The sequence below is a fragment of the Achroia grisella genome, unplaced genomic scaffold, assembly GCF_030625045.1.
Source record: "Achroia grisella isolate CSIRO2021 unplaced genomic scaffold, CSIRO_AGI_Agris_v1 utg660, whole genome shotgun sequence".
In the NCBI taxonomy this organism is placed as follows: Eukaryota; Metazoa; Arthropoda; class Insecta; order Lepidoptera; family Pyralidae; genus Achroia; species Achroia grisella.
Window position 1 is genome coordinate 4,092,936 of NW_026712984.1, and position 126,635 is coordinate 4,219,570.

General features: G+C 32.2%; 4 protein-coding genes across 4 annotated transcripts; 2 read left to right on the forward strand and 2 right to left on the reverse strand.

Moving 5' to 3' along the window:
• The first annotated feature begins 41,435 nt into the window (after nt 1-41,435).
• Nucleotides 41,436-101,019, forward strand: LOC131849841 (calbindin-32). Its single transcript, XM_059199967.1, has 11 exons — nt 41,436-41,665; nt 61,145-61,230; nt 83,403-83,492; nt 84,000-84,086; nt 87,564-87,620; nt 88,668-88,751; nt 89,883-89,938; nt 92,592-92,637; nt 97,742-97,798; nt 98,108-98,179; nt 98,995-101,019. Exons 1-11 carry the CDS (start codon nt 41,515-41,517, stop codon nt 99,145-99,147), a joined length of 939 nt encoding a protein of 312 aa, XP_059055950.1. The 5' UTR covers nt 41,436-41,514; the 3' UTR covers nt 99,148-101,019.
• On the reverse strand, nt 78,384-80,937 carry LOC131849843 (uncharacterized). The gene is made up of 3 exons (XM_059199969.1): nt 80,923-80,937; nt 79,913-80,043; nt 78,384-78,771 (listed from the first exon to the last, which is right to left on the reverse strand). Exons 2-3 carry the CDS (start codon nt 80,041-80,043, stop codon nt 78,540-78,542), a joined length of 363 nt encoding a protein of 120 aa, XP_059055952.1. The 5' UTR covers nt 80,923-80,937; the 3' UTR covers nt 78,384-78,539.
• A 3,295-nt stretch (nt 101,020-104,314) lies between the features above and the next one.
• LOC131849842 (peptidyl-prolyl cis-trans isomerase Fkbp12) lies at nt 104,315-107,799 on the forward strand. Its single transcript, XM_059199968.1, has 3 exons — nt 104,315-104,447; nt 105,817-105,977; nt 106,636-107,799. Exons 1-3 carry the CDS (start codon nt 104,411-104,413, stop codon nt 106,762-106,764), a joined length of 327 nt encoding a protein of 108 aa, XP_059055951.1. The 5' UTR covers nt 104,315-104,410; the 3' UTR covers nt 106,765-107,799.
• Nucleotides 107,800-111,401: 3,602 nt separating this feature from the next.
• Nucleotides 111,402-121,348, reverse strand: LOC131849776 (uncharacterized). The gene is made up of 3 exons (XM_059199894.1): nt 120,439-121,348; nt 119,853-119,918; nt 111,402-116,053 (listed from the first exon to the last, which is right to left on the reverse strand). The coding sequence occupies exons 2-3, from the start codon at nt 119,905-119,907 to the stop codon at nt 112,572-112,574; spliced, it is 3,537 nt and encodes a 1,178-aa protein (XP_059055877.1). The 5' UTR covers nt 119,908-119,918; nt 120,439-121,348; the 3' UTR covers nt 111,402-112,571.
• Nucleotides 121,349-126,635: the final 5,287 nt, after the last annotated feature.

The following is a 126,635-nucleotide window of genomic DNA, read 5'->3' on the forward strand; positions in this document are numbered from 1 at the left end:
AATGTTTGACCAGATTAAAAAGTTGTTGATGCAAACTCCCAATGCTACTTAAATTCAAATTTTCATGATGATTGGTTAAGCCATTATGGCTAGAATGCGCAACAAATGCCTTGCCAGTCGCGGCTACAGCTAGTAATAAATATAAATGTGAAGGTGTGTCAGTCTGTCTGTTTCGAATTCTTTTCTGACGGCTGTAGGGTCTTAATAAAATTTTATGTGTAGATAGACGGTAAAACATAAAGTAACGTGACTAAATTAATAATATATATGTATTTAAATTACTAACGGCAGATCCAGTTGTAGGAGATATTTTTAATGACTTTCTTACAGCTTAAGTTACATAATTTGAATGTAATTTGTGATAGTTTAATTAAGTGCGTTCCTTGCGTAATTTTTTAAAGTTAGAACAAATTATGTTAAAGTACAAACAATTTATCATTAATCTATGTGTATGTTGATTTAATGCGCTAATCTCAGAAAGTAGAATCATAATTTAAATTATTTTACTGTTGAAGAGCCCATTTATCCAAGAAGGTTATACGCTATATAACATCGTATCATTAGGAACGGAGCATAAATTATTACGTGGGCCTTTAAATTATAATATGTAATTGTAGGTAGGTATCTACTAACATAGGTTAAATATAATTGTTACTAACAAACTGGATCTCTGTTATCTGAATAAATAAAATTATTACTACTGTAACCCGTGACTTAGTCCACGTGGAATTTAACATTATTTTTCTAAAATAAAAGTAGCCTAACTTACTCCTTATTACATCAGCTACCTGCCAATAAAAGTCCCGTCAAAATCGGTCCAGCCATTTCAGAGATTAGTCGGAACAAACAGACAAACAGGCAGACAGACAAAAATTGTTTATTATATTCTATTATTATTTACATTCATATGCATGTAGTAAAAAACGGTTATTTCAATATTATACACAGACACTGCAATTTTATTTATATGTATAGATGTGTATAGATGAAAAATGTTGCAAAACGGGACTCCTATATGACGATGGTTAAGCTGCACGGGTTTACTCGTATAATTTAAATATTAAGGCAAAATGTACAGTTGTACCGACTGTTTAACACCTATTATACTTTGCTTGACGTAACATAAAGTTTCAGCATAAACCTGGAATCTTAGTGGTCTCGGATAATGCGGTTTCAGAGGAGCTTCCACCCGCGTACACTTAGATTGTTGAACAAACTACCTGCCGAGATTTTATCCAGAAACTACAACATTAGATTTTTCAAGAAGGTTTCTTATGGGTCAGCAATGCGCATATAACACTCCTGGTGTTACAAGCGTCCATAGGCTACTTTAACTGTTTACTATCAGGTGGGTTTTGTATTAATGTTCCTTATGGGCCAGCAATGCGCATATAACACTCCTGGTGTTACTAGCGTCCATAGGCTACTTTAACTGTTACCATCAGGTGGGTTTTGTATTAATGTTTCTTATGGGTCAGCAATGCGCATATAACACTCCTGGTGTTACAAGCGTCCATAGGCTACTTTAACTGTTTACCATCAGGTGGGTTTTGTAGTAATGTTCCTTATGGGCCAGCAATGCGCATATAACACTCCTGGTGTTACAAGCGTCCATAGGCTACTTTAACTGTTTACCATCAGGTGGGTTTTGTATTAATGTTACTTATGGGCCAGCAATGCGCATATAACACTCCTGGTGTTACAAGCGTCCATAGGCTACTTTAACTGTTTACCATCAGGTGGGTTTTGTATTAATGTTACTTATGGGCCAGCAATGCGCATATAACACTCCTAGTGTTACAAACGTCCATAGGCTACTTTAACTGTTTACCATCAGGTGGGTTTTGTATTAATGTCCCTTATGAGCCAGCAATGCGCATATAACACTCCTGGTGTTACAAGCGTCCATAGACTACTTTAACTGTTTACCATCAGGTGGGTTTTGTATTAATGTTCCTTATGAGCCAGCAATGCGCATATAACACTCCTGGTGTTACAAGCGTCCATAGACTACTTTAACTGTTTACCATCAGGTGGGTTTTGTATTAATGTTACTTATGGGCCAACAATGCGCATATAACACTCCTGGTGTTACAAGCGTCCATAGGCTACTTTAACTGTTTACTATCAGGTCGGTTTTGTATTTGGTATAAAAAAACATTTTGTGCATAAGTCTTCGTACGCTTAGACTGTAAATGAAGTACCTGCCGAGATTTTTCAAGAAATGTATGTTAAAGATTCTTATGGGTCGACAATGCGCATATAACAACTCTAGTGATACAGGCGTCCATAGGCTACGGCAACCGTTAGCCATCAGCTGGGCCGCATGGCAGTTTGATATATAAAAAAACATATTGTACACTTTGCATAAGTCTTATTTATAGAACAAAAAGACGCCGGTTTACCCGCGTTTCCCGTTCAATCTTATATTTTCCCGTTCCCGTGGGAATATCCAAAAGTCCCATCTTAGCGGATATATGCACGACTTGTGAAACCTCTATGGAAAACCTCAATATAAAAATAGCGTGACATTTCCATACTTTAAAAAAAGGCACGTAAAATAACAAAGATAGCATCTTTTCTTTTATATATTATATATTAGCTGTGCCCGCAGTTCATCCGCGTGAAATTTGTAGCCTGTGTTATGCTGATGTATAAGATATTACTGTAAAGTTTCATCAGAATCCATTTAGTAGTTTTTACGTGATAGAGTAACAAACATACACCCGTCCACTTTCACATTTATAATATTATTAAGATAAGATATATCTACTAATAATTTATTATTACAATTAAAGATGGCGTTTTATGAATACATTAGGTGCGTTTGTCATTTGTATTTTCTATTTTTTTGTTTGTTTTTTATTTTTGTCGTTTGTTTTGTTCAGCGTATTCGTAAGTTTCAGTGCTAACTGTTTACACCAAGGTTTCTCCTTTCCCCACTTTATTTATTTTTTGTACTCAATATAATTTCGTATATATTATAGTTGTTACTATATCAATTACCAAGCCTGTTACTTAAGAGGACTATTACAAAATGATGCCGCTCAACTTTAGGTTTAATCGCATGGATTTACGCACACATACAGTAATACACGCACACAGACGCAAATAAACGTGTAGCTCAATCGGTGTGGATTTAGTATGAACCATTTTGATCCTTGTAATATTTTAATTAATAATGTGATATGTTTTTACTGAACTGAGTAACTAACGTACTTATTGTATTTTTTTAAATAACGTGATTTATCATAATTATCAAAGTGCTAATAATGACCATATTTTTATATTATATTATTCCTAGAGGGTTGATGTCAGGATGCTGGCCGATTGTACAACTAAAAGCCAAAACCTTAAGTAATATGAGTAACTGTTTGTTAATAATTGGGATAAGGACAGGAAGATGAAATTACTATAACATAAATTTACTAATTAATTCCTCTTATATATTAATTCAATTTATTTATTAATAAGTACAATATAATTTATTATAAGAGTCGGATACATTATTGCCATATTCACTTGTTCTAAATATTAAACTTAGGCAAATAATTATTTTATTTATATATAATAGTTGTGTTTTCATGGCTTTGTTTCGATTTAAAGGTCCCATCCTTATATGTATATTAGGTGTGTCCGCGACTTCGTCAGCGTGGTATAATGAAATTGACCAAATAAAGGAAATATATTTTGATTATAACCCAAAAAAGTTTCATTGTTTCACTTACACAATGACGATACTTTTATACAACCTTTCATCTCCGCTTTCAATCCCTTACAACCCTTTTTTCGCACTATAAAGTAGTCTATGACCTTTCTCAGGGTATACTATCTATCTATATAGACTATCTGTGTATATATATGGCAGTGAATTTACAGGGTACAGGGGAATAACACCCGAGTTCTCAGGAATGGCAACGCATGGGGGGATCATGGGGGAAACAATATGCGGATATGAACATGTCAGGTACTGCTCATGTCTATAGGCGACGGTTACCCCTTTCCATCAGGAGAGCCGTCAGCTTGTTTGTCATTCTAAGTTGTATAAAAAGAGCTTCAACTGCTATCATTACTGTCCCTGCATCATTGACGTCGCCGCATGATATTGGCTGATATTGCAGCGTCACGTTCTTGGTTGGCCGATTCTTGATTCTTGATAAATAATTACGAGCTAATATCAATTTTTTTATAAATTATTACAAGACGCCTCATTGATTATGGTGATTTCTTGATAATGAAATCACCATGAGCTATAGAGAACCTTAGAAACACCTCTGCTCTCATTGGCGGGATTACTTTTATAGTTTTTACTGGAGATTTCTGAAAGACTCTCTGTGTCATTAACATCGTCTCCCTTATGGACTTTAATGAAATTTTGAAACTACTGACAAATATGAGAGCTCATTTTTATGGAAGCACAGATAGTGATTTCCTACACTAACTGCTCAAACTTGAGGAAGGAATTTCTCAAAAGCATGATCCAATAATGAAATTTAAGCCCGCTGAACATGTGCAATGGCGTCCCATTGGATATATTGCTTACTAAAGAATTGAAAGACAATTTAATTGTAGACCATTATAACCGGTACGTTACCTGGGCAACCAGCTTATATACCAAGAATACCGATGATTCCAACTGATCTGCCAATACCATTTTAACGGCTTCAATTTCCGGTTAAAATATCTTCTACACATGTAATAGATCTATGTATGTTTTGATCTTAAAAAACTACGCAGATTTTGATTCGTTGTTATTTAACAGACAGACTAGATAGACTCAAGAGGAAGGTTTATATATAACGTCCCAATACTGTACACGGATCTTTAAACGCGCGATAACCTATATATCCCATGTTCACGCGGGCGAAGCCGCGAGCTGCAAGCTAGTCTCTAAATAAAAACTTATATATATATTTATAAAGTTGTTGACTTTTCACCCAAACACATATAATTATTTGACATAACTGTACAGTAATGAAAGTCCAACGAGTATAATAACACAATGGCTGCAATTTAGAAATATCTGTATTGTGTAAAATAAAATAAAGTAAATTGGATAAAATATCTCTAAACATTAGGGAATATAATTTATATATAATTTGGTATTTTATTTACAATCCACATTGCATACTAGATAATATAACACAAGACAAATGTACGTAAAAATAATAATGGTATTTTTATAAACAATAACCCTATTTTAATTTAGAAAAAACTATAAAATAAACATAAAGTAAAATTCTTCTTCTTTTTAAAAATACTAAAATGTTTTTTTTTTAATATTAACAATTAATTGCCATTAGTGTGACGAAATACCACGCTCTTGTGCTGTTCATAGTGCAGCAGAGTAGGTAGGTTTTATTTGTAGCATAGCTGTACTTTTTTCTTGGTATGCTAAAATAAATATTATATATATATATATATAACAACTTTAAATTAATATTCGTAGAAATAAGTATGTATTAGCAAAATTAATTAAATATTACTTAAATTATCAAAATTGTTTAGTCGCACTATACTAATGTTCACTGACAAATGTTTACGAATGTCTTATCGTAGCGGTGTCGTAAAAAATAGCATAGGTCCTACCTCGACGAGCGCTAGCGCAGCACTGAGAATTTACTTTTGGCGCAACGGAATTTATACAACTTTAAATTATTATTATTGTTTATTTTTTTCTTAGAAACTTATATATTTTTTTTATATTTCTAATTTACAAGTATATTAACTTTATTATTATGTTTTTTTCGTTCAAAAATTTCGTTGTATTTATGAGAAAATTAGAAATGATTATGGCAAAGTTTTGTTGAAATTTCGGGTTTATTTATGATCAATTTTTTAGATATGTAAGTTGAAAATATAAAAAAGCTGATGTATAAGATATTACTGTAAAGTTTCATCAGAACATTTAGTAGTTTTTACTTGAAAGAGATGCTGTCTCAATTTATAAAGTAATTATCAAGTTTTAGTAAAGATATCATATCAATTTATGTTTGTTTATTAATGAACGACGACCCCAAACTTCTGTCTCTTAGCGTTTTTGAATAAACTATTTTTATAAACTATTTATATAATTCAGGAATCAAAATGTATATCCGACTCTTAATTTCTTAGAACTAGAACCCCAAAGACACCGCTTTTATGGCAAAAAATGTGAAAGGCCTCTTAATACGACACGATGAATTTATGAATATCATTATCGAAGGCAAAGTACAAAGAGCGGAAGGAAAAGACCAGTCACATCAATCATCAGGGAAATGGAAATGGAGTCGTATTATATTAATAATTAAGAGATGGCTGAAAAATCATGGAAAATAACAAGAGGTCCACTGATTGTTCTTGCTGAATTTTGAAACAGCTGCAACGATTTTAACAGGATTTCCACTAGCCGATAGCTAATGTTATGAAGAGTAACTTAGGCTACTTTTATGTTAGAATTATTTTTTTTATTATGAATGGCCATGCGCTTGGTTTTACCTCTTTTGATGGGAAATGATGGCGAAACTTAAGATATAGCGCACTTACCCAGAAGATTCATCATAGACTTGAAGAATCCGGGGTTGCTTTCTCCGGGAACACGAACGCGGGGTGTTCCACTCTTTGATGGTGCGTATTAAATATGACGACACGGTTAATTTAAAAAAATATTCATTCAATGCAGACGAAATTGCGTGTAATAGCTAGTATATAGTGAAATAATGCTGTCATCTTCGATTATTCACTTCTTCAGTTAATATATGATAGAGGATAGATTGATAACGATGTTGTCAGTATTTTGACAGGCTCGGGATTTGGACTGACAAAAGGATAGATGTGAAGGTGATGAGGGTCCTACATATATACCTAGTCAGAAGAAGAAATCTACTTGGAAATATTATTTACTATGTCTTACCCGTGACTTCGTCTTCTTTTCGATACTAATATTCCTACAGCATGGGCTTTTACAAGAAGGGTATATTAGGGTTTCTTAAGGGTCGGCAACTCGCACGTGACACCCCTTGAGTTTTAGGCCTCCACCGTGTTGTAGAAATCTAAATATATATAACTCAAAGGTGACTGACATAGTGATCTATCAACGCACAGCCTAAACCACTGGATGGATCGGGCTGAAATTTGGCATGCAGGTAGATGTTATGACGTAGGCATCCCCTAAGAAAGGATTTTGATTAATTCCACCTCCAAGTGGATAAAATAGGGGATGAAAGTTTGTATGAAACTTTGTCAATTTTAAACCGATCATGCTGAAATTTTGCATGCATAAAGCTACTATGACGTAGGCATCCCCTAAAAAAGGATTTTGATAAATTCCACACCTAAAGGGATAAATTAACGCGAGCGAAGCCGCGAAGCACAAGCTAATATGTAATAAAACTATTTATAACGGGATAAATGTTTTAATGGTAACGGTAGACAGTGAAGTGACATATTATTAAAATTTGTTTTATATGTTTTTGATTAAAGAATACAAAAAATAAACTTTGAATATATTATCAAAACAGTTTCTTAGCATATAATCTACGGTAACTGTTTACTATCCGATGGACCGTATATATATTTGTCAACATCGTAGTTTATAATATTAGAATGTATTAGGATTAACTAAATTGTTGATATCTCATCTGGTTTTAATCGACTTCATAATTATTTTGGAATTACAGTTACAGATTATTTAAGCAAACTTACAATCATACATTTTTGCATTTATACAATAATGTTAGTATGGCTATATCACGCTATGACTATTAGGAACCGAGCAAAAAGAAAGAGAAAAAAAGCATAAACGCTAAGCGATGTAATAGCGCGAAAGGGTTATGCGACCAGTAAAACGCTCGTTTAAAGAAAACGCATTTGAATAAAATGTATAAGTATCATTCTACTGAGCAGAATCGCCATTTCCAATCCATATAATAGTATGGGTGTAACAGCATAGACGATTATATGTACACAGAGAGAAAGCTTTCACATTCAAAGCTTTAAAAAGCTATAACGATGCATAGAAATACGATAACTGAACGATAATATCAATATTATCGTTTAAGTTCATGTAAACTCAACAACAAGCAGGTGTAGGTCAGTAGACATTTTTTATATGTGCAATATTAAAATAATAATTATATTTTTTTTCTTAAAGAAATAAGCTCTCAGATCCAACCAACTGTTCTAGCTCGCCATTCATTAATGACCACATGATGTCAGCAGTGTGCGATAGAGACGACATAATGCCTCCTTCTCTTTCTCATGTATACTACAATATTAATATATAATAATAATATCTCAGAACAATTCACACAGCGCCAACTAGTCCCAAGCTAAGCAGATCTTGTGTTATGGGTAGTAGACAACAAATAAATATACAAATATATATATAAAAACCCAGAACAGTCATAGTCATGAATACCTGAACAAATGTTGGTGCCGTGCGATGAAGAAAAACGGTCTACTAAACAGCTAGTATAAAAAGTAATAATGTAAACTCACGACTATTATTCGAGATAGAACAGTCAGAGGCGTTGTCAGATATCCACATGGTGACATAGTAATTAAAAAACCGACGTTTTAATTACAAAATAATTATGTACCCTAACTGAGATCAAGCGAGGCACTGGAGTTACCGACATCGTCAAAATATTCGGACAGCTGAAATGGCATTATGCCGGTCGTATGTCGAAACAGCGAGATGAGTAATGGATATATATTACTAATGTGGTGACCTACATAGAATGGGAAGAAGAAGCGTAGGCAGAGCGTCGGATTGTCGGACGACATCAAGAAGACCGGCCTGGACCAGATGCGCTTCAGCCTGACGAATGTGAAAATCTATGCAAGAGGCATACATTAATATAGCTGGATGCAATGAACTAATATATGCTGAAGAAAAAATGAAAGTGGATTCCATTGGTGCCTATGTGATAGATTGAAACGCAGAACAGCTAACAATAAAAAAATCTAAACTTTTGCAGAAAAACAGTGTATGCTGAAGAAGATGAAGAAGTGGATTCTCTTGATGCATATGTGGTAGACCAAAACACAGAGCCAACAATAATAAAATATAAACTTTTGCAGCTTAGCGAGTTTTGCGAATCAAATACATTTAATGAACACGCTACGTATGTACTTATACCATTTGAAATGCAAATATGGAAATGAAATTCGAATCCGGTATAACACGTAATTTGTAAGTGTTTGTTTTGTAGCGGTTTAGCCCAACGTACATACCTAACTTTTCTCAAATTTCAGTTCTAACATTATCTCGTTTGAAGCGAATTTTAATTAGCATCGTTTGTGATTTAGGCTCGAGTAATTAAATACTTGGTACTAGCTGACTGCTGAAAGGCGGGAAATAGTAACAATAAATGAAATGTTTTAGTTCCTTTGAACTAATCCTTTTATTTACAAAATGTGAAACACCTATATATCTAACTAAAATAGGTAAATAGAACAGCAGCTAATTGTGTTGTCTTTTTCTTTCGACCTACTCGTATAATATAAAAGGGTGAAAACATCATAATAGAAACAATGAGACTGTAAGGTCTTCATTTCTATGTTACTTTGTAATTACTGTTTCAAGGCGGAACGAATTTTTTAGTCTGAATTTAAGAAATGAGCGTTTATTTATTTATGAAATAATACAATTTACGGAATACGACTGCATATTTTATGGTCTCCAATTATTACCATACAAAAACAATTTATTACTTTATAGAAAAAGAAACAGATTTTTTTTTTATTAAATAGATTATAGAGATATATAAAGGTTTCTAAAACTTAAGCATTATTTCAATGTATATAGTAGCTACGAAGGCTGTAAGCAAGTTTTCCATTCAATAAATTTAAAAAAAGTTAATATTTATAATTAATTAGAGACATTTTTTCTTACGCGAGTACATTTCGAAATGAATTTGAGGAAGACTAATGAAAATTCCATAAAAAATAAATGGACGTCAAGATGTAGACGTGACGTAGGGCGAAGGGCCGGCAAAAATAGCAAATGAAAAAGTAACATTCTAAAAATAGTTATACCCAACATTCTTTCTGAGATTTGCAACTTAGAAAATAAACTGCTTATTTTATAATAAATCCGCTGTTTTTCGCAACTACGACTTCTTTTTTTAGAGATAAGCTCCCATATCTATATTTATGTCACATTTGTTTAAGGTGCTTTGCTGTTTAGTCTTGTAAAGGTAACACGTAGATTTATCAACAAAGTACGTTTATCTATCTACCTCTTATAGATAGATAAACGTACTTTTGCGTTTAAAATATTAATATGAATGTTTTTTTTTTGTTTTATTGTGAAGTGTATTGTTGAAATGTGTGTATCTGTGAAAAAGTAATGAAATTTTTTTATTAATGGGTGATAATTGTGCACCTACTTGCGCTAACGGTTTACGCTGGCGGGGCACCAGTGGAGGATGATAAGATGAACATGAGGTCAGGTCAGTTAGCCCATCGTGACAATTATCACGATGATATCCAGGGGTAACCGCGTGGAAGCAACCTGAATGTTTTCTCATTCTTAGCTCTCTTCATTTCTAGCAATAAACAACCCCCCCCCCCACACCTTATGTTAAATAGGGAATAATACTATACACACTACGCTAGAATAACGCAGTTTTAAGCGGCTTAAAGGTAGACTGTAAAAAGTCGTTTGTGGGGGTACCTCAGTCTCACCTTTTTCAGCCGCTAAGCAGCTTGTAAGATATGTTTCGGTGGTAGAGTGTAGATTAGGCAGAGAAATTACAGGATAAGAGGCCTGGCATTTTATTCTCTGGAATGGCAACACGTGAGTGGTAAAACGAGTGTTACATGATAACGTGATGTCCGTAGCTATTCATGTATGTATTATTTATATATTAATCATGTTGTTCTCTTTTCTCATATATTAAGGCCTTTTGTACTTGTTATTATATATGTATATACATATTAATTGGTATTTTTCTATATGTTGCATTTAAGTGTATAAATAAAAAAAACTAATAGGCTTCAGTTACAGCTGATAAGCGATCAGGTGGGCCGTCAACGTGTTTGCCATTTCAATTTAATAAAAAAAAAAACACTAAGCTGTAACAAATGTCAAAAACACCTCGTTTTTGAAGTAGATTGACATTAGCTGCCAAATATTTTTTTTTTTTATAACACAGGGGACAAACGAGCATGCGGCTCACCTGATGGTAAGTGACTACCGCCGCCCATGAGCACCCGCAACACCAGGGGAATTGCAAGTACGTTGTCGGCCTTTTAAAAAGGAATAAGCTCTTTTCTTGAAGGTTTCAATATCGTATCGGTTCGAAAATACCATTGCTGGAAGGTGATTCCACAATGTGGTTGTGCAAGGTGCAAATATATTGGACGAACTAGCGTGTCGTCCAAGTTTATAGCATTATACATGTTACCGGTATTCCACATCTGTTATCCAACGCCCTTGAGAGAAGATTGTACAAATAAGGACAATGCAATAAATAACAATGGTGTCCTCATCCCAAGCAAACGAAGGTTCTGGAAGTTTTCGAATACACTGGCATTAATGTTCTAGACTTTCCTTCGACTTAATATATCATTATCGCTTCACCGCTGGTTATGCATCTCTTTTTTTATGTGAGTGTAATGACAACCAAGCAAACAAAACAAATTATAACTGTAAAAAAATCATTTAAAAAAAGTACACTATGCATATATAATTAAGATTATATTTACAATGTATTATTTAAAAAAAATGTTATTAAGTATTAATAATAGTCCAGTATCCATAACACAAGCTTTGCTTAGCTTGGGACTAGATGGAGCTGTGTGAATTATCATGAGGTTAATATTATTATATTATTATTATAAATATACTTTATGTTAATATATAGTATATTTATAATAATATTTAATGAAGAAAACAATTATAATTAAAATATTATATACAGCTTTGGCGCCACTTTAGCAACGCATACTTCCTATAGTTTCAGTATACCCAGTCAGGAATATAATATAATATTAGTATAAATTATGTTATATATAACACGTTCATATATTACATAACCTATTCATGTATAAGTAACTCGAACCTTCACACAGTTGCGTGGGTAGGGTATTACCCAACTCTTCGTTGTGGTTACCATATTTACTGGGTACAGCTTCACATTTAACAACTTTCCTTTGCGTTTGTAAGTAAGTACATAGAGGGTGAGTACTTGTTAACACTCTTATTAAACAGGGACGGGACAAAAATAAAACAAAACAGTGTCCAATTCGAAGATGTTGTTTGTTTAAATAGATATTTCATCATTTATGTAATTTATGAATGACTAGCTGTACCCGCGTCTTCGTCCGCGTAGAATAATGACTTTGACCAAGTAAAGAGTAATAACAGTTTAACATTTAATAATCGAATCCAAAAAAAGCCAAAAACTCTCATCTTTTATTTTATCCCTTAAGGGTAAATTTTTGACAAACTTTGAGTATCATATTTATTTTTATTTGAGCGGTAGATTAAAAAAAAAAATGTTATGACTATTCAAAAGTGCATCAATGTAAGTTTATTTGAATAAATGATTTTCTATTCTATTCTATTCTATTTGTAATTATCAATAGCCTAAAACTAAGTTTCAAATTTCTGGCTTTAAAAATGACAATGCTGCCATACAACTTTTCATCTCTCATTTCAACCCCTTAGAAGTATTTTTTCGCATTAAAAAGTAACCTATGCCCTTTCTCAGAGTCTTAACTATCTGTGAACCAAATTTCATTTAAATCGGCTCAGTAGATTTGGCGTGAACGTGTGACTGACAGACAGGCAGACTAACTTTCGCATTTATTTTTTTTTTTATTTATTTAAATAACTTTAATGCACGTCATACACAGGTAAAAAGTACATATGGCGGACTTAACACCTAATGGCATTTTCTACCAGTCAACCATGAGTTGTGCAGAGATAAGTTGTTGGCGGTGCAAACAATATTATAATATTTTATAGAATATACATGAATAAATATATATATAGACACATGTAAATACATAAATATTCCTACAAATATACACAAAAAAATATATATACAAAAATATACCATACACATAAATATATGACCAATAATCTGACAATGAAATAATGATTACAGCCGATTTACAATATTAGTAAGGATTCTTTCTTACTAACTTTACAAAATGAGTACAATTGCGTTCTAAAACAACAAAACGAAATCAGGGTATTGCGTACAACAAACGACTCCTCTGCTATATATACTTGCTTTATCTTCTTTTGTTTTAAGCGATGGAACATCTACTTGGTGCTGTATATTCGGAGTTTATTTGAAAGTGTCGTCGTCCAAGTTTGGTACGCTAATGAGTCTGTTTCCCAAACTTCTTTATCACAGATTTCTCTTTCAACCCCTTTTTTTCGCAGCTTATGTCGTTCAGCAGTTTTGCCGTGATCGATCGAGAGACAGATATATAGACAAACAGACAGAGTTACTTTCGCATTTATAACATTACTGAGGATTGTTTCTTACTAACTTTACAAAATAAGTACAATTGCGTTCTAAAACAACGAAACGAAGTCAGACTATTGCGTATAACAAACGACTCCTGTGCTATATACACCTGCTTTATTGTCTTATGTTTTAAGACATGGAACATCTACTTGGTGCTGTATATTCGGAGTTTATTTGCAAGTGTCGTCGCCCAAGTTTGCTATGCTAATGAGATCTTTTGTTGGAAGTTTCAACACGAGCATTCTAAAGTGCTTTGAATCGTTGACTCGCGTCCCCTAGAGACCACTATCACTCGCCCGTTTCACAAACTTCTTTTATCAATCACGGATTTATTACTTAATTTTGTGTCTGAAAAAAGGCATTAAAGTTTTAAGTGGTAATATATCAGTGGTAATTGAAAACGTATTTTAAGTAGTTATACCCATTAAAGAAAGAAAGAAAGTTTATTTGGCGCATACAAGCATTCATATCAAACACATAACAAGTAAATAAAATGACAATATTACAAACATTTATAATTAATAATTTTAAAAAATACAGCTGTGTCCAAATTGGCATCGTTACGCTAATTTTCAGTGGAACCTTTTATTAATTAATTTAAAATATATAAATTGCTTACTGTTGCCTGCGTGAACGGTAAGGTGATAAGCTGTAAGTGTATGTTCTGATAAATGATGGGTAAAATACATAGATTTCATTCCATTGTTTAATTTAATATTAAATTTGGCAGATCACCATTTTCCCGGCACATCGTACCGTCCGCGTTATTACTAACGTGACCATTTATTCTTTGACTCATAACGGGGGATTTTTGTCGGTTTATTTATGTCAATTAATAGACAGACAATAATTTCTTAAAGCTTTATTCAGAAAAAGTTAGCTTAAAATTTAAGTAATGTTGGATAAACAAATTTGCTTTAATATAGCTAGTGAAGCTTTTAAGTAAGACTAGAATTCTTGGCACGTTTTTTTTATAGTCACGTTAATAATCCACAATAATCAACATCACAACCGTCCCGTTCTACTACAGAAGTTTTCGCGTTCTTTTTGGGGACACCGGGACTCGCAATTATAAAAAGGGACAGTCCCGTATAAAACGGGACGTCTGGTCACGTTAGTTATTACTTTGTTAATGATAACTCTGATTTTTTTCCTCAGTTCCTAATGATTGTATCGTATTGTCTAATAGCCAGTGACCGTCCTCAAAAACGGGCAATTAAATGCAGAAAGGTTTTTCAAATCTGACTCGTAGTTCCAGAGTACGCGAGATTAGTGCGTTTAAACAAATAGGCGCTTTATAACATTGTTGTTGTTTGTTAACAATGTTACCATACTCGTCCGAAACGGCTCGACCAATTTTTATGAAATGTAATGTATTGACATGACACAGTAGGTCTGAGAATCGCCTACTATCTATTTTTCATATCCCTAAGTGATAAGGGTTGTCCACCCTTAAGATTTTTAGAATGTTCAACATTTGTTGCTAGAATGCATTAAGAATAAAACTGAAAGACAAATTTTGTTGAAAGAAATACATTTGAACAAAATTAATTTACTTAATTTTTCAAAGTATTTTATCAGAACCTGAATCTATAGAATCTGTACTTGTTTATAAATTTGTAGATAAAAAAATTAAATCGGTAATAATATCTTAATACAATTCACACAACACAATCTAGTCCCAAACTAAGCAGAGCTTGTGTTAAAGGTACTAGACAGATACAAATACATAGATATTTTCTTTTATAAATAGAAAACACCCAGACAAAACAATTATACGCATGAATATAAATATTTGTGTCGTGCAAGGAATTGAACCCGCGATCATTGGAAGTAAGGCACTATGCTAAACCTCTAGACTACCGACGCTGTTGATTACTTTCTTTGTGATACGTTTACTTTGATTCTAGCTCACTATTGACTTAAATTGCTTTACCCTAATGGGCCTATTATAGCCATTTAGAGTCTGTATTTTAGCAATGAAAAGGTTTAGTGAAGATTTATAATGCCACTATCATTTTATGGTTCTTTGCTTATTAAGAAATTGAAGTGTTTTTTAGATATTCTCAGGTCGGTAAATGGATAGGATATGGTCATTCTAAAATAAAATAAATAAATAACAAATAACCCTGGACAATTAACACAGCGTCATCTAGTCTTATGGTAAGCACAACTTGTGTTATGGGTATTAGACAACTGATATTAATAAATAAATACATTTTAAATTAATTAAATAAAAAAAACAGTGTTCTTTTTTTAATATCATTAATTTGCAGTTAAATGCATATTTTTTTAAATACATAATATACATAGAAAACCCTGCAAGATATAAACAATCATATGAATTACGGTGTAAACATTTGTGTTTGCGTCGTGCAAGGAATTGTATCCGCGACTATCGGAAGTAAAATGGTGTGCTAAATATCTAGATCACCGAGGTATTTTTCGGATCAAGTAACCATACATTTTATGTTTAATAAAATCCTTTAATTTAATTTCATTGTTTACAGTATGACGTAAAAGTGAATATAATGCGTACATAATTTTGTATAGTAACAAGAAATTGTACCTACTTATCGTACTTAATCCAATTCTTAATGTTTAAAGCACTATAATTATACTTTTCACACGCCACCGCTCGCGTGTTCAATACAAACCTTGACCGAGCGACGCAAAGAGCCGAGCCATGTATTAATATTTTCTATCAATGATAATAACAACCTTGATTCACCGTGACATATGTAGAAACTTATTGCAATAATAGTAGGTGAATATTACCTTCTTTTATGCAGAATAAAAGAGTTTTTTTTTAAATAATAAACGCTGGAGAATTGGCACAAATCCACCTAGCCCCAAGCTATGCAGAGCTTATGATATTGGTAGTAAACAACTGCTAGAACTGCTAAAATGCATTTTTTGTAAATATATACAAAATATACATACATAGCACCGTCATGTTAAATTCCTGGTAAATTTGCCACGATGAGCTAACTGACCTGACCTCAAACTCATCTTATCATCCTCCACTGGTACCCCGCCAGCAAATGCCGTTAGCGCAGGCAAGTGCGCCATTCTATTATCTTACCTTAAAAAAAGTATACCTATATAGAAAGGGGAAAAGGTATTGTTAGTACTGTCGCTAACAATACACTAAGTCAGGTTGTTCAGTTCCTCCTGGAAACCATCGTGATAAATTCTATTTTCATTAGTCACGATCTGCCATTTGACCTTATCTCATGCTCACCCTGTCATCCTCCATAGGTACATTGCCAGGGTAAACCGGTGCACCAGGTAGCGAAGGCAGGTGCACCATTCTATAATCATTTATTAAAATATACATTTACATAAACATAGAAAATACACAGCCCAATATAAACAATCAATTATGGTTAATATATGCTCATGGATACAAATAATTGCATTGCAAATAATTGAACCAAAGACGTGTTGGGGCGATTAATTTAGTTTAAAAAATAGTCTAATTTCGACTAGTTTACGTCGTCGTCAAAAAGACTATTTCTTGTCTTATTTATCTTTCACTAGCTACTCGCCCTGGCTTGATACGGGTATACATATATTATATATATAAACATTTCTCTTGAATCATTCTATCTATTAAAAAAAATCACTTCAAAATCCGTTGCGTAGTTTTAAAGATTTAAGCATACCTAGGGATGGACAGACAGCGACAGCGACTTTATTTTATACTATTTAATGATAAACGATTGGTCAACGTAAACGAACGAAAATCTCGTTTACGAATTGACGATGTCTGAGCGACTATTTCAATCGACTAGACGAGACGAGACGATCGCGATCGCGAGACGAACGTGATCATTTCGGATTCATCAACCAGTCGACGAAAAACTAGTTTATCTACGAACTGTAAACTAGTTTAATCAAACACAAAAAACAGTTTAACAAATCGGTTCATTCATTCAACCACCACCCTTACCCGCGACCATGGTCGTTTCAATACAATATTAATCAATATATACCATTACCACTGTGTATAGATAGGAGAATACTATAATAGTAATAATTATATCATCTGTGGTAATAATAAACTTAGACGGTTCGCACAACGCCATCTAATCCCAAGCTTGCCTAGCTTGTGTTATGGCTACTTGACAACTGATATTTTTTTTTCTAAAACACATACATAATATGCTTAGGAAACAGCCAGACCGACACAAACAATCATACTAGTGAATATAAATGTTTATGCCGTGCGAGGAATTGAACTCTTGACCATGGTAAGTAAAGCGATGCACTAAACCGCTAGACCGAATGTCGAATAGACAGAGGCATTATCAACTGTCGACCTCGTGATGTAAACTTGACATTTCGTCGCACTGCAAGCTATTACCGGCTCGAAGGTACGTCACAATGTCACTTACATTGTGACGTGTCTTCGACTTTTTTTGTGATATCAGTGACTCTTTTGATGTAAATGTAAATTAGTGACGGTTTCTGTCACACTTTTTTTTTATATAATATTTTACGGCTCTGGATACAAGTCCTTTTTAGCCCAACATAAAATACAAATGCTTAAAAAAAAAATTATAATTTCTTCCCAGTGTTGGAAATAAATTTATATAAAGTCTTGAATAGTGCAGGTCTGTCACACTCTTCTCACTTACTTGCCATGAAAAGTATGTTTCAAAAACTGACTATGAAACTTTTGTAATACACTAAATACATTAGTATTTATTGAAACTTTGTGACGATTAAGTAATTGTTCTATTAACTAAAATAGATGGATTATATATTTAGCTCAATTTTCTGAAAATACTGACCTTCATTACGTTGATTATTTTTTAAAATTCTTAGTTTGTATATTAAAAATTTCATAAAAATCAATGATTTTGGAGAAGTTTAATGTCACAAATAGAACACAAGATTTTTATATATTAGATAATAAAGCTATATGAAAACCAGTGTTGTACCTACACGACCTGCAATAAGAGATACTAGCAGCTTTATATATTCATTTATCCACTTTTAAAATGGAACTGTTCTTTTGTACTATTATTTTTATGTTTCACTTATCTGCTCTCTTAAAAACATATCCCTTCTTTTCTATATTATTACTGTTACAAATATTGTTCGGTAGTTCAATGTTGTACAGGTCTCACAGCAACATGCGATCAATATCCAATACATAATTTGTTAGTCGGCATCACTAGGTTTTACTGCGTTTACTAGACTTTGTATAAAGTCGTCTACGTAAGTATTATGAAATAGGTCTGAGAGTCTCTAAGATGGAGGTCTGACCTATTTCTGTAAAGAAGCAGCTAGGGTGGGATATGGCAGTGCAATATTCAAACAACGCCATCTAGTCCCAAGCTATGCAGAGCTTTTCTTATACGTACTAGATAAGTGATATAATTACTTATGTATTTTTTTGTAAATACATACATAGTAAACATAGGAACACCCAAACCATGCGAGGAATCGAATCCGCGACCATTGTTAGAGAAGCGGTATACCATATGGCTAGACCATCAAGGTCGTCAAATTACAGTGTACGGAGGCTTGACACCTCAGTAATCCGAAAGGGCAATTTATGAACACATGTGACGTGCGGTTTGTGATGCTTTCCATGAATAGAAGAGGGTCTTACCATCAGGTAGGCCTTCAACTTGTTTATCATTAGAGTTACAATAAAAGAATATATTTATATCGCCATAATATGGTATTCAAAACCTACATCTTAAGCTGTATTCATTAAATAAACATTTTCCCTCCGTACGGGCTGTTATGTAAATTTAAAAATATACAGATTTTTTTAAAATTAAAAACACTGCCTGTACCTCTGAAATCCTGTAATACTGTGTTAGTTACAAAATTCATTCATTCTTAATTTAAGAGCGCTGCAGTCGGTAGAGCTTTGATTATTTAATTAAATTAGTGCTAATCGGTAGTTTGTATTCACACACTTAAACTTAAATTGTAAAGTAAGAATAAAATTATTTAAAAGAGCAACACACAAGTTTCTACCGCTCATTCGGAAAGCTGTCTCATCACAAGAAGAACGTTCTTGTGATTAGACAGCTTTCCGAATGAGCGGTATATTAAAAAAAATGTGATGAGTATTCAAAAGTAGTTTCAATGATAATTCAATGTAAGTTTATTTGAATAAATAATTTTCTATTCTATTCTATTCTTTTGCAACTTGACACGGTCTTCCTTCATATTTTTTAAATGTCGGTACGACACAACTCTACTTTTTCTATTCCTTCTAGTTTCAATTTGTTTTATTTAGCTGTATTTTGGTCTTCCCCTCCCCTTCTTTCTTTCTATTTTTCCCTCAACAATAATTTCCATATATTTATAGTGACGTATCAAGTGTCCTAATATTTTCACTCGTCTATTTTCAATAGTACTCAATATCTGCCTTGTGTGTTTCACCCTGTGTAGTACTTTTACATTTCTTACTTTACTTTACAATTTCAAAAATCAACGTTTAATTTATTCAACACATAATTTCAAATAACAATAAGTGCTTATTTAGAATGTTAAATATTTAAACAAAGCTTACTCAAAACGTAGTAATATTATTTTGATTTTCGTGTAAATTTTGGAGTACTTTTATAAAAGCCACCTCGACGAGGAATTAATTCATTTCGTCTGAAATAACAATAAAGCAAGCTTATTTATATATTTTAATCTTGTTTCGTACCCATTATCGTGCCGAAATGTACTTCATTTAATTTTACAAACACGCTTTCAAACTGAAATGTTACAGTGACGGCTGAAAATTAATATTCATTTATTCATTTACTAGTTGTGACTGCGACATCGTACGCGTTTACATTTGTATCACCCTCTAATGATAATGATCTAGTGACAATAATAAATATAACATCAATATCATTTTATTAATAACTCGCGACACGTCCCAACTTCGCACGCATACATTACAAATCTTTAAATTTCTCGCCTTGTTTTAGACTATAATGCACATGTATTATAGATATAAACCTGCCTCTTGAATCACTCTATCGATTGCTGACTTCTTTAGAATCCGTTGCGTAGTTTAAAATATATAACATACAAACAATGACGCATACAATATGTTGACTCATGTCTAAACATATTATATGAAAATTTCATTCCAATTCTTCCAGCGCTTTTTACATGAAACCTTTACACAACCTCGCGTCGTCATTACTTTATCATATGTAAAGCCAAAATCATCTATAACTATACCTACGTACCTATTTATAGATGATTTGGCGTATATATCACACAATATACTATATGTACTATAAACCGTAGAGAATAATAACATTAAATATGTTTTTATCCAATGGTACGTTATTCCTAATTGTTATTTTTTTAATTACTAATAATTCAGAAGATTAGTTTTAAATCAACCAAGGGTACCATCATGAACTATATTGCAGTATTCAAAATTTATAATGAATGAACGAAAGAACATTTTATTCTATGAGATAAGTAAACTGCGGATTGATTCCACACCGATTTGAGAAATTTTTTCACTTGATATTTATTATTTCAGACTTATGTAACATATTTTTATTTAGTATAATAGAAAGTTGCCGCCGCTGTGTGCTCGGTTATATCTTTTAAATTATGCAACAGATTTTGATGCAGTTTCAACAATATATAGAGTGATTCAAGAGGATGCTATATATGTATAACTAGCTTTTGCCCGCGGCCTCGTTCTCGTTAATTTATCTCCTTAGGGGTGGAATTTATCATAATCCTTTCTTAGGGGATGCCTACGTCATAGTAGCTTTATGCTTGCAAAGTCTCAGTCCGATCGTATTAAAATTGACAAAATTTCAAACAAACTTTCATCCCCTATTTTATCCCCTTGGGAGTAGAATTAATCAAAATTCTTAGCGGATGCCTACGTCATAACATCTACCTGCATGCCAATTTTCAGCCCGATTCGTCCAGTGGTTTGGGCTGTGCGTTGATAGATCACTATGTCAGTCAGTCATCTTTGAGTTATATATATTATATTTAGATACATGCACTTTATAGTATAGAACAAGCCGAGAAATTGAAAGATGTGTAATGCATCTGTGCAAAGATAGGACGGGTCATTAGTGAGTTATAAGTTAATATACACAAATCTGAGAAAGGTATGAGCCCTGGTCGAAGCCGGGACAAACGACTAGAGCTAATAGAAATGTAAATTACCAAACTTTCTTACCACAGAACTGTACAAGTTCTATTACGTGGATATAGAACGGAATGTAATTTATGTGAACAATTGTTGGAGATCTTCACGATTTACGACCAACGATTTATTTGATAATTTTGGGTTTTAAAATACGCATTTAGAGCGTTATTGAAACATAGTGAATATAAATGGTTATTGCGTATCTCCTTAAATCAATTGGAAAAAATTTTCTGTTTTTTTTTTATGGTATGTATTAATGTAATTAATTTTAGGTAATTGAAAGATTATATATTATATAAAAGGTATATGTATAATTGTATATATATAATATAAAAGTTTATTGGAAAAATTATTATGTTGTTTATGTAAATGTATCTAGTTTATAATAATTATTGATTTATTTTTATTTTTTCTTTTCTATTGTTTGCATATGTTTCCTGTTCGATATTTAAATCCGTTTTTCCTTGGAAAGATTGTTTTCAGCAATAAGCCTTAAACATGTATCTAAATATATATAACTCAAAGGTGACTGACATAATATCTATCAACGCACAGCCCAAAGCACTGGACGGATCGGGCTGAAATTTGGCATGCTGGTAGATGTTATGACGTAGGCATCCACTAAGAAAGGATTTTGAATAATTCTGCCCCCAAGGGGATAAAATAGGGGATGAAAGTTTGTATGAAACTTTGTCTATTTTAAACCGATTGTGCTGAGACTTTTGCATGCATAAAGCTACTATGACGTAGGCATCCTAAGAAAGGATTTTGATAAATTCTACCCCTAAGGGGATAAATTAACGCGGCGAAGCCGCGAGCAAAAGCTAGTCCTTTTATTTAATTAAACTAGCTGTTCCCGCAACTTCGTCCGCATGGAATTTAACTTTATTAACACTAATTAAACAGACACTCCAATTTTATTTATATGTATAGATTATATCAGTTCTTTAGTGCCCATAATACGTGATCTGCTTAGCTTGGGACTAGATGGCGCTGTGTGAATTGTCCAAAGCTATTATTATTAAAATTATGATAGATCCGATATATAAATACGAATACACGTAATACGAAAACCTTTATCGACAAATCTAGATGGAGATTAATGCACATAAATCTAAATTATTTATAAATCCTCGACTGAACTGAATTAGAGCAGAATAATGGTATTGTAAAGTATTGAAATGGAGCATTCAATTCACGATTCAAAATAACATTATGTAAATTAAGCATCTACGCAGGTATTGTTATGTTATATACACCTTTCAGACCTGACAGTCAGATGCATTGGAATTTATAAGTTTATTCATTACGCGCGACTTCGTCCCCGTGGAATTTTGCAACATAACTTTATTTTTCTAAAATAATAGTAGTCTAAATTACTCCTTATTACATCAGCTACCTGCCAATAAAAGTCCCGTCAAAATCGGTCCAGCCATTTCAGAGATGCTGGAACAAACAGACAGACTGACTGACAAAATTGTTTAAAAATGTTATTTTGGTGTATATAATGTATTTATATTCATATGCATGTAGTACATATGAATATAAATACAACACGCAACGGTTATTTCAATATTATTATACAAACATACACTCCAATTTTATTTATTTGTATAGATTAGTATGGATAGCTTTTCCAGTGATGGACTGTAAGTTGTCTGCGTGTATACTTCAGTCTCACCTATGTCAGCTGCCACTCAGCTTGCTTTGTAAAATGTTTCTGCTGTAGTGTGCAGATTAGGCAGTAAAATTACTGGATAAGAGGCATGAGGTCTTAGTGTTAGACCTATAATGAGAATTGTTGGCAGATTTATATATTCGTTTATCTATACCTACTTAAAATAGAAGTGTTCTGTATATATATTTGTTTTTTATATCACTTCTGTCACTGCGTTCTGCTGTATTAAACGTCTACAAGTATATTTTTATTTATTACTAGTTGTTCCGTGGAATTTAACTTTATTTTTCTAAAATAAAAGTAGCCGAAGGTACTCCTTATTACCTCCGATACTGCTAATAAAAGTCCCGTCAAAATCGGTCCAGCCATTTCTGAGATTAGACGGAACAAACAGAAAGACAGACAAAAATAGTAAAAAATGTTATTCTGGTGTATGTACCGTATTTATATTCATATGCATGTAGTAAAAAACGGTTATTTCAATATTACAAACAGACACTCCAATTTTATTTATATGTATAGATTATTCTTAGTCCTTTAAATTGGTAACGGATGAGTGGTATTTCGTGTATATTCAGGCGATGGATACCGTTTACCATCAGATGGGTCGTCAGCTTGTACTTTATTCCAATGACATAAAAAAATTATTCTAATATTAAAAATTATACAAATATTTTTTGCAATAGCATGTGCTGGTGGTCACTCTATTCTCCCACATGAATTTTAATGACTGTGTATTATTGTAAACATGTACAACATTTATTTGAAAAGAATACGAGCTGAATTTTTTGCCAGTTCTTCGAAGGGAAAATATTCATTTAATTAAAACTAATAGTTATTACGGGTATAGCATACCTACATGTCAGTATCTTCATTACATGGTATAAAATGAAGTTCCGCTTCCACTGTCATATATATATATATATATATATATATATATATATATATATATATATATATATATATATATATATATATATATATATATATACCCGTGCGAAGCCGGGGCGGTTAGCTAGTAATGTATATAGGCAATAATTGCCATTTACCATCAGGCCAGCCGTCTGCTTGTTGCTAACCCTATTTCATAAAAAACCTGAAAGTACTAGTAATCGGTTACAAATTCAATACGCCAACACAAAATAAACCTACCCTAAAGAATTATTCATCCCTCGGGGTTTCAAAGTGTAGTAACATTTTAGGATCCCCCAGGGATCACAAAGGCGTTAGAATGTGAGGATTATGCGACACCTTAACGGAACGTGTCGTTTGTATAATTTAGAATGTAAGTAGAAGTGTCGGGGATACGCCGTCACGCCGGCGCGTCGTACGGCTTATCTTAAATTGCACAGATAATTTGGAAAATTTATACATTGTCACGGATACCTGTATACCCAATCCACCGTCTATTGTGAGTGGAATTTGAAGGTGACTGGCAACCCGCTCTGACTCTGTTGGAGCGGAAAATGAAGTACCTATAATACGGTTAACTTAAACATTTACTAAATGCCGTTTCAGATTATAGAGTTCATTACGGACATTGCATTTTGCAATGTATAAATAATGAGATTTGAAGGTGACTGGCAACCTGCTCTGACTCTATTAGAGTGCAAAACCTAATATAATACGGTTAACTTAAATAGGCACTAAATGTCGTTTCACTTTATAGAGTTATTTTAGAAAAATAAAGTTAAATTCCACGCAGATGAAGTCGCGGGTACAGCTAGTATAATTAAGAATCCCCTATTCCATACTGAAACTACCAACTTTTCAGCAAACAATAGAAAAGTTTGCTAAAATTCCACTCGACGGTCGTTTGGTAAAGCTTCAAAGTGATCAGATGGAGCTTGTAAAACAAGTAACAAACAGCGATCGTAGTTCTCTATTCGGGTACCAGGGGAATCGATAGCCACTAATTTGGAATATGTTCGGCAACTTTACAATTATCAGGTCAGAGGGCAGAGGCGATGATTTTCGCTATATAGTTGTAGCGATGTTACGGTAGAATTGGCTGTATTGAATGATATAACATTCTGTGGTGAAATCTTGTATATAAATTTCTCCTATCACAATGTTAGTTACCATACTCCGCCGCTAGACCGATTTTTATATACATATTCTGTAAGTCTGAAAATCGGCTACTATCTATTTTTCGTACCCCTAACTGATAAACGTTGTCCACACTTAACAATTTTTTTGAATAGATTTATTTTTTACAATGTGGCATTAAAAAATACATACGGTTGTATGTAATTTTATTTACCAGTCTATCACCAACCCCTATTTTTAATAGCGATTTTAATTTACACATTTGCGGGGTCAGCTAATTTTATAACAATTTTTTGTATTCATCCATTCATTTATTTGTTTAATACAATAAATAGAATTAGTTACTAAATATATAGTATATAGTATACAAATATAAAGGTGTAACTAACTAGAGGATATTATTTTATTATTATTATTATTATCAGTAACAATTTATTACAAAATTGAATAATATTAAAAATTATGTATGTATGTTATCATAATTTTTTTTGTTATTATGTAAAATTAGCATATTTTTCATATTTTCCGATAGAACAGAAAGAAATTGGTTATTGTTTTAAAAGCAGGCATTTAGTTTATTTGTTTCCTGGAATAGAACAACAGTTCATAATTTTAGCAACTTTTGAAGCAAAATATTCAATTTCAGGGATTCTTGATATCATCCCCACGAAAGGCTTAGTACTCGCAACACCCTCTTCTTGCGTCGAGAGTTAACAAAGTAATAAACTATAACGTTAACAGACCATAAACAAATTACAAGTTATGTTACATTACAGAACTTTCACAATGGAATTTACATAATTAATTTAGTAAAATCACTCTCTAAAGCTCAGTTCAGACCGAATAGTATGGGATAGTCCCTGTTTAGTCTGATTATCTTGTTCATTTAATTAAACAAAAATAAATTAAATATTAATAATATAAGAAACGAAAGTATAGTTTATCTAAAAAAATACAAACTGTAAAATGGTGTATATAAATAGACAAAAATAATTCTAAACAATTTACACAGGGCTATCTAGTCCCAAGCTAAGCAGAGCTTGTGTTATGTGTACTGGACAACTGATAAGTTTTCTTTGTGTAAATGCATACGTAATAAACATAGAAAACATACCAATAAATAAATCATAATCATGCCTACAAATGTTCGTACCGTGCAAGGAAGCGAACCATTAGGAATATATGAGCATATGAATGGTTGTATTATTGTTTTAATTAGCAATAATATTAGCTATTTGCAAGTGAAAGTCCCGTCAAAATAAGACCACCCGTTTCAGATATTAACAAGAACAAACTGACAGATAGACAGACATTTTTTTTATTAAGATTATATAGATATAATTGAATAAATGTATATGAAAGTGTATTTACACACTTTCATATACATTTATTCAAAAGCTGTTAGTTTGAAATTACAAAAGTACTTCAATTTTATTTATTTGTTTAGATGGGAAGTCTCTCGGTCTGAACGCGTCCTAAATCAAAATAGGATACTCAAACGTAATGAAGCGTAGGTCAAATCCTGCGAAGGGTAGGCGGCTGATCCTGTTTTATGGCACATGTAAGAGGATTAGGCTAAAATTGTTAGTGTTTCCCAAGTATCATTAAGAATTTGTTATCCCCCAGCCAAGTTTATGAGAAGATATAGAATGAATAACCCTCATAAAACCGAATAGAAATTGAAAGCCAAGAACGGATCAGAGTATGAAATACACGACATTTATCAGGATAAGGAGGATATTATGGATAATCCACTTATTACAAACTTTTGGAAATTCATCCTGAATCTGTCCGTAATGTTATAAAGGGGGAAAGTGATTCTGGATATACATATAAATAGCACCACGGATGTTCTCCTCTTTACCCCATCTGCTTTTACCTTCCTTACCCTGTAATTCCACTGCCAAATGTCTGGTACAACTACCTAAGTTATTTTACTGTAACAGTGAACATGAGTATGTTTCATTTACGTATCTATTTATTTATTTGTACATTTTTACATTAGAGAATATAGATAAAATGCGTAGACAACAATGCCTGAACTAAACTCAAGACTTGTGTCGCAATAATTTGATATCTTTTAGTACATAAACTTTACTTAATACAGACTACAATTGAACTAGGTACAAAACTAAACAATATTACATGGGAAAACAATTTATAGAAAAAAGGGAAAAGTATGTGTGAAGGCTGGGTATATGAGTGTGTGTGTGTACTACATAACAACTATAATAATCTGGCTTGTTGTCTTGTGTAATACTGCATTTGTTTCCCTGCTGCACTGCACCAAACCGTTACATCAAGATATCGTACCTACTCCCTCTATTACATTGTACTGCTTCATTTTCTGTTTATAAATAATTCTAAACACACTAGTTCCGTACTAAAATATAATATCTACTTTATTACACCACTTTATTATCACGACGTATATTTTTGTGTAAAGTTTCGTATTGGGACTCGCTATATCTTCTGTCTATTATCCACGATTTCAGGCCCAAAATTTCATCCCTTATTTAACCCCCTTCCTAAAAGAAACCGCATATCGACTTCGTGATTACCAAAAGATTTTCTTGTCAAAATTAATTAAAATCTGTCCAGCTATTTAGACGTAAAAGGTCACACAAGTTTCTTATCAGTTCTTCTCAATTGAATCTGTAAACCGAAGTAGACTGCACGGAAAACATTATAATACAAAATATTTGACGTTCATAAGCGGCTAAAATGTCTTACATGAATAAATGATATTTGAATTATGGAATCAAACGGCAGAGAGTTACGTAATACAATATGAGTACCAATGAACATAATTATATTAAGGACTACCTGTTGCCGCGACTTCATCCGCGTGGAATTTAACTTTATTTTTCAAAAATAAAAGATTTTTTCTAAAATAAAATTAGCCAAGTTACTCGTTATTATATCAGTTACCTGCCAAGAAAAGTCCGTCAAAATCGGTCCAGCTATTTCAGAGATTAGCCGGAACAAACAGACCGACAGACAGAGAGACAAAAATTGTAAAAAGTGGTTTTTGGTGTATGTACCGTATTTATATTCATATGAATGTAGTAAAAAACGGTTATTTCAATATTACAAACATGCACTCCAATTTTATTTATATGTATAGATATTAAAGATACATAATATAATTTGATTATCAGATCATTATGTATTTATTTATATATTTATGTTTATATTATTATAATATATTTTTTTATAGAAATTTATATTTAAAATATTTTGCTTTATATATCTTTTTTTTTTTTCATTTATATTAGTGCACCGCCAACAATATTTCTCTGCACCACACATTGTTTTTGTGCATTAAAGTTAAATAAATTAATAATAAATGCGCTACAGTTTCTACGTTGATTCCACTTCTGTTATTTTCAAGCACACTCAAGAATTCTGCCCATTTTATATCGTCCACGTCCCATACACTTATCATACTTGTAGCTCTCCAACATAAAACAAAAACATATATCATCCGACGAAGGCCCGGTTATCCGGTGCCGGGCAACCGGTTGAACGTAACGCTCGTAAGCCCAGACCTCTATAAATTGAAAGATATATAGCCCGATGAATGGTCCAATCGTATTTTAAGTTTTTTATAGACCTCCAGACGGTCTGATAGTTCTATAGGAGAATACCAATTTGTTTTAAAGTGGCTGGATATTGGTGTAATATATTTAATTAGGTAATGCATTCGATTTAGGCTTTAGGCTTAGTCGTTAAGTGCACTAAGTTGGAATCCACTGACGATATTTATAAAGGTGCATAATTTTTCCTAAGAAGTAAAATGGACTTTTTTTACTGCTTTCCTATAATCTATTATTTTTTACTGCTTTACTATAATCTAGCTTGGGACTAGAGGGCGCTGTTGAGGTCCAGCGTGTTGTTATTATTATTATTTTTAATCATACATTTTGTATTCTGGAAATCTTTCGGTATTATTATATCTATTACTATGTTTTGTTTTCTCCGCTTTTTTTGCTGGGTTTTTTACGTTTATTATTATTATTATCATTACATAGTATAAAATAAAGTCATTGGAGGTGTCTATCTGTCCCTATGTATGCTTAAATCTTTAAAACGCAACCATTTTTTTTAATAGATAGAGTGATTCTTTTATATATATAATATATGTACACCCGGGCGAAGCCGGGGCGAATAGTTAGTTATATTTATAAGTATTTATTTAATACTAGCTGTGCCCGTGGTTTCATCCGCCTGAAATTTATGTGTTATTCTGATGTATAAGCTGTACATAGTTTCAACAAAATCCGTTCAGTAGTTTCTGCGTTAAAGAGTAACAAACATCCATATAAGGTGAATAAAGTTACATGTTTTTTTTTATTTCGTATACAATATTAATGTTTATTTATTACTAGCTGCACCCACGACTTAATCCGCGTGGAAAATAACTGTATTTTTTTTAAATAAAAGTAGCCTAAGTTACACCTTATTACATCAGCTACCTGCCAATAAAAATCCCGTCAAAATCGGTCCACCCATTTCAGAGATTAGCTGGAACACAGACAAGCTGGAACAGACAGACAGAGAAACAGAGAGAGAAATTGTAAAAAATGTTATTTTGGTGTATGTGCCGTATTTATATTCATATGCATGTTGTAAAAACGGTTATTTCAATATTACAAACAGACACTCCAATTTTATTTATATGTATAGATTATTGCATTTCTATATTGAGATTGTTTACTATATTTATTGCACTATTTACTACGGTACATTCATTTTTTCCACACTACATATTCCTGTAGTTTAAAGCTAGCACTACATATATCCTTTCAAAGTACTTATATTCTGGATTATATTTCAGTTTTAGATTTTTCGACCAATTCCTGATAAGGGTTGACGGGTGGTTGGCAGCACAGTATAAATATAGCGCCAACTCTAGAATAAATCTAGAATTGGAGGCAAAAATCACAATAAAGAAAGAAAAAAATCAGAATGAGTGTAGGAAAAATGATGCTCCTTATAATTGTTTTTTTTACTATGCAAAGGTTCGCAGTTGTGTAATAAAAACAAGACTGCAATATTTGGCCCTCGATCTACCTTAGACTATTCTATGTATATGGTTGCTATTGATTTTTCTTGTATTTGTAACGTATTGAATAATATAAATACTCTATATGCAATAATTTATTGTAGATAAATGCCTATTATAACTTTTAACTTGATTTTTATAGCTACACTAGCTACTCGCCACGGTTTCGCACGGTTATACATGTATTGTACATATAAACCTTCCTCTTGAATCACAATATCTATTTAATAAAAATCGCTTCAAAATCCGTTGCGTAGTTTTAAAAATTTAAGCATACATAGGGACAGACAGACAGCGACTTTCTTTTATACTATGTAATGAAATGATATTGATATTTTTATATATGATTTATAACTTGATTTTTAGCTTTATCTTTTTAGGTAACTCAGATATAAAGTAGATCATAAGACTAGGAATAAGTTACGATGGGACTTATGATATTAAGATAAAAGTTCCTAAATAAATGTAAGTTCAAATAAGATGTCATGCCTCAGTACTTAAAATTTCACTGCCTTTTCTCACCCATCAAACGAGATACATCTTACAAAGCTGCTTGGTGGCTGAAAGAAGTGAGACAGAGGTACACACATTGGTGTCTTTGTATAAATCCTACCCCGACAAAACAGTAAATGAAGTTTTTTTATAAAAAAAAAACTGTAATATGTCTGATACACCCAGTAGAATACTGCAGTGATCGATTACAAATCTACAGACTACATCCTCCTCATCTTTAACATTAAGGTGATTTATATCTTTTACCAAAGATTGTAGCCCTCTTATCTTTTTTTCTCTTTTTTTTTGTTGGGATTTTTATACACAAAATGTGACGATGACAATCCTATCGAACCTAAATAACAAAACTAAAATAAACATCAACTTAACCCTTCCAATACTGACGTGCATAATTGTAGACATCTAAATATATATAAATCAAAAGTGTGATATATATAAGACATAGTGATCTATCAACGCACAACCCAAACCACTGCAGGTAGATGTTATGACGTAGGCATCCGCTAAGAAAGGATTTTGATTAATTCTACCCCCAAGGGATAAAATAGAGGATGAAAGTTTTTATGAAACTTTGTCAATTTTAAACCGATCGGGCTGAGACTTTGCATACATAAAGATACTATGATGTAGGCATCCGCTGAGAATTTTGATAAATTCCACTCCTAAGAGGATAAAATAGGTGATGAAAGTTTGTATGAAAGTACTTTTAAGGCGCAAAAACTATACCTAATAATAATACTTCTTAACACGAGCGAAGCCGCGGGCAAAAACTAGTAAGCTATATTATTTAAACCGATTTTATAATTTCCGATTGAAACGATTGTATTCATTTGTTCACTTCTAAACTACTCAATTTAATACTACCAATTTGTTTTTAAAACTATAGGGCAAAATTTTTTTTATTTATAATTTTATAGTAGATACTAGCTGTCTCGGCAAACGTTGTTTTGCCATATTAATTAATAACGCTATAAAAAAATAGGGGTTGATGATAGAAGGGTGAAAATTTAGGATTGTATGTATTTTTGTATGTTGTATCATAAAAAAAATAGAAACTAAAAATTTTGTCTAAAAAATAAAAATAAAAAATGAAAAATAGATGAGGATTGTATGTATTTTTGTATGTTGTATCATAAAAAAATAGAAGCTAAAAATTTTGTCTAAAAAATAAAAATTTGGGGTGGACTACCCCTATCATTTAGGGGGATGAAAAATAGATGTTGGCCGATTCTCAGACCTACTCAATACGCTCACAAAATTTCATGAGAATCGGTCAAGCCGTTAAAAAGGTTAACAAACTTAAACTAATGTGATACCATCCAGAACAATAACTTGGCTGCATCGGCCTTCTTATCTTCTATATTAGCCTTCAGTCTAGAACATGACAGTACCGTTGCTTACTAGTACTACTGAAATCCAAACCGTTTACTTAACGGAAAGCGACCTTAATCAATCAATTGGGAATGTTCGGACGATGAAACGGCCCGGCTTCAGTGACAAATGTACTAAATAAGGGTTCCCAAATAAATTCTATTAGGAGTTTCGTGGAAGAGGATATTATTTAGTCTTCTATGCTTTAAAAACGTGTAATAGATATATTTTCTATCTGTATTAAAGTGAAGATGTAGTAGATCCAAAAGATTAGGGTTTAAATCTAGACAACACAAAAAACTTTGGTCGTCAATATACATATATCTTTGACTGACTTTCAAGTGTTGGATACATTAATAACAAATCATTATTTCAATTAACAGTGATAGATTCGATCGTGTTAGGATTAAAGTATATATATATCTATCGGCTGATATATATGAAGACTTAACAATGAACATGTCAAGTGTCGCTTTGACCACGACGTCAACAGGTAACAATAGCTCTTAGTAGGAGAATGTCAGTAGTATCTAGATTATAGGTTATGGCTGAATATAATAATAATAACCTTGTTCTATTAAATTAAAAGGGGTTGTTAGTAATGTGGTCTGATGATCTTATTGCTAGCAATGTACCATGTCAGTTTGACCTCCATACGGTTCCCCCTGGAAACCATTGTGATAAATTCTTGGTGTATTTGTTACGATGGTACCCCGCCAGCGTAAACCATTAGCGCAGGCGGATGCACCATTCCATTAAAATCCATAATATCCTTGTATCCATACATCTACATGAATAAAGATATTTCTATTTTTATTTTGATCCCTACACAATTCACACAGTGCTATCTAGTCTCAATGTAAACAGAGCTCGTGTTAGGGGTACTATACAAATACAAACAATCATACTCATTTATACAAATGTTGGTACCCTGGGAGGAATCGAACACTCGACTATCAAGGCTCTCAATTCTTGATTATTGTGCTGTTTTATTACATATAGAAATGGTGGAAAAGGTACCAATCCAACAGCAATAGAAAGATCATGAAATTGAACCGTTCTTATCAAAAAATAACGTAAATCAGAAAATTTTAGTTTGATCTTATATTGAAAACTTAATTTTAGATCGCGCAGCGTCTACGAAGGTTTTAAAAATTATTATTAAAACTTACTATCACCTAGGTACATAGGTACATGTGACGGCCATTACGTTAGCAATACTTGTGATATTGCTCATACATTGCCATTCTGTACAATAAGGATGTCATACATCTTATCCCATTATTTCACTGCCTAATCGTGTCCTATAATGAAAGCACAAGTTTACAAAACAAGCTGCTTAGCAGCTGAAATAGACGAGGCCGAGACAGGCAGACAACTTTATACATTTTACCTCTGGTAAAATTATATATCTATTTTATATTATATTAGCTGACCCGCGCAACTATGATTGCATCACACTTACTTGTTTATTTATTTATTATTACAGTTCGCTCAATTTATATAATATAATTTTAAATTATAGTCTATGCGATATTCTGACGTATAAGCTATATATATATTATTGTAAAGTTTCATCAGAAGATTTCAGGCATAAATATTTGTAGTTTTTGCGTGAAATAGTAACAAACATCCATTCATACTCGCAAACTTTCGTATTTATAATATTAGTATGATATTATTTTACAGAAATCCATTTATCAAACTCCATACAAAGGTCATACTATAAGCAAGTAAAATTAACAACTCTGCACAGTCATTTAAAAGAGAGCAGATAATAAAATTGTCACAATTGTAGCAGTGATGGAAATGATGCTGGAATGTAGTACGCGTTATAGCTTATTCCCCAACTGGACGCGGATTATGGGGCAGTTTTATGGGTCTATTATGTCATACTAGCAATGGTTGTATATTACGTTAAATTGCGTTACGTTATCGTGGATATAGTAAGCTTGAATTCATTATACGGACTAATAATACAAGTGTAATGATCGTTATATTATGTTAAACTAGAATCTGCAATATTAAAACAATGATCACATGGTATATAAATGGCGATATAACTACTATTCTAAAGAAAATATTTATTTCAGGACTGTTATCCCAGAAGAGGTAGTTTTTTTTATTAAGGGATTAGGGCTAATGTCAGGTGCTGAGACCTGCATAAATCTATTGTGCTGGGGGAAAGGGGATTGTTAGTAAAGTGGACCGATGATCTTATTGCTAGCAATATACCATATGAATAATTATAACATACATACTCATGAATTCAAATATCTGCACCGTGCGAGGAACCGAATCCACTAACTTGAGAAGTAAATCGGTGTATTAAACCGGTAGACTACAGATATATGCAATATCAGTAATCCAGTAGCCGAAACACAAACTCTTGTTGCATGGCACTAGATGGCATTGTGTAATTTGTATTATATGTGTAGGTATATGTAGGCAGGTAGGTAGGTAGTACATGTAGGTATATTAATATTATTGTCAGCGGAACAGTATCGGAAGATAATAAATCCTTAAATTGTATATTTCCTCATATATAAAATTTTGTACCAATGCAGGACGCCATAATTGTGTAAACTACAATAATTTATAACTTTAACTGTGCTATTTAATCTATTTGTAAGCCACCGGTACATTACGAAGTTTCCCTGAAAATTTGTTCATAAATTACACAATTGAGACAACTTCTCAGCGCGCAGACTAGCCTCGGGGACTGCGAGTTGCAGATTTATCTTAGCTCCTCACAATAGCTGAATTGCATTTAACATTTGCTGGGAATCACGCCACTTTGCGAGTTAATCACTACGTAGAATCTTGGCAAATTTGTTGCTGAAAATTAATAGCTGTATTATCTTATTTGTTTGTGTTGTATATTGTTTACTAAATATTGTCATTTATTTTCAATCTATGGTATCTGTACAGTGGCAGATAGCTATATAATATTTATATGTGTTTTATTATGCACTATTCTGTGTCATTTTGTTTGAATTATTACTTTGAAAACTTTTCTTCGTTTTCTGGTGTGCACTGTAATAAAGTATTACGTTTGTGATTTTATATTTTAATTCAAGATTAATAACAGTTTGTTTATAATTATTTACGTAAAAGAGAAATTAGATATACTTATATGAATAAGGTAAAAGTACAATGTTACCTCGACTAATTGGATATACAACTAATATCACCGAAACGTTTTATTAAAAATGTTCACAGCAAAGTCATAATATAGAAATACTACCAAATAACCCTCGACATTGTCTTAACGACCTCAGTGGTCTAGCGGTTTAGCACATCGCTTTATTACCAATGGTCGCGGGTTCGATTCCTCGCACGGTGCAAACATTTATATTCATAAGTATAATTGTTTGTATCGGTCTGGGGCTCTGGGTATTTTCTATGTATATTATGTACGTACTTACAAAAAACAAAATATAAGTATTTATACCAGTTATCTAGTACCCGTAACAAGCTTACCATGCTGCTTACCGTAGAACTAACTGATTGTCCAGTGTTATTTATTTATTGTCTACATATTATCAGTAGTTCTATAATCCTTACTCGAGTAATGCTTAATTCGCCATACAAATTTTCATCCACTATTTTCCTTTCCACTACCTACTAGTTTCGCTTAAAAAACTAATTTTTAACTTTACAATAATGTTGCTCATACATCAGATTCACACATAGACTATAAATTTCTCGCAGGTGAAACAGGGAACACAGCAAGTATTCTATAAAATAATTATGTTGATGATACGTATTCGTATAGTCTGTTATTAAAATCCTCATATACCGTTTACGCAATACACATCTATAAAAGAACCAGTGCGCGAGATTACAGGCGCTCAACGGAGTATAACTTTCAGTAACATAACCGATAGGGCTGTACGTAATGACCCGTAAGTAACTAGTTACTAAACCAAATAGAACCTGTTATTAGTGTCGTTACTTTACTACTTGATTATGTCGTTTCCAATTTTTATTATTTATTAAAACATAGCTTGTGATGTAATAAGATATTAAAAAAAAAATTTAATTGTTGTAGTCGTCGTAAATTTTTTAATGTAAAGCTATTGACATGACAGAATGTCAGAGATTTTTGTTCGGGCTCATTGTATCGAGGACCGTTTTGTCTCTATTATTACCTTTTAATTTTGTGATAATAGGTATAATATTATTCTTTTAAACAAACGAATATTTTATATTATTATTATATACTTGTATTTTACATAATACTAAGTTTTTTATATAATTGACATGTATAAATATAGCTTACAAATATTTCCATTAATTATATAACTACAGAAACTCGTTACTACAATAATTCCAAAGTAACTGCGTCGTACTTCGTTACAGGTGCGGTACTGGTTACTTTGTAGTTGGTACGTACTGTTTATAACGGCTCTAATAGCTGACATAATTGCGTACCGGTTTTCCGATCCTGTAGTCGTAAAATGTGAAAGTAGACTAAATAGCTAACAATTTCGGAAGCAACTGGTCCTTTTGATATCCAAATCACGGGGATTTGGCGAGTATCAATGTAGCTAGCTCTGTTTGTGAGCTTTCGCACTGAATATTGAATTTTATTCTACTTTATTCAAAGAGCAGCGCCAGTACAAACTAGGCTACATTATTTGGACCTTTATAATTTTTGCTAAATGCCCGTGCAAAGCCGGGTCGAATGACTAGTGTACTATTATTATTATTATTACTGGATATGTGTTTTATATCTCCCTTTTTACAGGAGTAAAACTTTCAAACAAACAGGCCTTAGTCAAGCGTGGATGAGTTATATGATATTATCATTATAGTATTTATTTATTTCAGGCAATAGGCCTATATTATACCTTACAGACTAACATACCTATGAAATAATAATTCAAAACTAATATATTGATATTGTCTGTGTGGTTACGGCACTGACGACGGCAATCTGCCACGGTAGCGCTGATACACCACACCCTTCGACCAGTAGTCCTCCTTCATGAAGATGGGTAGCATGTTGTGGACCCGGGCCACAAACGCCTTGAAACTCGCGTTGTGACTCGACTCCAGCTGCTGATAATTAAGCATAATTAACAAACAAAATAACATAATGATAGATCTAAATACCATACGTTTTAATATGAGACTGCTGGAAAGTTTTATTTATTGTTTTTTAAAATACCGTTCCACTAATTAGATTACCCTCTCTTCTGACAACAGGTCGAGGGCTAAATGAATAAATAATTAAAGTTTCTACGCCGTTTTTATATTAAAATGTGACCCAACAAATATAGTGTATTTATTGGGCCTACTTTAGTCTAATTTTACAGTAGATTGATAACTATTTTTTTAAATAATACATTCAGATTTTTACCTATTTGAATGACAAGCTGACGGTTTAATAAATTAGATGGTAGAAATAGTACTGTTCGTATTAACTACATATTTCTATTCTAAACATAATTTAGACATTTTGTGGCAGAATAGAGAATTAATAATATCATAAGTCTTTATTACATTCAGTAAATATTACAAAAAAAAAACTAAAATATGCTAAACAAAAGCCGGCCTTATCCCTTAAAGGATAGGATAGGATAGGATCCCTTTTCTTCTTCTTCTTTCTTCTTCTTCTAAAGCAATCTGCTACACACAACCTGGAGTAACATGGATCAGTGAATGCGATGGAATGGAGAATTTGTACTTTATCATTTTTATTATATTGTACAGCTTTAATAACTTTATATTGTAACTATAATGTTAATAATGCTACAAGTAGGTACTACAAGATAATGATATTTATTCCAGAACAATTTTCCCAGAATGGTTCACAAAATCAATACATCACACGAAAGCTTCCAAACCTTTTATACTTCTTTTACGCCATTAAATATTTTTGCGAAGCAGGAAGAAAGGATTTCTGCCAAACTTCCTGTGAAGTTAACATCATCTGTTCGTAATGCCAGCTGACAAGTTCACAAATAAAGTTGATATAGTTTGAACGTTCAATCTGGCTCCAAGAAGGTTGTTATAACAACAACAACATACCATCACAACGGATATGCCAGATGGGGTAGTCAGGGACATTGTTAATTGTTTGACAATTGTTGTTTTGGTGACTCATAAATATAAACTGACACACAAAGGGTTTTTTTGTGTCGGCCAGATTGAACTCACGACCTCCTGGGCCTCAGAGTAATAAACTAATAAGCAATGCGGCCACAACGCCTCCTTGTTATAAAGCATTTTTTTATCCAAATATAATAGAAACTTCTTTTCCACTCCATTCAGATAAAAAAATCCTATCTGATAGTTAATGGCAACAATCATCAATATACATGAACAGCATATACGAACATTACCATTTCGCATCTTAAGCTTTCAAATTGCCTACGTTGTCATTCTTATTCTATTTCTTCTTTCGTTTCAATGGCAACTAAATATATTTTCGCCAGATTTACCATTCTAAAAGACTAAGATGTCATATCTCCGGAGATAAATGGACGAATAGTCTAACACGTACTTAATTTAGTTCGAATCTGCAAATTATCGACTAACTTAAAAAAGATAATATACAAATTAGTTATTGTTTTGTATTTAATAATTTTAATACGACTAAATTTACTTTTTCTTGAAAACTAAATCGACTACTTTCTTTGTATTACTCGAATTTGGCAGCATGTACAGTATCCATATTTGTAAACGTTACAGTTTATAGCTCTCGTCTTTCTAATCTCGTTTAGGTAATAATTTTAGTAAAACTAAAGCTATTTTCTTGTACTAAAAACCTCAAAATTTTAATATTGTATGCCCATTATTATTTTATTTACGTTAGTCATATCTATTTTTTATTGAAAACTAATAATCTCAATTTTTTATATGGTATGCCCACTGTGACTTTGTTTGGTTGGTAATTATTTGTAGAAACAAGGAAAGGTAGCTGTGTTAAAATTGATGTACCTGCAGAAATAGATCGATTCATTTATGCGTGAATCGCGGGTAGAACGCAAATGCAATAAATAGTGTAGTGTTAGCGTTCTTGTGAGTCACAGTTGTAAAAATCGAAAATTGTGCTAATATATGTAAGTAAACAGCAATTAACTATATAATTCACCTCATTTAAATTGATTTTATGTCCAGAATTGTGTTTATGTTGTCGAATATAAGTCCATCTTTATATTATTTCTTTGTATATTTTTTGTTTTATCTATTAAATATTGAGGGTTTATTCCGGAGAATATGCCACCCCCATCGGTGCAACAGTACAAAATATTTAAATTATTATATATTTCTCTCGTTAATGCCAAATTTAACTATATTAATCATTTTGACTTCTGTTATTTTTAAATACTGTTGGAAGTTCGATACCAGTGAATAGAAGGTAACAATTCGCGCCTTTTGGTTTTTACATTATTAATATGATAACATTCTTCAATTTTTAAACTGTTTGTATATTTTGATTTATACGCTACGCTGTAGCTTCAGGTAATGTATAGCATATTCATCAGAATAAAACATAGTTCTATAGTTTAACTTTTTTAAGCAAACATTACTGAATAAATTTTAATGAAACTGCAATAATATAGCATATTCATCAGAATAAAACATAGACTATAATTTAACGCGGGTGAAACTGCAAGCACAGCTTGTTATCTATCTATGTGTGTGTATATACATATCACTAATTTAACTTAAACTTCGTTTTTAAATACATATTAATGTTATTAATGTTTTTTAAATAAATATTATTATTATATCTCCTACCCTCCATTGCACATTTTGACAAAGGCAACGAATTACATGAATAAGACAAATGGCATCCAATCCTCTAGAATGATAACGTATTAGTGGTATTACGGACGTCACTTGAAAACTTAAAATGTCCATAGTACTGTTGATGTATACAGACGACAGTTACCACTCACCATCAGATGTTTTGTCAGCTTGTCGTCATTCGAAATACATAAAAGAAAATTAGAAAGGCTCGCCGCTTTATTTAAATTCTATCAAGATCTACAACTCTCTGGGTAATATGAAAAAGCTAACGTTTTTCCACCATCTACATTTTACTTACTATGTCTTTATAAATTGCGTCGACCTAACTTGGGCGTTAAAAGGGAAAAAATTACAGACCATTTCTCAAGAGGAATTACAATGTCGTATGTTCGCACTAATTTTATTTAAATTACTTTGAATTTTTATGTGTTTATAAGAAAATAATGGTTTGTTTGTTACTGTTTATATACCTGATAGACTCGGTGGTTAGTGATTTTGCACACTCTTTTATCGCGGGTTTGATTCCACGCACGATACAAATATTTGTACTCATATATGGATCTTTGTATCGGTCTGGATGTTATGTACATTATGTATAAAGAAATGTGACTAAGAATATACCTACACACATAATTTAATAAAAATCGGTCAAGCCGGAAGAGTTTTGTTATAAACACTATTTTTTTTATATTGATATTGATTATACTGATATAACTACGCATATAATAATATTGAAAAACTCTTTTACTATTAATATATTTTAAGGTTTTTTTTTATTGTTAGCAAATGTATAAAAAAATCTTTACGTGTCAATTTACTGTCTCTTGTTACCATTAAAATATTTAATCTATTATAAATTATTTTACAACAATTGGAACGTTTTTTTAGTAGATAGTCTAGTTTTACTATTATATATTTAATATAAAATATATTGATATTAGTAACAGTATAATTTAATAAAGTATTATTCGATTATCGAACCCATTCTACACCATCTATGCACGTCGGCACAATTAAAATAAATGTATTATTTAATATCATCAAAACTGAAATGAAAATGGGGACATTTGCTGTCTACTTGCAAGTGTAGCTTACAAGTACTTTATCATATTTCATTTCGCTATTAAATATTATTTTTTATTTTGTTTCAGATGAGATGAGAAACGAAAAAGAGTAATTTTGTATACTGAAACATTATATGTACAAGAATAAGAACAATACGTAAATAAAAAAAATAATATTTATAATAGAATATAAATAAACTGACAATAAATCAAGCCAAAGTTATTTATTTACTACAATTAATATAATAAAATATATTAATTTGATATATGTATATATGATCGAGTTTATTTATTCATATATGAGAATAATAATTTCGAACGACAGTAATATATATTCTTAAATAAAATATAGATAATTATTTTTCTGCAAAATGAGTTTCGATTCGAATTCTTCTGCAAAAAAATTGAATTTCGAGAGAGCGTCGAACTTCATGAGGCAGTTCCGAGACCCAGATTCGAGGGAATTAAAGAAACTGTCGGCAAACCAGTTCATGGAAGTGTGGAGTCACTACGACAGGGATGGTAAGTGGAAGTGGATTTAATTATTTTCATAATCACAACAATATTGGTACTTATATTATTACCAGAAGTAGACTATAAAAAATCGTCTACTGTCAGTATGGCAGTCTCACCTATATCAGCATACAAACCAATTTCTCTCTACAATTGTCTAAACGATCTTGGCCTCTTTAGAACTTCAGTATATATTAGAAAGTGTATCTAAAGCTGCACTAGAAGGATCATACAAGATTTGGCTAGACAGGGAGAGAAACACAAGCGATGGAGCAAGGGCCCCTTAAACCTACATCCAGGTCATAAGTAGGTACCAGGAACTGTTCTGATTTTTCCCTCTCAGTCACACGATAGACCAGGTTCCCACAAATGAATAGATTGCCAATAAGTTTGTGTTACACAATTTATTTAAAAAAAATTATACAGATTTTACTTTATATATCACTAAGTAGATTTTTCCTTTTAAAGTAACATGGACAATTAATTTTCTCGTATAATTCCTCATTAATTACACAAAAGCTGTAAATCTCTGTATTTAATCTAAAGTTATTATATTATGTAAAGTTTTAAGCCGGTTGTGCGCATCCGGAGGCTGCGTAGGTATAGATAACTTCTCGTGTCTACCGTCCACACTGTCAAATTATGTTGCTATTTTAGAATTTAATTAAAAGTAATTTTTTTTTTATTATACAGTATTCTAAAGGTATTTTGAAAACCAGATACTAATAATAAGACTTATTCTTAAAAATTAACAATTCTTCCATATATACTCCATATAGATATTCATACATTCTCAAAAAAGATCTTATTTGGTATTTTAAATAGAACATTTTGACATTGTTAGTTATTTTTAAACTTTGGTGTTTAATATACATTATTTATATTGTTAACCGCTAAGGAGCTAGTGCAATCTAGTCAAAACGTAGAAATCCTTTATAAAAATGCTAAAGCAGCTAGTCTGTTATACGATAAATAAAAACACAAATTAATAATCAATTACTAAAAAAATTACAAATGTAGTGATATTTATTTAGATTTATTTTAATAAAATTAAACTTAAAAGAATAAGTACTTACTTAAAATAAATTATTACTTAAAAAAATACCACATCATAGGTTAGATTTAGTAAAAATAAGAACAGTGGAGTGGAACACGTCTTTCCTTAATTTGTCGACCGTTAAATAAAGGACACTACTTAATTACTGTTCTTTTAAAAGCAATTCAAATGAACTTAAGTTAAATAATAGACGTTTTATTTTTTGGCAGTAAAAATGTTTCACTATAGTCGCTCTTGATAAAACACAATGGTGGTGCATAAACGGAAATAACTGCAGCGGAATGAACAGATATTAATTTTCTTTTTCAGTCCCGAAAATAAATAAATATTGTTACGTAACACGATTTTTTTAATGAAATAGAACGGCAAACGATTTGACGGCTTATTGAGCGAAGCGCGAAACGCGAAGCGATCTTAGAAATCAGATTTGCACTCTTTGCAACAATACTTTCGGGCCTACATCGTTTACCACACAAAAAAATCAGTCAAGGTTGAGTTTTTAAGAATAAACGCGCTCCACTCAACCTGTGACCTGGTGTGTAAACAACACACCGGTAACAAACCTAGTCAGATGGTATGTCATCATATAACGCCCATACCCCTCATGGGTTGCCATTCCGAAAAATTACTATTAAGATTTTGTGCCTCTATAATTCCATAAATTTACTGCCTTATCCAATCTTCCACGGAAACAGCAAGCTGCTTGGTGATTGAAATAGAAATAACGACGTACCCCACACAACTTTTAGAAAATCAATCTAGATGAAGAGTTAAATCTACCATCAGTTCGAAATGGACATGAACTTGACTCTGATTAAATTGATTAATATTAGGGTGATACACAGATCATCAGCTTATGCTGTTAAATTTATGTCAATAAACAAAATAATTAAATCAACAACCTAATAATAATAATATCTCAAAACAATATATACAGCGCCATCTGGTCTCATTTTAGACAACACTAACAAAAATACTACTTATATATTTTTTGTAAATACACACATACTTATAAAACATCCAGATGAAACAAAGAATAATAAATGATTACAAATTTTTGCACCGTGCGAGGAATCTAACCCGCGACTATGGGAAGTAAAGCGGTGTTCTGAACCGTTAGACCACCGACCGTCGTTTGTATAAAAATAAAATCAATATAAATTCAAATCGTCTAAATATAAAGCTATTCCGAAGCAATATGTGCAGTAGTATTAGTTTAAAAGCAATATAACAAGGGAGATTCGTGGAAAACGTGCAGCAATTTATCGTACACGATCTGAGAAAATACGATAAATTGCTTACTGTATACTCCGAAAGACATGTCGCATACAAATTTGTCAGCAGTCAACCTAAGATTTATATAAATGTGATAAATTATATGTCTTTTCTTGCATAGCTTAAATTTGCTGTTAAATTTACATGAGACGAGATTAATACGAAGATAGATGGCCTCGGTGCTTTACTTCTGATGGGCGCGGGTTCGATTTCTCGCACGGTACAAATTCAAAAATCATTTATTATATATATACACATTTTAGCCGCTTATGAACGTCAAGTATTTACATTATATTTTGCTTATCCCTACCGTCCAGTCCGGTATATAGATCCAATTGAGAAGAACTGGCAAGAAACTCAATTGAATTACTTTTTTTTTTAAAGTCAGTTTATTTACAATGTATAGGTATTTATATAGGTGTCTATGTCTAACATTAAATGAAAATCCCGTACGTGAAAACTATTGCCATGCACGCTCGTAATTCAAGTAATCGTTTAGTGAGTAATAGGCCTTGCTCAGTAAATATGATTTAACAGATGTTTTGAATTTATTTAAGGGTAATTCCAAAATATCCTTTGGTATCTTATTGTAAATTTTTATACCTATTCCCATAAAAGACCTATTGACTTTTTCTAAACGATACTTGGGGACAGCAAGTTTGTCTTTAAATCTAGTATTAATATTATGAATATTGCTGTTTTTTGGAAATAAGTCAAGATTTTTATGAACATATAGGATATTTGAATATATAAACTGAGAAGCAACGGTGAGAATATTTTTAACATTCGTATTGTTTGTATCGGTCTAGATATTACGAGTAGATTTTCTTTCAAACGTAAATTACGGGAACATTATTTAAACTTGTAACCTTTCCTGTGTCCTGTTTGCTCATTGTTTTTTATTTGTATGTATATATATATATATATATATATATGTAGTTATTTATTTATATATATTTTTATGTGTATCGTTTAATATATTTTTTTATATTTTCACCGTCAACAATTATTCTCTGCACCACCCATGGTTGATTGGTAGATAATGCCGCATGGTGTTAAGTCCGCCATATGTAGTTTAAAATAATGTGCATTAAAGTTTAAATAAATAAATAAATATATGTCTAAGTATTAATATCAGTTGTTTAGTACCCATAACAGAAGTTTTGCTTACCGTGACACAAGATGGTGTTAATAGTCCAAAAAAATAATATGATTATTTCTTAAATGTTGAGAGGCATTTTTAGCTATCGACGTCGTGGACGCATTACTTGATGTACTCACATTTTGCTTATTTTATTTGAATAATTTAATATTTAAGACCAATTGTTGTTTACTCAGACACCTAACCTACACTAACACTTATTATGAAGCATTGAAACTTGAGAAATTTCTATTATGTGACTTAGTACCTATTACCCGTTACCTGTGCTGCTTTTTTTAGATAAACATTAGCCTATATTTGTCATCATGGTATTCATTTTTTATGTAAAATTTCAATAAGATCTTTTCAGTTTGTTTTGTTTCGTTTATATGGGCAAAATGTAATGAACCGAGAGTGAGACGTACTTTCAGTTTTATAATATTAAGTACATTATTATATAGTATAAAATAATACATTACATACATCAGTACTAGTATTTCCAACAATGTTTACAATATAAGTTATATATATAAGTAAATCATATTTGTAAGTCTGAAAATAACTCCCACTCAGCATTTATACTGTAGTGTATAAGTTATACTGCAGCGCTGATTTTCAGAGGGGTGCCAGACGTGAGACAGCCTACGTAAAGATAACAAAAGAAAATAAAATGTTGATATTAAGACCATTTCATTAATAAGTGTTATATAAAATTATTCTTCTTATATATAAAATTCTCGTGGCACAATGTTAATTACCATACTCCTCCGAAACGGCTTGACCGATTTTTATGGAATTTTGTATGCATATTGAGTAAGTCTAAGAACCAGCGTTATCTATTTTTCATACTCCTATGTGATAAGGAAGATAACCCCTATATATTTTTTTATATAACCCCCCTATAATTACGACAAAATATTTTTGTATAATGTGGCATATAAAATTACATACAACCCTAAATTTTCACACTTTTACTATATTTTTTTAATTTAAGCGATATTAGTACTTAAATTTATATGACAAACTGAAATTCCGGGACAGATAGTAATCATATAATAATAGTAGGACATATTATTATATGAGACGGTAATAATATCCCTCGGTAACATGTTACATCATTGCAGATGTTGAAAAGCCTTCGCAACCTTGAACTGAAATAAAAATAGCATCGTGGACTTGTATAATTATAGCTACTCGACATTTCGTCGCATGCACTGAATGAGACAAGTAGGCGGCTGTTAAGATATTTTAACCGAATTCAAAAGATATGGCAAGAAACTCAATTGAATAAATAAAATTTTTTTTTTAAGTTTTTACAATAATACTTTATTTATATAGGTGTCTCTATATCTAACATTAAATGAAAATCCCGTGCATGAACAACTATTGCCATGCACGCTCGTCATTCATGTAATCATATATATATAATGTAGTGAGTAATAGGCATTGTTCAGTAAATATGATTTAACAGATGTTTAGAATTTATTTAAGGGTATATCCTTTGTTATCTTATTGTACATTTTTATATCCATTCACATAAAAGACACATTGACTTTTCTAAACGATACTTAGGAACAGCAAGTTTGTCTTTAAATCTAGTATTAATGTTATGATGATTTTTTTCGGACTACTGTAATGCTGTTGGCCGCAGCTGGCCTTTACAGCTTCACCGGACGTTAGGGGGCGAGTGCAGATGGCACTCCAAACCCGCCGAAGGACTTATGGAGCGGCTGAAGGCCAACTCCTGCCTGACGGATACGACTTTAGTCTGAGGGCACCACTAGGGGTTCGAACCTCGGCTCAGGCCGTCGTAATTTCGATCCCAGTTTGCATTGGACAGGGGATCGATCGGAGGTGGTTATGATGATATATGAAAATATTGGTGCTTTTTGGAAATAAGTAAAGATTTTTGTGTAGTAATATTCTATAAGACAATAAACTGTGAAAATTACTAAAATTAATCGTACCGCAATCGCATTATTATAAAGATAACTCACTACTACAAGGGGAAATGGGACTTTGTAATGTAGACTGATGATCCTATTGTTACTCGTAGCAATGTACCGGTTGACCTCTACGCGGTTCCCCCTGGAAACCATCGTGATAAATTATGTGATGCTATCTCTTCTAGACAACCTTTGGAAGAAGAGTATTTACAAAAAATAGAGTAGATGTCGCTTAAGTGGCATTGGATTTTCGTGAAGATCTACCTATTAAGTTATTAGAGTTCCTTTGACAACTATTGAAAATTATTTATTTAAAAATATTTTTAACAACTATAGTTGTACGCGCGACTACTACATTTTTTAGGTAGAAATTAGTCTACGTCAGTCCTCGTGATAAAGTGTTATCACATAAAATGTCTAATCATTCGTTTAGCAGTGAAAAGGTAATAAATACGCAGACATAATTATTTTTGTAATATCTTCGACGTTGCGAAGATATTTGACGTATTGACCGCAAATATTTTTTTTATTAGCCTTTAGTACTTCACTTAATGTTACCAGCCCTTCCTGTTTCTCTACCCTACGTTTGCTTGTTTGTAATACTTTATTGTACATTAAACTCTATACATACAAAAAAAAATTGAAATAACCGTTTACTACATGCATATGAATATAAATACGGTACATACACCAAAATAACATTTTGTTACAATTTTTGTCTATCTCTCTGTCTGTTTGTTCCGACTAATCTCTGAAATGCCTGGACCAATTTTGACGGGATTTTTTTAGGCAGGTGGCTAATGTAGATAGGAGTAACTTAGGCTACTTTTATTTAAAAAAAATAAAGTTAAATTCCACGCGGACGAAGTCGCGTGAACAGCTAGTTATAAATAAAGGGACACAATTGACATAAAGAATAAATGCGTACAATGGCGGACTTATTCCCAGAAGAGGGATTTCTTCTAGTCAACCTTCGGATGACTGAGAGGAATGGTGGAGTGGTGAAAATAGATACAATAAATAATACGCTTTCCAATGAAATATATACGTATAGGTTTTAGTATTTCTCGTATTAAAAACTACATTTTACATAAAAATTACATATAAAAGAAAACCTAACGATTGCACACAATTTTTTCCAAACTTGCAGTCGATTTTGTTGTTCAATAATATTTTAAGTTGTGTCTCATCCATTAATTTCACAGATTCTCATGGGAATGGGAGATAAACGAGTTGCGCTAACTCGTCGTTTTGTCTGCTGGAAATGTGTGTTATTTATATGTTAAAAAAGTTTATTCTCAATCACAAAATGTTTTTGTAATATAATGAAGTGAAACAAAAAATTGTGTACAATAATAGGTCATAAATAGGTCTAAATGCGGTCCTTTTACAAATAACAAACAATATTTTAACAACTTACCACCGTCTAATATGTTATTCACTGGAAACATTTGCAATTATGAAATACTACAAAATTCTTAAAACTATATAAAGTATACAAATTGTTACTTAAAAAATATACTGAATATTCATAAATTTTTCTTTATAATACACACTTTTATGATAGAAATATTATAAATCTGTAGCTGAGCTTAACTGTGTATCTATAATTATGTTTATTACGTTTTCACAATTAAACAACAGAGTAGATCTTAATGATTAACGTGAAGATAGATTGTATCACGAGACCATAAGTTATCTTTTAGATAGATAGATAGAATATACTTTATTTGTAACACACAGTAAAGAAAAGGCATAAACAATATATTAAAGGACATGTATAGTTACAATAAGGCAGCCTTATTGCAGAAAGCAATCTTTTCAAGGCAAACTTAGGGAAACTGATTGAAAAATGATCAGGTAGAATAATATACATACAATAGAAAACTAAAAAATTACGAACATATATTGATGAATCTTTTGTAATCTGAAAGGGGTGTAATAGGGTTGAAAATTTGTGTAGAAGTCACGGGTATCAGCTAGTGTGCTCATATGTGTACTACACATCGATTCAGATCTATTAATTCTCTGCACATTTTAGCGAAGAAGATCATCTATCAAAGCAATAAAAAGTATCTGAAAGTTGAATAATCCTTACACAGGCCTAGTGTTTGATGGCACTGCGCCAACGTTGAAAAATTCGTGCCAAAAACCTCGCGGAGTAAAACGTGGTGTTCAGCACGTATACTCCTTAATTTGATCTCACAAATGTTACCACAATTTTTTTATAAACTGAATATTTGGCTGTCTATGAAAGAATTGCCTTTAATCTATGATAATAGAATAAAGCATATATTAGCTGTCGGGTACAGTGACCTGTAGAGGATATGGTGAGCATGAAGTCAGTTTAGTCCATCGTGATGAATTCACGAGGAACTAACTAACAACGATGATTTTTGGGGGAATATTGCTACAAATATCCTCCAGACGTAGCCTGTAAAAAGTTGTCTGCGTATGCACCTCAGTTTCACCTATTTCAGCCACCAAACAGTTTGCTTTTTGGCGGCTGAAATAGTGAGCTGTGAGTTGGTGAATATCATAGGGCGGATTTTAATGAAATTTTATATAAATATGTAGATAAATTGTTATGACATATGAGTAACATTATATATGACAATCACATATTCGACCTATACAGAATACAGCACATTCCTGACAATTGGATATGTACATTTTACGCATTGACTGTACAATAAGATTTTTCCAAAAGTGATTTGAATATAGTATTTTTTAATTGTCGCAATGTCTTTATTTTTTTTTTAACTTTTGTGAAAATCTCAAGCCGTTTTCTATCTCAAAAATAAGCAAATGAAGTCTCGGGTAAGAGCTAGTAATATATAGCTAAATAAACAAGGCAGCCGGCTGTGGCAAACCGCGCATTGTGAAAAGCGCCTAACAGTTGAAGAGAAAAGCTCTTCAGGTGAGATTTCGCCAAGGTTGCCCGCCATGAGCTACTGTACTCAGCACACAATAGAACTTTCTCTATCTACACAGCTTATATAACACATCTAAATGTAAAATAGAATCGTATTAGACTGCTATATTTTTATAGAAAAGTTTCGTGACACATATAATACAGCACTTCTCAAATCAAATCAAATGAAAAATCATTTACTCATGAAAGATAATTTATCCGCTTATGAACGTATTTGTTTGTATTAATGTTTCCCTATCGTCCAGTTCAGTATCCAGATTCAACTGAGAAGAACTGGCAAGAAACTCAACTGAACTTCTAAAGAGAACTAAATGACTGATAGCCCATCTTCTATATATACAGCACCAAGGATACGGCACCACGTTATATAGGACATTATATAATAGGTTGGTAGTTGAGAAAGGGGATTGTTAGTAATGTGACCCTGTGAACTGGAAACCATGTTATATTCTTGGTGAATTTGCCTAAAAAATTAAATATGTCAAAGGTGTGTGCACCATTTCATTATCATCCATAAAAAAATTGGTTTCGATTTTTCGAGGTTTTAGGTTTCAAACGTATGTTCCACATAATTTCACTGTCTATCTCTCTATATCTTCAAATCGATAGCATGATACAATAATATATATATATGGCCCCGCGAACATTATTTCGCCTCAAAATTAAAAATGTTAAACATTTTTTCACAATTTATATGGGAGCCTGTTTGAATAAAATTGTTGTTTTTACTATAACCCATGTAATTTCTTTATATTTTATCACCGTTTAAATCTTCCCTGGACTTCCACGAATATTTTAAGACTAAAATTAGCTAAATCGGTTCAGCCAGTTTAGTTTTAGCGAGACTAACGAACAGCAATTAATTTTTATATATATAGATATTTGTGTTGTAAATACCGTTCGAGGCCAAGTGTTTCAAAGTTGAAAACTCTGTTCGCATAACCGTTCTAGTTACAGGTACTGTGTAAGTATACGCCGTTATTTTTATGTAGTCGTTTGTGTGCAACCGCTCTTCCTGTACACATTTCCAGGCTTAATTTCAGGCAACATTATCACCGTCATTACCATCCCGCATTATTCCGGTTGAATGACTCCATTGTTGTACAAGAACATACTTTTTCCAGAAATAAATACTACAAATATGATAACGTCGTAGTTTAGTGGTTTACCTTCGTCTTCCACACGAAAGGTCGTGAGTTCAAATGTCTGGCTGAAAAGAGATTGTTAGTTATATGGACTGACAAATATTGTTAGCAAAGCACATGTCAGGTTCACCTCCACGCGGTTCCCTCTGGAAACCATCGTGATAAATTCTTGGAGAATTTGTCACGATGGGCTAACTGACCTGACCTCATCGTATAGCATTCACTGGTGCCCCGCTAGCATATACCAGACCATCATGCATTCATCATTCAATTCATCTTATCATACTCCACTGTTGCCCAGCCAGCATAAACCGTTAGCGCATATCATTTCATTATCATCAATAAAAAAAATGTATATGGCTGATACAAAAAAAATAACATCGCACCGCTCCCCATCGACAGGGTATTCATTCCCACACGCTGGAACCTAAGTGGTCTCGAACAGTGCGATTTCAGAGGAGCTTCCTCCCGAGTACACTTAGATTGTGGAATGAACTTCTTACCGAAGTTTTCCCATGACACTACAGCATGGGGTTTTTCAAGAAGGGTATATTAAGGTTTCTAAGGGTCGGCAGCGCGCACGTAACACCCCTTGTGTCTCAGGCGGTCATAGGCTACGGTGACCATTTATCATCAAATGTCATATGCTAGTTTGCCAAGTAGTATATATATTTTTTCAATAATGTATGAATTATTTAATACTTAGTTACAAGCCTAATTCTAGAGATGTTAATTGCAACTGTGAAACGGTCTAGACATATTGGCAACGCGCACGTGATACCTACCCCTGATGTATCAAGCGTCCATAAGCTACAGTAACCATTTACTATCATATGGGCAGTATGCTTGTTTGCCATTATCGTAGTATAAAAAAAAGAATTAAAAAAAAATGTATATAAAATAATATATATATATTATTTTATACTGAAGAACTCTACCAAATTTTCACACGTATGTAGATTTGTAGTCATCGTACTTTAGTAATCAGTAATCACTATCCCTTCTCACCATCGTATAGTATAAAAACAAACATTAAACACACCTCAGTTTCATAGGCAGATAAATTCTATTAATTCCGTAGGTACAGTCAGCTTCGTAAAGATTGGGTTTAGTATGGCTTATTGTGAGCTAGATGACCCGGCAGACTATTGGATTTCCAATTAACTTTTATGATATTTCGCCCGACTTTCTTATGTTTTTCTTTATGGACTAACTGACCTGTCCTCATCGTATAGCATTCACTGGTGCCCCATATATACCAGACTAGCTGTACCCGCGACTTCGTCCGCATAAAATAGTGACCAAATAATCAATTAATAATCTAACACAATAAAATCCAAATAAAAAAAAACATCTTTGTAGCTTCAAAAATTACGAATTTCCATATATAATTCCATCCAATTCAATCAACAACCTAAAAATAAGTTAATAATTTTTAAAATGACAATTCTTCCATATAACTTTGCATCGCCCCTATCAACACCTTACAAACATTTTTTCGCATTGAAAAGTAGCCTATGTCCTTTCTCAGGGTCTAGACTAACACATATCATTTAAATCGGTTCAGTAGTTTTGACGTAAAAGCGAGACAGACAGACAGACAGAGTTACTTTTACATTTATAATATAGGTAAGGAAGGTAAGGATTAGTAAGGATAAGTATTAGTGCAGGCGAGTGAAGCATACCATTATCATTATCATCTTCTGCTTCTTCCTTATCCCATTACCCACCTTCAAAAATACTAATTGTGTAGTACTTAATGTTATTCTATGATGTAATAAATTATGCATAGTAACAATAGTATAGAAATATCATTATTACCGTTACTATCTAAATATTATGTAACCATAGTTGATTAATTATAATGAGTATATACTTAATGGATAAACAATGTCCCATTAAGTTAAACATGTTATGACAGTGTTGTAACATACTCGAGTAAATAAATATAATTATTACAACATCTTTACTATGATGGTCAAAATCTATACATCTATACATATATATAAAATTGGTGTGACTGTTTGTAATATTGAAATAACCGTTTTTTACTACATGCATATGAATATAAATACGGTACATACACCAAAAAACATTTTTTACAATTTTTGTCTGTCTGTCTGTCTGTTTGTTCCGGCTAATCTCTGAAATGGCTGGACCGATTTTGACGGGACTTTTTTTGGCAGGTAGCTGATGTAATAAGGAGTAACTTAGGCTACTTTTATTTTAGAAAAATAAAGTTATATGCCACGCGGACGAAGTCGCAAGAACAGCTAGTAATATATTTTGTACATAAAATATTATATATTTTTACACAAAACATTTTATATATACATATAATATTATACCTACAGAAAATTAATCGAGGTAGAGTAATTTTCTGAATGCTAGTTTATAGGAAGTCGTTTGCGTGGGTAGTTCAGTCAATGGCAATTAGATGGCACAAGCATCAGATGACGTGATATTCGTAGTACTGTTCACGTATATAGACAGCGGTTGTCACTTACCATCAGCTATTGCATTGCCTTCAGGTTATTTGTCACTACAGTTGCTTAAAAAAATATCATTTAAAATTTTGACTGTACTTCACACCATATTCTATTTATATGCAGCTGACTGTACTAAACGGAAACAGATCATTAGATTTATGTGGAGTCCTAAACCATGTAAACGTTATTAGGAACTTATATTATTGTATAGCATCTGGCGTTGCTCTCATTTGACTGTTTGTTCATTTTTGTTAGTAATATATTCAGTTTCGAACGACTAGTGGCAACGTATAAAGAACATTAATACAAAAATATGTACATAACCAGTATTAGGTAGCAATTTTAATAAGCAAATGAATTTAAAGTTCAGTGCTCCCGTGCTCCAACGGCTTATTAAATAAAGTGAAACAAATATTATTTTAATTTATGTTATGGGCATTTAATAAAACGTATATTCGTAACGAAGCGAAAACAGACTGTTTTTCCAAATTCCAGTGTCCGTTTATACGTAAAACCTTAGTTTTCTTAAAATGGGATGAAATTTTCACAAGTATATTGTTAAATATGGGTCAACATATACGCTTAGCAAGGCTTATAAATACCCAGAAATTTTAGATAATTAATTTAGTAAATATATGACAATACGCTTTTTGTGTATCAAATCTTTTAAATGAAATTCTGGACCAATTTTATCTAAAAGAGCAACACGCAAGCTTTTTACACGTCATTTTGTAATGAGTCTGCGTTCTAAATGAGTCAAATAGTAGGATAGGTAGGATCAAAAAATATGACTGTTCAAAAGTGCTTATATTAAGTTTAATTGAATAAAGATGACCCACTCCGATCGATCCCCCGTCCAATTTAAACGGGGATCGATATTACGACGGCCTGAGCCGAGGTTCGAATCTCTAGCGGTGTCCTCAGACTAAAGTCGTATCCGTCAGGCGAGAGTTGGCCTTCCGCTCTATAAGTCCTTTCGCGGGTTTGGAGTGCCATCTGCACTCGCCCCCTGTCGTCCGGTGAAGCTGTAAAAGCCAATAGCATTAGAGTAGTCCGAAAGAAAAACATTACTTCTATTTATAGCTAAACGGGTGAATACTGAATATTAATAAAATTTTATTTAAAGGAAAATAGTAGCATGAGTGTGGATATTTTTACCACAATATAGTCACGGAAAACCGTTAGAACGAAATATGTTAAGAGTTGGCTCTGTTTTTGAAACAAAATATGTTGAGGGCGAATGAGTCTAGTCTGTATTATGTTGTCTCTTTTGAAAGCCAGACTAACGTAGCGTACATAAAACTATTCCAGCTCGTTGCTTTTACTTGGGAGGTAATAGAAATACCTACAATGTTTATTCATATTGTATGTTAATTTCTTTTGTTACCCAACTATTGCCATGGAAAAGAGAGTTATAATTTTGACCAGTTTGTTTGTTTGGCTTGTTTCTCTGTTCCCTCATCTTCTTATATATAATATTCTCATGTCACAATGTTAGTTAACATATCCTCCGAAACGGCGATTTCTATTTAACTCTTAAACTGTACTTCTCGAGTTTTTAGCCAATATTTATACACTTTTTTAAATAATTCAAATAAACTTAATGTAAGCACTTTTCAATAGTAGTATAATATTTTATTTATTCTATCATTCGGAAAGCATATTCCTATTTACGAGTATATATTAGTTATTTTAAATAAATGTTGTTTAGCATTACTTATTTAGGATTTTATGTAAATACAAACTGTCAAATGTTATTATAATATTCTGACATAGAGATTATTTATATACGTTATTAGATTATATTGTATTATAATATTCTGACATAGAGATTATTTATATACGTTTTAGATTATATTGTATCCAATTCTTAAACGCCTATTAGATTACGAATAGCAAATACAAATCAATAGTTTTATAGTAGGCGGGTAGGATGATAGGCTATAATGATGGCTCGGGGGGGAAAGGGGATTGTTAGATATGTGCTTTGATGATCTTATTGCTAGCAATGTACCATGTCAGTCTGACATCTTTTTAGCTTAAAAAGGAAACCTATCTCAAGATCTGATAAATTTCATTTAAATCAGTTCAGAAGTTTTGCTTTTCACGATGGTAAGGTATTTATTAAATAAACTGACCTCAAAAAACGTAAGAAAAAAGCTTCATCTAGCTTCAAATATCATCCATAAAAACTTTTATCTGCTATTTTATTTTACCCTTGAATGGTAAATCGTTATCAAATTTAAATGTCATATTTATTTATATTTTCCAGTTTATCATCCTTTAAAAGAAACATTACGGCTCATAGGATGTACATAATAAAATTTTGATAAATCAAAATAAAATGTGGCACACATGACAGACTGATGGACAGCATCGGATGGAAAATGTTGCAGGAAAAATTAACCAAGATGTTGTTTTTCAAAAATATTAATAAGAGGGATTCACGCTCTTGTCCACAAGACAGTAGGGATTATATTTTGTATTTATAAAATCAGATGAGCAAACGTTTATTCATTTTTGTAAGGAGACAACGGATCAACACAAAGTCCTTATACAAATGACATATATCTTTATTTATGACATATGAGCGTTAATAAGGCATATCGCAATACTGGTGTAATTCATTATATATATAAACCTTTTTGAAAATCACTTAATAACACAATTATAACAACCCCTTCCAAAATACCTAATTTTTTAGTTAAGCCATTATTTAAAGAGTGTGTATTCAATACATAAAGGGACATTACAACAGCGACAGCGACTTTTTTCGCATTTTATACTATGTAATGATTTCATTTAAATCAGTTCAGTAATGAGCGAGACAGACATAAAATCATATTGAGTTTCGCATTTATAATATTAAAGGTAATGATATATTATATTGAGTTTCGTAATATAATATATTATCTATTGAGCATTCCTTGATCATACTAAACTTTCGTCGTTAATGAAATTTTGCACAATTCCTTGCGACAAAGGGATCCAAGGAGTTACGAACAAAGGATTTTTGTGAATTCCCATGATAATTGGTTATGATACATTCTGCAGGTATGATACCACAGGAAACTGTTAATTATTTATTATTTTTTTATTTTATTATTATACATCTATACATATAAATAAAACTGAATTGTCTGTTTGTAATATTGAAATAACCGTTTTCTACTACATACAGCTGAATGTAAATACAGTACATACACCGAAATAACATTTTTTACAATTTTTGTCTAACTGTCTGTCTGTCTGTTTGTTCCGTCTAATCTCTGAAATGGCTGGACCGATTTTGACAGGATTTTTATTGGCAGGTAGATGACGTAATAAGGAATAACTTAGGCTACTTTTATTTTAAATGTATCATACCATCTTAATACAGTATCCTTATAGACTAGTAATAACAGCCTTTATCGTCTATCCTAACGTATTTTGGGAGATTATTAGTAATAATCCCTAAATAATAAGTTATATCCTTCATAGCCTAGGCTTTTTAGGAAGATAATTACTAAAGAGTGTAATTTTTTATAAACATATAACTCGGAACAAATCACACAGCGCTATCTAGTCCCAAACTAAGCAAAGCTTGTGTTATAGATACTAAACAGCTTATATAATTGTTTTTGTAAATACATACACCAACCAGACCAATATAAACAATCATACTTATGAATACAACTATTTGTCAAGTGCGAGGAATCGAACCCGCGACCATCAGAAGTAAGGCGTTGTCCTAAACCGCTAGACCACCAAGGCCGTTGTTTGTATAATATATGTGTATATGTGGATGCCTCGACCGCAGCCATTTCTAGCATTAAATAGCTTGCTTTGTAGCTGTTCCAGTTAAAAGGGTAAGATATACATGTTAAATTGCTGAGTACGAAGCTATTATAACTTAGTCCACGGAAATGACAACGCATAAGAGATAATATGTATTCCACGGGAGTTTAACATATTCTAATGCATTTTGTGTATATTATATAGAAGATGTGGTTGGTATTGCCTTCCTCGACGGCTGGATATCTATACATATAAATAAAATTGGAGTGTCTGTTTGTAATATTGAAATAACTGTATTTTACTACATGCATATGAATATAAATACGGTACATACATCAAAATAAGATTTTTTTACAATTTTTGTCTGTCTGCTTGTTCCGGGTAATCTCTGAAATGTCTGGACAGATTTGGACTTTTATTAGCAAGTAGCTGATGTAATAAGAAGTAACTTAGGCTACTTTTATTTTAGAAAAATAAAGTTAAATACCACGCGGGCGAAGTCGCATAGCCCTGGACAATTGACACAGCGCAATCTAGTTCTAAACTAAACAGAACTTGTGTTATGTATGCTAGACAACTGATATAATTTTATTATGAAGTCGCATTGAAAAATACACACATATTTAAAATTTTACCCTTTTAGGATCAACCTCTGTGTTTTATAGCGATATTAGTACTTCAATTTCTATGGCAAAACAACGTTGCATTATACAAAAGACATTGGTTTCGGCTAAAATGTTATATATATATGAATAAATGATTTTTGATTTGCTTTATTCATCCATCGAGAAATGACTTTTTTTAACGCACCTTTGAAGAAATCTACTTTCATAAAACGTACTCTTGTAAATGTCAGTTCTATCAAAGATTAGAAATTGATTTATGAATAAATCCCCCGGGCCAACTGGCATAATCGTATGAAACCGGCAAAAAGAAATCACAAAAATTCCTTTAGGTACATTTATTTCCTAATAAAGAACCATTCGGAAGGTAAGATCAATCGGCGTCTCAAACAGGCAGGCCTACGTGAGACGACTTAAATCTAGAATATCTGATATTGAGTTTTTGACCTCGAATATATCTTTTGACCTATAAGCCAGTGTATATTTAGACAACCTTGGTAGTAAAGCGATTTAACGCACTGCGTCGCCTTTCAATAGTCACGGGTTCGAACCTAGTAACTTAGGTTGTAACTATACAACGTCTACTTTCATGGGTTTTGTTTTTATCGCTCTGAGTGTTGGCCATATTTATTTATTTATTTATATATATGACTTACATATTTTTTAATGCTTTGTGCGCACTAAGTATATTAAATTATAATGTTTCTTACGTTACTTTCGACTTTTTTGAAAACAATGCTTTTATGGTAAACAAGCAATACAATCTAGAATAATATTTGAACAATTATTAGTAATTGAGTGGGTATGTGGTGAGTTCAGTTGAGGTAAAATAATTGAGGGTAGGTACCGGTCGTGTACGTCTGTGTATATGTCTGTCTGTGTATATGTATTTTCTAATATATAACACATATTTTAATGTAAGAGATTAAAATATGTTTCCTCGTTTTCAATTTGTGTCCACTAACGCCGCGACTTTGTGCGCATAAAATCGTAACCAAATAATGAAAAAATATTGAATAATCTAAATCAATTAATGCCAAATAAAATGTTTCTTCGTTCTAGCTTCAGAAATAACAGATTTCCAATCAGTACGAGACAGGGACAAGAATTGAAGGATATTCTCAGGAGCGATGGTTTTTATCTCCTCAGGATATAGTGTATACTTTCCAAAGGAGATATTTTGTTTATGCATAAGTGTGCTACAATCAGTTAGGATGTGTAGTAGCGTTTCCTCTTCAGATTGGCAAAATCTGCAGCTTATTGTTAAGCTCAGGCCTAATTTTGCCATTTATTTATTCAATTTGCAGTGTCTAGTGAGGGGCCCTAGTTATAATGTATATATATATTGTTTTTACTCAAATATTTGATATACTGTATGTATCTTTCTTTAAGAGTTCCAGAGAAAATAATAAAAACTTTCCATTTATTATTTATTTAAGCAACTGCTATTATATTACCACAAATAATATAATATATGTGATATTACTGACATTACCTCCGATTTTTTTTTTGCTATTATCTTTTCTCTAGTCTAGGAACGTAATTCGCGGAACCGAAAGAAACTTCATTACTTTGAGTGCTCTTAGTCTCTTAAGAGACCAAAATGTGGTTATGATCTGTGAAAACGTACCTAAATATATGACAATCTCACTGGTCCGACGGTTTAGTATACCGCTTTACTTTCGATAGTCGCAGGTTCGACGATTTGCTCGCATGATGCAAACATTTATATTCATCTTTTTCGTATCGGTTTGGATGTTTGTGTATATTATTATGTATTTACAAAAACAAATATAGTTTGTTTTTATAGATAACAATGAAATGGTGCACTCGCCTGCGCTGAAGGTTTACACTGGCGAGGCACCAGTGGAGGATGGTAATATAAGCATGAGGTCAGGTCATCCTGAGAAGTTTACCTAGAATTTATCATTATCATTTCCAGAGGCAATCAAGTTAAGGTCAACCTGACATTGTTAACAAAGAGGTCATCAGTTCAAATTACTAACAATCCCCTTTCCCCCAAAACAAATGTACTTATCATTAAGTTAGTTATCAGTATGCATAACACAATCTCTGCTTAGCTTGGGACTAGATGGCGTTATATAAAATTGTATAGCGTTATTATTATTACTATCTATTCTAGACAGCTGTACCCGCGACTTCGTAACTAACTCTATCTTTCTACATATACTCTTTTCAATATTAACACGTATTATTAGTAAGCAGGTGATGTACGAATATATTTCATGGTTTTACAACGGGATATACCCGCCTATCGTTTACAAAGTGGGTCATACCATTGTTCAATATGTATAATCCATAATGAACTATCACTGTACCATAAATGTAGGGTTGCGAACAATCAATACCATCAAATATTACTAATGTACGCCCCTAATATGTCTACCCATAATAACTGACCCAAAATTCGACGGTGTTTTCCCGTTTGATGTCTTTTTTCTGGGTGACAAATAGAGCTGTTGCAAACCGCAAGTACTGCGTACTGTATACCTAATATGATATTTGTATAGAAGTACAGCGTCGTTACTTCGGATTTTTTTAAGTGGCTTTAGTTACTTTATTTTATGGAATTGAAATACATAACTATATACATGCATACATCTTTATAGATATAAAGATTTTTATTCATGAGTATGATTGCTTGTATAGTTCTGGGTGTTTTTCTGACCCAAAAAACGACCGTGTTTTGTGTTTTATATCTTTTTCTGTATGACAAATAGAGCTGTTGCAAACCCCAAGTACTGAGTAGTATCTTGTCGGTACTTTGGAATTCTATAAGTAGCTGTAGTTACTTTATTTTATGGAATTGAGATGGCAAACAATTCATTGGTGTGTGTATTCATGTGTATGATTGTTTGTATTGGTGTGGGTGTTTCCTATGTATTTCTCCAGACGAAGTTGAATGGGTCAACCAGTATCTTATAACTATGTAGATTTTTCATGTTTCGCGGCAATTATTTTGACTTGACCGGAAGTCTTCTTAGGGTAAGCACGCGCGTTGGAAACAGCATTTTGCCGCGAACTCGTCTCGTTATTATAGGTCTTAAAAATAATTTAATATTTGATATTTTTTTTTAAGGTAATGGCTACATTGAGGGTACAGAACTGGACGGTTTCCTGAAGGAGTTCGTATCTAGTGCCAACTTTACAGATGTGAGCCCAGATGTAAGTATTACAACTAAAGTAGATATATTTTGTAGTTACATCTTTTAAAATATGAAAAAAATGTCGTCTCCATGGATACCTCAGTCTAACATATTTCAACCGCTAAGCAGGTTGCTTCGTAAACTGTCATTTGATTGTAGTGTGCGATTAGGCAGTGAACTTACAGGATTGGCATGACATCTTACTGTGCATCAACTGTTTTTCTACAAATATATATAGGTTGATGTAAGAAGGTTGAAAATTTAGGGTTGTATGTATTTTTTAATGCCACATTATAAAAAATGTTGCTATACTATTTCAGACTATAAAAATGGCATACTGAATTAAATATTGTACAATTTTATTAATGAAATATATATGGTTTCATTTTTTTAATAATTACGTGTCTTTGTGAATTTTATAATTATTTATCTATATCTATATATTGTAAAGTATAGCAGTATTTAATGCGCATATATTTGCAATTACAAGCAATATAAATCAGAAATATTAGCAATTCAATTAGTGTAGTATTCATTATTCACAGTACTTATTTATATTCATGTACAACATTAAATTTACGTCAAAGTAGTTATTCCTTGAATTAATTTCCAAGTTTAAATCCTTAAACAAAGTAATAAACAATATTTCTATAAATATACCTACTTCTTGTTTCTGTTCAAACAGGACACACTTTATTATTATATCTAATAAACAGTGTTATCGCAAATTCTGGCAGGCTAGATGGACAAACGGTGGTTAGCGGTAGCACACAGCCTTACTTCCGAGGGTCGTGTGTTCGATTCCTCAGTACAAACAGTACAAACCTTTGTATTCATGAGTATGATTATTTGTATTGGTATTTACCTTATGTATATATTTATAATCAAATATTACATTTAAGTATTTCTATCCATAATTCATAGTCATAACACGCTGTTTGGACTAGATGGCGTTGTGTGAAATGTCCAGGGTAATTATAATTATTAATATAACTGTATTCTTATAATTATTTACTGTATGTTTAAATGAATTCCATAGATATTGAAAGTTGTCTGAAGTAGAGACCCATGAGCAGCACAAATTATACATATCTATTTTAAAAACATGACTTTAATATTAGGTATATAATAATTCTTTATTGGAACTAAAAAATATAATATTATACAAAGTGTAACGATAACATACATAAAACTATTTTCTTGATTACACAATAAAAAAAGAAAGTACATTGACGCTGCAATAAGTATCTTGTATGGGCATAAATAAATATGATATTGATTTTATTTCAACTGTTCCTGGACTAAACAAACAAATAAAAGTAAATTCAACTTTGGGATTCCGCGGAACTAAAAGCTATCTATTGTAAACTGAATATAAATATAATTAAATCATTAAATCTAATATTTCAATATTACAATTAAAACTCTTATAAATTGACTAATTATAACTAAGTAACTACCACCATTGGGGGAAAGGAGATTGTTGGTAATGTGGACTGATGATCTTATTGCCAGCAATGTATCATGTCAGGTTGACCTCCACACGGTTCCCTTGGAAACCATCTTGATAAATTCTTGGATAATTTACCACGATGGGCTAACTGACCTGATCTCATGTTCATCTTATCATCCTCCACTGGTGCCCCGCCAGCGTAAACCGATAGCGCAGGCGGGTGCACCATTCCATTATCATCCACAGCGTACAGTACCCACAGCACACACAGCGTTAGGTTGCTTAGAAGAGATCTCTTTCAGAGGAAACCCCACCTTTGCTCACATTTTTGTAATTGTCTTTATTTATTAATGTTACAAGTTCAATAAAGTATATTATACACAATTTGTAGTTAACCACAATTAATGTAACCCTCACTTTATTCGTCAATTTCAACACACACATTATTTATTTTTATCATACCAGCAGCACACCTTTCTCCAGTGAACGCTGCAAGTTCTGCTGCAGGTAAACATAGACTCTTCGTAGCGTTATCATTGTTCTTGTGATTCCCAGTTACTTGTCGATCTTCAGTTGGTCGTTGCTTTTTGTGGTTGTCAAATATATGCTTGTCGGTGCTTACTGCTGGATGTCCTGTCGTGATTGTTCTCATAAAAACTGAGTCCATTCTCCTCCACAGTGCATCACACGGACTATTCGTAGTTGATGACAAAAACTTTTCATCCAATATAGTAGCACTTAAAATACTTTGAAAGCAAACGAAAAATAGTATAATATACATCATTTTACAACTGTGTATCGTCACGATTAAATATATTTAAAGACTGACCGGTTTTTACCAAAAACAGCGTCCATATTAACATAAATTGGAACAGGATTATTGTATATTATTTATTTTCCAATATATTTAAAACAACTGCAATTTATTGATGATTTTTTAAGAAACCTGTCGTTCCTGTTCCTATACCCTGTTCTATATGGATATTATAAAAACAGATAACGAATATTGTTATAAGAAACGTAAAGTGACACCGGCGTGATGACACCCAAAAAGTCATGAGGTTAAATTTGGCGCAAAACAAAAAAGCTTTAATTTATATTTCTGACTAACCTATCGATCATAGAAACACTGATGACAACGAAAAATTAAACCGAGAGGAGGCTAAGTGGATTAAAAGATACCCAGCGAAATGTGGGGATATCGAGTGTTGCCGCTAATCAACTCTGTCTCCACTATTTGGGATGGAATTAAAGTAGTAATTTAAAGAAATCTATCACTGATAGGTAGTCTTTGAAGTTACTTTGAGACCTGAATAATACGTATATTAATGTTACTCACTAATACAAGGTAGGTACTTTAGTCATGACATTTTTTTTTCTCTGTCTTTATAGTATTAGTATAGACAACCGGTCAATTTGTCATGAGTAAAGTTCCATTTATGTATAACTAGATGTGCCCGCGACTTCGTACGCGTAAATTGTCAATACTTCCATATAACCTTTCATCTCCGCTTTCAACCCGATACATCCCTTTATCGGATTAAAAAGTAGCTTATGTCCTTTCTCAGGTTCTAGACTATCTGTGTACCAAATTTTATTTAATACGATTCAGTCGTTTTGGCGTGTTGGCGAGACAGACAGACAGACAGAATTACTTTCGCATTTATAATATTAGTAAGGAAGTAAGGATAAGGATGGCTAGGATAGGCATAAAGTCAGATTAGTTAATTAATTGTGACAAATTCACTAGAAATAATACGTATTTTTTTGTTTTACGAGTAGTAAAACAAAAAAATACGGATTATTTCTAGTGAATTTGTCACAAGGAATTGTGCAAAGAGTTTTACAATGTAAATAAATTATATTTAAACTTACAAGTTATTTCTTGTGGTGTTACTACATAGACCTGAAGTCTGAACTAGGTAAAAATCTGTACTACTAAAATAGAATTCACTTAATAATATATATTTGATCTGTCAAACGACGATAAAAAAAAACTATAAATTATCAGTCATATGAAGATATAATCAAAAAACAAAACAGGCGAATTATTCAATTAGATTATAGATGTTCTATTCGAATTAAAAATTATTGTAAACATGTACAACATTCTGAACTGATGGTAGATTTGATATATCATAAGAGTCTGTAATAGGCCTACATGAATAAATTTATTTTGAATTATTCATTTCGAATTTGAATCTCTTATGTAAATTTTATAGGAATTCACATTATTTTTAGATCGAACGTAAGTGAACCTAATAAATTACAAACAAAATGTAGAATGACCAACATGTATTGAAGTAAATAGTGCGTAATTTATTTAATAATTAAATACTTAGTAATTACAAATACATAATAGTGATAGATTAGTGTAAAATTTCTCATTATACACTAATCTATCACTATGTGCTCATCACTTTTTATAATTTAACAATATACATAATAACTAATAACAAGTACTTACGTATTACATTTAATAATAAATACTTAGTAATTACAACTGATAACATCATCATCAATTAATTTTAGCGAAACTAAAAGCATACTTTCTATAACGGATTCATAAAATCTATATATTTAAAACCGCACTTTATTAAGATGTCTCAATGCATACATCGTTTACTTTTATCATTCCAGACGCACAATTTTCTCCAGTGAACGCGGCAAATGGCCTAATTAAATCTGAACTCTCTGTAACCTTATTATCGTCCACGTCATTTCTAATTTGTCGACTTTCAACACTAGATTCAAATGTTGCTTGTGTTGGTCTATGCTTTTCATTTTCATACTTGTTATCTACATCTTCGTCACTGATTGGTGACTGACGTTTGGTCTCATGTTCTCTCATTAAAACTAACTCCATTCTTCTCTTAAATGTTTCTTCCGGGCCATTCGTGGTCGACTCTAAATATTTCTTATCCGATATACTAGCACTTAAAACGATTTGAAAGCAAATGCAATATATAATAATGTTCATTATATAGACACAGTGTATCATCGCGGCCAGATGTATTTATAGACTGACCTGACCGACTGTTATACTAAAACCAGTGTTGATAATGATGTATATTAAGAAACGATTACTGTAGATATGCATTATTTATTTTTTCGTAATTAATTATATTCACTATACTTAAGTAATCATACTTTTCGGTGACTTTTTAAAAAACCTGTGTTATTAGAGTTCGGTAGTCTATGTTAATACTATAAAAAGTTTATATATACCCTTGAGTAAAGTACATTCCATAATGGTTTGAGAAATTCATCCCATACAATCTTTCATTTCATTTTCAAGACTTAACAACCCTTTTCTCGCTTTAAAAATTAGCCATTATCCTTGCTCAGAATTTTAGACTGTCTGTGTAAAAAAATAATTAAAATCTGTTTAGTAGTTTTAGCGTGAAAACGCGACTGACGGACAGATAGAGGATATTTTCGCATTTTTATTGTTAGTAATGAATAAAATTATTTCCTTGAGACAATTGAAAAATAGAAAAATATTGATGAGATCAAATATTATTATGAAGGGGGAAGGGGAAGGGAAGACCTCCAGCAAGGTGGACCGATGATCTGGTCAAGATCGCTGGAAGGCATTGGATGCGAGCAGCGCAGGCCCGATCGTCGTGGAGATCTTTAGAGGGAGGCCTTTGTTCAGCAGTGGACGTCTTCCGGGCTAAGATGATGATGATGATGATTATTATTATGAAGAAAGTGAGAGCGTCGTGATGATTTATACTCAAAAAGTCGATATGTCAAATGTGGCCCATAGCAAAAAAGCTATGTGAGTTAATTTATATATGTATCTGACTGACTCTCCGTATGATCTCCGTATGACTCTCCGAAAATTAGTCCTAGAGTAGGTGGTAGACTCATCCTCTGCTGGCGTGGATTCAAATATAACCACCGAAATGTCAAGTGTTGCGTATACCACGATGTTGACAATTAAATACTTCTGTAATAAACTAAATTCGTGCAATAACTAATACCAGATGATGCCTTTGAGATGTAAGGATGAATACATGTACTTAGTAAGTAGTATATAAGTATCTAAATATATATAACTCAAAGGTGACTGACTGACATAGTGATCTATCAACGCACAGCCCAAACCACTAGACGGATCGGGCTGAAATTTGGCATGCAGGTAGATGTTATGACGTAATTTTGCATTCGCCCCCAATGGGAAGAAAAGGACTTCGTCAATTTTGATTAATTCTAAAGCTACTATGACCCTCAAGGGGACTTTTATCAACAGTGGTTGAAAGTTTGTTAAATTTGAAACTTTGTCAATTTTAAACCAATCAAGGGGATGAAATAGTGGTTGAAAGTTTGTATGAAACTTTGTCAATTTTAAACCAATCGGGCTGAGTCTTTGCATGCATAAAGCTACTATGACGTAGGCATCTCCTAAGAAAGGATTTTGATAACCCTTCCCTAAGGGGATAAATTAACGCGAGCGAAGCCGCGGGCAAAAGCTAATTGATTACAGAATACCTATCATTTGCCTAACAAGCGCCACCCTTATATATAGGTACAACGTTTGAGTGTATACTGACTGTTTACTCTTATAACCAATACTTACATACTACTTACTTACTAAGTACATGTATTCATCCTTACAGAGATGAATTTATTTATTTATTTATTCTTTATTGTACACACACACATAGTAAATGAAATTATATAGAATAAATGTAATGTACAAGGGCGATCTTGTCTCTAAAAAGAGATTTCTTCCAGCAAACCTAGAAAATGTTATAGGATAGTGTATTAAATAGAATAGTCATACGGACGTGTACGAAAAGAGGAGGTATTAAAATATTGTTCTAATGATATTAACTATTTGAACTGAATTATTGCACCAATTTTTAAGAAATTCTGTCACTATTTGAAAGATATTTTTTAATTAAGTGTCTACTTTGATAATACTACGATGGGTTCGATTATTTATATAAATACTATAAAGGCAGTGAAATATATTTTGTCATGGGTACAGTACTATTTAATTCACATTTAATCATATTTATGGATTTATAATGGTAAATGGTGATTCATCTGTGGAGGATGAAGGTAGTATGGGCATGAAGTTAGATCAGTTAACAAATGTGACCAATTCACAAGATATCAACCGTAATGGATTTATTCACATAAATAATCGCCCCATTCCTATTTAATCCTTTCAAAGCTGTAGCTTAATGTATTATTGTATTATTCTACAGTAACATAGACTAAATATTATGTGCATATATAAAACTCATAAACTTATGAGTGCGCTTTTTATTATTATTTTAAATTCTTTTTACGATCAAACAAATAGTTTGAAACAATTTATGTTTTATAAAGGAACTAGCGATCCGCCCCGGCTACGCACGGGTGCTATGCTGATGCTAAATATACCTACATGAATGTCCTTATTAACAACGTTTACAGCTTTTTTGTCTATGGGCACGCGCCGACAGCTGCATCGCTATGTCCCTGATTTTAAATTTGTAATAATTCAGTAATATTCATTTAGATTACATACTTCAAATGGGCCATATTAAATGGACAATTTATTTAAAGCAATTATTATTAATATTTATCTTAATTGAATAAAAATTAATGCTTTATTGCTTAAAATTAATTCTTAACTAAACCATTTTTTCCCGTAAAATGTAAAGGATAAAACATTGTTACCATAGTTTGTCGGGAACTTTTTTGTTAGCCTTTTTAAGGTGTACAATACTGTAGTACATAATTTTGATTTATCTCGTGGGGTTCAGCCAGCGTTTGCAATGTAAGCGCAATAAAATGAGTTTATTTACGACATCACATTAGAAAGCTCTAAATTTATGAGTGTTTCTCTACAATAATATACATATAAACCTTCCTCTTGAATCACTCTATCTATAAAAAATACGTTTCAAAATCCGTTGCGTAGTTTTAAAGATTTGCATACATAGGGACGGACAGACAGCGACAGCGACTTTTGTATCTCTGTATTTGTATAATATCTTGTATAATAATCTTCTTTCATAAGTACATATATTAATGATCATAATTGAAACCATAGATAAATAAAAAACTATTTCTGGACTAGATAAAAAGAACAATAAATCAAAAATCCAAATATATTTTTTGTTTTAATTATATTCCTATTGGCATTCAACGCTAGGAAACACCATCAATAATCGCAGACATGAAATGTAAAATGAACATATCTCATTGTAGACTAATATTTACAATTAAAAAATATAAATTAATAACTAGAACATAATACATTTAATAATTCCTAAATACTACAACTGGTAATATTCAATTTATTTTACTGAAACTAAAAGTATGCATATACGCGTTATATTTAAAACCGCCAATTATATAATCTAATTTTCTTCATCAATTTCAACACATACATTATTTATTTTTATCATACCAACAGCACACCCTTCTCCAGTGAATGCAGCAGGTTCTGGATAGCTGAAAACTAAATGATGCCTCTCACCACCACCTTTGCTGTCATCATTCATGTCTTGCCCAGTTATTTGTCGATCTTCAACAGTCGGTCCTTGTTTTCCACAATTGTCCAAAATAATTATGTCCTTGTCGGTGCTTACTGCTGAATGTCCTGTCGTGATTGTTCTCATAAGAACTGTGTCCATTCTCCTCCACAGTGCATCACCCGGACTATTCGTAGTTGATGACAAATTCTTCTCATACGATATGGTAGCACTTAAAATACTTTGAAAGCAAACGAAAAATATTATAATATATATCATTTTACAATTGTGTATCGTCTCGATCAAATATATTTAAAGACTGACCGATTGTACTAAAAACTGCGTCTATATTAATATAACTTAGGACAGGATTATTGTAATAATTATTTTTAGGATAGAATAGAATACAATTATTTTAGGTGACATTTAAGAAACCTGTCGTCCAGGCTAAACACGTTTTATTAGAGTTCGGTAGTATATACTGATTTTATAAAGGCAGAGACCGAAAACTGGTAACAGTAATATAAACTCAGAGAATTGTGATCACTTAGATACATCCATTAAATTGGTTGTGAATAAAATCTAGCCCACACCGAATGTGTAGTAATTTATATTTCTAACTGACTCATAGAAAGCAAGAAAAACAGAGTAACAGCGCTGATTAACATGAAATCAAAGTTGGATATCACAATTCTGTAACAATCATGAGATTTATTACTTACTTACTCGTAAATTGGTTAAAGAGAACGTATTTTACTTAAAGGCTTAAACTGAACTGCCTGGAAACTGGCTGGATTTTAAAGAGTTCATAATACGCCCCCAGATATAAAAACCAGTAAAGAAGAAGAAAATTATCAATATTTCAAAATTAGAACACTGGGATTTTAAAAAGTAGTGTGAGATCAAGAACAAACCAAAAACGAAACGATGGTAGACTCACCTCCTGCAAACGTGGATTCAAATATAGGTACTGAGGGAAATGTGGACATGTCAAATGTTGCAATCACCGTAACATCGACTATTAGCAATACCACTGACTACCTCATAAGTACCCACATCATAACAAACAGTCAATACTTAATACTTTTTTGCATTATATATTGTACACAGTTACAGCTGTTTATATTTGGTATATTTAGATAAATGTTATGACACGCAAACTTAACAAAGTTGTGGCTGAATTATCGTACAAATTTGAAAAAATCTCTCACTATTTTAATACTTCTTAAACCTGAATAATATAAGCGTAAGTTTCAACTCTCAGATCTGAAATTAGGTCAGATATTTCAAATTTACATCGTGAACGATTCACCGGGAATTAACCATAATGATGTTCAGGAGAAGCTGCGTGGACGTCGACCTGACATGGTACTTTGCTGGTAATGGAGCCGCAGTCTCCATTACTTAGAATGTGTTTTTTTTTTTCGGACTACTCTAATGTTGTTGTTGGCCGCAACTGGCCTTCACAGCTTCACAGGCCGAGCGCGAGTGCAGATGGAACTCCAAACCTGCGGAAGGACTTATGGAGCGGTTGAAGGCTCTCGACTGACGGATACCACTTTAGTCTGAAAGCACCGCTAGCGTTTCGAACCTCAACTCAGGCCGTAGTAATTTCGATCCCCGTTTGAATTGGACGGGGGATCGATCGGAGGGGGTTAGATCTCGAATATTCGCTATTGGAAAGCTACTTTATTGTATAGTACAATTTCTTAAAGATTGATAACGATAAATGATAATGATAATAATCTATTGCCATCTAGTCCCCAAGTTAAGCAAATCTTATATTATGGACACTAGACACCTGATACAAATACTTGTATAAGAAAAAGCCCAGATGAACATAAACATTCATTACTTATATATTGTTTTGCAATTTGCGAGGAATCGATCCCGCTAACATCGGAAGTAAGTGCTCTCTCGCTAGACCACCGCGGCCGTCTATAAAAGGAGGTCTCAACGAAAATCTTTGGATGGGATCTGATAACTTTTTATTAATTCATCTGAGTGATTCAGCGCTTAATGTAAAATATTAGGAACATTTTTAATCTTTTTATTAAAATTTTCTTTTACAGCTTTTTGCGTGAGTCACTGTTGTATATTTTTCTATAATAAATAAGTAAAAATAATTAAGATCGAATTAATGCTGAAAAGATTTTTTTTATGTTATTGTAATTATTATTTGCAAAAAACTCGGCTCACCACTATACTATACTACAAGCGATCACCACCATCACCAACTGGTGGTGATCACTTATATACATACTAACCTTTACATGCAGCTTCGCTCGCATTGAATCCATTAAATTAAAAATATGTGTTTTAAATAAAAAGTATCCTATGTTCATTCAAATACCTTCAAGAACATGTCTTCAAAATATCATGATGATCGGTTTAGTAGTTTTTGCGTGAAAGCGTAACAAACATCCCTACTTTCACATATGTGATACTGTAAGGATGTGTTTCTATCAGTTGGCTAGTAAAAGCATTAATGTGTTAAATAAAAAAATGTGGCTATTCAAAAGTGCTTACGTTAGGTTTATTGGTAGATCATCATCATCTGCTTCTTCCTTATCCCATTTATTTGGGGTCGGCGTAATATGTTTTTCTCTTCCATTCATCTCTGTTCGCAGTCATCCCGTTATTTACTCCCTTTCTCACCATATCATCTTTTATTTAGTGGTAGATATAAAGATTATTTCTATAAATCCTACAGTACAATTATAACCACGTGATCATTACATAAATACATATGTATAGGTATACCGGTTCTTATATAGATACATAACATATTATACAATTAAAAATTTACTGTAGCCCTCAAATTATATCTTCGAACTAACTGACCCGTGCAATTTCGTTCATTTTCCCACCTTTTGCAATATTTTTCATTGCAGCTCAACTCCTATTGGTCGTAGCGTAATGTTACAAGTATATGGCTTAAAGCCTTCCTCAACAATTGGACTATCCAACATAAAGAATTTTTCAATTCGAACCAGTAGTTGCTTAGATTAGCGCGCTCAAACATACAAACGAACTCTGCAGCTTTATGATGTTAGTATAGATTAATTGTAGCTAAGAACAATCTCGATCACATCAGATTTTAAACAAAAAAATACATCATAATCAGGCCAGTAGTCAAGATCGGGGCCTGTAGATTCGTTTAGAAACTACGATACCACAAACAGATAAACAAACGCGTGAAACTTATAGCACCCCTATTTTTGTGTCAGGGATTAAAAACTGTAAATGGTCGTTGTCTGTAGATATAAAATATATAAGAAAAACAACTGATGAGGAATTTTATCAAAGTCACAGTTCACATTTTTATAAAATGTATGGAAATTTTTTATTATATATTTCCAATATCTTCCTTATTTTTTTCTATTCGGGGCGGAGATAAGTCTAACAAACTAATGAATATAAAGTCGATCAATTCCTATTTTGTCTTATAATATTGTAAATATATATTACACTAGCTGTACCCGCGACTTCGTCCGCATGGAATTGAACTTTATTTTTCTACAATAAAAGTAGCCAAGTTACTCCTTATTACATCGGCTACCTGCCAAAAAAAAAAGATCCGTCAAAATCGATCCAGCCATTTCAGAGATTATCCGAAACAAACGGACAGACAGACAGAGAAAATTTGTAAAAAATGTAATTTTGGTATATGTACCATATTTATATTCATATGCATGTAGTAAAAAAAAGGTTATTTCAATATTACAAACCGACACTCCAATTTTATTTATATGTATAGATATATATTACATATAAGGCAAAATAATGTCAATGAATAAAAGAGAAAGGGATGGATAGTTCAAAAAGAAACTAATTTATTATAGGAAACAATAAATAGGCTTATATTTTATGAACTTAATGTTATTAACCGTATCATAACACGAATAATTTTATGGCAAATATAGGTATTTATTTACCACTATCTACGTTTCGACTAGGTTGCACTAGCCGTGGTCACGAGCTGACTGGAGTAACAGCGATGTCAATGTAGATAGGTGACAGCAGTTTATTCATCTACCGTCACTAGACCACGACTAGTGCAACCTGGTCGAAAGGTAAATAGCTACCAGAGGTAAATACCTTTATTTGCCATAAAATTACTCGTGTTAAGACCCGGTTGTTAATATAAATAATGTATATTGAAAGTTTAAAAATAATTAAAGCTATTAACAGTAAATACATATATATTATAGGTTATGTACATAAAAATTTTTAAAGATATTCTTAAAGTAGATACTATAAAATAAGTAAATGAACCTAGATAATGAATCGAACGAGGAAGTAAAGCAGTATCCTAAACCGCAAGACCACTGAGGCCGTCAACATTCTTAAATAGTTTAATATATTATATAAATTGATTCTTTTAAATCTTATGACTATTTATTATACTGTGAAACATATATTGTATTATATTAATTACTGTATGGTACTGGAGCGGGAACATAACAACTATTTTTTTGCTAATTAAATAATAGTTATAAACGTGTATTTATCAAAAGGGCTCACAGCGAAGAGATAACAACAAGAAGCCAAAAGTGACATGTAAAAAACATATATCAAAATACAAAGTTTATAAAAAGAATATGAGAGAAGCTGCCGGCAACATCCCACCGTCCTGTGACTAGTAATAAAAATAATACAATAATTGTTTCACACAAAATAAATAGTCATAAAATTTAAAATATTGTGAATATATTTTTTGCAATTTGCGAGCAATTGAACCCGCGAACTTCGGAAGTAAGTGCTAACACGCTACACCACCGCGGCCGTCTATAAAAGGAGGTCTCAACGAAACTCTTTGGATGGCATCTGATAACTTTTTATATAATCTATCTGATTGATTCAGCGCTTAATGTAAAATATTAGTAATTCGCAAATTGCAAAAAAATAATACAATAATTTGACGGTTCATTCATTTTGATACGACTTTGTTCAACAATAATAATAATAATCTCACGACAATTCACACAGTGCCATCTAGACCCAAGTTAAGCTAGATAAAGCTTGTGTTATGGATTCTAGACAACTGATACAAATACATAGATTTTTTATTCGTAAATATATTATAAATATAATACATATTATAAATAGAAAACACCCAGACCAAAGCAAACAATCATACAAATTTTATGTACCATACGAGGAATCGATCCTGCGACCATCGGAAATAAGGCGGTGATGAACAAATATTAACAGTAGTAATAAGTAATCTATATAATTTTTAACTATTAATATTGTTGAATTATTATATAACATCATTATTTTTAACATCGGTTTATTATAAAATATATTAAATTAAATTATTTTTTTTGAAATGTTGGTACAATTGATAAGATATTACATTAAAATATTAGTGTTCAGAAATATTTACCATAACAAGCATGCAAATCATATGAAATTATTCGTTTTTGTCAAATATTCTTGAACACTAAAAGTTATTAGGCAATTATTCAGTTTGCGTTTAAACAATGCATAAAATATCAGTTCTCTAATATTCTTGGGAAGATTGTTATACACTGTAATTGCCTTTAATAAATTTCTCTTATAAATCTAAACGACACATTGGTGTCTATATGTTATTATGGCTCGTTTACCATTGCAATTTTTATTATAATATAAATCTAATACTTACTATCTATGGCACTAATTTTAAAGCTTGTTAGAGTAATATTTTGCAGAGATGTTATGGACATGAAATGTCGGATATGTATAGGTTTGGAATATAGGAATGATTATAATACCGTATACGGATACGGATGCGGATATGAAATTATTTCGGATCATCCGTTATTTTCGGATAATTTCGGTTACGAATACATTTTTTTTAGGAATTTCAAAAGTAAAATACAAATAGGTAATGAAATGATTATATAACATGTCTCAGGCGTCTCTTAGGCTCCGCCCCTATCCGATGTTGTCCGAAACTTTTATTTCGGATTCGGTTATGGTTACGAATATATTTTTTTATATGGGATATCCAATAGTTTCAGTTACGGTTACGGAACTCCCTAACATCCCTGATATTTTGCTATCTTACTATTAGCACAATAATAATAATAAATAAACATAAGTACTAACTTAGTAACATAAGTACTAAACTCAATACGTACATTGAGTTTAGTTAGTAGCAAATTGGACTATCCTCTTGATGACTGCGCCAACGACGCTCTATAGTTGATGTTGTCCCTTCTATAATCTCCCTTACCCCAATTCAAAAGTGAGGGGTGAGGCCTCTCACTTTTGTATTGGCAGTCCCTTAAGGCCCTTAAAAACACCTTCCGAATGGTTTTTACAAAGATCCATTCAAAGACCCTGGATTTCGGAATGCAAACCTTACAGCAGTCCACTGTTTGAAATTAGTCTCCAGAGTAGACCTGCTGCCCTTTAGAAGAAGTATAAAATGCTGGAAAGAAGAATTCTAAATCTATAAGAAATATATTAGTATCAATATTATTTGTACCGATTTTAATTGAAATAGCAAACAAATTGACGCTCTTCTAATACAAACTAGTAAACGTCGCCTATATACATGGACAGTACCATGGCATCACATCATCACCGTCCACCACGTAGCACCACGCATACGTTACCATTCCAGAGGACTTTGCTGTCATATCTCTATATCCTGTAATTTCAGTTGGAATATGTCACCACCAAGACGACGCAGAGGGGGAAAAAGGATTGCTAGTAATGTGGAATGTTATCCCCATTGCTAGCAATGTACCACGTCAGGTAGAGCTCCACGCGGTTCCCTCTGGAAACCATAGTGGTAAACTGCCATTTGCCAATATAGGCTAACTTCACAAGTCATACCTCAAAGGGTTTGGAATCACCTCGGATGACAAATACATCTGCAATGATGATGCTCCGCATACTATGGATCATCTCGTTAAGGAGGTCCCACGAAGAGGTTTGGTCCCACGAGACTAGACCGTAAGACTGCCTTTCGTATGGCTCAAATCTTGGAAGCATTCCATCTTCTATCAATAATCAAAACCCAATCCACCAAATTTTTATTCACAATCTAATCAAACATAATCATTATCATTAACATCCTCAAGACCATCTTCATCACTAACACCAAGACCATCGTGAATATTGTTTATTATGAATTCGCTCTTAATTATACATTTTCGTTGTTTTCTATACTCTTATGTTCGTTTAGTTTTGACATGTTTTCGTATTATTATGTTTTTCTTTCTTTCTATTCTGTTTATTTTTTTATCTTCGTTGGTTTGTTTTGTTCTAACTTTTTATTATATATTTCACAAATGTAAATCACATCCATTAATGTAAATCATATTCTTCACCAAATCCAAATTCAAACTAAATTTTACAAATTCATCCATCAATTCATCTCAATTAAAAACCACTTCATGAACAAATAAAACCCCATCTGCAGAAGGGCGTATTCTTTAAGAGCAAACGCAGAAGCATAAAGAGAAAATCCAAATTGCTCTTTTTAATTAAATATTTATATATATAGCCTAACGAACCAGACTTCATGTTCATTTTATCACACTTCACTGATACCTCACCAGAGTAACCCGTCAGTGCAGGCGGGTGCATAATTCCATTATCAACCATAAAAAAGTTGAAGCAGACCTGCTGGATAACCACGCAGACGACTTTTCACAAAGTTCACGTCGTCAAATAAATAACAAATGAAGTAATTAATAAATACTATTCTATAATTTGTTCTATGAACAACTACTGCTAAGGAATTAAGTAGATTCCGCCCATCTTTTAATCGAACTAGTTTGACTAACCTATAAAATGATTATGAAAAAGAATAAGGCAGAATACCCTATTCTTTTTTAAACAAGCAGGCCACAACCAAACTTGGATTAGTTTGCATGGGGACGATGATTGTGATGGCGAAATATTTTTTCTTACAATCTTATTATTATTCTATCTAATTTGTAGTATTCTTCCTTTAATGGGGTGACTTTATTTTTTATTATTTTTGCCCCAACGGCCATCTGTCCTAAGAGTCTTCGGGCTATGTCGGTCACTCTGGTTTTTCCTCTCCAGGATCTCTCTCTCTCTCTCGAGGATCTCCTCATTTTTGATTCGATCACGCAGAGAAACTCCGAGCATAGCTCTCTCCATTGCCCTCTGAGTGACTCTGAGCTTGTTCATGAGGCCCATAGTTAGCGACCATATCTCTGTGCCGTAAGTCATCTCTTGTCCAGATTTAAAGAAATTTTCGAACTATTCTAAACACATACTATATAGAATTACAACCTTCTATACTTAGGGTTTCTTATGTTTTCTGTAATTACGGTTGACTATTACTTCGCTATGAATTGCAAGAGTGAAACCTTCAGACTCAGGAACTAATTCACCTCTTCTTAGAGTTTCGTTCGACGTATTACTATAATTATTAGTATTTGTTACATAGAATGGGAATGTTAGTAACGGCTATTTGTACGAGGAAGAAAAATGAGTGAAACTATTACCGGGCGACTATTAACGTACCTAGTAGAATTGTTAGCATGTTTGTCGATAGGTTTGACAAACGCAGTCAACCACAGAGTAATCTCTATGTAATAATCAGAGGTAATCTCAGAAACCGCCTAACCTATTTGGATGCAATTTCAATAATGTATTGTAGTACTTTTAATTTGTGGTAATTTTCAGTCGGTTCATATACAACAGTCTCGGGCTTGTCAATAAATAGATATCAGATGTAGCATTATGAACTATGAACGGTTTGATGATGTTAAGTACCTAATGATAAACTTTGATTTAATAACTATATTATTAATACACAACCTTGACAATTTTCCACCAAACGATCATCACTATATTTAGCGGATGATCGCCTAGGGATGGTCGATATTCACCGATGTCGAATAAACATCGATATTTAGTAGAATATCGAAATTTTAACAGCGATGACATCGGTCAAAAAACACAAAACCAAACATTCTTGCGGCTAAATAAGAAGATTAGTAGCGCTTAGAAATATGAATTACTATATTTGTTACTTATAAACTACTTATAAATTTCTGGAGCTCCAAAAAATATATTTATTATTATACTGACTAAAAAATCACTTTTTCTTGTACATAGATACTTAACGATCGATTTTTAAATCGATATTAACTTCTATAAAATATATAAGGCTATTAATTAAATAACTACATACAAGAATAAGATACAACTATTATAATATAGTATAATGTACATTACTCTATTTAATTACATATTTAAGGTCTAATAAGAAGACCAATTAGTAACGGCCAAGAACATAAAAAAATAAGAACACAAATAGGCACAAAATATTACTCTATACGTATTGGTCATTAGTTTGGTAACTAATCGTTACTTAGTACATCGATACTTCGATATTAGAATCGATTATCCCTATTATCGGCCCCATATATCAATCCAGTAATAGTAACCGTAGCCTAAGGCGGACTGTACACGAACTGTGACATTATTGTATCCGATTCCACCAGCTATGATCCAAGGTGTTGCATACTGAGTGGCTCCAACCTCTGTAGCCTGGACCGCACTGATCCATGTGGTAAAGTTACCACGATATACCACATCCTGGTATTGAATCGCATTAGCTATTGGTGGTTGGTACACATTTACTCTAAAAAAGACAAAATATACATATTATTATATTTATACACTGTTGTATGTATATTGTATGTGTAATTATATATTGTATTGGACTTTAATTATCATGTTTCAGATTTAATTTCATTTCCCTGTGTCGATGTTTTAGGTTGACTGGAAGAGATCTCTTTTAGAGATAAGTCCTCCTTTGCTAACAATATTTAATATAAATTTGAAATTTTGAATTTAAAAATGCAATATAAATAAGTAAATAATTCTGGACAATTAACAACGCCATCTAGTCCTAATGTAAGTGAATCATGTGTTATAGACAACTGTATAAATACTTAGATATTTTTTTGTAAATACATACATATAAAAGATCAAGACCGATACAAACATTCATACACATGAATACAAATTATTGTACTGTGCGAGGAGTCGAACCCGCGACCATCAGAAGTAAAGCGGTGTGCTATACCGCTAGACCAACAAGACCGTCAAAATAAAAAATTGTTACATAACTATTTATACAAATAAATAAAATACAAATTTTCTGTTTGCTAGTTACATTTTCACCAATTAACAGCTGAACGGATCTTGATGATGAAATATGATATAATCGTAAAGGTGGTCATAGTGTATCTTTAATTGTAATAAAACAGACGAAGTTGTGTATTACGGCCAGTATTATAAATTCCAAATCCAAGCCAAAGGTTTTTAACTTTTCACGACTAAACGGCTGAACGGATGTCAATATAATTTGGCGTGAAGATAGATTATATGTCATAGTAGACCTTACAACAATCAGAGGGGGCCCTCTGATTACTGTAAATGTGACCAACTGTAAAAAAAGATGATTTTTATTGTTCGCATTTATATAATAAAACTAGAATGATGTAATTTGTGGACATACATTTTGTATTCTCGAATTTCTTTGGTGTTATAGTTTAGAGTTATTATTATTATTATTTCAGTTTATTTTAATACACAATTTTGCTTCATTTTTTAAGGTTGATTATTATTTATAAATAATCATTATTTTCTATTTTATAGAACTTAACACTATTTTATTGTATCATACACACCCTTAAACACCCTGCATGTAATCTCTCGGCGGTATACTAATCTGAGATAGGTTTTCCGTTTAGATGAATTTTAAATTTAAACCGTACCTGTGCAGTAGTTTATCGCCAGAAGTCACGTATCCTACATTCAGGTTGGTTCTGGAGGTTGGTGCTTTAATTAAGGCACCATATCCAAGGGCTAGCAGACATAGCACCTGCAGTAGCAGAAGGATCTTCATCTGAAAGAAAATCCACAAAAAATAAAGCAACTTAAATTAAATATACTATACTTAACCTATTGGCTTTATAAGTCAGAAGATTGGGACAGACTGCGAGAATTGGCCTCCGTTCCCCCCACTGGTGCAGCAGCCGAGTACACTCGCACAACTCTTCTCCACCAGCACGACTACTACACCAGGGATTATGCGCGGGCGGTGGTTCAGCCTCCCAGGGTGGAGAATAGAATAGAATAGAAAATCATTTATTCAAATAAACTTAATTTTCTTGCTCATTCTTCTTCTGATACTTACCCAAGAAGAATGATCAAGAAACTTGCGTGCTGTTCTTTTAAATAAATCATTGCAACTTTATATTTCCATTTCGAAACAAAACACCAACTAGCACTAATTTATTAGGGTCAGATATTAGGTACACAATAGGATTAACAAGTCGTAGTGATCAGACCAATGATCAGATCAGACCAGTCCCTACAAGCAACACTACCATATTTTAGGGAGCACAATGACCCGGCCCATCACGCCGCCACATGTCTGGATATTTTTGTGAGCATGTTTGGGAACCCAACAACCTGCTGGCCAACGGTTACCCGTTTCCGGATATCCCTGAACACCGCGCCACCACAGCGCGCCTAAGCAAACGGCACTGTTAAACAAAAAGGGCCTTAACCTTGCTCACCACAGGAACACAGTGCTGGTGTGAGGTGCAAGTACAGCACTATTTAGCTGTGATTTTCTGCTTGGTGGAGGTACTATGCCACTCCGAACCGCCCCAAGTCGAGATGTATATTATATCTTACTGTATATACATCTTACTGTGCTCTCCCTTCTATATATACCATAAATGACACTACACAAATATTTAACTTTTTTTACACTTACCTCTAAGCATAACCCCTTAATAAAAAAAATAGTTAAAGTTAACACGGATGCAGGCGCGGTAAACAGCCAGTATTAAAATAAAAAAAGAATGTCGATGAGTACCTTTATCCACAGTTGTTATCACTCACTTGATACTATTACTTTGTTCAGTTTTTATATGTTTCTAAGTCATACTTCTAATAGCGATTGCAAGCAGAATATGAAGATCACTATACTTTATTTAGACAGTAAGATAACATTGTCATGTATACTTGAGTTAGATAAGATACAATAACAGGTAGGTATAGTATATACATTGTGTATATGAGAGTTAAAGCTAAGTCCAAAAAAATTACTTCAGTATTTTAGGGTGATACTTTAATAACGTTCAAATATAATGTAAATTAATTATAATCGAATTTGATTTACCATTAGTCTATACTTACTAAAACATATCTAAAGCTCAAGAGTATGTTGTTTTCAGACATTAATCACTGGAAGCAGTAGATTTTGAAAAACCTTTTTGCCTTCAGTATTTCAATTCTTGAAATAGATTATATATAGGGTGATAAATACCACTCTACATCTCTTAGAAACCAAGCAAAAAGAAAAAGAAATAGGTAATACGGTGATTGGAATGCCATGAATCTCGAATCGAGGGTGGTCATCTTTCTTTTATTTTAGACTGCTGCTTGTAGGGACTGGTCTGCTCTAATCACTACGACTGATATAATCTTATTATATATTTATATTGGACCTTAATAAATAACTGCTAATTGGTAGTTTGTATTCACATGTTTCGGTTTATAAATATAAACATAAAACGATTATTTAAAATTGTGATGACTATTCAAAAATGATTAAATTAAGTTTATTTGAATGAAGGATTATCTATTATATTCTTTAAATGGCAAATGAAACCGCGGGGCACTATTAGTTATATATATGACTGTCACACTGTTGATTTGGCTAGATTCCAGCACCGGACGGTTGTCACGTATACCGACCGCGCAGTTTGCAATTTAACTTTATTGGACAGGAAGCTCTTATGCGACAAAATAAATGTTTAATATTACTCTTTCTACTTCTCACACGTCACCCAGCGGGACAACAGAATTTGAAATTTCATTAATAATAATAATAATCATATATTATTGCGTAACGTAATAACTTTGTACCCTTTTTATAAAAATTGCGCGAACGGAGGTGTATGAAGTATCGCACTTTTATTCTATACTAGCTGTTCCCTCGACTTCGTCCACGTGTAATATAACTTTATTTTTCTAAAATAAAGAAATTTCTAAAATAAAAGTAGTCTAAATTACTCCTTATTACATCAGCTATTTGCCAAAAAAAGTCCCGTCAAAATCGGTCCAGCCATTTCAGAGATTAGCCGGAACAGACAGACAGACAGACAAAAATTGTAAAAAATGTTATTTTAGTATATGTACCGTATTTATATTCGTATGCATGTAGTAAAAAACGGATATTTCAATATTACAAACAGACACTCCAATTTTATTTACATATATGTAGATAACAATATCTCACACTGCATCCGAAGTCATTTATTCATGTAGTACATTTTAGCCGCTGTGGGACGTCAAGTTTTTATATTAATATTTTCCCCACCGTCCAGTTCAGACAAAGTAGCCAGGACACTGGCAAGAAATTCAACAGATTTTTTTCATGGCTTAACTTTGTCAAGAAACTAACTCTTATATATTTTCTTAGGTAGTACTAGCTAAGAAAAGTTAAAACGACGAACAGACTTTTCCTAGTTGAAAATTGCTTCCCATTCAGTTGAATACGCCCTGGGACAACAATGGCGAGAGGAAATGAACTTGACGAAGTTTTACAATGACAATTGTATTTTATGATGAAAAAAGAGGATGTTTTTTAAATAATGTAATAGAATGATGCAACCGCTCGTACTGATTTATATGCTAGTGGAGTACTAATAAAGGAAGATAGATAAGGATCAAGTTACATCAGTTGACCAATCGTGGTAAATCCACCAGGTATTGACCATGTCTCAAGGGGGAACGATCCACGTCGTAGTCGACTAGAAATGGCACATCGACAGTAAGGGAAAAATTAGTATAGTAAAGTTTTTAATCTACCGATTTATTTGTTATTTTTTTACATCAACATCAACAGATATACACGCATACACATTTTATAAGACAATATAAATTAAAAACAAAACAGAGTAAATTAAATGTTATCAAAAGCTATTTGATTTATTTATTTATATTTATTATTTTTAAAATATAACTGAAAATTTGTATATCTACTCGCCCCGGCTTCGCACGGGTGTACATGTATTATATATGAATCCTCCTTTCTCTTGTATCACTCTATATATTAAAAAAACCCGCTTCAAAATCCGTTGCGTAGTTTTAAAGATTTTTTTTAGACAGCGACAGCGACTTTATTTTATACTATGTAATGATGATTAATAATGTTTTAAAGAATTTTTAATTATATTTTTTTCACAGGCGGTCTCAGATTCAATGCTGGTCGAGCTTAAAGCTTGCTTCATGGAGGCCTACGACGACAATCAAGATGGAAAGATCGATATACGAGAGGTAAGAAAGTATAATAGACCAACGGAGACTAATCTGCTCAGTCTCACCTCTTAACTCATCCTTAAATCGAAAAACAATACTGAATATTTGTTTTTCGATTTAAGGATGAGTTAAGGCAATGTAATTTAAAGATATGACGTAACATTCGGAATCCCAATGCATGAGTGGCATCGTGACACATGATAAGGTGATGTCATGATGATTACTACTTACCATCTAAATAAATAATAATACTTTTTACCATTCTAAATCTTATTAATATTATAAACGCGAAAGTTTGTGTGTACGGTTTGTTATTCTTTCATGCAAAAACTACTGAACGGATTTTGATGAAACTTTACAGTAATATATAGGTATAGCTTATACAAAACACATAGGCTATACTACAATTTCACGCGGATGAAAACTCGGGCACCGCTAGTATAATATACTCCTACAACTTAAATTAACTACTATTATAAATTAAATTAAATTTAACGTAATTAGTATATGTGTCTTTTTTTACAGTTGGCCCAACTACTGCCGATGGAAGAAAACTTCCTGTTATTATTTCGATTTGACAATCCATTGGAATCAAGCGTCGAGTTTATGAAGGTACGTAGTTAAAACAACAGACGTCCTATGCGTACAATATATTACATCGCATTAACTTATATCGCAGACACACCAACACACGACACCGTCCTTACCGACGAGGACGATGACCCCAACCTAAACAAAATATTTTTATAAAAAAAAACTTTGCTCTAAATACTGATGACTTGCAACTTAGGTTTTCTTTTTAAAAGAATAAAAGATAACTCGTGATACAGTATATCAACATTGTAATATAACTTACTACATACAAATAACATTCGTCAAATTGCTTTATATACTTTCGAATTATAATTATTATTAATAAGCTACCCACCCTGGCTTCGCACGGGTGTACATGTACTCTTTAATCACCCTTTTCATTAAAAAAAAACGCTTCAAAATCCGTTGCGTAGTTTTGAAGATTTAAGCCTACATGCTATGTAATGATGATATTTGTAGGAATTTGTGAAAAACAAACGCCAAAAATTAGGTGTTATAGGTATGACGTGTTTTTACATGTATGTAATGTGTCATCAGACGTGATCAAGCTGAAGCTCGACTACAGTTTATTATCTGTTCAGGTGTTTTATTATCATCAACTTCTTTATTAGCTGCGGACACAAACTTATAAAATAAAATAAAATAGTCTATTGTTTAAGATTTCTGTTAAAACCTTATATAAATATTAATACACGTCCTTAGCAATAGTCGCCTCTAAGGCGTAGTCATTCCCTAAATGGCCCACGCCTACCACGGGACTCTCTCCCGCGCCTTCCTCATCCACTCATCCAGTCCGCTCCAACTTCCTGTGCAAAGATTTCCTCCAACGTTTTTAGATCGTCCTTATTTCCGTTTGTGTTGCATTGGTTTTCACTCTGTCTATTACTCTTTTAGGTCATCTATTATTTTCCATTCTGTAAATATGTCCTGCCCAATCACTGCCATTTCAGTTGTTTTATTCGTTTTTTCGCGGGCACAGACTTATTTAAAATAAAAAAAAAGAGAAAAAGTTCAGTTATACTTATTTTCAGAGACCTTTTTTGGTGTTGTAGGTTCCTTAAAATATTTAACGTGTTTCTTTTTAACATCATGCCAGTTATGCCATAAATAAACCGTCAACCAGACGGAATAGTGGATCTGAAGATTAAATTTTTGGAATTACTCGGAATTTGTGATCATGGAATAACAAATTATATTTTTTTAAATCAAACTTCCTCGAGTATATTCTAATTGAATGGGATGTCGAAATAAATTATTTTTTAATTAGACATCGTTGTTGCGAGCTGTTCGCCCTGAGTTCAAGTCGACGTATATTAATAAGTCTTGTAGGGCCATCAATTCATCACTGTCATGAAAAAGACATTGTAAAACAAATTAGTTTGGAGATGTTACGCATTTTTCACTTTTCAACCGATTTCAAAATAGAAAGTTCTTAATACGACTTTCCTTTTTGAACGTGCATATTAAGTCTCTATTCTAATGAATAGTGCTATTTGGTACTTTTTTCTCTTTCCAATAAGCTTATTATAAAATTCATGTGTTTATAAATGATAATAATATTTAAATAAAAAAAAACTAAATGTTAGTCATAGTGTAAAGAATAGAGACCAAGACGACGAGCAAAAGAAAACGGCACCGGTATGGCTGTAAAATAGTGTAATGACTTATGTCATATAAAATAATATAGTGTTTAAAAAATAAATATAGACAATAAAAAAGATTTATAAAATAGTTTCCAACACATAGTGCTAACAATATTATCTGATTGCGCAAAGAATGAGTGCGTAACAGTTTTTCTGTTGACTATCGCGTCCTAATGTGTATTTACTTAACACAAAATTGTATTGTATTCTAGTCCATACTCAAAGTATTAACATTAGACTTGCGTCTTAAACTTTTAAATACTTCTTTTCTGTATGGTTTTATCACGGGAAACATTGATAGCCCAGGGATCCTCAATGCTATTACATTCTCTGTTACCCGCCGTCGTGTACGTGGAACACATTATTCTCATTACTCACACAAATTATGGTAAAATTCTATATTTTCACGTATAATGTCAACTTATAACAAGTAATCTTTCTTTCTTTCTAATTTAAATTTTATTTAGATATTATTCTAAAACACGTATGAAACGTAACTCTGTCATATACTTAATCACAACCTATAATTATCTTCATACACTTTAATTATACGCATACACACACATTCTTTCTAACACACACACGCACACACAAGTGCCTTCTATTTCAAATAGCAAACTACAACTAACTAAACAAAATTACAAAAATAATAAAGTAAATATATTATAGATATTTATTTAATTATTTTTGTAATTTATAATTTTTGATTTGTACATCTAAATTAATTTTTAATCTGTTTGCCACATTCTATTTTATTTTCTTTTGCTAAGTCACTGAAAAAGTGGCTTCCTAGCAATATTGCTAGCAATGGGGTTATCAGTCCACATTACTAATAATCCCCTTCTCTCTAAAATGTTAGATTAAACACACTATTTCGGTTTATATGTTATAAATATTGTTTTTGTTGTAAGTAGGTATCTGCGTATTCGCAAGGATTCATCTAAGAGTGATAACGAATGATAAATATGACAGTATATTTTTTTATACTTAGCCACTCACAATTACCTACTCGACAGTAATTTTATTTATACCCTTATTACTACTTACTATTTATTTATTTTTATTTATTTTATTCTGAGGAATTGTTCGACATGATGCCTACGGCCACCTTTTACCATCGCACCGCTCGCCATCGACAGGGAATTCATTCCCACACGCTGGAACCTAAGTCGTCTCGAACAGCGTAGTTTCAGAGGAGCTTCCTCCCGCGTACACTTAGGTTGTGGAATGAACTTCCTGCCGAGGTTTTCTCACGAGACTACAGCATGAGGTTCTTCAAAAAGGGTATACTAAGGTTTCTTAAGGGTCGGCAATGCTCACATGACACCCCTGGTATTTCAAGCGTCCATAGGCTACGGTAACCATTTACCATCAGATGGGCCGTATGACTGTTTACCACCATAGTAGTATAAAAAAACCCTTAACTACACCTGCTATAAAAGTATTAAGATACAATTAAAGGAAACTAGTACAAAAAGCGGTCTAAATTCTAAGCAATCTTTTTCAACAATCTTTACTTTGTATAAAGGTAAAGATATGAAAAAAGAGTAGGTGACGTAACAACATATCATTAAATCGTCATCCCGTAATTTACCTTATTATCGGTGTATTTCGCCATATAAAGTTAAAGAAATTAAATATGTATATAGAAAACGTTGAAAGCTATATAGTCCTAACCATGAATAAGTCTTCGTTATGCAGGAATGAAACTCAATACCATTGTAAGATGAGCCGGAGTGTTAGTGATAACATTATCATTATGGCTACATAGCCATGAAGATCTTAAATATGATGCAATTGTTGTACCAACTATGATTCATTGATAAAATCTGATGAGATTATTCACTTTCAGATATGGCGCGAATATGACACTGACGGCAGTGGTTACATAGAAGCTGATGAACTGAAGGTAAAGAATTCAAATAGTAGAATATATAAAATAATATTAAATTTACAATACTGACCAATTCACACAGCGTTATCTAATCCCAAACTAAACAAAAACTATAAATCAAGATTCTTCATTTGTAAAACATGCGTGATTGCTTACTTCAAGAGAATATTATACATGTTATACATATAAATAAAATTGGAGCGTCTATTTCTAATATTGAAATAATCGTTTTTTACTACATGCATATAACATTTTTTTAAAATTTTTGTCTGTCTGTCTGTTTGTTCCGATTGATCTCTGAAATGGCTGGACCAATTTTGACGGGGTTTTTTTGGCAGGTAGCTGATGTAATAAGGAGTAACTTAGGCTACTTTTATTTTAGAAAAATAAAGTTAAATTCCACACAGACGAAGTCGCGTGTACAGCTAGTAAAGAATAAATTAGTCCAACATGTTTAGCCTAGATGGCATATACTACAAATATTATTGAATTTTAACATTAAATGTTGGGCTACGAACACCGCAATAGCATATGCTAGGGGTCACTCTATTCTCCCAAATTTGAATTTAAAAATGAATCTGTATTATTGTAAACATGTATTACATTTAGCTGAGCTGAGTTTCTTGTCAGTTCTTCTCATCTCGAAATCATTCCAAACTTACGGTGAATTTGACATATCTTAAGAGTCTGTAATAGACCTACTTGAATAAAGATATTTTGAATTTGAATTTGAAAATATATTTTTTGAAAGATAATAAAACAGAACGATCTCCTAACAATATACATACAAAATAATACTAATAATAAGTAGAAAATTCCTTAAAATTTTATCTAATTCGTTATATTTAAGAAATATTTGATGATAAGCACACGTACAGATTAATGGTAAATTTCCTAAAATTTTATCGAAATCGATCGCTTTAAGAAGAGTTTGGTTGATATACTTACAGAGGAATCTGTATGAATAATCTGGACTAACATACAACAACCTAAATAAGTATGAAAGTCTCTACGTGGGATTACGGCAGTGACTTGAAAAACTAATTTATCTTTAAATTACAGAACTTCCTCCGGGACCTGCTGAAGGAGGCGAAAAAAATCAACGACGTATCTGAAGATAAGCTAATCGAATATACGGACACAATGGTAACTTTTACCTTTAGGCTGTCTCAACTTTGTACGAAGTGTCTGTGTCACCTTTATCTCAACTTTCTACAAACTCTTCGTATATATTTCTATATAACACTAGCTTTTGCCCGCGGCTTCGAATTTATCAAAATCCTTTCTTAGGGGATGCTTACGTCATAGTAGCTTTATGCATTCAAAGTCTCAGCTCGATCGGTTTAAAATTGATAAAGTTTTATACAAACTTTCATCCCCTATTTTATCCCCTTGGGAGTAGAGTTAATCAAAATTCGTTCTTAGCGGATGCCTACGTTCTAACATATATCTGCGTGCCAAATTTCAGCCCGATCCGTCCAGTGGTTCGGTCTGTGCATTGATAGATAGCAGTCACCTTTGAGTTATATATATTTAGATATATTCTAAATATATATAACTCAAAGGTGACTGACTGACATAGTCTTTGGTCTGATCGGTATTTGACGGCCTCGGTGGTCTAGCCATATATCACGCCGCTTTACTTCTGATGGTCGCGGGTTCGATTCCTCGCATGGTGCAAACATTTGTCTTCATGAGTATGATTGTTTGTGTCGGTATGGGTGTATTCTATGTATGTTATGTATTTACAAAAACAAAATATCTAAGTATTTATATCAGTTAATAGAATATTTTCATTATCGTTAGTCACTATGAAAATATCGATAAAGTAAGAAAGGTTTATCTCATAGCCTCTAAAGAAAACCTCGACAGATAGTTCAGTCTGAGTGTGCGTAATAGAAAACTCCTAAGAGGCGACATCTATACTAATAACTATAAATGCGAAACGTAAATAAAGGTATAAATAAAATATTCCTAAACAAATTAAATAAACCTTTAAAGAAAGGTTTACTTAATCGCCTCATAATTGATGTCGCTCTTAGGAGTTTCTTACCACGCTCACTCAGATTGTGAAATGAACTATCTTCCGAGGTTTCTCTAGAAATTGCAGCATGAATTAAGGATCGGTAAAGAGCACTCCTTGTGTTTTAGCGGTCCGTTTTACATATACAAAATTTCCTCTATTGTATTATAAAAGAAATGAATTACGAGAATGTAAAGTTTGAAAAATCAAATTAATAAAAAAAATTAACTAGTTGTATATTTTATCTTTCCCAGCTGCAAGTTTTCGATTCCAATAAAGACGGGAGATTACAACTGTCTGAAATGGCCAAGTAAGTAATAAGTTTTAAATACTTTTATATTTTATATAGGACTTTTTGCTTATAAAGACTGGTCTGCTCTGATAACTATGACTGATTTATATCGTTGCTCAAGTAACTATTCATTTACGTAGTTCGTTACGTCAAGTTTGTTATCTGGCAATATATATTAGCACAAAAGCTTAAAAATGTAATGTTGAACCTTTATTTAAAAAAGAAACACGCAAGTTTCTGGTGAATTCTTTTTATGATGAGTCTGCGGTTCGAATGAGCGGTGGAATAAAAAAAATAGTATTATTTATATAACTATTCAAATAATGCTTATATGAAGTTTATTTGAATAACTAATATTTCTATCTCTCAATTAGCTATATAAATAACTAACCCGCTATTTCTCTGCTTTTTTTGAGTCCATGTAATAAATACATTTAAATTTACATGTCTTCCTGTCAAGTGTATAGAATTTAGCGTTTGGCTGTTAACTCGTAAACTGGTGGTAACAAACAAATAAACAGACACCGATAGAGACTTAGAGACCGCATTCATAACATAAGTATGTGGGTAATTAAAAATTATGTCTAATAAAACAAGTACATACGTATATTGTATTTTTTATTGCAAAACATTTTTTCCAATCATGATAAAGCTAATGTAAACAACATTAAAAGGGCAATAAACTCTATATCTGACAATTACATCTAATCTTTATCATAAATAGGGTACGGACATAATACACACATTAACTTAGTTCTGATAATTATTAATGATAGACTCATTTTTTAGTTATAGTTAATAATTGAAAATGTATTTTTTTAAATACATTTTAATTTTTTATGTCCATCATTTTGTTTCATGTCCACTGGATGCGACTGTCGTAATTCCCGTTTATGTAATGTGTACAACTATGAATAACCGTGAAAAACTGTTCAAACAGTGTTTATAACTTTTTATTTTGTAAACTGATTGATATAAAACAAACAAAATTTTAAGTGAAGCTTACCATATAAACAAACAGACAAAGAATTTAACTATTATTATTTTTGGGTTCTATTAGGTATGATGCTCAATAATAATTTTGCTCATATATCTTTCAAATACAAAGAGAGAGCAGTTATATTTTTATTATATGTATAAAATAATATGTAAAACTGCAACAAAATCGATTACTACTCAGATTTTCGTCTATATTCAGGCGCTGATTTTCAATGGAACCTTTACTTTATACTTTAATATAAAGTGACTCAAGATATTATTACAATCATTAGAGTGTCCCCATAGAGAGCAATTTCAAACCGAATTTCACGCGGATTCACTAGCTGCCCGCTAAAATAATATTATAAAAGCGAAAGTTTGTAAATATGGATGTTTATTATTTTTTTCACGCAAAAAGTACTGAACGGATTATGATGAAACTTTACAGTAATAATAATAGGCTATATTTTTAATTAAAATTTATATATTGAAATTTAACACAGTTGAAATCGCGGGCACAGCTAGTTTACATATAAACTTGCTCTTGAATCACTCTCTATTTCTGGAAACTCCGATGAAATTAATTGTTCCCGTTATCATATAAAAATGAACATATTGGTTTTTACGACTTTAATATTAACGTTATGTGAATATAGCAAACCGCCAGCTGTTCGGACTTGTAATTCACACGCTACGGACATACGGGGCATACATTTTTAATTTTCAACCCTGACCAAGGAGAAGTCATAAAAGCCTCGTACTTCCTTCGATTTATATTTTATTAAAAAAATAATTTTTGACTTTATAAAACCTTTAACGATATACCTATTTAAAATATTTAAGAAATGTTTAATAATATTCTTTATTGTACACACACACACATAATAAAAAAAAATATACAGAATAAATGTAATGTACAAGGGCGAGCTTATCTCTAAAAAGAGATTTCTTCCAGCAAACCTAGAAAATGTTACAGGATCGTGTATTAAATAGAATAAATAGAATAGTCATACATACGTGTACGAAAAGAGAAAAATATTTGACGGCCTCGGTGGTCTAGCGGTTTAGCACACCGCCTTACTTCCGATGGTCGCGGGTTCGATTCCTCGCACGGCACAAACATTTGTATTCCTGAGTATGATTGTTTGTGTCGGTCTGGGTATTTTCTATGTATAATATGTATGTATTTACGAAAAAAAAATGTATTTATGTATTTATATCAATATCTAGTGTCCATAATACAAGCTTTAGCTAGCTTAATTTGGGTCTAGATGGCGCCCTGTAAATTGTCCTGAGATTATTATTATTATTATTATTATTTAGGTAATTATGGCCTCGGTGGTCTAGCGGTTTAGCACACCGCCTTACTTCTAATGGTCTCGGGTTCGGTTCCTTCCCCATGCAAATAGTTACCATTACAAATAGTTGTATTCATGAGTACTATTATTTGTATCTTTCTATTTTCTTGTCTATTCTATTTACTCCACTTAGATTGCAATGTGTGAAAATCGTCCTATGCTATAAAAAATATATTTAGTTAAAGTATTATATTTTTAATAAAATATATTTTTTGTAACAGCCAAATTTGAACTCACGACATTGTGCATAATTCTAGATATCAAACCTCTAGGCCACGGCGCTCTCAACCTGTTTAAATATGTCTAAATAATATTTCTTGTTTCAATGTTTACAGACTTCTACCCGTCAAAGAAAACTTCCTCTGCAGACAAGTGTTTAAGGTGAGTGACACTTCATTTCCCGCTACAATTGCGACTCCATTTTGTTCTCATATAAGTTTCGTTTCTGTCTGCCCTTTTACGTATTGAATTATTAGCATCTTTATACACCAATAAAGTCAAAGTTATGTTTCATATACATTTTATGCCATTTATTTATCTACGTCAACATTTTTTATTACTATCTCTACAATCTAAGTGCCTTACTACTTCTGTGGGGAAACCATACACTTGTTGATAATGATAAATGATAATTCTTTTGATAATTGTTCATGATCTATGAGGATGATGAAATAAATGATACGATCCGTTGTGAGTACTTGATGTTAGACTCGTCCGGTGAAACTGTAAAGGCCAGCTGCGGTCAACAGCATCAGAGTAGTCCGAAATGATTTTATTATAATAATTAGTAAAATAATACATGCACCATTAGTAATTTATATAGTTATACTACTATGAATATATATGACAAGTATATGACAGAAACTGAAGAAATGCGCCAGTTCTCCCCAATTGAAATAGCTAAGCTGTAGAGATGTGTTAAAAATATTAACGTTCATAAAAGACCAAAGGAATCCTAAATAAAAAAATGTTTTTGGATGGAAAGTGTGATACAGCGTCTATTTAAGTTTTATAATAAAAAAATTCTGTCTAAATCTCGAATATTACGCAAACTTTAGTTGAAATTGGTACAATTAGACATAAAATAAAGCATTATCTTAAATAACATTATGAGGAATTGTAAATTGTATTTATTGATCGGAGCGATCTTTGATCAGATTTGTACTCTTTGTAACGATACTCCTCCGAAATGACTTGAACCAATCGAGACCTAAATTTCATAGAAGATCGGACTGCAGCCGTTCTTTGACCACTCAAAAAAATCCGATCAGTCAAGGTCGAGTGTTTAAGAACTACCGCTCAACATACGACCTGGTATGTAAATGACACACCGGTGACAAACCTAGTTTTTTTTTCGGGCTTTACTCTTATGCTGTTGGCCGCAGCTGGTCTTTACAGCTTCACCGGACGATAGGGGGCGAGTGCAATGGCACTCCAAACCGAAGGAAGAATTTATGGAGCGACTGAAGGCCAACTCTCTTCCGACGGATACGACTTTAGTCTAAGGGCACCGCTAGGGGTTCGAATCCCGGCTCAGGCTGTCGTAATTTCGATATCCGTTTGAATTGGACGGAGGATCGATCGGAAGGGACCTAGTTTTATTTCATACTCACTATATATAAATAAACGACTTGATTACGACTTGCTAAAGAGCTGTATCCAATACCTAAATCGATACTTAATCGGGCACCTGTTCATAGATTCACGTCTCGACTTCTCGACTCAAATGAAATGCTACTTTCATTACCACGAACAACTATTCGCTTCAAATATTTTATCTGTCTCTACGTGAAATAGAACTGTAAATTGTAGAGCATAAGGCACATTTTGTTGTCATCAAGATTATATAATTCATACCATCGACAAATATTGGCTTGTCTTAGAATATTGTTTACTGCTTTATTTATTATAAGACTATTTTAGAAATTGCATTTGTGTTTCTCAAAATAAATACAATTTGTTTTAGTTAAAACGTCTTAAATTAGCAATAGCAGTTCAGCAATAGGGAATGGTTTTTTTTTATTTGCATGCTGGTCATTATGTAGACAGCTATTTTTTTTTTTTTGTTTATGGTAGTAAAAGTATAAATTAACTTATATCGTCTGCATTAGATACTTAATCTGGATTACTTTTTCATTTCATTTTGATTTTATTGATACATATAATTTTTGTTTGCTGACATTGATAACATTCTCACATACTCATTAATTTCATTCAATACATTTACATAATCATTTTACACAAAACATTACTTAATTTGAACATCAAACAGATTATTTTTTAATCATTTCTCTACAATATAATTTCATAAAGTAATATATAGTAAGATTAATGTTTAAATATGAAAATATTCAATGAGAATTAAGATTCTGAAATACATAATAAATATAAATTTTGTTTAGTCTGTTTATAAAACGAGATATATGTATGAAATGTGTACATTCCAAGTTATTCGATATCTATATAATGTTATTTTTAACGGATATCTAGTATGGAGTACAATGACGACAAAACAGCCTATTGTATAATCTAAATTATGATACAAAAACTATACAAAATGTCTATATAAAAACAACTGAAACAGTTACACTTAATGCTATTTATGTAATATTAAATACTTCTGTGAAGGTAACTATCTCTTCTAGCATGATGTATTGTGGTTTGCCTGTCTTCTGTCTGTCCTAACACTAATGCTTGTCTTGCACTGCACACACTAGGAGGGCATAGAGGTGAGTCCTCAATATATTAACGCCTCTGCTTTATGCTAAAAGTTAGGCAGTATGAACTATGTTCTTTGCATCAAAGATGGCGCTTAGCGGTTAAAAAAAAAGTTGATAACTCTATAACAAACGACCAGTATATTCAAGTAGGTATATAATAATATTAACTACAGTAGTATATGCATAGCATATAAGTTATATAAAAAAATGTGTATTTCTCTCAATTGTCTTGTAATCACAGTAAATGTAAAGGCTTCTTCTTGTTTTGAAAATAGATGGCACTCTGTGAATTGTCTTGGGTTAACACAATGCTTTTTAGTTATTTGACAAATTAATGTATTTAATATATTTAGTATAATAATAGTTTTAAAACTAGAAAGTAGCTGATATTAGATATAATTTTAGGTAATACTATTTTTGTTACACAGTTTTGGCCATACGAAGTAATACATAACGTCTATGTGTTTTATTTTATGAGTACCATTTTTATATAATTGGAATGACAAACAAATACACATAATGCTAATCAGCAATCTTCGGTTATGTACATGGACAGCCCCACGACGTCAGATATTATTGGTACCAGTTATATTTTGCCATTGCGGATGAGTAAAGCTTCCATCATCCTATAATCCTATAATTTCTCTTCCACATCTCAACATCCACCAAATAACAACATACCAAGCTACATAGCGAACTTTTTACAAAGTCTTATATCGCTAATTGTGTAGTTTTGTATGAAATTTAAACACTTCAATTATCTTTAGAAAATAATATATTTTCTAATTGCGTCATACAATCTATATTTATTGCACACAATGAATTCTTATAGTCTAAGAGGTCCGGTGTCCCCATAGACAATATCTGTAGATTATACTATTAAAAGTCATTTTTCACTAAGATTAACACGTTAAATTACACAGTAATTGCCTACCTAATTAATCTAGTTAACTTCTTCTAACAATCTTATATTGTGAGAGTTTAATTTCATGTCTAAACATGCGTTAATCGTTTAATGTCAAAGTTACAAGCTACCTGGATATAAATATCTTAATAATAAACTAGATCTGGAAGCTCCTGTGATAGGGTAATTAACTTGAAAATTGTTTGTAACAAACTTTTAAATAATTAACTTATAGAAGTCAATTAAGATTATACAAACTCTTGACTGTATTAAAATATAATATTAAAAATGTTCAATAATTTACGCCCATCATGAGACTCGTCCGAAGAAGGAAATATTTGTAAAAAAAAATCGTGTTAATACTATTAATTATTAGAAATAATTAATAATTTAATTATTTTCTAATAATTAGATTATTAGAAAATAATTAAAAGAACCGCAATTAAGACAGACATAAAATTTATTTTGTACTTTATCTTAAGTACATGGTTGTGATTTTTAAAGATTTTCGGTTTTAATTTAAATTTATGGTCACCTGCTAATAGGTAACGCTGAGATAAACAGTAAGAATCTAGAGTTAACCGCCCTTTGTGTATAATAGGTACTTAGGAATATAAGTACTATTGCAATACTTCACCTATAACTTTGCACTTGTCATAACTTACTAATGTGATCTTTGTATACACACATTTCTTCTGCGAAGCAACAGAAAATGAAATTACAGGCTATGATATCTCATTCCTTCGGAGAAGCTTGACGTGTACCACTAGCATCGCAGGATAAAGTGATATCTATGATGTTCATGTATATGAGAAACGATTGCCATTCCAGTTACGTAAAAATATTGCAAATAAATAAAAAAAAATCGTTCGCAGTTCTCTGTGACACATAAATTATGTAAATATATTTTTTTAAATCTTTCTATTGTAGTTGTTTGTGTTGTGTCACAAATGATATGACAGATCGATAAAAAGATATCTCTTCTTTTTATCGATCTATCATTTGTTTATCTGTTTGCATATACAATATATTAGGGTTGCCAACCCTAAATTTAAAAAAGTAGGATTTGGACTAGGGAAAACCATGACAATCCATTTTAAAAACTGGACGCAGCAATAAAATTGTTATTAAAGATTATATATTTCTTTTATTTATAAAATATAAAAACGAATTTTGAAATTTTAAGTCTTCCTGGAAATCCCAGGACACTAGAAAAACAAGGACATGTCCTGGGAAAACTGGACGGTTGGCTACAATATACTGTCAATTCGATACCGAATTGAATTCGTCGTCGAGCTTGCATGAATAAATTGATGAATGAGCAGGAAGCGAGTTCTGTTTGTGTCAGAGCGTTTGAAATTCTATTGTTTTTATCTTCCAATATTGATTATTCCATTTTTTTGTAATTCTGTTCCTTTGTAATAATAAGAAGCCTATATTTATGTATTTACTTAAGTTTCATTGCCAATACGCTACTCGAGGGATATCTTAAATATTGTTTTAACAATTGCTTCACATATGTTGGCGGCTCTTAATAACCTTTTTCTTATTACGATTATAATCATTAACTGTTACATTTTCCTTTATAAGGTACTTCTAAGTATTATATATCTATAAGAATTTGTTATTGTTTTAAGTATTTAATAATTTCCATTTTTACACAAATAGGTACAGGAATTTCATCAAGTTTAACGTTATATATGTTTTTATTTTTTAATGTATTTTTATGTTGTTATATATCTTAAAAAAATTACAGTAATATCATTTTGAACATGATAACTTATTTAAAATTTTCTTTGATTATAAAATAGTACCTCTCCTGTAAATAGAGTATTCATATTTTTTTCTGTAATATCTTCAGGGCGCCACCAAACTAACAAAGGATGACATTGAAAGAGTATTCTCGCTATACGATAGGGTAAGTCGACAATAACTTAGTTTGATCCTTTTTTTACTTGGAGAAATCCGGCACTGAGACCCAGCTGATCCAGGGGTAAAGAACGGGTACTACCGGATAAAACCCTAACGTATATCTCTACCGCCTATGTCTGGAGCCACGGTTTTATGTTTGATCATGCTAGTACATTTAAGCAAACATTTTAACTTATAATGTAAGAAAACAGGTAAAGGAAACTTCTCAGACTGATTAACATTTTTGTGTTTTGAAGAGAAATAGTCTTTGTCTTTTCTAATAAAAATAGTTTTAACACCCTACTATTTTCGACAGGATAACAATGGCTCAATTGAAAATGAAGAACTACGGGGATTCTTGAAGGATCTTTTAGAACTTGTAAAAAAGGTAAGTTATCAACTAAATAAATACTTATGCATTTCATTCATTCAGTCATAATTTAAGAGCGACGCTCTTGGCGATTAACCTCTTACCACTTCTACGATCTTCCATCATACTTTTTAAACGTTGATTGGGGACGACTCCTATTCCGTCTTTAATTTGTTTGATACTTATGCAATCTCAGTAATCGTACTAATAGACATTATTATATAAATATTAATATTATTATATAAATATTAATCTCAGTAATCGTACTAATATTATAAATGCCAAAGTTTGTGAGTATGGATGGATGTTTGTTACTGTTTCACGCAAAAAGTACTGAACGGATTTTGATAAAACTTTACAGTAATATAGCTTATACATCGGAATAACATATAGGCTATAATTTAAATAGATATTATGTGAATTGGACGAAATATAATGATAAATGTCAAGTAAGTGTAATGCAGGCGAAGTTGCGCGGGCAGCTAGTAATGAACAAATAGCGATTATTACAGGTCATGTCAACCAGTACCCGACGCGGGCAGTTCGGCGTTGAAAACTCATGTCAACCTAGTAGTTTTATTTTTATTTTTTTGGGGGGTTTAGACTATTGTCAGGTACTAAGACTTGTAACACTGCGATCTGTATAGATCTATTATGCTCGCCCTTATTCAAAGTTTGCTACCTAGACCCTTAAGAATTAAAGAATATTCTTAGAAGCGAACCTACATACATAGTAGTTACATGAGCAGTCAAGTAATCAAGATAAATTATTATAGAAACTATGTACTAATATTTAAATATAAACTATAATTGAGTATCATAATTATTTCCAGGATTACGACGCCCAAGATCTATTAGAATTCGAAGAAACAATACTCCAAGGTGTCGAGTACAGCAGCGATGGGAAGATCAGTAGGAAACAACTTACCATGATACTGTTGGCGCTCGCCAAACACCATCAAGAGGAAGAACCATCGACACCATAAACAATACTGGAAATCGCCGCCACTCCGTCCCGACGTCCGAGCGAATTTTGTAGTGATGCGAAATTGATGAAATTTAGTTTAATCGTTTTTCGTTTTTAAGCAATTTACCCACAACGTTACGGCGCCGTGTCGTAAACGAGTCGTCCGTTCAAATGCGGACAAAAGGTTTAAGAACTAAAGCATTACTCGTAAAGAGTATAACAATTACCGCGAAAGACAAAAATATAGTAAGGTCATGAAAGTTATATAATAATTCGTAGAAAGTTATAAAAATATTTGTGCAAAATGAGCATAAGTTTTAAAAATAATATACTATTTAAGACAAAAGCGAAGTTAAGTTCTACTTTGTCTTTTAGTTCTGTTTCATTGGTATTCCACCTGGTTTTGGCTTGGTATACTCTTTACGAATGTCGCTGTCTACATGAATTTTAAATAGACATGTCCCATGTTATTATGTTTGATAATGTAATAATCTAAAGAGATTATCACAATACGACGCGTTGCCGCAGCGTTGTGTGTGTAATAAACGCATGTCTCAAACGTTTTCACCGTTAGATGTATAAGATTGTATTCTGGCCAGTGTTTTTATAAGCACAGAATACAATGCTAACATTAGAGCAGCTGCTGATTTGTGTACTTATTAAATATATATTTAAAAAAAAGTGTGCTGTTATCTTTGGGTCATTGTTGTAGAAATACAAAATATGAAAAAATGTGCAAATTATGTAATTTTTTTATAGATATTCATCAATTGAAGCCAAATCAAATGCCAAATATTTTAATCTAACGCGTTTACATTTGTAAATCTATTTTCATAAATCGTATAATAGAAATCTATCTACTAGATATACATAGATATCACTAAAGTAATCTCCGCATACATATCATTCCAGCAAATACGATTATCCTAACGAAATTCCGATACTAAATTAAAGTTTTCGTCGCTTCATATTTTAATAACAATATTTTTTTATTTATTTAACTTACATCATTAATATTTTATTAAATTATGATGTTAAATTAACTACCAATAAATTTTTTGAATTAAGTATCCAAGAATTTTAACTAACTAAGATAATCTAATTTCTAAAACATTCTATAAATTCTAGACGGCGTAATGTCTCTAAACAGAAAATCAAATTAAATGTATACTAATCATATCATTCATTGAAATAGCTACATATAGTGATTATAATATAAATCTATATAATAGTAATTTATATATTTGGAGAAATACAAGTACAAAATTAGATCAAAAAATTAATTAATAATTACATCTTAAGCGATCTACACACTACACTAAAATCAAGGGCAATATGAGACGTTTCCTGAGAGCCTTATGTGTAATGAATTCCATTAAAGTACCCGTCAACTCGATTTTACCCCCACCACCGATGCTCTGAAATTGCACCTGATTATAGTATCGTGTGTAGGTCGTTTTACAAATTAAAGTTTCTAATATTTTTACAGACCTATTACGATACAGACCATTAAGGTCTGTATGCTTGCGCAACAACATCCAAATTAAATGTTGCAACAAAAAAAAATACTTGATGTAGCTTAAACTTTATGTTGTTTGCTTAATTATTGTGTCTATAATTAATAAATAAATGGAGTAGAATTTGCACGATTCATTCCATCTAGAAGATTTTGTTGTTGTTGCATGTTTATCTTTTAAATTAGGAACTCTTTAACTTTTACTTTTACATTACATGCAACTACAATTTTTTTAAATACTCTTCGCCATCTATGCCTACTAAGAAATTGGCGGGAAAATCTCACATTCAGCAAGTTTAAAATTTTGTGGAGACCATAGACATGAAAGTCGTTAATACATAGAATGGGTATTTTTTAAATTAAAAACTGTATTACCATTGCATAATTAACGTGCGTCATAGAGTAAGTAACACTATATTAAAAACATCTGTTAATTAAATGTTAATAATTTAATGTCTATATCTCAGTACCGAGAACTTGGTGTTAAAAATTTAATTTTAGATTATGAATGTACCTAGATCTGTTTTGCAATTTATGTTATAGCTGTGACTATTACTCGTATTATCTATGTTTTAGAAAGATTTGATGTTGATTGTTTATTAAATGTTTATCTAGGTGTGTAATTTTAGAGCTCTAATAAAAAGATGTCTTTTGAATACTATTACACGCATTCCGTATAATTAAGATTGCATTATCTATCCAATTTAAAATAAAAATTAACTATAAATTATATTAGAGGTATGCCGTGGCGTCTCTGATATTGTTACTTCTTTAGACAGTGGTTTCCACTATCCATGTCCAAAAGACCGTCAACTTTACCTTTGCTTATGATAATTTGATTTGATCAAAACCTAAAAAAATACTTCTGTAATGTTTTAGTCGTTTTTTGGTCTTTGCCATTGGTCGCCATTTTTGATAGTTAATAATTACAAATAGCAACATCTGTCGAAATGAGATTGTAAATAACTGAAACTTTAAATAACTTAATCTTGTTAAAACGTTGTAATTTTAAAAAAGCATGAATAAAATATTTTTCCCACTTTCTTACAAAAATGGCGGCAAATAGAAGTGAGTGGAAATGTGTTATCACAAATCTCGGAATGATGTTTTTTGGATGCATGAAACCGAATGTATTTTCGTAAAAAACTTACAGATTACAAAATACATGCACAAAAAATGAAACTGATGTACCTATACTACAATTAAGAAATAAAAATATTATATTAATAGAATATTAAATTGTATAATATTTTCTGTGTATACCGAAACGCATATAGTAATCATTCCTTACATGAATTTCAAAGGAAAAATCTACTCAACTAATTAATACACTCTGATAATAATTTGTATTCCACGTCTGGTCGTCTCGGCTGCCTTGAACAGAAAAGACAGTTTTTTTTTGGGCTACTCTAATACTATTGACCGCAGCTGGGCTTCACAGCTTCACCGGATGATAGGAGGCGAGTCCAGATGGCACTCCAAACCTGCGCAAGGAAGGTAAGGTAATTACGATCCCCGTTTGAATTGGATGTGGGACCGCTTTTCTCCTTCCAATCTTTATGCCGTATGCGTTATTGGTGGGGGCACGGAAATGGCGCCACTAATATCGCGGGAAATCACAAATTAGTCAAATGAGTATTCTAAATTTATATATAGAAGCTAACTCTATGAATCACAGTTGCTAAAAGTATCGATATTATATATTGTGATCCTAATAACAAAATTATAACATAAACAATTTCATAGAATATTCTCTTGTCTACCTAACTTCAAGTTTTCATTATGAGTATTTATTCGTGTAAACTATTGTCTTGCATATTATTTACCAACCAAACTCAGCAAAACAATTTGAACATACATCATACTCAGAAATATATGCACAAAATACGCGCGAAAACATCGCGCTGTGACAATTTATTTTTTTATTGTCTATGCTGAACTAAACTCCAATCGTCAAGGAATAAAACTATGTAAATCATTTAAAAATAGAATATAAAGGAGATAACTTATTCCTCTAGCATACTAAAAAAATCTATTCTGTCATTAATATAATACACATATTTATTGTGGAAAGCCTTTATTTTGTATAGTTTTGATATAAAATGTCAAAATATGTAGGTAATTGATTATACTAAATAATGTGATTATAGAGAAGGAGGACAAATAATCGTTTTAATTTATTAACATAAAAATCTTAATGAATATTTTTATTACGTTTAACAGTAATATTTATGTTACCATGAGATAATTCGTAATGCGAATTTATGGCGTTTTCGGCTTAGCGATAAACTATGAGCATTGTGAATAAAACTGCTCACTAATAATTCGTTGTATAGGTACGTGTAATATACCATACTTACCATAGATACGCTGGAAATATTCGCGCCAAAATTATAATTCAAATAAAATGGCACCAAAAAAAATCTTAATGTGAAATAAACTCTCACAGTACCTTGTAATTAATTTGTGTTACCATATAGTTACTAATTGATTTAGTACCTCTAATAACCTGTATGTATTTTTACCATTGCCTGGCACTAAATGTTATTACTAAAGTTGAATACAATTATATTTGTTATAAAATGTTTATATTTGTATAATGTGTTTTATTTTACTTATAATAAATATCCAATGTAATGATTGCTCAATATAAATAATCCATTAATCACATATCCACAGGCATAACAATATAATAAGTATTGCCAAAACCAAAAACCAAAAAAATATGTAATAGGAATGGATAATGAAACGATGCCCTGTCCTAAGCTGTCAAGTGAGGTTGATATGTCATCCTGAGCATGAAGACAAATTACTTAACCCATCGTGACGTATTCACCAGAAATTTACCACAATAGTTTCCAAAACATCTATCTGAAATGATATACTGTTATGCAATCTCCTACTCCCCTCCCCATCCAGTTAAATGGTGACCACCTTAAGATCTACAGCCATGTGGTCCATATGACCATTAATTCCTGATGACTTCATCCAAGCACCCGACTGGGGTTCTGAAGACATACATCATTAGCACACAGACACATTTTTAGAATGAAAATAATATGTACCTAATATATATTATCCATAAGTTGTTGCCAGTGCCGGCTAACTGATGGAATAGAATCTTTATTCGTATTAATTTTACATAGCCCACAGACACTTTTGAATAATCACAATTATATCTATATCTATACATATAAATAAAATTGGAGTGTCTGTTTGTAATATTGAATATAAATACGGTACATACACCAAAATAATATTTTTACAATTTTTGTCTGTCTGTTTGTTCCGGCTAATCTCTGAAATGGCAGGACCGGTTTTGACGGGACTTTTTTTTGGCAGGTAGCTAATGTAATAAGGAGTAACTTAAGCTACTTTTATTTTAGAAAAATAAAGTTTAATTCCACGCGGCTGAAGTCGCAGGTACAGCAGGTAGTTTATAATATAAATGTAGGGGTTTGAGTTTACCACCACATTAGTTTTTAAATAAATATACATAACTTTAATGTAATGTAATTAATAATACAGAAACTATTATATAAAACAACAGCTAATTTAGTTTCAAAGAAAACATTCCACGGTATTCAATAATACGGCCCAATTTTTAAACTAATGTAATATATAGCCGTTTTTCGGCTGTGCCGAAAACCTAATACAAAGTTGGCAACACTGAAATCGCCATTGCATGCAGATTTTCTTGCTGTGTAGCGTGCATTCGGATTATTTTTTTGAAATCTTATTTTGTAAATAAATTCGCATACAAGTCATGGGTGTCAACGTTGAGACAATTTCTCCTGGCGATGGTAAGCTACAATTTTTTGTTCTTGTCGAATGCCTAAATTAGTTTCATCGTGCCTCATTATTTAGTCGAAAAATAGTAAATTTCCACGCTAATTTCTATTAATATATTTTTAAATGTATTTTTTAATATTTCTCTAATGCAGCAGTAAATTATAAATAAATATATAACAATATTAATAACTTAACCTAAACCGCGCTAAATTTCCTTTGCCCGGCACAACGACGCCTCGCTAGTTAAAAGACGCCATCCGTAATTCAAATGCAAATATCAATGACTAGTCATTTTGACTTTATTTAATTAAGTGCATAATCACTTTAATTCGAAATGTCGATTCTAAAACGTAATTCGCAAAAATTGTATGGAGTAAAAACTTATATTTTAGGTAGGTATTGTAGTATAGCGGAATTATGTGTATGGAACACATGATACCGCCATAGCATAAACCTAGTACTTGTAGCGGCTGCAACATTGATTTTACCTAGTAGACCACACCCAATGCTTCACCTAGATATTACTAAGTTACTGTGTAAACACTTGAATACTTTTTTACAAGTATTGATTTATGGTGTAAAATTAAAAAAATATTCATTACAATTTTTTTTTTAGATTATTTATTAAACTACTATAGCATTGTTTATGGTATGATTTATTTCCCTAATTTCCAGTTACATTATAGAGAATGTTGTATTAGAAATAGGTTTTAATACTTCTTGAAGATTAAAATATAAATTGATTCATATTAGCATAATATTAGCTTTAGAATATGTTGTGAATCATAAAAACAAAAAGGTCTGTACAGGGGTAGAATGGGGATTGTTAGTAATATAGACGGATGATCTCATTGCTAGCAATGTACCATGTCATGTTGACTCCATGCCTCCATCCATGGTTCCTCCTAGAAACCATCATGATAAATACCTGGTGAATTTGTCATGATGGGCTAACTGACCTGACATCATATGAAACTCATCATTTTCCACTGGGGTCCCACCAGCACAGACCATCAGTGCAGACGGGTGCACCATTCCATTATCATCCATTAAAAATAAAAAGATCTGTATATTTTTTTATCCTTTATGTATTTGGACTGGCAGAATGGAAAGTGATCATAGATTATTGTCAATATCGAGATAGGTGATGTCTAATAGATTTAAACAGCACTATCATGTCATTATTTCACACCCCATAGGGTACCATTCCAGGGAACAGTGTGATTTCCTTCACTGTTTTGTCTCAGTGCATACATGGCTCTATTTCACCCTTTAATGGACTCACAGCTTACAAAATATCTGATTGGTAGCTGAACAGAGACTGAGGTACTTTAATACATTATTGATTTTGATGAGATGAAATGTATAATTGAATTTCAGAGTCAACATACCCAAAGACTGGGCAGACTGTGGTGGTCCACTACACCGGGACACTGACAAATGGACAGAAGTTTGACTCATCGCGCGACCGTGGCAAGCCCTTCAAATTCAGGATTGGCAAAGGAGAGGTCATCAGAGGCTGGGATGAGGGTGTTGCTAAGGTATATACCTAATGTTCCTTACATCCAGTAATGCTGTAAAGTTACAGGGGACAGAAAAAAAATCCAATATTCTTGTTAATAGAATGTAGTACTTACTTACACTGATGAAGGGGTGGATGTAGTGTGATACAGTGACAAGGGATGGGCTATGTCATAAATTTCATGATGTCACATTTTAAATTGTGCATTTAATTAATAATTATATTAATTGGAAATAAACCTAGGTTTATTTTTTAATTGAATCATTTCCATATGTAAAACTGACAGGCTAATGGAAGTAAAAATGTTAAATTAAGGATAAGTCTTATAACTAAATCTAATTCTATCTCTAAGACTAATCATACTCTGTAATACACTCATTTTATTATTATATATGAAAACTGAAAGAAGTGTATATATTATGCTCTTGTTAATGAGTTAGAATGTTTTTAGAAATCTCTGTGCATTTGCACCTACCCTTATAACAGAAGCGGATAGATACAAACTTTTTTAGGTTACTAGAGTGGAAATATGTATCTATGAATGCACTAGTTTATAGGACATTTTTTTGTTTCAAGCATTTCCAAATTATTCTATCACTGTTCTTACTATAGTTGAGTTATCAATTCAATTGATTTTTCCTTTTAAATCAGTCTATGAATTTACTCTCTTATTGCAGATGTCGGTTGGAGAGCGTGCAAAGTTGACATGCTCCCCTGACTACGCGTACGGCCAGCAGGGTCACCCTGGTGTCATCCCACCAAATTCCACCCTCATCTTCGATGTGGAGCTCATCCGCCTTGAATAAATAATCTCTCCAACACCATCTCTATCATTCATTAGACATGTTTTAACTAAGCCTTAGTAAATGGAAAATAAGAAATCTAAATATTGTATGACTGTACTTAGACATTCTACATGAGGAAACTATGTACCTGGTATTGTCTATAGCCACACAGGTTTAATTGAACATAGTCAATTAAGATATTTTAATATTTCTTATTCTTTTCACTTTTATCTGTGGTTAAAGAATTTTTTAACACCCACATTTTTGCCCCAAGATATTTACTGCTCAAATTCATAAATGTCATTGAATAATTATAGAAAAGTAGATTATCCTGCATGTTCAATAACATCACCATAGTGCATAAATTTATCAATTAATGTATGGCTTAATCATTTAAGTTACACTTTATAATATTTTTAAGAATGTTGCCAGTAAAACGTACAAAGTAATTATTAATGACAACTGTAATTCATATTTTTTAAACGGGCCACTAATATAACATTCCAATTGCATTTACAATTTGTATGATGTATTAAAATGTATTCCTTTGTAAGTTTATGCAATTTAGCATGATATTCTATATATTGGTCAACCATTTAATAATTATTTGAAATAATTTATGGTATATAAAATGTGATCATTGTGCAATCTGAGAGTGTTAAGTCGCATTTATGTCTTGGGTTAATAAAAATAGACTACAAAGTTGTTTGGCACAAATTTTACATCCATTTCAGAATGAAAAATCCTATATAGGTGGTATGTCTTTAGTCTGGAAATTTGTGCCGAGTATTTCGTAGCAACACCGAATAATTATGGCAGTACAGTACTTTAATCATACGGGGTTAAGTTATAAAATAGATATACAATGGTATTAAATTTCATGATATACTATGTAGGTAGACCTTACCTAGTAGTCATTTTAATTGTGTAAATAATAGTGTCCTGCAACTATGAACTCGTCTGGACTTTCTGAATCTATTCATTGTATTTCTTAAAACCAATAAGCTTTATCATACGTACATTAAAATTAAGAAATAAACTTTATCGTCAGATAAATATTGTTTTATTATAGTTTCCTAAATATACGGCTATGGAGGAAAGGATATTAGTAATGTGACTTATTACTCCATAGCTAGCACAGTACCATGTCAGGTTGAACTCCACTAGATTGCCCCAGGAAATCATCGTGATAAATTCCATGTGAATTTGTCATGATGAGCTAACTCACCTGACCTTATGGTCATATTGTATACACTGATACCCCATAGGCGTAAACCAATCAACATCAATTAAAAAAAATGCCACTCCTACCATAATTATTCTTTATTTAATTTTGTTTCTAATTTCTATGTGCCGTAGTCATTACCATAAAGTAAGTCACAGCTTTACTACTGTACCTAATTATAAAACAATGTTATACAAGATTACTAATTTTGTTAAAATTAAACCATTAGTACGAAAGGAACACATTTTTTTTTACATTTGTCCTCAGTAAGTTTTAATATACATATACTTGAAAAAAAAAACATAGTTTATACATATTAAACCTTCCTCTTGAATCTACTGCTAAAAACTGCATTACTATACGTTGCGTAATTCAAAAGGTCTAAGCGAATACACGACGGAAACTACTTCATTTTATATTATGTACTAGCTGTACCCGCGACTTCGTCCGCGTGGAATTTAACATTATTTTCTAAAATAAAGGTAGCCTAAGTTACTCCATATTACATCACCTACCTACCAATAAAAGTCCCGTCGAAATCAGTCCAGACAATTTTATTAATCTAAGTAAATCTAGTTAAAGCTTGTTTTATGGGTACAAGATAACTGATACAAATACATAGAAAATTTCGTAAATACATACATATTACACATGGAAAACACCCAGACCGATACAAACAATCATACTCTTGAGTACAAATTACTTCAATAAAATTATACCATGATATGACCAGTTTTGGCGCAATATATAAATGTAAGTTCGCAAATACGTGAATAATAATATTCAGAAAGAACTTTTAGGTTGAGGGGAAAGGGATAAAATGTTAAAAAGAGGGTTGATCAACGCCTTTTTTTCAAAATAACTCTATAACAATAAGAAATATGTAAGAATGTTTTAAATAAAAATTGTAGAGAAAAAAAATCAGCACAAAACTGATCCTCTTCATTTTTTCATTATTTGCTATTGTTTAGCCACAAAAAAATGTTTGTGCCGTGCGAGGAATCCATGAAAACCATGTATATATGTAGGTATACTTAGCTTTATAAGGATATCGGGAGTAGTCTCTGCATTTACTGAACCGATTACGAAAATTCTTTTACCAATAGAAAATCCCGTTATTTGTTAGTGCCAAATTAAAGCAGAAAATCAAAATCTACTAGTTTTCAAAGTCTGGGAATAAAACGATCAAACAGAAATGTTTCGTACGAAGGTTGCCTGAAAAAATCATAGTAGGTACTCAGTACTAACCGATGTTTACTGCCCAAAGTAGACACGGGTCATCTAGTTAGCTCATTTATTTAATAAAGAAAAAACAAAGATTATTTTTAATAAAGTATTTATTCATCATCATATCTTCTCGCATCTAATTTAATTTTTAAAGATTCATATTTTTAAATATTATAAACTCAAATACAAACGTCTTTTATTTTTAACTTAAAAATATCTTCTCTTATTCCTCTACAACTATTTTTGCACCAGAAATGCATTTTTACAAAGCAGTAAACAAAATACTTCTTTCACTTACTTGACAATCTCCAATTCCGAAATAGGTACTTAGAGAATTATCACCTACGTTTATTACGTTACACATATATATATATATATATAATTTGAAAAAACTGATTAAATAATATTGAATTGTTCCTGTTCAAAATACAATAAAAAAAATCTTATTTACTGTTTGGGAAACGAGTTTATTGCAAAACCGTAAACGTAATATGCCCTCTTTATAAAAAATATCAAATCATTTTGCTAACCGTGTAGAAAAAATATGCCTCAATGGAGGCGATTCGATAGAAACATTTTATTACGTGCTAATCGAATCGGTACTAGAGTACCATGACATTTTAATGCCCGGTAATCAAAATCACCAGCATAATAATTATATACAATATAATAGTATTCGTTCCCAACATATGCTCTAGATTTAGTAAGAAAGTACAAGTTATTATTCAGTAGTAATACGAAATTCAGTGAGGAATTGCGCCAGCAACAATACTATATTTACATGCTGGTAGGCTCTGGTAGGTACCTCAATATTTTTTCTGGCAGCTTGGTATATTATGTACGACTGATCTTGTATATCTATTAAATTTCAACATCCAGCTAAAAAATTCATGATATAAAAATTGGCAGTGTAATCTAGATTAATATAAAAAAAATTGGGCTAAATTGTACTAGCAGTTTACACCACACCACAGTTAGTGCCATAATTAGTGACAGAGTTTTTAGTTACAAATTTTTATGTTAATTATAATTACATTTGAAATAGTTCTTAGTCTGTTTTTTATCGCGGTGACAAATTTTACATTATCTATGTTGCCAGCATTGTTGCGATTCTTAACTAGTGTTGTGGCACAATCGGAAATTATTATTCATTAGCTATTTATATCCGTTTTACACATTTTGAAAATATGTTGTGAAAACTATGCAGAATCTTATAAAACTAATGGTCTAAAACAAAAAAAATACGATTCAAGAAATCAGTATCCCAGGTACAGACGATAATATTATTGGGAGAATTTGACATTTACACCTGTCAATTTAGTCTACGAGATTAAAAAACAGACTATAAGTGTATATATCCACGTTCATTGGGACACTATTAGGCAACTTCGAAACAAAATTATTTCATACATAATAAACAACATTTGATTATAAATATTCGAAATTGCAAATATGATACTGTTACCAAAATCTAAGTTTTCAATATATTAACAATATGAAATATCTAGTAGTATACATTTTTACAAGTACTTAGGTATATAGCTACCAATGCAAAATCAAAACTGTTAATTTTTCAATATATGTGTATATATACATACTAGCTGTCACGGCAAACGTTTTGCCATATAAATTAATATCGCTATTAAAAATAAGGGTTGATGGTAGAAGGGTGAAAATTTTGCGTTTCATGTATTGTTTCATTACTAAATAATAATAAAATAAAAATAAACAATACAACAACAAAAAAATATTTAGGGGTGCACCTTTATCATGGCCGACTCTTAGACCTAACCGATATGCACACAAAATTAAATCAAAACAAAGGACAGTTTTGGAGGAGTTTGCTAACAAACACTTTATATATTAAATGAATATAACAGAAGTCAGTGGAATAAAAAAAATTACATGTACAGCTCATGCAAATGACCTGTGTACACTGATTGAAGGCGTTAACGCACATATTAAGCCTTAATTTGAATGAGTATAAAAAACATTATACATATTAATTTATATAAATTAACATTAAAAAAATAGAATCAATTCTTAATGACTTTTCACGAACACTTTGAACGTTCATATTAAGACTGGATAAGTATTTCAGGTCCGTACAGCAAATATTCGAATAGCCATAATGTAATTACACATCTTTATCTATACATATAAATAAAATTGGAGTGTCTTCTTGACTGTTTTTTGCTACATAAATATGTCTGTTTGTTCCGGCTAATCTAAGAAATGGCTGAACAGATTTAGACGGGACTTTTTTTGGCAGATTGCTGATGTAACAAGGTGTAACTTAGGCTACTTTTATTTTAGAAAATTAAGAATTCCACGTGGACGAAGTCGCGGTAGCAGCTAGTATACAATAAAATAGTAACAAGGCATACACTGTATGCGTGTGTTGACGATTGACGTAAAAATGACTGGAAGAATTATAATGAAATTTTTACAGAACATGTTGCAACATGTTCTGTAAAATTAATATATGTTGCAAGATACATGTCAACAGATTCGCTAAAGTAATAATTTTGTAAAAATTTCCAATACTGAAATTTTAGTAATTATTTAATTGTTCAAATAATATATAGAGTTGTCTAGGATTATTTATTGTTGTCGGTTGATCACAATCAATAGATGATCTACAAATGGACGCGCGAAGTAGGGGGCACACTAGTATTAAACAAAGTAAGTACTTGGTTTTGATAGTTCTCGCTCCTCATTCTTAAACAAAAGTACAAAGTGAACAAAATTTGTTAGCTGGCATTGCAAATTAATTATAGGAAAAACATAATTTGTGACCAGTATTCGCATATTCATACTGTTAAATATCATTATATTCATGCCACATGTGGTAAATTAAACTTCAGTCCCATTGTCATAGTTTGCAGTGCAGGCGCAACCTTACTTATAATCAATCGGACATCTTTTTACTTGTACAAAACAAATAGATTTTATATATTCTTATAACCTAAGTACGATACGGTACTCTTTATACTAATATTTAACAGTCATACTGAAAACATTAAGGAACATAATGTAAAATATTGTTACAAAGTATTTTTTGTAATTATAGTAGATTTTCTTTAAAATCTATTATCTCTAAATGTCATAATTACATTTTAAATGTTACACTTAACAAGATGTAGCTTATAATGAAGTCGGGTCGCTCCATGATAGATGTCAAAGTTGTGACTATATAAAAATATGTAGAAAAAATTAATTATTTGAGATGTAAACATTGCGTTACTTACTACTGAAATTTTTGTGCCCTTTATTCTTCAGCATTGATTAAATGAAAATATTAATTCCACTATTTTGAAAAGTAAATCAATAACACTGAAATTGTCCACGATTTTTATATCACAAAATTCTTAATTTATGAATTTGGTAATGGCTTTAAAGGGCCCAGACTTAGCAGTCCATCTGCGCCGAGCGCTTGCAAATTATTGCTTATACCATTGTGAACGGATACGACCGGAATACCAAAGCATCCACTCGCTTGTTCTCTATTCGCCAACGGAATAAAACTATAAATACCTAAACTACTTAGCCGTTTTAAATTTTCTTCTTGCGAAAGATCTACAACTGGCAATCCTAATTCTCTATTGGGACCAGACACATTGTGGAACACCCTTTTATGGTGCTGTAGTTGTAATGATTTCGGGTACGACGCTGGGCATTCGTCGCATTTGAACATAGGTATTTTACTTTGTGGATGAGCGTTCGACATATGAACCTGTAATGAGTTCTGATTCATGAACATCTTTTTGCAAATTCTACACGATAACATACCCCCACCAACCTTTGCTTCTGGTATTGAGAAACTACTTGATTTTGACGTGTGTTTAATACTAACGCCTGCTCCAAGATTCGGTATATGCGGTAATGGTCTCTCAGGACTTGGGGAGCGACTCTTCTGTTTCGCTTTCACACTTATACCTCGAGATGCTAACACGTTGGCCATAGCGCTCGCCTCTTTATTCACAGTCTTCTTGGTTATAGATATTTGACTACCAAGATTCAATTTGTCTTTAGCACCCTGCACACTGTGAATCATGGGAAGACCCTCGCGTTGCTTCTGCATCGCCATTACTTGACAATCTTCATTGTCGTGTTTGCCAGGCAACAACATATCAGGTCGTCGCTTCTGACCGGGGCCGGCCATCATTCCTCCAGGGCGTTTTATTGGCATGCGTGTTCCTCCAGGTTTTCCACCACGAACTTGTCCGTGAACTTGTATTCCTGGTCTTATTGATGGCCGCGCGCCTCTTACGTTAGGCATTCTAGGTCTAGATCCTGCCACTGTAGCTCCAGGTGCCATTCTTATTTGACTAGGTGACGGCATCTGACCTCCGACTACTTGGCCAGGTGCATTCGCTTGTAGTCCTAATTCCTGCCCTGGACCACCAGGCGTTCCTACTAATTGACCAGGAGCAAAAGTTTGCACATTCTGTATCCTAACGCCACTACTTGGTGGTTTCATTGTGCCACTGGGACTTGAAGAAGGTACATATTGATTAGGCGTAGATCCAGGTGGTCCCATTTGACCCATAGCCTGCTGTGTATTCATCATACCAGCTGAATTTGGCCCATAAGCCTGTTGCATACTTTGGAGGGGAGAAGCGTTAGGATATTGCGACGATCCTGGTGAAAACGAATTCTGCGTTCCAGGATAAATACCTGACTTTGACATTGGCGGCTGCTGAAATTGATTATAACTTTGCTGTCCCATGTAATGACTAGGATACTGACCAGGCATTGTTTGTCCTGGAGCACTATACATATTATTTGATGTTGGTGGAAAACCAGAATGCATATTTTGTCCAGCTTGTGGGTAAGCATTATAAGGTTGCGGAGGCACCATGCCACCAGCACCTGGATATGCCTGAATATTAATCATTACATTTTGTTGATGTGTGAAACCTGGTCCGCCTCCCATTCCAGACAATTTTCCAACTTGTTCTGCTAATTGCTTAACTGGAAGTAAACTTTGAAGAATGTTTGAGTTGGGAGTATAGGGCATAAGTGATGATGAAGATGGCGCAACAATACTCTTAGAGTGCCCTGTCATGCGTCTGTGTTCATCTAACAGAGATATATCAGTAAACCTAGTATTGCAAATTTCACAAGTATGTTGTGGGCCTAATGTATCTATAGATATGTACTCACTTGCATCTGATAAAGAGAGGTTTTCTTTCTTTGTTGCGGTTGATAGCAGGCTTTCAAATATATCATCAGTACTTTTTTCTAACATGTCAAGAGGTGGTTTTGAATCTGGTGCATTCCAATTAAAGTTATGCTGTTTTTCAGTTGAAGGATTACTGGAGGTTAATCGTCCTGATAGAACAGGGGTATAGCCAGATTGTGTAGAACTAGGATAAGCGGGCGGTGGATAAGACTGTGCAGGATTTTCAGTTTTAGGAACGATAGGCTTAACGTCAGGTGCTGGTGTCGCAGATACCACACAACAATCATCATCTTCGTCATTTGAATCACCATTTATTTCTATAATAGTCATTTCATTGTCATTTTCTTTCTTAGTGACCGGTAAGAGAGGTATTGCAGGTGTAGATAAAGTAGAGTTTCCATTGTTAAGAAGCGGTTGACTACTAGAAACAACTCCAGAATCTGGTTCACTTTTAATTTTGGCTATTATTGGTGTTGACGTATTATTATCATTTAGTGGTGGAGTGGTTCTTTCTGATTTTATTTGAGTTGAGAATAAAGGCATACTCGAATTCTGCGTTTCCGCACTGCCAACCTCCTGTTTAACAACAACATTGTCCATATTTACGTCATGAGATTGACGTCGTTCTGGTGTAGATCCAACTGATGATGATGATGTTGACGTCTCTTTCTGAGGTTGGGAGACTTCTCTAGATGTAAGTGGAAGATTAGCACCTCTTTTAGGTGTCTGTTTTATTGCAGGTCTTCCTGGTTGTTTTACTTGTATCGGTGCAACTTCAGGTGTGTTTGAACCAGCGCCTTGTATAGAATTTCTAACAGGTTCTGCTTTTTGTCCTATTGGTTTGCCTTGAAGATTTTTAAGTGTTGTAGCTACCTTATTTTTCAACGCCGTTTTTCCAGGACTGTCATTATCTTCATCAGCTGAGTCTTGTTCAGGACCAGAAGCATCCTGATCTCCCAACTTATCTTGGTCGTCGTCAAACTCACCTTCTTGATCATCTTCTTGGTTACCTTCATTACCACTGCCTTCGTCTTCTTCATCAGATGCTTTAAAATCCTTTAAACCATTGACTACTTTAAAAGAATTAGTATTGCTGCCGTCAGATTTAAGTTTAAGTTTAATTCCGCCAAGTTTCCCTAGCTTTTGCATAACATCATTACTATTCTGATCTTCTGGTTCTTTCTTTATCGGCGTGTTATTCTTCTTTATCGTGAAACCTAAACCACTTAATTTAGTTAAGGCAGAATCAGAACTTTTTACTTCAGTTTCAGGTGGTTTCTTTAGTGAAATGCCTTTATTTTTGAGTATTTGTGAGATATCTATTTTTTGTGGCGTCGTTTTCGGACCAACTTTGGGCGGCGAAGACGGCTCTTCTTCATCAGACCAATTTTCATCTCCGGATGGAGTGATATCTTCGTCGTCCGACGGCAGCTTGTCAATCACCACTGAGGGCAGCGACACGTGTTGTATAAGATGATTTTCTAGATCTTCCCAATCAGGGAAATCTTCTTCACAGGTGTGACACGTGTACTCTTGTTTCGGTTTCTTGATAAGAGCTCCTGAAGATTGCAGGCGTTTTAATATATTCGCAACATTATCAATTGGAGGCTTTATATCTTCTTTCTCCTGTTCGTCTTCTACTGAATCATCTTGTGGGTCATCATCTCCATCTGAAACATTAACAAGGAAATATTGAGTACAAAATGCAACTTTAATACTATAAATCAATGAAATGTTATATGTCCCATGATTTATTATAAACTGAGAAAACACATTATTTTCCTATAATAATTAATGAATTGATAAATGTATGAAATAATTTAAAACCAAATAATTGAAATAATAATTTTAAAATGTATGAAATATTAATATTAAATTATTATTTTTATATTTTTTTTTATTTTTTTTAAATTCCGTTCACTTTTTCACCCTATGCTATAACTCATGTCTATCTGCCAATATGACCATTCATCTACTAATGAAAGCAAATATGAGACCCTTTTTATAAATGTCAACCCATCTAATCTCAAATAAATATATACACTAAAAGCTCCTTATTCGCGGATTACAAAAATATGACCCAATTCCTATATTCACGGCTAAAAATTTTAATTATTCGCAGATCTAATAAGTACATACATAATAATAAAAGGATTCCAATAGGTATTGAACCCAATATCCTCTGTAAATGCCGTCAGATGGACTAATAAAACAAGAAAAATAGATCTTATTAGAACTTTGCCTAAAGTATGTCGTTAAATGATATCGCCAAGGGCTTTTGCTTAAGTCGCCTACGCCGTGATGGGTGTTTTTAAGAATGTAAACAAACATAATGAATGTGTATCTGCATATCAGTCTTAATTGTATGAGCTTTTAAAAACTGCTAAGCAAGAGAAAACTACAATTCATCATATATTTATTTTTTTTGGTACCTAGGAATGTTTCCCTTATAATCCCATATAAATTACCATTCTGTATTCACGGTTTCTGTTTTCGCTGTATATTAATGGAACATATAGAGCTGTAACTGTATTACTTTATCATCTCTTCTTACTTTTTAACTTTATCACACTTTCAATTTTGTTTATATTTTACATAGTGATTTAATAAGTCAAACTTAAACTCATATGATACTTGTAATATATGCTAAAATAATATAGTTAATATAGTTGTCATAACACTAGTACATAGTATACAACAATGTACTAATTCCCTCTCTTCTCTTCTATTTGTGTTTCCATTAAAAATTAGTAATGCATATGTAAATTCACGCTGCCTAATGTAAAACAAGTAAATACGCAGCTATTGCTTAATGATGAAATAGTAAATTTTGTTAATGATACAGTTTTTTTAGGAATAACAGTGGACTCGAAGTTACAATGGGGGCCCCATATTTCAAAATTAGCCAGTAGACTTAGTTCTGCTGCTTATGCAATTAGAAGGATAAGGCAATTAACAGACGTGGCGACGGCAAAACTTGTATATTTTAGTTATTTCCATAGCATTATGTCATATGGCATACTGCTATGGGGTCTGCCGATATAAATACTATATTTATTTTACAAAAGAGAGCCATACGTTCTATTTATGGTATGGGTTCTAGAGAGTCATTACGTCAATGCTTTAAACAATCAAATATCCTCACCGTTGCCTCTCAGTACATTTATGAAAATATTATGTATACAAGGAAAAACTTAGATAGTTTCAAGAAACTTAAAGACTGTACAAGTAGAAACTTACGCAATAAAAATAAGCTAATTTTACCTAAATGCCGTCTACACAAAGTTAGTAATTCATTTTATGGTAATTGCGTAAGATTCTATAATAAACTGCCAGAGTCTACGCTAAATCTTACAGAGAGGCAATTCAAATCTTATATTAAACAAATGTTATGTAAAAAAGCCTATTATAAGATAGATGAATTTATAGATGATAGCAATATATAGCAAGAATAAGTTTATTTGCGGACAACGTTATAATTTTAATTTTCATACTGCTTTCTTGATATATGATAGCGTAGCGGCTTTTGTATTGATTGCCGCATGCATCCTTATGTAAAGTGCGAATACTGTAACTACCATATAGTAATTTTTGTAGCTGTGACGTGGTCGTGTGGAATGAGTAGTCATGCTCACTAAAATGTCCAGACATGTGGCGGCGTGGTGGGCCGGGTCAATGGGCTCCCTAAAATATGGTCGAGCGCAGTGATGGCTGGCTCATCCGTCATACTCGTGAACGAGTGCTGCTTGTAGGGACTGGTCTGCTCTTATCACTACGACTGATTTAATCTTATTGCAAGATTATATTTGACCCAAAAAATTAGTGCTTGTTGGTAGTTTGTATTCACACGTTTCGACTTGTAAATGTCAACTTACAAGGATTATTTAAAAGAGCAACACACAAGTTTCTTGCTCGTTCTTCTTGTGATGAGACAGCTTTCCGAACGAGTGGTAGATAAAAAACAAATTGTTATGACTATTCAAAAGTGCTTAAATTAAGTTTATTTGAATAAATGATTTTCTATTCTATTCTATTCTATTCTAAAAATTAGGATGAAATCTTTACAAAATATTTCTGGTCAATATAATGAATAAAAATATGTGACTGGTCAGTATACAGAATAGTGAACATACAAAATCCCACAAAGAGTTAAAGTGATTGTTTTGTTAATATTTCATCTATTGTATTCATTTATTTATGATTGAAAACAGAATGAATCAAGAAATTTCACATAAATACATGTACATTTTAATAAAGTAAAACATATATGTATAAAGTGTTTGGTCCACTGTCAGATGTTATTTGTCTGGATTCTGTTATTCAATAAAATGATGCAGAAAACGTATGAAAGAAATAACCAAAATCACTTTTGTATTTGTAATATTAGAATAAAGATATTAAGAAAAAAATGTCCTATCCTGTTGATGATGACATATAAGAATAATATAATAATCTCAAGACAATTCACAGCGCAATCTAGACCTAAGTTAAGATAGCTAAAGCTAGTGTTATGGCTTGACATCTGATAGAGATACATATTTTTTTTTGTATATACATACATATAGTACATAGACAACACCTAAACCAATACAGTCATCATACACATAAATACAAAGCTTGTACTGTGCAAGGAATTGAACCGGAGTCCATCTGAAGGTGGTATGATAAACTGTTAGACCACCAAGGCAGTCATATGATTATTAGATGGGGTACAATGGGGTACAAATGTATCTATGTACAATGGTACAAAATTGCAAGAACTGAAGTAATATTTTCTTTATTACTACTAGGTGTAGTAATAAAGAAAATATTACTTCAGTTAAAACAAAAATGGATTTTCTTATAGAGGGCTCTGTACCATAATTAATGCAGTTTTATATATATACATCTAATAAGTATTATTATTATTTATGTGACTCCCCTGTATGGGAGATGAGTTGACCTAGCACTGTCCTACAATATATATTTTTTCTTAATATGTTTATCCTAATATTACAAATATAAAAGGGATTTCAGTTGTTACTTTCATACATTTTCTGCATAATTTTGTTGTCAAATCGAATTCAGACAAATAACAATTGAAATGGAACTAAATCTTATAATTTAACTTTATTAAAATTGATGTTGTGTGAAATTCATTACAAAAAACAATAGAATATTGTCAAAGCAAATTTTAGATTGCATTTAAATATTAAACAATATACTTTTTCAGAGATATAATCCATGCATATAGCAAACTGAAATAAGAAAGAAAAAATTGTGGGAAATCAATATATAGCATACTAGTAATTATAGTATCAGTTACACTCTGTATGTAAAATATATTTATATCACTTAATTTCCTAGAATTAACATATAAATACCACAAACATGCTTGTATGATTACATAGATAAATAAAAAGTTTAAGATATGCATTATAATTGTCATGCATGAATTGGATAATGATAGAAAAATAATAATAAACAAACCTGATTCATCGTTTGTTGGCGATGTAGGATAATCAGGTTCTAACTTAGTTGCCATGATAGGTATACCTGTGAACAAGTTAAGATTTTTGCATTTATTATCTTGCTCATATGCAACTCTTGAAAAAATTAGAAACAAATATTTTACTTACTAAGGTTATTAATAATGTTATGATTCTGGAATAAATGAATAACATTTAAAAACCAATTAAGGTTTAATAAGTATATTTAATATTTTCATTGTAGGGATAAAATATACTTTTAAACTCATTCACAGATAGAGGAGAACAATTTCATTCAGATAAATTATCAACATAAATGTAAAATAAAAAATAAGAAACAACTTCTTTTTCACTACATTATTATTAATCAATCAAGAGAAGTAATTGGCCAGAAGACCCGGCCAGATCAGAAATCAATTCAATCATCATAAATATAAAATAGATTTCTACTATTTTGCAAAACCCTTATCCAAATACATACATACTAAAGAGCAGAATAACAACTTAAACTCGCATCTTTCTTAACAACAATAACAACAGGCTACACATGGCAAGGAAAGACATGCATTACAAATAAAGAAACTTACGTTCATTATCCAAACAATTGGATTGTTTGTGGGAGAATTGAGGTCCAAAGCATTTAATATCTCATTACACAAATTTCAAATTGTTGCACTCAAAATGTTTTTGTTCACTGCAAAATGTACAGTCCAATGTAGGACAATCCACACAAACAACAAATTTCTATATCCGTAAAACACTATTCACACAATTAGAACACAATAAACACTATCTTCGGAAAATGCAAAATATACTATTTTCCGCGTACTTCTGTCACTGTTTCTTATAATACGAAAATCAAAATGGCCGGCTAAATAAAATAAACTGCTCGACTCATGTCAAAATATAAGCGTCGAGAATAGCGAGCGTCGCGCTCACGCTATTATGTATCACTTAATAATCCAATCAAGTGTCGAATTTTAGAATACTTATTACGATTGTAATCAAATGAAAATTACACTTGTAATCATAGTAATAATGAGTCAAGGTAAGCAAGTAAACGGCCGCTACGAAATCTATTCGCCTGCCGTGCGATTCGATCGAAACGAAACCACACAGTCACACAAGCAGGCTATGGACGCGACGGAACGAAATTCTATTCCGCTCACTCACAAGCACAGCCGCAGTGCCAGTCAGAGAAGCCCAGTGCCTGTGCGGAGAAGTGCCAGTATTGGCTGGCAAATACCAAGCGGTAGTTGACGCTGGAATTGTCTATCTCTTTCGAACACGGCTTTATTGCATATATCTGTCTCTTCTACGCTTTCTATGACTGGTGCTATTTATGTAACTCCAACTACACAGCAACATAAAATAGGAGAAGCATTTATTATCGGATCGGGTCGCCCGCACTTAGTACCCACGGAATGACCTCGCTTGCTCGGCTCGAGTGGCAGACAGAACGCTGTGACTTGTGAGACTTTGGATTTAGGTAATAATAATAATGCGTTGAGTTATACGATACGATTGTATCGCTCGGGCGGACCGCGCGCTTAGCGTGTTATCGACTTATCGGGTTTATACTGTTAATATAAGATGAGAATGGGTAGGAAATTATAAATGTTTATATTTTAATAATTACGTAGTACTTATTTTATAAAGCTTTGCAATACAATATTTTTTGCTATACTGTATGTGCTCCCCAATTTACATCTTAATGCAGGTAACATATTAAATTAATAGATAAGTATTTATTTAATGAAATAGTCGTACATATTACTATTACAAATTACATCATTCGACATTACATCTCGAATATTATAGGGAGAGATGCAAATGAGGCGTTTCGTCTCATTAATATGCGACATTTTCTGAAAATAGATGCATATATATTTGTTGAATGAAAGCATGTAAAAACTTTAAATAATACTCTATATTATGTAGATATAAATGAGAAAACTCATCAAAGATATTTCCTTCTTTTTATGTTTTATTTCAGAATTCAGACTTATTTTATCTCATTCAACTTCTAGTACTAGTACCGTTATAGTATTAGTTGCAACGAATCGCCACTCTTTCCGTTATCGGTAGAAACTCTATGGTGATAATAATTATTATCTTTTCAATATACATAATGTAAAAAACTATAATGTTAAAATAGTTTCAAATGATTAGATTACAGCAGTGTTTCCCAACCTTTTTTGTACCATGCTCTATATCAGCCTATCTAAAATTGTTACGCTTCCTGTGTAGGATATGCATGTGTAGATAAACAAATAAATTAATCTTCAAATTGAATTAAATAACTTGATTAATTTATTTTTTTCTTTTCCTATTTTTATTTTATAGTCCTTTTATTTGATACCCATAATGATAGGAATGGTCCGTACTCCCCCAGGAGTATACAGGTTAGGACCTCGAGGCGAGTCCCTTTGCTCCGTCATTAATTCTGGAGGCTACAACCCCCGGTTTAAGGTTTAAGACCTGTAGAAAGATGGAGTGCTTTAAAATTAACTCGTCCGCCATCTTGGGTTTTCCGCCATGTTGGATTTATATTGCCATCAAACAGCTATGCATTGTCACTAAACTTGTATAATATTTTTAGCTCAAAAAGTTGTATATAGCTGCTTGAAACTTGAGTTATAAAATTCCACCCAAACAAACATATGGTAGTTACTTTCATACAAATACATTGTAGGTAAAATAAAGCTTGTGAAAAAAATAAGAAGTACGTGAGATATTAATCTGTCGAACTTGCATTAACAATTTCATATCATTTAACTGATACTTTAGCGTTTTGTTTTTAAATTATAATCCGTAGAAATCGGATCAGATACAGATCGATGTATACTACCTATATATATACCTGTAATTTTTATCTTCAACCATCACTCATCGATGGCTGGTATTGGCATTGATAAGAGTAGATAAAGGAATTAAAACAGTTTGGTATCGCAATCTCCTAGTTTAGTACATAAACAACCTTATTCTAGAATGTAATTCGAAATTAATTCCTCATAGATAATACCGAGGCAGGCTACTACAAAGTTATTAAGCTATTTCTTACCGTGCTATCATTTATTACTTTATTTAATCAATAAACAATAACAAAAAGTGTTATATTTTATTTATTTATTTCAAGTTACTAATGGCCCATATGTAAATACCTTACAGACTAATATATATATGTAATAATAATATAAATATAAATCCTTACTGTGGTCATGGCACTGACCGCAAACTGTCACGATAGCGTCGATACTTCACCTCCTTCGGCCAGTAGTTCTCCTTAATGTGCATTGTGCATGTTGGTGAGGACCCGTATAATAAATGCCTATTATATTGTTAACTACACATAAATATAAAAATATGTCCCAAAATTCATTAAAATAAATACATAAATATATCTATTTTCAGGTCTAATTCGACGGGTTCGACAGAGAGATATAGTGCCATTAGCTTCTTTCACTCTTTATGTGTGTATAATTCTTGTTTCATTGACATTCATAACTCGTTTAATGCTATTTCCGGAGACTATTCCATTAGTCAACATAGTCAATTTGATCGTATAATAATAGGTTATCCCGGGTCACTTCTAGTGTCCACATTCATCCACTTTCACCTTATTTGTCTGGGGTATTTTTCTAAAATCTCTTATATGTTGACCCACATTTAACAACATATTTTATGGAAATTTGTTATTCATTTCTTTTGCCATTTTCACGTGAAACACAAAAATACAGGGAAGAGAATATTATTGAATTGGAAACTCCATTACAAGTGATCCAGTTATTAGCAATATATCCTGTCTGGTCGATCTCCACGCGGTTCCGCCTGGAAGTCATTGGGCTTATTTTCTCGTGTAAGCCATAGATAAAAAGCCTTATAAATAAATATACAAACACGAATACGAAACAAATACAAATACGAAACAGTTTTCAACTCAATTTTACAGTTTTATTATAAGTAAATAAAAGAAGATTAAAAAGATAGTAAAGAAAATAAATAATATAAAGACACGATGTGTCATAATAATTAAAAAAATACCAGAAATTATCTATATAATAAATGCTATCGTGGATTTATTATATAGATAATTCTACCCAGGTAATTTATAGGTAGCAAATAAAATTGCCGATAACGAAAATACAAATGGAAGAAATAACGATTTATAAAGTAAACAGGTATGTACATTCGTTCGTTATTTTAGTGACTCACTCCGCTCTATACGAATTAATATTGAGTATGAGGCGACACGTTCAAACTCAACCTTGCTGCTTAGTCACAGGGTCTGCAATGGAATGTGTAATATATTTTTTTTAATGAGAAGTCTATGTTGCATGACGAGTCGAGCTCGAGGCCGTTTCTATATTTTTTGCTTCTCACTTTTTACATCGAAATAAACGGGTATTATTTCTATTACAATGGAAATTTTATCAACATAAGAAGTCTAACTTCTACGCAATTGGGTCGAAGAATATGTAGGAACTTAGATAAAAGATTTTTTAGAAAGAAAGAAAGAAAGATTTTTTACGATTTTCAATCGTGCTAGATCGGAACATCGTTCTATTGTTCTTGTAATGTTATGTACATTCCTAGGTTAAAATAAGTGGAAAATATTTTGACGACCTCGATGGTCTAGCGACTTCCAGTGGTCGCGGGTTCGATTCCTCGCGCGGTAAAAACGTTTTTATTCTTGAGTATGATTGTATTGTCTTGGTGTTTACTATATATATTATATATGTATTTACAAAAAAGTATTTATATGAGACAACTCATATAAGTACTCATAACACAAGCTCTGAATGGCGCTCTGTGCATTGTCCAGGTTTAATATTATTATATTCTTTTCCTATTTTGAATCACAAGTAACTATATAGTATAAAAAAGGTAAAAACCGGTTTTACCTTTCCTATTCAACAAAGTGAAGTAACGAAGGGGTGGCAGAACGGGTAAAATACCACGAGCATCCGACCCGAGGGGGACCTTTTAGATAAAGGAAGAGCCCCCATCCGGTGAATGTTATGTTGGGCTTCACAACGTAGGTATAGTTATGCTACTATCGCATATAAACTAACGTAGATCATATTTATATCGACATTTTGAGGCTTTTCGCAACATTTGTGCAATGAGAGTAAAATTATTATAACACTAGTTATTACCCACCACTTCGTCTGTCTCTTTTAAGATAATATATTATGGATGATAATGGAATTGTACATCCGTCTGTGCTAACTGTTTACGCTGGCAGGCCAGCAGTGGAGGATGTTAAGATAAGCATTAAGTATATATATATTATATAAATTCAACATCAATTTATCCCGATGGTTTCCAGGTGGAACCGCGTGGAGATCAACTCACATGATACATTGCTAGCAATGGGGTTGTTAATCCATATTGCTAACAATCCCCTTCTCTTGAAATAGCGTTTGTTCATCCTCGTCATACCATCTATCCTCTAATGGGTAAACGGTTACTAATTAAAAATTAAATTTAATTAGTATCTGGTTACCTGGGAATACAAAAAGACAAGCAGGCATAGTACTTTCCCATTCATTACATTAGTATTAACATACAATAACTTACTTATTATATAGTTGCTATACTTATTACCTACTTAGTTTAGATAACATTCTGTTATGTTATCCAAACTTCGGCTTCAGAGCAGAGTGATGAGTTCGAGTCTGGTACTTATCAAAAAACTTTGGATTAATTTATGTTACTGCATACTCTTTATTGATGGAAATATAGGTAATATACCAAATTATTTGCAGAAATAGCGGTAGCCACATTGGGTTCTAGCATCACGACGAACCCGTCTATCCCCCTGTAATAACAACCATGAAGGCAGAATATTATTATAAGTAAACTATAATAATAGCTGTAACCCGCAGTTTAGTCTATTAAGATTTAAGATAAAAGACAGAATATACTTGCTTGTGAAACAGTAAATTCTAATGTCAGTTTCATTAAGATTTCCTCACCTGATTTCGTGAAAGATATAACATTTGGTACTGTAGCGCGGTGGTTATCACCACACCACTGTAGCTGTATATATGATGTCATGAGATGTCGCTGCATAATATATTGTTTATTGTATTATGTAGGTAATGAACATACCGGAGAAATGATTATACTATTTATTGTACATTAGTAAGTTTATTATATTGTGTGCTACATGGCTTATTAGTAACGAGTTCATTCGACGCGGAGTCGGGACGAGATTTGATGACTGATTTTACATCTGACTTAAATCTATGATAGCGGAGACTAGACGTAAACTACTGGAAGGGTCTCAAGTGTTGACAAACATACATGTTAGAATATTTTTAGTCCGTATTTTGAATTGAAAATAATAATCTACTCTGTACAACTTTTTATATTCTCTGTTTTTATTAACTACTAGCTATATCCGCGACTTCGTCCGCGTGGAATTTAATAAAAATGTTAATTAGAGAATTGTTCTAAAATAAAAGTAGCTTAAGTTACTCCTTATTACATCAGCTACCTGCCAATAAACGTTTCGTCAAAATCGGTTCAGCGATTTTAGAGATTAGCCGGAACAAACAGACAGACAGACAAAAATTGTAAAACATATTATTTTGGTGTCTGTACCGTATTTATATTCATATCAGACAAAAATTGAAAAAAATGTTGTTTTGGTGTATGTATCGTATTTATATGTATGTAGTAAAAAACAGTTATTTCAGTATTACAAACAGACATTCCAATTTTATTTATATATATAGATTTAATATATTCCGAACTAGCTTCTCACCCCGGCTTG

What these genes read in the sequence shown, in the direction of transcription:
- LOC131849776 (XM_059199894.1), bottom strand. Translation starts at nt 119,907, where the DNA reads ATGGCAACTAAGTTAGAACCTGATTATCCTACATCGCCAACAAACGAT. An exon ending in GCCAACAAACGATGAATCAG is followed by an intron (nt 116,054 to 119,852) that starts GTTTGTTTATTA and finishes TTAATGTTTCAG; the next exon opens with ATGGAGATGATGACCCACAA.
- LOC131849842 (XM_059199968.1), top strand. Translation starts at nt 104,411, where the DNA reads ATGGGTGTCAACGTTGAGACAATTTCTCCTGGCGATG. An exon ending in GACAATTTCTCCTGGCGATG is followed by an intron (nt 104,448 to 105,816) that starts GTAAGCTACAAT and finishes ATTGAATTTCAG; the next exon opens with AGTCAACATACCCAAAGACT. An exon ending in GGGATGAGGGTGTTGCTAAG is followed by an intron (nt 105,978 to 106,635) that starts GTATATACCTAA and finishes CTCTTATTGCAG; the next exon opens with ATGTCGGTTGGAGAGCGTGC.
- LOC131849843 (XM_059199969.1), bottom strand. Translation starts at nt 80,043, where the DNA reads ATGAAGATCCTTCTGCTACTGCAGGTGCTATGTCTGCTAGCCCTTGGA. An exon ending in GGCGATAAACTACTGCACAG is followed by an intron (nt 78,772 to 79,912) that starts GTACGGTTTAAA and finishes TGTCTTTTTTAG; the next exon opens with AGTAAATGTGTACCAACCAC.
- LOC131849841 (XM_059199967.1), top strand. Translation starts at nt 41,515, where the DNA reads ATGAGTTTCGATTCGAATTCTTCTGCAAAAAAATTGAATTTCGAGAGA. An exon ending in GAAAGATCGATATACGAGAG is followed by an intron (nt 83,493 to 83,999) that starts GTAAGAAAGTAT and finishes CTTTTTTTACAG; the next exon opens with TTGGCCCAACTACTGCCGAT. An exon ending in TCTGCAGACAAGTGTTTAAG is followed by an intron (nt 92,638 to 97,741) that starts GTGAGTGACACT and finishes TAATATCTTCAG; the next exon opens with GGCGCCACCAAACTAACAAA.